The sequence below is a fragment of the Gavia stellata genome, chromosome 17 (assembly GCF_030936135.1).
Source record: "Gavia stellata isolate bGavSte3 chromosome 17, bGavSte3.hap2, whole genome shotgun sequence".
In the NCBI taxonomy this organism is placed as follows: domain Eukaryota; kingdom Metazoa; phylum Chordata; class Aves; order Gaviiformes; family Gaviidae; genus Gavia; species Gavia stellata.
Window position 1 is genome coordinate 5,976,694 of NC_082610.1, and position 144,179 is coordinate 6,120,872.

Here is a 144,179-nt window from a genome sequence, read left to right on the forward strand (position 1 = left end):
TGACACTATTACTTATATTCTAAAGGGCTAATTTAAAGACAGGGAAAGAAATTGGTTAGCTCTTCAGCTAGAAAGCCTCAATGGCCTTTAATCGGTTGACAAAAGCACGCTCATGAAGACGTAGGAGGCAGCAACATTTGTTTCGGGATGCAGCCTGCGGGCGCTGAAATCTCACAGCAAAGCGACCGTCCGTGCGGTTGTTCAGCCGTCAGAGGAGAAAAAGCAGGTTGAGAGGCTGGGAAGGAGATATACCGCTTCCCTTTTGTTCCCATATTGGTTTCAAATTCGTGTTTTGTTATTGTATCTGTTTCTAACTTGTGCTCACAGTCTGATCTGAAAACTTACTAAAGCTCTACATATATAAAAAACTTTTTTAAACAAAAGGAGTGTATGCAATACACATCTTCAATAGCAGAAAGTTGCTGCATCTTCTGAGACTGTGACATGGATATATGACATGCACAGCGTATGTTATCTGAACAACTTATAGGTAGGTCCCCAAGTGGTAAACGCATAAAGCTGTATATATTAAATTCCTTCCCAGAGGACAGATAATAGAGAATGAAATTTTTCAAAGCATCTAACTGATAAACACAAAAGCTCCATTTTTGACATGATTTAGGACTCACGGCCATATTTTCAAAGATGCTTTACTGCCAAAAGGTTTAGACAATCCTCTAACAGGACTTTCAAAAGTTGGGATCTCAGGTTTTAAGTTGTGAGTGATTTTGAACAGACCCTGGGGTACCTACCTGAGACAATGATGGGCGCAGACATACCTTTGAAATCTGGCCCACCAATTCCACCAACTTTCTGTGTTTAAATAATAATTTTTTAAATATGAAATCAGTTCCATGCTTTGGAAAAAGCCCATCAACGGAAAGCAAGACTTTATAACAGCTACAAACTATCTGCTCTCCTTTAGCACACACAGTTAAGGATTACGCTTTGGTGCTGAACATCCTAAGTGTGATCACTGCTAGTCATTCCTGGTGATGCTTGTTACCTACACCTACAGCCTTCTAGGTGTTTTTATTACTTCTTTTTTTGTTAGAAACAGTGTTTGAACTCCAGACCACCAAAAGCAGGAATACTATGGAATACCTGGTTATTACATTGATATTTCAGGAATAAAATGGTCCTGCCGTTGTGCAGTTCCCCATTTCCTCCTCCGTTTTTGCAGTACCTGTTGCTTGCAGTGAGTCATGGAACTGAAAACCCAGGAAAAAAAAAAGATCAGTCAGTTTAACAGGTTGACCTGACTCACTGTATCGCCTTACGATCGATCAGCAGTGAAAACGCAAGGTGGGAGGGAAAAAGGTCTGTGCCTTTTGAAAGAAGCGTGGTCTTGGATCACTTAGGCATACCGTGAAACCACCGAGTCAGACAACGGCTGCTTAAACTCTGAATATACATGAAACTTCAAGGCTGGGTATTGCATGGACCTCCCCTGCGCCTGCCACGGGCACAAAGCTTCTGTAGATAGCTCCTTCTGGGAGAGCAGACTGCTGCCCCGTCCCTAACACAGCACACAGTGTAATTTACACAGATTCGGTGCCTCAACAAACCATGAGCCTGTCCAATTACAGAGATCTGCAAAATCATCTTTAGCATCCTGGATGTGGTACTACACAGCTTTAGGTATGGTTGGCTTCGCCGCTGCACATGCTGGGTGGAGCTGGGAAGAGCGAGCGTGTAATTAGAAGGCAAAACCCAGCGATGGCCGCTGCAATTCTTGCTGTTCCTGGCTCCTGTTGAATACTGGCTCTAATTGCATCTTTTTGTGGGCATAAAAGCATTTATCTGAGATATATAATGCTGTGAGGAAATTAAAGGCTTAGAAAATACAGCTTTTAAACTAAACCGTGTGACCTGGTGTGTTGTATGCAGTTACAAGCTGTTTAAAGGCGCCCTTTGGTGCGCCGTGCCCGTTGCTCTTTGTTCCCACCACCCTGCATTGCAAGATTAAAAACCAAACTAAACATTTCAGACTTTGGAAAGCAACCGAATACATTTTTAGGTCTTGCTCCTGACTAAAAATACACTTCTCGAAGCATGCCGCACAGTACAAATAAAGGCTTAATACTGTACGTAGAGCTGCACACAAGCCCAGCACCTAAATTGACTCACTTTACTTGATTAACTTTATGACTAAGAAATCCTGTCACGAAACCGCTGTTGCATTACAGTTGCCCAGGTAACAAAACTCCCTATCAGTTTGGTGCATAAAATGGTTACTTAGGCAGTAAAAGCTGAATATACAAAAAGATAATCTGAAAGAAGGCCTGAGATTGTATTAATGAACAAAAGGTATGCGAAATATATGTACTGAACAAACAGTCTATTGGAAACTACCTCAGATTATTGAAGGAAGCGATGAGGAGATGGGGCTGGCTGAGACACGGAAATGGTGCCAGCTTCGGGAGAAGGGACAGCAGCTACGACTGGAGCCTCCCGTCCTCCCCGGCACCATCGGGCTCTGGTCCTGGGAGATGCCCTCTGCGTCAGAGATCCTGAGGTACCCTTGACTAGATTTGACCAGACTGATGGACCAAGACGGTCTTTCTTGTCCAACACCTGGAATGAAAGACTTGTGTTTCTTCTGCTACCTTTGCATGCCTCATTTCCCCTTTTTCAGGCTTCATTCTTATTTCTTTCTCTCTCCTGACTACTACTTAAAAAGAACCCAGGATCGTTAGGCAAAACAATGTTTTTGCTAGCTCTGAATCTGTCATCAGGACAGCAAAAAGCATCATCATTTATTGCCTGACACCACCTTAAATTTGCCCTGTAGGCGGGAGAACTGCGTGCTGTTAACATCCCCGCAGAATCAAAAGTAAGAACAGATTTATCCTCAGTAAAGAAGAATCAGTGACTGCACTGGTTTTGGCTGGGGTAGAGTTAAATTTCTTCATAGTAGCTTGTATGGGGCTATGTTTTGGGTTTGTGTTGATAACACAACAGTGGTTTAATTGTTGCTGAGCAGCGCTTACACAGCTTGAAGGCCTTTTCTGTTTCTGCTGCCCAGACAGCGAGTAGGTCAGGGGGGCACAAGAAGCTGGGAGGGGACACAGCTGGGACAGCTGACCCCGACTGACCGTCGGGATATCCCACGCCACACAACATCATGCTCAGAAATAAAACCGGCGGTTGGCAGGGGCTGCTGTTGCTCAGGGACTGGTTGGGCATCGCTCGGTGGTGAGCAATTGTTTTCTTTTGCATCACTTGTTTTTCTTGGGGTTTTTTTCCCCGTTTTTTTTTTTTTAAATTATTAAACTGTGTTTATGTTAACGCACTAGTTTTCTCAATTTTACTCTTTAGATTCTCCCCCCCATCCCGCTGCGGGGGGGTGAGCTGGGGGCTGTGCGGGACTTGGTTGCCTGCCAGCGTTAAACCACGGCACCGACCCACAAAGCGAATATTACTTTACGCCACTGTCTTTCCCTTCTTCTCTCATGAACGATCAACTATTATAAAAGATAAATAATAAATAAAGGCAAAATAATAAAAAAAAAAGGACAAACCCTTTGCTATATGTCTTTCCTCTCTTCTCTCATGAACGATCAACTATTATAAAAGATAAATAATAAAGGCAAAATAATAAAAAAAAAAGGACAAACCCTTTGCTGTCTCTAAACGGAGAAATAAAACCGTACAAAGGGGTTGCTTTTCCAAAATGCCACTAAAGGAGCGCACAAACGCTCGAGATTTAATCGCTATTCCCCGGTTTGGATGTTTTCCCAGCTCGCCTTCGCTCCTTTCTCTCTACGTAGCGGAACAGCAAAGGGTTTAATGGTTCTTACCGAGGTAAAGACCTTCCCCCCCCGGGGGGAACGCGCCACCGCCTCCCATCGGGCGCGGCTCCCGCCCGGGGCGGCCGACGGGCGGGTTCCCCGCCCGTCGGCCGCCCCGGGCGGGAACCGCGCCCGGGCAGGGGTGGGCCGCGGTTTCCCCTCCTTCCGCCGGTCTCCCCCCGCTCCGCGCTCCGCCTCTGCGGGCAGTGCGCATGCATGGGGCGGCGGGCCGGCCCCTGACTCACCCCTTCTTCTCCCATCTGCTCCCGGGAGGCATCCCCCGCCGCGGGCGAGGAGGAGAGGAAAGGCGGCCACCATGAACCGTTTGGGGAAGAAAGCGAATGAGACCCTTATCGAGATGGCTCTGTCTGCCGACGGTAGGAGAGGGCGGCGGGGGGGGGGATCGCTGCTGGGTTCCGCCTTCCACCCGCGGTGAGGAGGGTGCTGCGCGGCCGGGGCTTCCTGCCCGGGGATGAGTCGGAGCCCGTGGAAGCGTCGCGGGTGGGAGGCAGCGGGGGGGGGGTCCGGTTGTTCCCCGGGGCTCTGCGGGCAGGCGTCTGGGAGACGGGGGTAACTCCCGGCGCCTCCCGAGTCTTTGATCCTCCGGTTGCCACCGGCGGACAGCAAACACGTTTGCGTGAGCCTGAGCGTGGTTTGATGAGGTCTTTATAAACCCCAGATAAACCTTGAAAACATGGCTCCCGCCTCAGCACACCGCTCGGAACAAAACCTCGAGCCTGCCCGTGATTTCTACTTCTGTACGCACTTCAGATGCGAAGGTGGCTTCAGCCTAACAGCAAACTTTCAGCCTTTCACCAAGCGCTTGAGGCCGGGCTGAGGGGCTCTCCAGGGCAGCCCCGCTCCCGCCTGGCTCCCTCCCGCTCGGCCCCGGCTGCCGCAGGGCCTGTGCCGGGCCTGGCGGTTTTGCGGTAGCCAGGTTACAGCTTCCAGCTCCTGTCAGTGTGGGATGCAATTGCTTATTATAAATAATAATAGTATCACTTCATAAAATAAGGTGACGCAGATGCCAAGTGTGTATTGATCAGTACCTCGCCTGGCCACGCGAATCAGCACTCAGATGTAAGGTAGTATGTTGGTATTTTCAGAAGGATTCCGAGATACTTAAAAGAAAAACACTGACCTAGAAAAATTTCTTTAGGTGAATCACGCTTTGCCATCAGTCCTAGAAGTGAGGATCTCAAAGTAGGAAAGAACCACCAAGAGCTTCTGGGTTGGCTGCTTGAGTTGTATGTTTTCCCTCGGAGCTTGACTACCCCGTCTCCTGTAGAAAAAACGTATAGTGCCATTTTAAACACCTCGAGCGCTAGTGTAAAATCGTGATTTTCAACATATTTGACAGTCTTGTTTCAGAGAGATACGACAGCAGATAATGACTATGAAAATAATCCAACAGAAGCTGTTTGCGGCGGCAGCGAGGAGCGGTGTCCAGCTGCGGAGAGGCAGGCGGCCGCAGCAAGTGCCAGACAAGCGTTTGCCTGCGCTGTGGCAGCCCGGTGGGGCTGGCAGCCTGGCCCGGGAACCGAAGCAGATGGGCGTTACAGCCTCTTGGCCAGCAATGCATTTCCAAAGTCTCGTTGGGAGGCCTGAGCTGTTGCCCGTCCTGCTGCCCGTGAGCAATGAAAAGTGCTTAGGACCGAGCTGCCGCTGTAACCGCTGGTTGTTCTGAAGTAGCTTGAGACTAAAAAAATACTTAGAAGATATGCGATAACCATTTAGGGAGTGATGTTGGAAGCCAGGTTTGTAAACTAAGTTCCGCAGCATTCAGTTTTCCCATGAGCGTCTTGCGTTTTTTTTATAGTCATAAACATCGAATATAAGGAGGTGTGAGGGGTTTCAGTGAATGAGGATGATTTAGTAGGATTTACCGGACACCAGCATATAGCTGTCCGTACAAAATCTTGCACCAGTTCAATTCATTTTTTTAATCAGCCACTTTTCTAAAACAGAAACAAATTGAATACGGGATGAAGTGAGTAGACTTTTTAAAGTTTATGTTAATTTGTTGTCAGAAAATCTCTCAAGGTTAAAAAAAAATACATCTTCCTTAAATTATGGTTTAGAGGAGTTAACAGTATGCATATATTGCCATTGGGACTTCTCGTAGATCTAAACATCTGCTTTGTGCTTTTAAGGGAAAGATAGCCTCTTAAGGAGGCTCCAAGCTATAGATGTCTGACGTGCACAAGCAGGGTCCGTGTGAGTCAGTAGGAACAAGGCAGAAGAAAAAACATCTGCTACTTATTTTCCTTAAAGACGTATTCATATTTGGGTAGTACGTGTGTATTTAATTCTGGTTTACTACTGCTTTTCATTAAACTTGAATGCTGAGGAACAGGTTGTGGGAGTGAAAAAGTACTTACCAGCAGCAGAAAGTTTAACTTGCAGAGTCTGTGTTTAGAGACCGTGCGCCAAAACCTCTACCTTGAAGGAAGCGTTCTGGCTTCCTGTTGAATTATACCCGCGTGAGGTAATAACTTCCATTTTGGTGTGCGTGGTTTTGCTTTCTGTTGGAAGATGTGTGGCGTTTACCTCAAAAACTAAGAAAATTGAACTTGCAAAATTAGAATGTAAATATCAGAGGAAGAAGACCCCAGTATGTTGTTAGGAATATTTCCTTATGTCCACCCTATCTTTCAGCATTTCTTTTCCAGCATGAAATGTCAATGCTACAGTAGCTGTGTTGTGGGATATATCCCAAGACTGTGGATCTTCTGGAAACTTGTAATTGGCTCCATGCCGTGATTTGAAATATGCTGCCTTCACGTGGTTACTTTTCCAAAACTTCCAGGAGTCTGGTTTGAACTCAAAATGCTCTAAGGCTGATCTAAATTCAAACACTTTCTAAGGTTGGTCGTCGTCATGCTCGTGTTCCCTCTGAGAAAGGCAGCAAAACATCGGGAAAAGCCGATGGCGTGACTTGCAAAGGGCGCTTGTGCCAGTGTGTCAGCTTCTCATAATGCCTCAGCATTCGGGGCCAAATACTGCTGTCGTTTAATAGAATGAGACTTCACTTATTTAATCAGAATTACTATGATTCATACTAGTAACATAAAATACAGGCCTCTGTTCAAAACTACATTTGTCTTTAATTAACTGGAGAAATATACGTAGTAATTTCTGATCTATTTGTGGAAAGGCTGAGTGGGATATCATGTTCCCACAGGGCTAAAACGGAGGGTTTGTTAATGTGAAAGCTTTTTTTTAAAGATTATTCCTAGGTAATGAAATAAAAGCTCCCAGAAATTTAGACATAGTTCAAATTATAAAAGGCAGGAGAGAAAATACTCCCTTAGACCATCCACTGCGTAGTTCCCCAGTGGAATTTCTTTACCGGCTGCGATGCGTCACTGCGGGGGCACAGTGTAAATACAGGTTGGTGATCGGAAGGTAAACCTCCTTTTAACGGAAAACTCCAGTTTGTAGTACTCCCAAAAGCCTGCTTTTGGGAACTGATCCCAACAACTTGCATAATATCACCTTATGTATTTTTTTGTATATGTGCTGTGGTGCTTTTAATGAGAAAATAAACGTCGAGCTCATTCTGCCACAGCTGTTAAATATGGATTTTATCCAGAGATAGTCTCAGTTTAAAAAAAAAAAATTGCCTTTAGACTGGTGACTGAGACTTAAAACACTTTTCTTTTGGATGAGGACCCTGCATATGAGGTTAAAGTCACTCTGTACAGCCTGGTGAGTGGCAAAGTGGAGCAGCTCCCAGGGAGGGATTAAGTGTCTCGCATGCCTTCTTAAACCAGTAGCAATTATGTGGGAAGTTTAGGCCAGGCTTCGGAGGGCTGGGCCATACAGCTGAATTCCCTCTGGTGAAGAACTGAGTGGCTGTCCGTCCATCGCAGGTGAATGCTGTTTAGCCTCTATTTAATAAGGGGTCCGCAGCTTCACTGTTTTTGGTCAGAACATGCAAGAAAATGCTCTGCAGCTCTTTCTCCCTCGCAGGGGTTCCTGGGGGAAGGGCTTGGTCCCAGCGGGGGGCTGTGAATGCCAACTAAACACTAAGGAGGCAACTGGAGCCCTACTGCAGCAAAAGGCAGAGCGATGTTCTCTTAGTGTTTCCCTCTCGGGTAGTTTGCAGCTAAGGTACTGTCTGCTGTGGTGTCCTGTTCTGAGGCGTTTATAGGACTAACGGAAAGGCACGTTCCAGTGCATAGGGGTTTGACTTTTTTTTTTTTGATAAAAGTTTGGCTTTGGATCTGAGTAAAATCCAAAATTTTGGAAGTATACTTATGGCTGGGAAGTTTCCAGTCTTTGCTGCTGCTGTGCCGTAAGTACGGTGTTGCACCCTGGAAGGTTTTTGTAAGTAGTTCTTTCCAACTTACAAACAAAATTCCAAGTGACTTTGCTTTTCAAGCTTCTATTTAACAGGTGTGCTAGCAGCACGTGTTGAGAACTGAAAGCCATGTTGAAATGCAAGTTTTTGGTCTCTACAGAAATGAGAGAACTGTATCATAAAATGGAAGGGCACTTTAACATCTATGTACAGATGGTTAATAATTACTATGATGCAAAGAAAAACTAGGATAAGATATGAGGGCGCTACTGAAAATGTGCTTTTAAAATTATGCTGAGAAGTGTTGGCAGACAGCTTGGAAAAAAAGAAAAAAACAAAAAAACCTCAAAAAACCAGAAAACCAAACACCATTGCCTTCATATTTAGTATCTGTAAACTAATTAATGAGTTGTATGTACACATGGAGAAGTACAGTCACCTAACATAAACATGTAATTAAGAAGGTACAGGTAATGTGAAAGTGTGGCGAGAGTTGCTGTGTCAGATGTTAAGCAGCAAGGTAATAATACAGTGAACTTTTCCACTAGTTTTTTGTTGGTATGTGGGAGTTGAACTGTAGAGCGATGTAGTTGCCAGGTTGTGCTTCATTATTTAGCAGTAATTCCATTATATTTGGTAATAGCTTTTCACGTGCGCATAGGTATAAATGCACGAAGGGGAAGGAAGGTCCTTGTGTCGTGTTGCTAGGGACAGTTCTTGCAATTGTAACGTGGTTATGGAAGGATTTTGAGGAGTCGGCTATCTGCAGAAAGCTGAATAATATGTCAGGAATTATTTATAGATTAAACATTGTGTGGGGGTGGAGTTGATTCTAGGTTGGGACTTGGTTACTTGGATTATACTATAGAGATGTGTGTTTTTTGTCGAAGGGCCTCCTGCAAGAACCTACAGTTGTTAAACCTATGGTGTTCATTGCTTTAGTCTGATGCGTGCCAGGAAAAGGTGTGCTGGCAGGCTAGTTGCCTGCTGCTGATAAAAAGGCACAGAATAAGCGGGACGTCTGAACCAGCGCTGGAAACATCACGTCTTGTGCAACTGTGCTGGCGTGCATTGTGAGCACTAATTAGCTCTCTTAGTGTAACATAATACAATTCTTAACTTGCTTATCTGAGTAGTCTAAGGGATTTAACGTGAAAATCTATGTGCAAGTGTAGTTCTCCAGAACAGCTGAGAGAATACCTTAATTCCATACCTGCAATATTCATATTGCAGTAGTCCAATAAAGGCTTCTGAATCTCCCTCTGTGTATTCAGAATACATCCATGTGTAAATTTGGATCACTTTTCACACCACATCAAGGCAGAACTAGCATGTATTCTCACATATTGTAGGCCTGCCTTCAGTCTCTCTCTTTGGCCCCTGTTTTCACCATTGGTTTCTGCTAATATAGGGTTTCTGCTTTAGTTGTAACTGGTGCCCAAGAAATGAGGGGAGAAATTGTCTTAGCTCCTCTTTGCACAGTTGTCTTGCGGAATTTTCAATAGAGCCTATAGATTAAAGGGTTATGGGATTTACTACTTTTTTTTCTTCTTTTTTTTGCATTTGTAGTATAGTAGTCTGTTGCAGATCTGACTGTTAGGAATAAATTAAGAATAGACCAACATTTTATGTTACTTGTGTTAGAAGACTTCATTGTAGGCTACTGTTTCAAATCAGACTTTTTTTCCAGTGCACATGGATCATTGATTTACACATAATAGTATAATATAAGCACCTCATTATTTCATCTTGTTGGTTTGTTTGGGTCTTTTGGTACAGTCAGGACTGTTCTCCACTGGTCCTCAGTGAGGACCAGTAGAGGTAGTGAAGTTCCAAACGCTGTTTCTTAGGAAGTGACAATATCTTTAGGTGAAGTACAGTCTTATAAATGGAAATCCCAGGTGATCCCCTTGTCTTCCTTAGCAGGCTCCCAAGGGTAAATGTGAAATTTGAGGCCTTTGGCAAGACAGCAGAACCCCAGCAAGCCACGTGGGTAGGGCTCGTGATGCAGATGGCCGGCCTTTAATTTTCTACACTAGCCCTAAATTAGAAAGGGCCCTGTGGTTTGTTATTCCAAGGGGTTTTCTTAACTATCAGGTAGGAAATCAGAGAGCTTATGTTTGCACAACTTAAAGTGTGCTAGAAATATACCATGCTAACGAGTAATGACTAGCAGACGTGGTTTTGAGGCCACTGGCGAGTTGGTTGCCTTTGCGTACTTCAGTCCTGTTCATCAACTGGTGCTTACGTAAAAAACTAAGCGATGGGAGCCACGGTCCATTACCCTGCTCGTTTGCTTGATGGATAGGAACTGTTTCTCTCTGGGGTCAGTATATGACTTCCAGAGTTATTCCGTCATATTTAAAGTAACTTGAACAGAAAATGTTAAGTCTTGCAAACTCATACTTAAGAAAAAAAAATTTTGATGGGATTTGTTTGAAAAAAGTCTTTCTATACTGGTATATTTTTATGTTGTTTAATACGAGAAAATGAAATATGCTGTGAATACACTAGCAAAATTTCCAATGACGTATTTCATTGCAAGCATAACCGAAGTAGTATTGAACTAGGTAGAGCATGAGGACCAGAAGGAACAAAAAATTGCAGATGAAATTGGCCATCTGAAATTAAATGTCTGGGTAGCATGCAACTGAGGAATACTGCCAGAGGACAGTAAATTGGAGGTATAGTTTTCTAATATACGGCTTTTTACTTTCCTATTGAAAGTACAAGTTATATGTGTTCCTAGTTTATACTAAACCTCTTCCCACCAGTTTTTCACTATTTCCGCATCGTTAGTTCCCCGTTCATGTATCGCTTTTCTCTTACAGTATCTATAGAAGACTCTCACACGAGGGTGGGAATGTAATGTGCGTCCATAGAAAGAATAGTACTTCGGGCCCTCCACTACTTTTGAAAACTTGTGTATTGTGAATACCGAAAGAAATCAGAGATTGTGTTGCTTCGGGGTTACATCAGTGATTTCAGTGGAAGTTGGAGAACTTACAGCATCATTATGAACATAATATAGAACTTAGGGCATCATTAATGAATGATGCTATAAGATTTTAAGTGTATCTCTGGGAACACTAGGAAAGCAAGTCGATACCTAACACTTCTTGAAGTGCTTGTAATTCCCCTGGAGTGTGATGAAAAGCAATCCTGTGGCTCCCCTTTCTTCGTCCTTTTCTTGAAGGAGATGTGAGAGCATCTGGCATCTTCACAGATGTGCAAGGCCGTTGCCCGAGCTGTTTGCCTGCCTCTGCACTCAGATGGTGGTGACAAAATCTGGCCCTGCACATATAAATAGTCTAAGTGCAAACAAACACAGCCATAGTCCTTCATGAGTTGTCAGGTCTTCTGCAGTCTGGTATTTTACCACCCTGCTCTTCTGAGGTTTAGTTGCCATCCTATTCCCCTTGCTAATGTGCATCTAAATGCTACGCAATTTAAAAAGACCTGACTTTATCCAGCTATCACTGGTCTGGGCTTTCTTTTTTTAATTGCATTTGAACCTATTAATCAGTTTACGTGTGTCATTCTGCAAAATGATGATACCTGAAAGGTGTAAGTGCTAACTTCAGTGCTCACAGCATGCTTTAAGTCTTGTCTGTGCTGGTACATACAATACGGTAATGGTTATTGCCTTAACCGCACTGAAATGCCATTCAAGTTCTGTGTTACAACACTATGCTTGTGGGTTTTTTTGCTAAAACCAGATTGACACAACTTTTTTTTTCCCCTCTTTTTTTTAATCCAGTGCCTTTTAATCAGAAGGGAGGTATTATGGTTCTTTAAAAGGAAGACAGCTGAGGGTAAACCTCAGTTCTGATTTAAAATACTCTTTTACTATACTAGAGGTTAGAACTGAGGACTTCATGTCTTTTCCAAAGGCCAAATGAGATTTTCTTATTGTTAGGAACAGATTTCTCTTCTGTATATTTATACCCATATAAAATACTGGTTTTTTTTCTTTTACTTTCTATGTGTTGATAAATACCTGTTCTCTGGAATCACTTGTTTAATAATAAAACACATGCTGAAAATTAATATGTCTGTGAAGCAGACTACACTTGAATGCAATTTTTTTTTTTTTTTAAGGAATCATAAATTTCTTTTAAAATGCTCCCAATAAATTTTCTTGGATTTACTGAGAATTTAATGTTTTCATTGTTAAGGAATAGTTTTAAATTTTTAGGAGCAGCTCTGAGAGTGCGTAAACCACCACTTCAAGCGTAATTTTGAGATGGACTCTTTGGCTCAGCAGTGCAGTTACTACTCTTCAGATGATGCCAGGTGAAGTAATAACACTTATTTTGCTTGCTCAGGAGCCAGCGTACTAGGTGGGTCCTCAGTTCGCCTAGGCAACTCAGTCATCCAGCTCTGGGAGGATGTGGTCAGTATACACATAGATTTAGTTAATAAGTCATTTTAAAGCCATGTTTTTCTTAGATATGGAAGCACTCACAATAGTTATTATGAAGCTTACTTGGAATGAGTGACCTTATTCTGGAGAGGTCTTTGTTCAGTATGCATTTTTGTTAGTGACTCAGTGCTGAATCAGCCTCCTTATCAAAGATGGTTTTGTTGACTGAAAGGGATGCTGTTACTGTGTCTAAGAAAATGGTGGAAATAAACGGAAGCAGTATTTGGGAAACAATATTGAAAGTAATAGCAGGACCAGTAGTAACATTGTGTTACTGCCGCTAAACAATAAACAGTTTATCAACACCTGCCTGGGAATCCTGGCTCTGACTTTGCCTTTGGAATAGCTCTGACAGAGGTCTTGGGAGTGCAAGTGCAGATGATGTTCTAGTTCTAGTTTTAGTAACCAAATGAAAATTTTGATCCCTAAAACTGTCTATTCAGCTGCTGTTTAGCTTTAGAAGCACCTAATACATTAACATTTTTACCGGTAGAAACACGTCTACCAAGAGCTCTACTTGGTGCAGATGAGCCAGGGTGATAGAAGCTGAAAGGAAAACTTAAATGCTTTCTCTTGCTCTGTTTTCTGACGCAGAGTTGCTCGGAACTATGCCAGACTGCAGCATCTACACACCAGCTGCTCCGTGCCCAGCTGTATCTTGAGTGCAGCATCATCGGCCAAGCTTTTTTCTTGCCATCTGCCAGCAGACCCCAGCTTACCTGAGGATGCTAAAGTGACACAGATCGTCATCTTCCAGGGAAATTGCTGGTTAGATACTGTTAAAGATGCTAGAGCACGCCTATGCTAGTAATTAAAAAAGCCAAGGATTTTTTTCATTGATCTTTGAGAACAGGTAGCACAGTCCAGCCATGTCCATGTGGCTGAACTCCCTTCTTCCCCAAGCAGGGCAGACTTCTCCATACTGTTTTGAAGACCAGAATCTGGCCTGTGGTGTCCTTCAGAGTGTGTTTTTGCTCTGTCTGGGAGAGCGCTAGAAGGCAAAAACTGTTCCACAAAGTGCACTAGTAATTAAGTGGAGTGAGCAGTCCTGTGGTTGGGCCCGTGTCCTGGACGTTTTATTTGCCTGGTCGAGACACAGCTGTTGTGACCAGGATGTGGCCTGTGATGGGTTGAGCTTCTCCCAGAGAATGTGCAGCTCGTTTTTGGTGCAGAGGGATACATCACTAGTCTTGTGGCGTCATTGAGCCATGCTGCTTACCTCACCCCAGCTATCAGAAAATCGGGGGCTAAAGGAGACCTTGATTTATAAGGGCATCTTTACTTTTTTTGTGTCAGCACTGAAAACACTTATTTGTGTTTTATGGGGTTTTATAAATTAAATTAAACAGCACTTGCCAAAATAAACAGAATTTCTTTTGAGCTGCTTGTTTTCTTGCAGGTGACTTGGATTTTATAAAGCCTGTATTGTTGTAGTCATCGAAGAGAATTTTCTACTTTCTGTCATACTGTTGTGTAAAGGGTAGGTAGGTCATGCATGTGGTCTACCATCCATTTATTTGATTTTAAATATGTGACGGCCACTCGTACTTGAACAGCTTGCCTGCCGATTCTGTACATTGCAGATACAGTAGCGTCTTTGAAAAATTGTGAGCATGTTGGTGTCTAGACCACTAAGGGGTTTTGTCTTTCATTATGGAATGAATAGGAAGGTTTTAAAGGACAACTTTTTGATTCATGAAATACTAATGGTATTAAACCACTTCTTTTAACGGGTAGGTCCAGACATGTGATTAAATTCCTTTTATTTTTTTCCTAAAGCATCAGTTTTGCCATGTAGAAAAAGAAAGTGATTCAGGCACTGTGAACAAAGTTAAACTATTGTAGAATGACTAATCATTTCATTACACAAGAAGCCATTTTTCGTGCTTGTTACAGAAATCATAAGATTACACTAATAAAAGTACCTTTTTTGTGGGGTAAACTACTTAGATTTTTAAGAGGTGAAATCAGTCTTGATTATATTCCCCAGTCTTCCATTCTAAATGTTGATTTCTGTGAGCTGTTTTGCATTACTGTTAATCTGATCATCTGGGTCTGTGACTGAAATAGAATTTGTCTGTAATTCTTAGGGGTGGCATACTGAAAGTTTATAAGTAGGTCGCTCTGCGGTAGGGTGTAGTTTGGGACAGCGTGTGTTAATACAGCAAAATTACAGGCCACGTGAAGCTCACTTACTTCCAATAATGTGCAAACTCCCAAGACACACGTGTTTAAGGAGTTACAAATAGCCCTGTGCAGAACTGTAAGGCTCTTGGAGACGACAGTTTGCATTGGGAAAGAGGCATTTCTTTCAGCTAGGATATGTGCATGCCCATGAAAGGCCAATGATTTGAATAAAGATTAAAATTATATATGTCTGAAACAATTGTAATGAGTTTTGATAGTTATAGCATTGTTCTGGAGTTAATTTTGAACAAAAAATTAGCAAGGAGTGACTGCAATTAAACAAATGAATTTTGTATTGAAGGGGCACTTACGTTTAGTAGATGTCCTCATTCGTCGTTCTTGGTGTGCAGATGTTTTTAGATCTCTTTACATACAGTAGAGCGCATAGTGTTGAAGAAGTAGGCTGTTCCCTTAAATATAATGGTTTTAACAGAACTTTAGATATGAAGTTGTAATTTCTTGAAGAATTTAAAGGCATTTCCTCAGCTAGCAGAAACTATTATAGTCCTCCCTGCTGTTGATACGGGAAAGTGGCATCCTTGTTTGTGTTGCTGAATAAGGTGCCTGGACAAAAAGGCGAATGTTGCTGTTTCAAGAGGAACCTGCTCCATGCTTTCTGTCTAGGTCACAGTCTCTTCTTTCCAGGGCTTATTCCTTTGTTTGGATATAGTGGCTGTATTGGAAAAGATAGAAGAGAATTATTAAATGGGTTCATGTTAAAAGTGGATTGCTGGTTCTTACTGAAGTGTTTTTTCCTTTTAAAGATGACATTGCGATTCTCACCAAGTTCAAGCCATCGCGGTCAGAAGGTATTGTACTAACCGGCATTACGCCTTCTTCCCTTGTGTGTGTGTGTATCCTCTGTCCTTTTTTCTTTTGTTTTCTGCTGAGAGCCTCTTGGGAATCAGACTTAAGTTTATATGAGTCGTTGATATCACATGTGAGCCAAGCTTTTTGGAATGTGATTTACACGTCAATTTTTAGCTCTCTGTGGGCAGCTCTCTTGGTTAAGAACTAACGGGGCATCTCCATTCCTGGTGCTTGTTGCAGTTCTGGGTTGCGGCTCCTTTATACCTTCCTATGTGAGTTGGACATGCATTTCTTGTACTGCTCCTCCTTAGGAACCTGTTTATATGTTTTTCACGGAGTGAACATAGTATGTGGTACTTCTCAGTTAATATATGTTTTGCATTCTCTTCTTGCCTTCTTGTGTGCTGCACTAGGGTTATTCAGTTTTATTCCCCTGGATCAGAGATACCAAGAGGATTTCATTTGGCAAACTGCATAAGTAATCAGCTACGGTACGGGGAGAGCATTTAAAATGCAAAACTGTGAATCGTACTTGTTTCTGAAGTTAAACTTTCACAACTACAGAAAGGATAATCCAGAAAAAAACAAACACCAAGGCTGTTGTCATAGGCCATGGAGTCAGTTCAAGTCCTCTGAGCAGCATAGCCAAATTGCATGTTACTGCTCTAGGGACGAGGTGCCAGGCTGCTCCTGCCACGGAGGATTGTGTGACAAAGTGTTTTTGCTCCTGGGCTCGCTACCTTTGGCCAAAGCCGCAGCAGCCACCTGCTTCCCAGGGCTGCAGGCAGAGCAGGCAGCAGAGCGTTGTGGTGATGATCCCTTTCGTTGATCTGGCAGCGGTCTGCTGTCCTGGGCAGCTGCTGAGTTTGCATATGCAAACGAGCCAGCCCTGTATGAAGGCAGACCCTCTCCTTAGGAATATTCTTGCAGAAGCAGTTTCTCACGGAAGTTAATCTAAATATTTTGATAGTTGTTGGTTTTTGGAGTCAAGGCTTCTGCGTTCTTATTACGATATTCTCCCATTATGTGTCATTTGTTTCTCTTACATGTTGAACGCTTGTGCTGTGTTGGGAGGTGAAGTGAATTCAGTTCTGTGCTGAAGCTGTTCCTGTAAACCTTGTCTGTGTTTGGTGGTCTGTCTTACAGCATAGTCCTTGTAGCATTTATGGTACGTTTGGTTAGGAAGAATGATCCCAAATTACTTACTTTCACACTAACTTTCTACAGAGGACTTAACACTGGTCTTCAAACTTGTGTCAGCATATGCAAACATCTTTCTACAGGTGCATAAATAAAATTTAGGTGTTCAAATTATATCTACTAATACAGATTTTGCAGGCATAACTTGCTTTAGCAAAATAGCCTGCAACAACTTTGAATGTCTTAGCATTCAGAAGCTTCTTCATTGTATGTTATATACCAGGATACACCATTGCCAAGTTTCTCATCACATCGTATGTACAGTTATAAGTTACAAAGACCATTTTCTGTAAGTGAACTTAGACAAAGAAGATTATAGGAAACAAAATGCTCTCAAGGTGCACCTGAGTAGCTTATTATAGATTTTCGAAGAACCTGTTTGTATCCTGCCTGGATGCAATTTTGACATCAAATATTTGCAGGTTACAAGAAAAAAGTAGGTTTGTTTTATTGGTAGGAATAATCTAACCGTAGTTGTCTTGACAGTGGTCCAGTCGAAGATATGCGAGCCAGTCTGTCCAGTCTGAGCCACACCCACGAACACTTCCTTGCTGTTTGATGGGGAAAGGAGCGTGATGAGTCCTTTTTTGGAAGAAAGAGGCACCGTTATTAGATGCCCACTCTAGGTTGCAATGAGCTGTTTTCAAAACTGCTTATCCTTTTCCATTGGTGGTGGAGTTATTTAGATGCCTGATTTAGGAGGCTGGTTGGTCTGTCTAATCATCAGAGAGAGATGGTTATTTACAGAAACTTCTTAGAGCAGGAGCCTAGCTTATGCGCTCTGAATTGCTCTCCAGAAGAAATTGTTGACAGAGTAGGTTCAGAGGCACAAACTCAGCCGAGGTCTCAGTATGATTTAGGGATCTAAAGATATTCAATGTGATTTTGCCCTATAATGGTGGACTGACTGTATTTGTGGGAAAGTCATGCTGGAGTTCAACGCTGTTGTTAAAATGAAGGATTTTTAATTTTTTTTTTTATTATTTTTAAACAACAAGAAGCTTGGTAATTTAAGTTGATACTACTATTCTTGATCCTGTCATCATATCTTCATTATGTGGGCATCTGTAATCTTGAGGTTAGCAACAAAAAAACTAATTAAATTTCTAGCAAGCAACCCCAGAGATGACGTTCTTAACTCAGGCAGCAAAGCTCCAGGTGTGAGACCCTCATAGACAGTCACCTATCGGACATTCGAGACAGGAAAGAATTTTATCTTATCAAATACGTGATGCTGACAGATTTTTTTTTTGTCACAGTTAAAAATGTGTTTCTGTGACTGCGAGGTTACAACCAGGTGTTACAGACTGAGAATATTGTGTCTCACGGTGTTTTTCCCCTTCAGAGACCCATTCTTGAAGATTTTATGTAGCTGAGTATTATTTTCCAGCTTTTGCTTTTGCTTGTTCATAGTTCCGTGCCTTCAAGCTTCACTTCATTTTCAGATACAATCATACTTTAAAATAAGGAATGTATTTACGTGAATCTTTCTTTCAATGCTCCTTAGGGGAAGAATGCAATGGACCTTTATGTGAAACTGTTTCAACTACAGGATCTGAAGTCCCAAGCAGCTCTGAGGTAAGGTGCAGTACAGATGGTGTTAACATACTGCTGGTAGGAAGAAAGAGGAACAGTTGCTGTGAAAGAGAGAATTAGTTTTAAAAATAATAGTTCTTTTAGATTGTCTAATACCTCCTTTTTTTATCCATTTAAACATTTTCTTCCTCTAGTGTTCTGAAGGAGCAAAACCATGAAAGTAACACCGATACTCACTGAGTCTTAGAAAAGACTTAAAAGAGTTAGTGCTACAACACAGTAGTAGTAGAAGACATTGTGGGCTTGACAGTGTTTCCAGTATCGGTCTCGAAATGAGAATCACGCAATCATTTAATGTTTTGGCAATTGGAAAAACATAATGCTTCTGCACAAACCCAACACTTTGTTTTATGCTGCGTGTTACATTGCTGGCTTGATAGGGAAATTGAGGCACTCTGGTGTTTTTCTGCTCTAGGAACTTTTTGACAGTGCAGCAAGATTTATGAGAAAGCAAATGAAGATTTGAGTTCTAAGAATGCCTCTTCCTTGCAATGGGTGCAATCCAAATAGCATCATCAGCTATTCATTTTTTCGCAGTGCCTCATTGCTTAATACATACAGTACACAATAGCTTAAATTAAATAGTGGTGTGGGGTTACTATTCAGTTAAGAAGCAAATTTTAAAAGAATATTGAAAATATGCATTCTTGAAATTGGTATTTTATTTTAACTTCTATTGTCCGATTTCTTTATTATGGTTATTATATGCTTCGAGAAAGATAGGAAGAGTTTTAGACAGGAGAAGAAATAGTAGCTCTGTCAAAATAGAGTCTGATATTGGCCATGAGCACTCATCAGAAACGATGTTTACTGAACTGAATGTTGGAAAACTGTAGCTGTTCTGCTGAACTTTTGAAGAGTAAAACATGTCCTCACCTACCTCTAAGAGGCAAATTTGCAGATGGTCATGTGAAGGCAGAGCTCAGAAGTGCTTCCTAGATTACACAGATGTTAATCTTGCTAGCACATGCAACCGTATCATCTAAATGTTTTCATAAATCTGCCGGTTCCATCTTAAAAATGGAGGGTATGTTCACCCTGCTACTTTCTCAACCTATTGCAGGAGTTGTAGTAATCTTTTTCTCCAGGAAAAATTTCAGTCAACAGCCATATCAAATACTTCATTGAACCCTGGGCAGATACGATCTCAAATGATAGCGTATGAATCATCATACCATGATAAGCATCAGAGTCTGAAGATGATTTTGAGTTCTTCTTGAGTGTCTTTGAGATGGTGGAGGTGACCTATTTTGCCAAAGCCTGAAAGAATTCACTTCATGACTTAGGACGTAGGATAAGGCGGGAAACGTGGGAGAAAGGGTGCAATGCACGTGTCATATCTGTAGAGACGTGCGATTTGAACTTTGTTTGAAGGGTGAAAGATTCATGATGGAGTAGAAAGGGAGGCTTTGATCTTCAGCACTTTCTTGTCTGGGAGGTGGTCGTCTTATGAAAAATATATCTGGTTACCCTCTCAAAAATCTCTCCTTGGTAACCTCATGCTGCCTTTTCTCTTGTTTTCTACTTACGCGTGTTCCTAACATAATTATTTTTCTTCATAATTTGTTCCTAAACATCACAAAGTATTGTCATGGTAGCAATATTAGTCTGTAGTTGACTTGATGACTCTGGGTTTTTTGTTCAGTTATTTTCTTCTCTCCGTCTAAGAAGAGATGGCTTATTTGGCTTTAGATATTTTATTTCTGTGCTTTGTGTTATCCTACCCCATGTCCTAATACAGTTTCATTTATCTGATTATTGCTTTCTATGCATTAGCCAGACATAAAGTTACAGAGTTACTCTTCATCTTCTTGCCCGGTTTCACACTCTTATCAGCCATGACAGGCTTAGTTCTTGATGATTAATGTCGTATATATTGAGGTTAAGTCTATCCTTAAAGTTGTTCCATGAATTCATATCAACAGTAAGATAGCCCTGATTTTTTTTCATATAATGTTAATCCTTTATCTTCATGTGTTGTCACAACTTCAGTTTTCTTCTGTATAAACTGGAAGAATTTCTTTTCCCTCAGTTCTTCGCTAGGCTGCCTTTTGTCGTCCTTGATGCATTCCCATAGGAGTTGAGTAGGGTCATCTATCCCGGCATGAAAGACAAGCCATGGCTTCTCCTCTTTTCACCAAGACCCTTTTGAGCTCAGGTCAACATGCTTTGTTCTTGTTTTGACAGATTTCTCTAATTTATCATTTTATAATTTTAATCTGTTGATAGGTTGGTAACTTTCTTGTTGCTTAACCATGTTCCTGCAAATGGAAGTCTTAAAACAATATAAGTCAGGTAATTTTAAAACAAAAATGGAGTTAATTCATAAAAAGATTGTTGGGAAAGAGTTAAATGAATTTACATTCAGGTCACAACTTTATTATGCTTGGGCTGTCTTTTCTTTTGGAAGAGAAGAAACATAATAGACAATAACAATATGCCTTTGCTCAGCAGTAGGGAGAAAAAGCTATGGCTTTATTGTTGATTTAGCAACGGGGCGGGGGGGAAATCTAGATCCAAGTATGGAGAGCAGAAAACATTACCTATCCATAATTCAGTGGCTTTTTTTTTTTCTTTTGTAATCTGTAAAGGAATATGTGATTTGTACATAAGGAACGATGCAAGTAAAACAAAAATGAACGTGAAAAACAGTCTGTAGTGAAGCCTGCCAACATACATACAAAAGTCAGACGAAGTCCAGGACTTAAAAAGCAATTGAGTCTCCTATCAAGGGTGCATTTGGTCCTTCCTCATGATTTAGCATTTGTGGTCTAATCCACTGCTTCTTCCCTATTTTACCCTGTTTTTTTTCTTACCTGCTTCTTGTTGAGTCACCTTATTTTTCTTCTTCTTTTAATCTCCCACAAGGATAAAAGAAACAGGATCGCTTGGAGTTCAACAGCTTTTCATATTACAAGCCTTATAGCATGCATCATTTCTAGATGTTTTGTCATGCAGGGAGGCAAGGAGATGTTTTCAGCAAACAGCAGACTGGAGAGGAGGGCAGCGGGGGGGAAAGGATATGGCAGGGATATTTTCAAATAGGCACTGCAGTGGCTCTGCTTCAAATTATGTCATTGTTAAATCAATAATTCACAGACAGCCACTTCTGTTAGGCATAGGCAACTGTCCTAATTGAGTCTCTGTGTACAATCTACCTGAATCAGTCTTTATAGAGTTCCTGTTGCAAGAAATACATAAATGCCTCTGAAAGTCCTTTAAAGCAAATTGGAAAAATGAATGAAATAAACCCTGAGAATCTGTTTTTCCTCCGTGCTTTATATTTATGCAGAGAGCGTGCTAGAAAAATATGTATAATGGCATAATTCTGTTTTGATGCATCTCTGTTCAGTGATTATAACTAGTTGCTCAAGTTACAAAGTAAATGAGGATGAGGCCCACTGTCAAAATAGAGTTCCTATTCATAAGAGGAAAGAAGGTCAGTTAAATAATTGAAGATTGGAAGAAAGGTTGAAAAAATGGAATTTGTGTTAGATTTCCTGACAGTAAAATTTTAGGCAGTTCAAATGGGAAAAATTTAAAATTAGTACAGATTTTTTAGAAGATTGAATAACTAGTTTTTTAGCTTATCAACATCTGTAAGAGGTGTATACAGAGGACTATTTGTCCGTCTGCTGTTCCAATTAACAAGTATAAAGTAACTTCAAATGTTTGCTTTGTATGTATGTGGACCCTGAGTTTCTCAGCCTCATAAAAGGCAGATGGCTGCACTACTCTTGAGTAGACCTGTGAGAAGGTAGGAATTAATTTTGTGCAGTTACATATGAAATTTTCACCTTTCCTGTTAATTTCAGACCAGTGAAATCCTCGCTAAAAATTGCTGTTAATCAGGATTTTCCATATTGTAACTTGATCGTGAGAAAATCTGAGAACAAGCTGTCTTTATTTAAACCAGCTTAGCAGAAGTAAATTGGCAGAGCTCCCATCGAATGTATTAAAGCAATGCATTTTACCAAAATTAGGGGTATGACACATAGATTATTTTTTTGAGAGCAGCAGGTGCTGCATGTGTTCCAAATGAATTGATTTTTTTTTTTTCCTGAAGAAACACCATCACAATGTACATTACGTTTCATGCTTGCTCATTTTTTCAATTCAGACCGGTGGGTTTTCAAGTAGAAACAAAAAATACCATTATTTATATTGTGAAGACAGACCAAATCAGTTTCAAAACCTAGAAGGAAATACAGAAAGACTTCTTTCAAGTGTAACTACAAAACACTATCTGAGGGGTATTTTGGGGAGAGAGAGAGTTCATTAAAGACTGAAGAGAGTGGATTCCAAAGTACGAAGGACCAGCCCAACACTGCTGCCACCACTGCCAACCACCTTCTTTATTTTTGGTTTTCATCTCATGGAAGTTGGACTATTTGAGTGTTTCTGAAAACCCTAGTTGGATCTTGTTTTGGGCGCATGTGTTAACAAGATTGGAGCTCCTTTGTGATTATATGACTTTGGTATATAACGAAGAAGTGGTGTCTCTACAGAAGTTCTTAGACTTCAAATGTGCAGGAGAAGGTTTGATCACCAATTTTATAGTAGTTGACCCCCATGACTTGAGCTAATTAATTTCAGACAGTTGTTTTGGGAGCAGGGTAAGTTCCCTAGATTAACAGGAAAGCATTTCGCAAAATGCGTAGGAATGTACAAAGGACTGCCAGCTGCGTCTCTTCATCTCACAGGTTAGCGTTTCACTAAATACATTAAAATCTTATCTCGGAGTGAGGCAGTGTGGGCAGCATACGAGGACCAGTGGGTGGCTAAAACCTGTATTTACGTCTAAGCGTGGAGGAGGTGGGAGGCTGTGGGTGTGAGGAGTACGGGATGGAGAGGTGGAAGGGTGCCAGCTTGGCCGGGGGGCAGGTGTGCAATGGGGAGGTCAGGAGCCGTGGGGTAGCAATGAAAAGCAAGGCTGCGCTTCCATTGATGTAAAATTTGTACAGTGCTTGACATGGCAGATATTGTCAGTGTATAATTGGAGAAAAAACTTCCCGCTTAAGTGTCTCAGGCCTTAGTTCTCTACAAATAGCGCAGTTTTTCTACTAGCATCAGTGACATGAGGATTAGACTGCTAAACCCAGTTCAGACTATCTTAGGGTAAGAGCACAGTGCAGCTATTTATATTTCCACTGTTTCTCATGTGGATTCTTTGCCAAAAACCAGATCAATCTTTCTGTGTTGATTTGACTGAATTCTGAAAAGGACACATTTATCTTACTTAGATAAGCAAGTACTCAGAGATGCCATCACTAAGAAGGAATGTAAAGATGTGTGTATGTATTACTTGCCATGTAAACAGGAAGAAAAATAGCATGTTCGTTTCACAAAATTATAGGAATGGACCTGTGTGGTTCCTCTCAAGTAAAATTGTAACAAAAGTGAAAAATATTTGTTTCTAATTTCAAGATCGTAGGCAGTACTTGATGAAGATTGGATTTTGGGGAATACACTTTTTGAAATATTACAACTCTAAACCAACAAATGATGATACAATAATGAAATGAAGTTAGTGTTCTGCTTCTGTTGAAAGTTAATTTAATTCCATAGAGAACTATTGTATTTTCATAATGCGCTCGCCCTATTTGGTTGCGCTGTTTAAACCTGTCTGTGATTTGTTTTCAGAAGCAAACCAAAATAACAGTGTGAGAAATTATTGACTAACAGAATAAGATATTGCAAAACAGCTTAGGTATCGCAAACCATTATTCATTCCAATAGCAAAGCCTGACCTCAAAATCCCTTGCTCGTGCAATTGCACGGTTGTGGGCCAGGACCCCAGACAGCCTATGGAGACGTCCCTGCGTGGAGCCTGGCCAAAGGATGTGGCAGCATCCTCCAGGCCCACGTACAGGAAAATAATGAGCACCCACATCTTGTACAGTTAAAGTGAGGGTAGGGCCTCACCAGGCGTGGATCAGAACTGGACGCTGGGAAGCCCTCGCTAGTCTCACTAGGCGTAACAACTACAATTACTGATACCAATTGCCTTGTCTACACTGAGATTAATGATTTGTCTCCTCGCATTTGTTTCCCTTCAGCTCACACGGTGTAATTTCAGTTTGTATTGCAAAAGTAGCTAAGTAAGGGGTGTCACGTTTGTTCCGAATGCAAGTGCAGCCATCTATGCTATGTACGTTTTCTCTCTTTGATATTAAAATAACAAAAGTACTGTTAAAAGTTGCTCTTTATCAGCTTGTTAAAGGAAATCTGTGTCAAGTTGTTTAGACTTTTTATTTTCTATAATGGGAATGCTGAGGAATACTGTGTGACTTTTAATAAAAGTAATTCTTATTAATGTTTAAAAATCAATATGGGCCGTGTAAAAGTCAGTGCCGCAGGCTGGAGACCCAGCTCATCTGAGGAAGCAGAGGTTTGTTTAAACTTTGACTCTCTAGACTGAAAATCCAGCTATCGCTCAGAATTCAGCAACTTAAACCAGAAGCTACACTGTTTCTTCTGAAATAGCTTTTTATTTTAAAGCATCCTTTGCATCATCGCTAACAACATTATGTTTTTCCCATGATGCCACTGGCAGGGCCTAAACAGCACTGAGACTACTTTACTCATCCCTGAACGTCAAGTGGTAAGCAGTAAGCAGTATTCATGCTTCCTTGCATGAATTTGTGTGGCGTTTTCTATTACCGTATGCCAAAAAGTCCCTCATGAGAAAATTTTCCAGTTTCAAGGAAGCCATCCTTAGAAAAAGAATTGTTTTTCTACCATATAAAAATGAATGTGGTTTTTGAGTTCAGTCCTAGTGATGGTTTAAATGATAAACGCCAGCAAATTGGAAGGATAATGGACAAAATTGAAAAGTTAAGTATTGGTGGAGAAAACTGGAAAGTTTGCTTTTTTATCATTGTTTTGGTTTGGTGGGATATAGGATATATTCTGACTATGGTGTTATTAACAAATGTGGGATTCCTTTTTATCATGATAATCTGGAGGTCTCTGTGTGTCAGCATGATACTTTAAAATGTTTTAAAGAGCGAGAACCAAACACTGACACCATTTGAAATGTGTTGCCTTTTTTTCTTATTGTAGTAAATAATAAGGAAAGGCTCAAAATAGCCTCTTACTGAAATTTGCAGACGAGGTAATTGTGTTAATTGTCAAAAATATCAGAAAACTCAAACTTTCTCTTATGGAGAAAAAAACTATAAGAACTCATCTAAGATAACTGAAGAAGTACATGCTGAGGTATATTAAAACTGTCTGCTTGCTTACGTTGGGCTCTGGTGCCTTACATTAACACATACGCTCTCTTAGCATATATTTTTTTTCCTTTGTTCTATTCTTGTTTAATGTGCTCTTTCATCCGGAGAGGCTTTTTCTGAGCATTTAAATTTTAGTGCAAATAGCTTGGTGTCTTAAACTGCTTTGAAATGCATGTTTTCAAGCTTTCAGATTTTAATGCGGTTCAAAATTGAAACACAAGCGTGGTAAAGGTGTAAAAAAGTAGCTCGCAAGTTTTAGCTGCAAGAATTATGTGGGGTTTTGTGTTTCTTTGAATGGGAAAGGTTATAATTTTGTATGCAACTTTGTAGTCCACATGAAGCATAACTGGAAATTGGAATGTGTGGTGTTAAGAGTGTTGTTAATACACTTCTTTGAAGTGGGTAAGCACTTCAGTTGCCTGGATTCCTCCAAGGAAGAATATTGAAGAGAACTTCATGCAAAGAGGATCTCTGGTATAATGGGAACTGAGTTTACTGTGCATAAGCCAGGAATTCGCCTTCTTGGTTTTCAGCAGAGTGCCTGTATATTTGCATATGTTGTGTAAATGCATTTCCAAGAGCTTTTTGCTTTGGGAAATAAATTTTATCAAACAGTTATATTTAGCATAACAGCACTTAAATCAGCATGTTTTTCCTATAGCTGTAAGCGTGTTTAGTTCAGTGAAAAGGCGGGGGGGTATATAAATATTCTGTGCAAACTGGGGATCTAAGTAAGGGTGATAATTTTGTTTTTAAGCCCCTGAATGTTTCCTACCCTTGCAATTATGGAGGCTTTTCTTGTATTTTGATTCAGCTTTCAAACCCTTAAATTTTTGTCCATTTCTGTATTCTGAAAAATTTTCTGCCATGGATTGTCAATTCACAGATTAACTAATTGCTTTGTAATACAGTTATTTTGGTCTGTTACATTGTCTGTGGTAAAAACTAATTTGCTATATGATCGTCAAAGGTATGGGGTAAATAAAATATTTGGGTTTTTTGACTTGTAAGTAAGCAAAATATCACAAATCAATTTTATTTTGTAATTTGAGGCAGTTTTCTTGTCTGGTACTGTAGGACTGTGATAATGTAACTCCAAGATACACTGACGGGGATCACGTTATCGAGGTAACTTCTCAGCATACCTGTTAGTCCAGAGCCAGGGATTCTTCACTGTGCTATACCTCTAGTGAAGCTAAAGTATTCGCTTCCTCCATCTCAGATTAGTGTTGGTTACTGCATTGTTACTGAAATTGCTGGTCTAAACCGTCTTCCCGCTCTGAGATACAAAAAGCAGAAGGTGAAGGACACTGAGGCTGAACCTGCAGTCCCAGCTCTGCGAGCTTGGACGCTTGTGAAACCTTGAATCCGGGGAACTGCATTTGGGAAGTGCGTTCCTGAATGTGGGCCCTTAAGAAACTTGCAGTTTTCTGACTGAATATTAATCTGAAAAGTGTTGCTCTAAGCCAGGTTCCTCTGTTTTTGAAGTACGGCTGTGGAGAGGGCTAGGATATTTAGTAGCAAGGTGTATTTGGAGGAAGCTCCATTGCCTGCAAGGAGAGAGCTGTGCAAAGCGGCCTGTAAGGACATAAATTTCCTGTTAGGGGGAACAGGACCAGGAACAGAAATCCCCCTGAGCCCTGTGAAAATATACAGGATTAAATCATTCAAGTGTAATCTGCAAAACAGATTTGGTTTTCAGGGAGTGTGACATGGCTAGACCACCGAGGGCTAGCTGATCGTAGCGAGCGAGGTCAGCTCTCTGTGCGCTTCGGTGGGTGAGCAGGGCCACGAAAACGTTTACCGCCGTCAGCTTCAGTCCAAAGTCGTTTCTCTGAAGCACTTTCTGTTGCAGTGTTTAGCGGTTGATGCCACATGCAGCAGCTCGCTTCCCCCTCTCCTCTTCGTGGTGACCAGCTTGTTTGCTTTGGCCCTGGAGAAGCGTATCTGAGCCGCGGGCGGGAGCGAGGTGGCCAAGGCTTTCTCCTCAAGTATTTAGCAGTGTGTATTGGGTTTGCATGGCAACGTTTTGGTAGCGGGGGGGGGGGGGCTACAGGGGTGGCTTCTGTGAGAAGTTGCTAGAAGCTTCCCCTATGTCCGATAAGGCCAATGCCAGCCAGCTCCAAGACGGACCCGCCACTGGCCAAGGCTGAGCTCATCAGTGGCGGTGGTAGCGCCTCTGGGATAACATAGTTGAGAAGGAGGGGGGAAAACTGGAAAACAGCAGCCAGAAGAGAGGAGTGAGAATATGCGAGAGAAACAACTCTGCAGACCCCAAGGTCAGTGAAGAAGGAGGGGAGGAGGTGCTCCGGACGCCGGAGCAGAGATTCCCCTGCAGCCCATGGTGAAGACCATTGTGAGGCAGGCTGTGCCCCTGCACCCATGGAGGTCCACGGTGGAGCAGATACCCACCTGCAGCCCATGGAGGACCCCACGCCGGAGCAGGTGGACGCCCGAAGGAGGCTGTGATCCTGTGGGAAGCCCACACTGGAGCAGGCTCCTGGCAGGACCTGTGGACACATGGAGAGAGGAGCCCACGCTGGAGCAGGTTTGCTGGCAGGACTTGTGACCCCGTGGGGGACCCACGGTGGAGCAGTCTGTTCCTGAAGGACTGCACCCCGTGGAAAGGACCCACGCTGGAGCAGTTCGTGAGGAACCGCAGCCCGTGGGAAGGACCCATGTTGAAGAAGTTCGTGGAGAACTGTCTCCCGTGGGAGGGACCCCACGCTGGAGCAGGGGAAGAGTGTGAGGAGGAAGGAGCGGCAGAAATGACGTGTGATGAACTGACCGCAACCCCCATTCCCCGTCCCCCTGCGCCGCTCGGGGGGAAGAGGTAGAGAAAATCGGGAGTGAAGTTGAGCCCGGGAAGAAGGGAGGGGTGGGGGGAAGGTATTTTTGAGATTCGGGTTTATTCCTTATTATCCTACTCTGATTTTGATTGCTGATAAATTACACTAATTTCCCCAAGTCAAGTCTGTCTTGCCCATGATGGTAATTGGTGAGTGATCTCCCTATGTCCTTGTCTCGACCTGCGAGCCTTTCGTTATGTTTTCTCTCTCCTGTCCAGCTGAGGAAGGGGAGTGAGTGAGCGGCTGTGTGGTGATTAGTTGCCGGTTGGGACTAAACCACGACACAGTGTGACCACCGGCCAGCGTTTACATGCTTTCCCCAAGCCAGTTCGGGCAGAACTGAACGTGGGGTGTTACAGCCTCACTGTGCTTTGTTTATTTCCATATTGACATCTTGGTCTTTCCTGTAACCTGTCCTATTTGAGTCAGGATTTCCTACTGCAGGGCTTTAGTTCGTGTCTAAGGTGAGGACTGCACATCCAGGTACTTGGAGGGTTGTTTGGTTGAACATGGTCCGATACCCTTGACCTCTGCTGGATGTCGAGACAGAAGTTATCGATTATGGGGTAGCTAGAAATTATTAATATAATTCTGTATGAATCCAGTCGGTTTGCATTTATGTAGCCACGTGAAAAGAAAATTTAGCTCTTTGTGATAGACCATTACAGGGTTCAATTAGCACATCTGTCCGCAGGCTATAAGGTCACTTCTTGTAGAGATAATTAGACTATCAAAACTGGAAAGTTACCACAGGAGAACAGGAGGGCAGTATTTGTTTTTGAACAAGTAGTTTTTGTAAACTTACTTTGTAGCTGATGGATTTCGGCAACGTCTTGGAAGCGCTGGTAAATGCTGAACGCTTGCGGTAACACCATTTTGTAGAATCATACAGTGACTTGGGTTGGAAGGGGCCTCTGGAGGTCTCCTTGGCCGACCTCCTACTCAAGGCAAGGCTGACTTCAAACTTAGGTCAGGTTGCTCAGTCAGGGCCTTGCTTGGTTAAGCTGTGTGATCTCTGAGGATGGAGATTACGCAGTCTCTCTAGGCAGCCTGTTGTACCTGTTCCTGCTCAACCACACCCTCGCATCCAGTAGGAATTTCCCTTGTTGCAACTTGTGGCTGTTGCCTCTCGAGTTTTCACCATATACCTTGGGGCTCCATCTCTTCTGTAATTCCTCATTGGGTATTACTCAATTATTCAAAAGCTTCTGCTTGCTATCTGTGCTGCGTTGGGACGTTTTAATTTGGTTACTTGTATTCCAGAAGATACACGTCACAGAATATCTGCTCTCATGAGGTGTAACTTCATTTAGTAACTGCAGGTTGTCTAAGATCAATTAATCTGAATACAGTTCTGGAAGGAGCTGTTAAGAAATAAGATCTACTAATGCGTAACGTTTTATGATTCACTGATGCAACCAATGCAAATTACTAACATTTTATATATTTTAAACCTGTAAGTGCACGTGTATGCACAGAATTGCATGAATATGCAAGACTGATCTTGCTGCCCTTGTGAAATCCAAATGCAACAAAATGGAAAAGAATAATTTATGGGTTTAATAAATAGGCCTGTCACTATCCATGATGAATAATCCTATGTACAGAAGGAGGGGGAAGTGATAAGTATTCCCCTTCTCAAAGCAGATCCAGCGATGACTACTGCATCTTCTTAAATTGATAGTCAGACCTTTAATGACGGAGCAGGATTCTGACACATCTTAGAAGATGAGTAAACTTTGATGGCACTAAAGATAAAGTATTGCTTCAGTTGTATGGAATAATCTAACTAGAACTATGCTACCCAAAGAATTTGGGACACTCCTTTGGCAGGAGCTTTTATTGAAGTAAATATTATTTATTGATTTTTTTTTTTCCCCTTTGTGTATATGGATTTTTTTAGTTCGCTAGGACAACATCTGTGCTTGCACAATCACTGTCTTTTTAAATTAGTGGTTGGGGTGGTCTCTTTTTAGGCTGATTCCCAATATTGTAAGTTGCACTTTGTGGTTCGCTTACTGTAATGATGAATAATTACAGTACCGTTGATGCTATGTAGATGTCGGTGTGGCTCTATGCACTATGTTAATTGGATTAAATTAACATATAAACAGTTGCAATTTGCTTGTAGTCACAATCATATTTACAAAAAAACCCAAACCCCTGTAAGCACAAAATAGGAAAATGCTGTTTCTTTTCTTCTGTTGGATTCCATGATTTTTGTAAGTCTCTTAGTCTTGCGTGATTATGTACCGCATTTGGAAATGAAAGCGTTTTCTGAGGTAGCTGTCCTGATTTCAGTCTTATGAAGTAGTCTACTTTAATTGATCTGCTGTAAATAATATTTCTGAAGAAGAAAAGCAACAAAAAGACCAACAGAATTGCCAAAGAGGGAAGGCAAAGAGAGGATTGCAGCATTTTGGGGAAATAATTTCTTTTAGCTTTTTTGTGTTACTTTGATTTGCGACGCAGTGTTTTGTAGCTCCCCAAAGGCCAGGATAGCTTCAGAAGTACAGGAATCATCCATAAAGCGTGGATGGTCCAAGAACGCTACAATCTGGTTTCAGCAGTTACCAGTGTGTCTAGTGAAGACGCATAAAGTTGTGCATCCCTATGGAATGATAGGGACTTTAAAATATTTTTTTATTTTATTAAATTTGAGCCTATTTGAAGATAAACACATGTCTTGGAGCATGCGGATATTATTGTTTGTAATTTTGTCAGCTCTGGAATTATGTGGTTGCCATTCGTCTTTTTATGTCCCAGTGGGTCCAACCTAACATGAGCGTAACGGAAACACGCATGCACTATTTATTAGCCGGTGCTTGTTTTATTACCTTTGTGCTAACAGTCAAAGAAACTTTCTTATTGTTCTATTTAGTGCTTAAGTATCCAAATGATGGCAATTAGCATTATAGGAGTCATGATTTTAAAACACCTGAGTTTATTATCAAAATGAATGCCAGCACAGCTTTGCCTTTAATAAAAAAAGACGACATAGTCATAATGTTTGTGGGTGCTTGTGTTTTTCTAATAGTTAGAGGCTTTTCCTGGCTTTTTTAAGGACATGGATTTCTTGCTAACTTTAGCTGGGGGGTATGTGCTCGAAGCAGTTGGTTTGGGTCTTGGAGAGGATCAGTGGGCTTGCTAACTATTTGTTGGTTATTCCGGCAGAGTGGAAGGAGATATAATCTGTTCCTGAAGCGACGTCTCAGGGTAAAACAGTGATGAATGATATTGCAAGTGGCTTGGATGGCTGCAGTAATAACATGCTTCACTGTGTGATGCCTTTTGATAACGGGGAGCAAGTTTCACAGTTATAAATAGTCTGTGCTTTCTCAGAGAACTTTTTCACGTGCATCCTTGCATGGTTTAAGAGGGAGAAGACAGAGATGTAACCCTCTGAAATTAGTCTTCTTTGTTTCTACTCTAATAAAATGAAAATCCAATTCAGTCCTATATAAATACACTTCTGCTGGTGGGTGTGGTTACAAAAAACCCCAACATCAACCTTCCTTAGCATGGAGTTAAATTTAGACCAGAGTATTAGCTTCTATGGAGAGCGCTTTGCCGTGTGAACCTCTAGTCTTGTAAACAATTTGGTAGTGCTGAATACTGATATGACGATAAATAATATTGCCTAATATTATGTTAATTTCCCTAGGAGAGTGAGGTAATAGTCTTTATTTGCTTAACATTAATTGTTGTAGCCTAATTGGTGAAAAAGATGAATGTTGTTATTGCGACATTCTGGCATGCTGACAAATGAAAATATGACCTTTAACAGATCAATTAGAATACTAATTACCCTGTGGCATTGATACATTTTATTAGATTTTTTTTTTTTTTCTAAAGAAATTAAATACTCAATTTTGAAATGTAACCCCTGTATTGTTTGTGTGCTGTTTTCATACATGGTCATTGCTAGGACATATTTCTCTGTGGTAGTTGGCTTAGTGAATCTTGTTATGTAGAAGAAAATGCATGGAATTTACTTTTTGCGAGCTGCTTCAAGTCGATGAACTGTGCCCTAGCTGGCTTTTGTGTAGAGTGGCAATCTGACTAACTGCACAAAAAAAATCATGCTGTAAAATAACACTTGTCTTGATCATTTATGACGCGCTGTAAAGACTGTGAAAGACTAAATGGTAGCGTCGTTCACAAGTATTGCTACGCTAACATGTATGTATTCTTCATATACCAGTTACTTATATGTAGTACTTGTGGATATAAGCAGTTAATTTTGAAATTATTTACACTGGATTATAGCCCTTGTTAAAACTTGCCTAAATATACTTTCAGCTATGAAGAAACGGAAGAATTGAGGCAATTTGGGGAAACTTAATTGTCTTCTGGTATATTTTAGAGCGACGGCAATACTTGTTTTTTTAATCATATGCCTATATCTTCCACAGATTGATAAAAGACATCAAAGCAAAGATTCTATTTTCTTCAGGGATGGTGTCAGGAGAATTGATTTTGTTCTCTCCTATGTGGATGATCTTAATAAGGAATGGGAGAAAAAGTTGGTAAGTTTGTCTTCTTGAGGTCCTCTTAATTCTTCCCTAGCATAAACTGAATATCAGTTACTAAGCCTTTCAAATCACTATGCTCAGCTGGAATTGGACTTAGTAAAAAATTTGATAACTGTGTAAAAAGCCATTCCATGTACTGAAATTTCTGTATAATTTACTGTTGTGTATTAGGACCCGATTTTTTTAGATTTTTGGGGCTTTATTTACTGAATTGATCACTCTGCATTACATAGGCTGGTCAATGTATTATACAATCAGTGCCAAGTAATCCAAATGACTTTGCTTTTTTCATTTAACAGTCTTATAGTTAGCTGTGGCTTTGGTGGAAACATATCTGTAAATAGCTAAATGGAGGTGGTTTCTCCTAAATAAGCAAAGCGTTATCCAAATGAGATGTAACAATAACTTTTTTTCCCCATCCTTAGACTTCAGTTAAGAGCAGAAATGGATTCTTAGATCCAAGAATCCATGCAATTTTCCTTTTAAGACTTTTTTATTACTCTGAGCAAAATAAACTCAAAGCTCCTCTTTGAGCTCTTCCCTGTGCTTGACTTCCTCTCTACATATGTGTATTCATTCTTATAGAAGGGTATTTAAAGTGGCTTTGGTAAGAGACCTCCTATATAACAGAGCGTGCAGTACAGGCTTTCTCTAAAATGCTGGTCAGTGATCATCCCTGAACTTCCCAGCAAGACCCGGTTGCCTGAATGGTAGCAGTAGGTCAGATGGAATCAGTGAATGACATGTATTTGTTCCTTGCTCACGCTGACGCTTGAGGTCTAACTTGACTAATACATAAATCCAAGCTATTTAAAAAAATCCAGTGCTATGAGATGCAGTGAAGAAGAACAATAAATTCTATATAAGCATAACGTTTAAAAAACAATAGTTGCAGGGATTTTAATTATTTTGTTTTCTCTTTATTCGCTGCCTTCTTGCTGAGACAGGAGTTTTACAAACTACTCTTTCCAATATGTGTCTCCAAAGCTTGTTCTTTAAAAAAAAAAAAAAAAAAAAAAAAAAACCCAACCAAAAAATACTTCATTCTCATGTAATCACATTATTCTGAAAGATAAGACTTTCTGAAGAAAACTAGTTAGACAGAGGCTTATGACAAAATCATGATCAAAACTAAAGGTCTGTGAAGTAAAGAACGTTTCTCATCTATAATGGTCATCTTAAAGTTTTTTGTAATTAAAAATTATCATTTCCTTTGAACAAAAACTGCACAGCTGGGCTGTTCAAAAAATTGCTTACTGCTTACATTCCTTTATGAAGGAAATACTGTTTTCATTATGGACTTACACTGCCTATATGCAAATGTGATCCCGTGTAGAACACAGCTCCTGCATCATATTCTTGTTACTTTAAAAAAGGAAGAATCTCTGTCATCGTCTCTGGTGCTTTTCCCAGCTTAAGCATCTCACAGTCAGCTTTGCTCAGCTAGCCACCTCCAGGAGATTTGCTGGGGAGACCAGGGTTTTATTATCACTATGGTACCATAGGTTTATATGAAGGCATACTTTTTCAAACCCGCACTGACTCTTTGCCAGGCTGTAATCCTAGCTAGAGTCCTCCTTCTACCATAAAGCAAAATGCATTTAAAAAAGAAGGAAGAGGAGACCAATCAGTTTAGAGAGAAGAAAAAGATACCCATGCAAAATATGTGAAAGCAACTCTTAAAATAAACTTTTCCATTAGTCATACTCAAATAACATGAGGGAAGAAATGGAGACTATTTAGGTAATGTTTTAAATGGGAAGGAAAATGAGCCAGATACTCAGTCTAGTTACTCATTCGTATTGTGTGTAGCAATTTCCTTCTCATGGGTGTAGAGGTCATTAGGGGGTGGCAGGAACCTTTGCCAGACCAGAGGCCGTGTACATGGCTGTCATTGACCGAAGGATTCACATGGGGAAGAACCCAAGAGCTAGTAGCTAATATTGAAGTTCCTCTTTGAGGCAGAAATGCACTTAGGTAGGAAGAAACATCTCTCTCTTGCAGAAGGGTGTAACATCTGCATCAAGTTTCATGAGATTTAATTCTCTGTATGTCTGTGACTTGCAAAAGAGTTTACGGCCCCATGGAAGGTGTTTGGTCGGTGGCCCTGTAGGTTATTAGCTCTGCAGTTGCAGAACAGACAGACGTGAAGGTATCGATGTTACAGGGTGTGAGTTTTCACACAGTTCTTGGGGACTGTGCTAGGAAAATTAAATTTGCCCTACATTTATGTTCAGCATAGACCTTTATACAATGAATATGACCGTAAATTAATGCAGACTTCTTAGCGTAGAAGTACTGTGCTGTTGTCTTTGTGGGAACACGGTTTAAATATTGATGCACTGCAGCCTTTGGAATTTGTCTGACATACTGTACTTGCTATTGTACAGTCATCGCAGGAAAGAAATGTGAATTTCTTTTACTGTAGTACAGTGATACAGCAAAATGGAACAGCTAAGAATAGAAACGTTCACAGGAAGAGAATAACAGTTGTGACAAAGGGTTTTGTTTCCTTGTCTCAAGGAAACAGCTTTATTCGGCATTTCGAAGAAACACTTCTTTGTGTGTTTCAACATGGCCCTGATACAGATGTAAGAGACGGTCTGTTCATCTTCGCCTTCAGCTTCATGCGGAACAAATGCATTAACCTCTTTGATGTTCCCCAGAAGCTTTCCAGCTTAAACTCTGTTTTGAACTTGCCTTCTATAAGCTACATGAATAAATCCTAACTACGAAGTCTCTCTAAACAAAAATTTTTCTGAGACAATACTTCATATTTTTCCTCAAAGCCTCTAGCAGATAAGTGGAAATACTTTACCCGTATATGAAATGCATGTGAACATGGAAAAATAAATACACCTGTACTCTGTACAAGTGTGCAGGATATCCACAGCGGTGTTTGGAGAGGTGCATGCTCTACTGACATCTCTGCTACATAGGCCACAGTGGTCTCGGAAAATGTGGTTTTGGTCTTTTACAGATGCTTTAGAGAGGCTTAACAACTGTACTTAAATAAAATGTGAGGAAGGGCATTAGCCCACTGTTACTGGTCTTCACTAGTGTGATTACTTATGTTGCATCCCTCTTCCCTCTGTGACTGCAGAGTGGCATCTATAGCAGAGCCACAAATATACGCACCAGGTCTAGCTTTTTAGGTTTCCGACAGTAAGCTTAAAATTCTTACAAGTACGTATTAAAACAAAATAGAACCGGTCCAAGGGTACGTTTTGTCCATTTTAAGCCTTTGACGGCAACATGAAGAAATCCAGTGTTTGGCAAGAAAAGGGGGAGCATTGTTTCATTTGTTTGGTTTTTTTTTCAGCAAATTGATTGCCTTCTAAAGATGGTTGTTTCAAGTGACTGGAAAGTACAGTTACATTCACAGGGCTTTTGGAAAAGGTGGTTTATGGGAAGAGAGCAACGTGGTAAAAAGAGCATGATTTCTATTGGAGCACTGCAATTTTTCACACTAAGCGTATAGTAAGGAAGGATAAGTAAGGTGGGGCCAGACCCTTTGGCTCTGTCTGTTATTAAGCTGCACAGCTGGAGGAGGAGCTGGCTGGTGTCTCTGGTGGCGGAGGACCAACCCTCTGAGCTGGCTTGCTTGGCTCTCCCCCAGCATTTGCCGGGGAAAGAACGCGCGCCAGCGTGCTTTGTTTGGAGAAAATGTAGTCCAGAATAGCACATAGCTTTGGATACCAGGCTTGACTGTCAGCTTTTATATAGCACTTTCAAATGTAATCATAAATCACCTTTTAGTTGTATTGTTCTCCATTAGATCAGCAGTCAGCAAACAAGAGTTCTCTGGTGTGTTTATACAGGTGCATGTAGGCAGGTTTGGGGGATAGATTAATTAAAAAATAGTGCATGGAATTGCATTTGCCCCCAGCATGTGCTAGAACTCGGGAAGTGTCATATCTGCAAGTTTATCTAGGCCAGTGTCTAATTTAATATTTAATAATATTTGGCAAAATCAGATGTGACAGGTAAAAATGCAAGGCCACTAACACAGGAAAAAAATAGATCAATACATCTTAACATAGATTTGAGGGCCATTAAAGCTATTCTTCAGTCTATATTCATTCATCTGAAATGCAAATAGGGCAGCCTGCTCCTCACAGACACACAGGAAAAGGAAATTGGCTGAAAACTATGGTGTTTGGGGGTTTTTTTAAGTGTGTTTGAAAAATGTCATTTAAGACTTTTCAACAGAGAAAACATCACACAGCATTGCAGGTGTTAGCTAGAAATAAATTGGTATTCTAGCTAGTGCATTCTAAAGAGGCTAGGACTCAATATTTAGCTTAACTTGTAGTTATTCTGGCAGTTCTTCAGCAAATTTTATATAATTAGAAGGAAATTAATTCAATCTCCCAATAGGAGCAAAAATTCTACAGGGAAGGAGGGCAAGAAAATGTTCTTACCTAAAGACACCACCTAGGAATTACTTGGCAAAATAGAGAGTTCAAGAAGAGTCTCGCACTCGCAGAGGTCGTGCAGCCCTCGTGCACTGCCACAGGCAGGTTTGTTTATCTCTCCATGAAGTCCATGCTGACTTTATGCAAGCCAAGCATATGTAAGCTTACATGTGATGATTTGTTAGTCTTATCTAGTTTTACAGTAATGTTGTTTGGGAAGCATACTGTTTGAATTGTCTGTAATCGGTACTTGAACATCTGTATCGGGCATGATTGTTAAGCTGGTAAATAGATGTTACTAAAAGCGGTCAGTCTTCCAGACGCTCCCAGAGTTTTTCTTTTCATCTGGTTTTAACATTCTCTTAGAAATATAGCTAAACTTGAACGGGAACACACGACACACATCACCCTTCCGAAGAGTCAGAAATGCTCAAGACGCATGACTTCATTTACTTCTCTGGTTAACAAGATTGGACAGTTTATGAGCCTGTTCCTAACAGATAGGTTTCCTGTTGCTAGTCAATGCAGTTCCTGATGTGTTGCCATCACTAGGCTGGCCTTCGCTCCGAAGTGGCCTGGTATGCATCAGATGGTTTTTGTCTGTTGGTCTGCATTCTTTTACTAAGCTCACATAGCACTCGGGGGTTACCATCAGGGCAGTTAGGAGGAGCAAAACTCAGTGAATTCATCACTAAGTGATCAGTTAGTTGCTAACTTCATCAATTAATAAAGTGTGTTTATTGTTCTTCAGGAAAGAAGAAAAGAATTTGAGAGAAACCTGCAAAAGGCTGGTTTGGAACTAGAAACGGAAGATAAGAAGGTAAAAAAAAAAAAAAAAAGAGAGAAAAATTAGGTCCGAAGAACTAGACCTGCAAATTACTAATTAATGTATACCACTTTGTTTCTTTGAGACAAATTATACATTTTTCTAGCAGATTCCAGTGGAGTACGACTAATTTAAGTGCAACAAGCTTAATGTGTCTGTGTTATTTTTCCAGATATGTTCATAAGAATTGTGGAATGTGATTTAAATTCAGGAGGAAGTGATGGCTTCTGGTGTCATACCAAAAAGAAAGCAGTTCCAAAATAGCTGGGATTTAAACCTGTGTAATTGGGAAGTGTGCTCACAGCTAGATTTAATCCCACCTAACAACTAGAACCATGTTTGGAAGTCGGTGAATAGATTAGCGTATGCCCACTGGATGTTGTAATTACGATGAGGAAGGACTCTGGTGTAACAACTTGAGGATGTTTGATTAGTGTTGCTGTTTTGTTTAATAACTGGAGAACGCGGGATGCCGACTTCTTCAGTCAGCACGCTCTCTTTCTTCTGCCAGAGACTGAGTGGGGCAGAGTAACTCCTGATGAAGTTTAGACCCTGTAACATCCATAGATGGGGGTTCACTGAGCAACATGTTAAAAATACCTTCAGATGGCCATTTTCTCCTCTGTACGCAGAGGAGCACTAGAACATATACTGTGGGGTGAGGCCAGTGGTTAAGATGATTCCTTATCATAGCTGTGAGGCTGTAACAGATCTGAGCTCTGGTTGGTAACTCCTTTTTGCAAGGAGTCTTGTATGCTCTACTCCGCTCTATGAAAACTACACCCTTCAGGAAAGAGGATAGCTTTACAGTCCAGCACCGTGGGCTGCCACGTGGCCAGCCCTGCACAGCAAACCCTTGCGTTTTCAGTGCACTCAGAGTGTAATGAGAGTTTTCTGGCCTCGGTGTACAAGGTTAATGGAGTTGGAAAAGCCTTTATGAGCTTTTAGTAGTGCAAAGATTATTTTTATGAACAACCAACCGCTCGGATAAGCTTTTCAGTTAAAAAAAAAAATCAAAACAAAATGACACACACCCCCAAAAAAACCTCCCTATTCCCCTCGCCTTTTTTTTTTTTTTTTAAAGCTTTCAAAAATACGTAAAAGGCAATAAATTTTGTATAGCAACTATTCTCATAAATCTTGCAATAAAACAGTTTAGTCTGATATCCGATTTAAATTTCCTGGGGCAGGAATCTGAAGATGGCAAGATTTATTTTGTGAAGATCCATGCCCCGTGGGAGGTTTTGATCACGTACGCAGAAGTGCTGAACATTAAAGTTCCCATCAAGGAAAATGACATTCCCTCAACGGTGGAGAACCCCCTGGACTGTATGCTTGCACCGCTCAGGCTTCCCGAGAAGGTGATGCACCCTGAACCGGATTATTTCACGGCCCCATTCAGCAAGGAGAAGCAGGAGCTGTACCTCATTAATGACGAAAGCACTTTCTTCTCGCCATCCATGAGAAACAGAATAGTACGTATGTGAATTTGTCTACTTCTATTTACATGTAGATTTACATGGTCCTGTAGGAATATTCATGCAAGGAAGGAGTATATAAAATGTAATATCTGTGGGTAAATATGAGGAAACCTAGATGCCTGTGCGTCTTTCTTAAAAATCTGGAATAGTATTTGTTGGAAAGGATTTTCTAGATGTCCGCAAGGCAAGCGTGCCCTCAACGGTCTCGTACAGGGTAGAGCCTTCTGAAGAAACACTTTTTGCTTTTGCGTATTATTCCTGCAGATGATACACAGTGCGCAACCATTAAAGGTTTCTGTTAAATGGCCTTAAAGCAGGAAAGGTCTGAAATCCTTGTGTTTGAATCGCAGGTTAATTACATTCTAACACGTTGCCCATATGGAACAGAAGAAGGGAAGAAAAAATTTGGGATTAAGAGACTGCTAAATAATGGTACCTATTCAGCTGCGTATCCTCTTCATGATGTAAGTATTTTGGCTTTCTGCTCCCTTTAGCATTTCCCAGTGTTTTCACTCTTTCACCTACTGTGACGTTTGCAGTTTCCAGCAGAAATGAAAATGCACTCAAACCCTTCCATTTGTCCCAGTAGTTGATTCTGTTTTAAAATACAGAAGACATATCTGCTAGCCCTACTATTTGGGTTTTTATGCGCTGAAATGTTTCTTCCTATGCATGCATACAGGAGCAGAGTTTCTAGGATATACTTACGTGTTAATCACATAATGTGTAAGAGACTTACAAAAACACAGATAATAAAAAGCAGTTGTACAAGAATCTCTTCTATACAAGTGCAACCACCTTAAATGCTAAGAAATTGTATGAAAAAATTCCAAAATTGTGAGACACTCGCAAATCATAGTCTAAAAAGTAACTATTTGACCTTTTAAAATATTTTAAAAATGCAAACTTGAAGTTGTTTAAAATTCTTGATTTCTATTTGGAGACCAATTTCCATGCTTTCCTTTGTGATTGAGAGACATTCAGAAAAAAAGGAAAATCAAGATCACAAGCTGAATCTTTAAGATAGCCAAGTACTTCTAAAGGCAGAGTTCTACGACACAAAATAAAATTACAAGAGCTGTCAGAAACTGCAGTTATTTTGCACTGTTTAATTTCTAGGAAACGGATGAAGTTCCAACATTTTCTTAGTATTTGACAGGTAGATAGATACATGATGGTGATGAACACCACTGAAGTTAATTAGTGTCGGAATTTCATTTTGCATGTCCTTGCATATTACAGCTTGAGAAACCGCAGCACGGAGTACGTTATAGTGTTATGGCTGGAGGCAGGAAACAACTCTAATTTATATCCCCTAGTTTACATCTCTCAGTGAAATGCTTTTGGCTGTGCAGTTTCCAATGAGATCCTGATTCAAAAGTACAGAGAACAGGATTTAAATTTGCATTATTTTTAAGGAAGCGGGAGTAAAATGGTGGTTTTGTACTTTAGGGAAGCTTGAACTTCTGCAATTGCATATGCTACACCAGTGTAAAGGAACAAACCATTCACTCCAGTAATCTACCCGTGCAAATGAGTTTGTTGTACCAGCACAACACTGGTGTAAAGCAACGTGATGTGGTTATGGTACAGGTTGACTTAATGTCTAAGATTGATAAATGTTTTCTGAAAATGTCTGTTATCTTAAAACATATAGAAAGGGTTCTACTTAAATAAAGTGGTCAAGTAAAGTGCTAAGTTTGAATTTCAAATTAGTTTAAGTGGCATAATCTTAAGAGGGCTGCATCATCGTCATTAATGTTCATTTCTTTTGATGTAGTACTTGAGTCTGTCGATGAGGTGTTTTGCCTTTACTCTGATTTGCTCACAGTGCCAGTACTGGAAAAAGGCAAATGATCCAAACTGTGACAATGAGAGATACACGCTCTACATGGAGTGGGCCCGTTTCTTGCGGTTCTACAAAGAACAGCCTTTGGACCTCATCAGGTAAAATACTGCCTGTGTTTTATTATATTTACTTGGTTTTCACTGTAATATGAGCGTGTATTCATTCATAGCTTGATCCTGCTGGGAAATTTTTACTGCTTCTAAGATCCGATGAGCATGGGATACTCAGCTGGGCACTAGGTCCTTGGAGGACACGACACAGGTTTTTATTGGCAACTGGAAAAATGCTTTATCTCAAATCAAGCCTCTTTCAATCTAGCCAGCACTCCTGGGGTCAGGTGTATTACAGATAATTCAGCTGTAGAGGAACACATACGACGAATACCTTGCATTTTGTAATCAATGTCTGCCCCAGTGTTTAAAGATGGATGTGAAATTTTGAAATTTCAACACAGACTGGAAAAAACATTGATAAAATCAGTTTCTGAAGCTTGACTCTTAATTCAGTACTAAACGCAAATTTAAACTAACCTCACCCAAGACCTCTTTGATTCAGCTCGTATGATATAACAAAACCATTACTTTTATTCATGGGTTACAGTTGCCCCATTCGTAACGCAACCAGTTGTATTTCTGTGAATTACCCGTTAGTTGTAACCGTATGATCAGAACTGTTGTGCCCAGTTTTGTTTTGTATAACTCCTTGGAAAGTCAAAAAGGTAAATCTTCATTTACGTTATCCCGTGGGAAGAGGAAAGAGTGATTTGATTTTTTTTTTTTTTTTTTTTTTTTTTGAAGCTGGAGCTTCTGCTAGGAGGAAAAAAGAGTCAAAAGAGGCCATATATTGTGTTCATTCAGCTTGTGTAACTTCTCACAGCTAGCTTCAAGTCCCATTTTTCTAGTGTACATCAAGGCATTTATTCCTCTGTTAAATGAGAATTTTGCCAAGTGTTTCATTTTGACTCTGGCCAGTTTGCTGTGTTGCAGTTTTAAACTTTGCTTTGTATTCCTATTAATTGCAATTTTTTGTGTTCAGGAAGTACTATGGTGAGAAGATTGGAATCTATTTTGCCTGGCTAGGATTTTACACTGAGATGTTATTCCTTGCAGCAGTTGTTGGCTTAATCTGTTTTCTTTATGGCTTGTTTACAATGGATGAAAATATGAGCAGGTGAGTGTAATATTGAAAATCTCCTGGGCTTACAATGGCAAAAGCTAAGTGATGTGAAAACTTTGTTATTGCAAAAGAACGGGTAACAAGCTCTTAAAACTTGTCAGAGCAGACAAATTTGTTCTTCAGCGGTCTTTATTGACAGAAACGGTGGTGAACAGCTAATGCAGAACTTGTGACTATTAATTAGTAAGACTCAATTTGTAGGTGAAAAGCAGTATTTTATTACCATTTGGCAATAGCTTTTTATATTGGATTACCTGCAACAGATAAAATCCTAAGAGTACCACTGACATCTCTCAAGATTGTTTGAAGTGTTTATTGTTGCCTTAAGCTTTTATATTTTCATCTATCTTGCAGAGTAGTTTGTTGACCTTTTTTTGTAGGTCATCATTTGTACTAACTACCGAAAGCGTGAGTACAGTACAGATAAGCAGTGTTCTCCCGTCAAAGAGGGATCTGGTATCTCAGAAGCGAAAGTTTGCTTTTTTTTAAAATAAGCATTGTATTTGTTTTTTCAAGGATCCCAAGATTTATTGTATTCAGGGATTTGGGGAGGTGGGGTGAAGAAAAAGAGGGTTGACATTTCATTGCTCAATGGTTTATTGTTTTTTTTAAGAAGTCTTCCAGAAAATTTTGAGCTTTAATCATAAAAGATGAATAACAGGATAAAATTCTCATCCATTCTATTGAATTGTGTCATTTTGAGACTTAGATTTAACTAGGTTCAGAATTCAGCTGGGAATACTGCTACGCATGTTCAGATTTCTCTGGATACTGAAGGACTGTCATAGGATTGTTAACTTTGCCCACCGTAGTAGTTAAATTGAAGTAGCAAATTTTAGTGTAGACAGCAAAGCTGAATTAATATCTCTGCTTTTAGAAAAGGTGTTTTGAATGCGTTACTAACCTGATGAGAAATAATACGGTTTATATCTCACCTGAAAGCAGTGCACGTGCAGTACGGCTCCTTAAGGACGTCTGATTCATTACTGATAGAATCAGAAAGCCCACACCAAGTGAATTGCTAGTTCTCCTCCTTGTAGCAGCTGCTACATTTCTTGGCTTGCCCTGACCAACTACAGGTTAACACCAGTGAACGTGATGAGACTTGGCATCTTCTCTGTGAAGCTGTAGATGTTGAGCTTTGAGCAAATGAAGCTCTTCATTTTTTTTTTTTTAAATGAATTTCATACAGCAGCTCTTAAGATGCTATGAAAACAGATACTGTATGATATTTTCTCCTCAGCAAAGAAATCTGTGACCCTGCAATTGGAGGAGAGATCATCATGTGCCCTCTTTGTGACCGAGAGTGTGAGTACTGGAGGCTAAACACCACCTGCGAGTCCTCAGAGGTCTGTGTCTCATTCTCCAGCCGCTTGTCATTTTTGTTCATACTGAAAACTGGTTTGGTACTGACCTGTTCCTGTGTATTCTGTTGCAGTATTCCCATTTGTTTGACAACGTGGCAACTCTCTTTTTTGCCATTTTCATGGGCATATGGGGTGAGTGTATTGGATAAGTTTTATGTCAAGCAATAAGGAGATCTTGATCAAACTGCTGAGGGACACTGGAATTGGGAAAAGAGGAATAATGGCTTCGCTTTAATATCCTGCCTCAGATGCAAAAGTGATGAAAGAGTAAAAATAATTTCAAGTTACAGAGGGATTGGACTTAACCAAAAAAATCCAGCAGATATATCTAAGCTATCATAAGCATTGTGTACTCTAACGGCTAACTTTTTTTCTTTCCTTCGTAACCTAAGACAGAGTGGTCCAACCTTATGTAGTCCTTGTAAAAGTCCTCTCTGCTGAGGCCTGCACGTTATCAGTGTCCTGGTGAGGGAGTAGAGAGCTTTTGTGTCCTTTGACTGGATGGTGGTCTGGACTACCGCTTAATTAGCAGCACTTCTAGGATGAGAATCAGTGGGCTTCAACTCCAGTGAAGTTCATACATTATAGTATGTTTTGATGATGTAGAAATAGGTGGATTTCCTGACTGTCTCTATGGTTTCACACCAAGGGATACTTGTTCAGACTTTAAAATCGTATTGTCTTGAATACATGTTCTTTTCTTAAAATCTGTGAAGGTTTATAGGTGCAGGATAGTGTAGTTACTGTTTCTTATTTCCTTAAATATCTTGTCCCCCGTTTCCTACTGTTTGTGTATATCATATACAATATCATAATTAAATCTTCTATTTGAATATAGATATTTCATTAATGCATAAAGATCTCTGCTAATAGGATATCTCTCTGTGTATTTGTTATCGGACGACCTAGCCACTAACTTTATCGTAGAGAATTCTCAAAAAGAAAATCTAATAAGATGATGTTGCATGGCTGTTTTCTTAAACTTTTCTTGGTTTTAAGCACTAGCCTTTGAGTGACATGGATTAGTCATTCAGAAAGTACCAGCAAAAGATTTTAGAACTGCAGAAGATAAGCTTTCCTGTGTTTGTGTAAACTGTAAAGCCTCTCCATTTCAAATAGGAACAATCAGATTACCAAAGGTTTACATTTTTAAGTAGTTTATAGAAGGCTTTTTAAATGTTGTATAATATTATAACTTTTGTAGTTGTTTATTTCATATCTGAAAGCAGTTTCCTCTAGTGTCTTAAAAATTTCTTAAGCCAGCCTCACTCTTGATCATATGAAAAGCGTGAAACAGTTGCTGTCTTTAAAATGACCGTGATATCAAATAATCATCAAAAAGCAACAGAAATCTTTGAACATACTACTTGAAAACAGTTCTGCTTATTTGTGGTAGTTACTCATGTGTTACAGGTTTATACACAAGCAGTTAGTTGAATTATCATGTTCCTTCATTAATTCTGTGTTGCTATTTGCATATGACAAGTAGTTAAACTATAATTGAACATGGTCATCATAACTGTGGAAATACCCATATCCTGTCTTGGCATCTTCCTTGTCATCCACTTCTGGAACTCAATTAGCTAATGAATTACTTAATCCTTATTATGGTCTTAGCTGTGAACTTTAACAGGTAGTCAATAAAAATAGATGGGTCCCACTGTGAGGATAAATAATAGACAGCAGAATAGAAGCCAGTGCAGAAATAAGTTTAACTCGGTTCATGAACCTGTTCACTTCTCCCTTAACTGTATTTTAACATTTCCAAATTGCAGTTACACTTTTCTTGGAGTTTTGGAAGAGGCGGCAGGCTAGACTGAAATATGAGTGGGATTTGGTTGATTTTGAAGAGGAACAGCAACAACTCCAGCTGAGGCCTGAGTACGAGGCAAAGTGTACCCAGAAGAAGAAGAATCCTGTAACTCAGGTAATGAGCCTGCTGGGTTGACGGGCATGCAAGTTCAGTTGTGTGCTGAAAGATAGTTTGATAATGTGCGAGTTCTGCCTCAGGAACAAGTCTGTATCTCATGGCTAGGTAAAGATTTGTGTGACACACATAAGCAATGCTGCAGATATGTACTGGAGGAGGGCAGACCCTCAGCTATTGCATCTACACAGAGTGGTGTTCACAGTAGCAGTGAGTTTGGCTTAAATATGTAGAACGCGATGCCAACCTTGCCCTCACTGATCACAATGGATTGCATCGAATTTCAAAGCAGAATTTGGGAACACATTGTTTTCTCGCTAAAGGCATCCAGTTGATGAGTGGCGATGTTCGCGTGCTGATTGACTAGTATCAGAGAGAAACGCTTCAACTGCCAAAAGCAGGGTAGCTGTGTTAGCGTCAATAAATTCTGGAGCTGATAGCCCTACCTTTCCAGGGTCTGTTGACCCTGGCGCAGGGCCACTGCGGTGTGGCTGTCCTGCTTTCCGGTCTGAAGGCAACAGTAACAGAGGGCGCTCAGCACTTCGGCCTCCTCTTGCACAGGACATGCGTGCCCCATCTGCCGGAAGAGAGCCATGGTCCAAGAGATGTCTTCTGTTATTTAGGCTTTTGACACAGAATAAATGAGAACATGGCGGGGTTTGCCTCTGGAGTGTGCATAACTTTCATTAATTACCCTCTATTGATTTTAATTTCCGCAGGAAACTGATATATTAAATCAGGAATACAAAGGCAAAGTTTATAGCTTTCACTTCGCTAACACTATCTTTACCGTGTCCTTCACGTTTCAAGGTAGCAGTCTCTGAAATCTTCACGCCTTTAAAAGCACTCTTTCTCGTCCCTGCACAACATAGAAAGGAGCAGTCGTCTTGATCTAAAGATACAAAAGTGGGGCTAGCTGTGGTTTTATTTCTGGTAGACAACCGCTTTGGGGAACACTAGAGAGATGAAGGTTGCTGAAGCCCTGTGTTTGAAATCTAATTGAGATACAATTAACCACACTATTTAACTCTGTTAAATGCTCTATGTAAATACCTATTAGATGTTAATTGTCTTCATTTAAATTTAATTTAGGTAGGAGTTATTTGACAAATTTAGGGGATCAGATGGTTGCATTCCAATACAACAGCTACCACCTCAATTTGGCGTATTTTTAAATCATCTTTCCTCTTCCTAGAATTGTATAAAAATAACTTATTTTTACTAGTCATAAGTAGACTTAGATAACACAGTCTTCAGAAAAGAAATAGAAGCTTAGCCAGAACATGGGAAGCATCATTGTTATATAAACAGTAGCCCTGTCTTCCGGGGTTTCTCTCCTTAATTATTAGGAAATATATACACTAATCTTATTTCTCATGAGAGACAGTTTTTCTGTCTCTCCTTCCCCTTCTGCACATGCAGCATTAATCCTGTTGTTCTTATACCTGTAACTTGTACGCTGTAGTCACGCAGATAGCCATGCGCTGTGATTTTGAGTGTAGCTCTGCAGAGGTATTGATTTCTGCATGCTCAGGAAAGCAGTTTCAGGTAAATCAATTTCTGATTAGCTAGTTCAGCTAATTGAAAACAGATGCCTGCCTGTTGCATGTTATTTGCTAGTTTGCTTCCCTGTGTATGCTTAAGCTCAAAACCTCCACTTACATAGCTGCACAGTGACCAAAGCCAGCCGAACCACTGCAGTTCTGTTGCAGTTGCAGGGAAGAGCAGGGGCAAATCACACAGGAGGTTCAGGGCCCTTGCGTGCTCTGAAGTAACGGGCTGCAGCGGGGGGTAATCGTGTGAGGACAGGGAAGTAATGGGCTGATTTGTAGGCACTGGTTACGTACGGCGTGGACCAAAACTCGTAGTCCAGCGAGGTGAATCAGCTGCAGCAGATTACAGCCAAAGATGGCATGGGTGAGGTCTGTTTGTGTAATTGTCCTGAGGGAGAAGGTTGTTCTCTCTCTAAATTCATGCAGATCTCTTAGGTAGGATGGTTTATTTGTACTTTATTTTGGAAAGAGAAGTTGGACCGTAGTATATTTTTCTTACCTCAGAGTGAGATCCTGCACTGTTCTGTGCTTTCTAAGTCTGCGTTAACAATTACCATAAAAATTCAATGACCGTACAATCCTTTATTTTATGACACATCAATTTATTACCTTGGTGGATTTTCAGAAGCTTTTGTGCGGCAGGGTTTAGCAGTGATCCTTATCGATACCCAGTTATAGCAAACCATACAGGTTAGCCATGCTGTAGTGTAATTTCCTTTCATTAGATAATGTGCAATACTGAACGCATGGAAGGACAGTGATTTCAATTAATTCTGCAGACTGGTAAGATAATATGGATACAGGTCGCTGAGTTTCTTGCATCCCAAGACTGGCTTGGCTTTGCTCAGAAAATTGTTTCCTCACTATTCTGGCCATGATTCAAAGTTCTAGGTGCACTGAAACAGACATTGCCCATCTTGAGGCTTTAATTAACGCCTCATTTGGTCACGATGCTAAACTATTTAGCTAGGTCATAGCTAAAAGCTGGTTTTGCTGATTACAGTAGAATCTTAATTTACATAAATAATGAAGCATTCCATTCTAACTTAGGCTCTGTCATTGCACGTTATTGCCTACATTTTGTTCTAAAGTAGAAAACTTGTTGTATAGCCTAGAATGTGCAAAATATTTGTTCTCAGTATAAAATATAGGTATCATTTATTAATGCATAATAGGTATAAAATGTTATAAGCCTATGTAAAGCCACCTGATATCTGTGCTTGTATCTTCAGCTTTTTTTTTTATAGTTCTATTAATAGAGCCTTTAACTGTTATCATCATCAACTTGTTGTGGCTTGAGACTGCAGTATTGATAATTGTGTTTAGTAAGTATACTTAGGCAGATACAGGTGGTGTATATCTCTCCTGAGAGACCAGCACATTACACTTCAAATAAAATCATACTGGTGTGAGTGTGCTGATTGACTGAAGAATATCGCCATCGAGAAGCAACGCTTGTAAAACAACTGCTACTGCTTGGTTGTGTCAGGGAGAAACGTGCAGCGCGGTTGTGGCTGTTGCACTCAGCGTATAATTACACCGCGTTATGCCAGTGCGTTCGGCGCATTCTGGGCTTTTGTGCAACACAAGATAAACTCCCTTCAACAACGTTTTACAGGTTCAATATCTTCTGTTGAAACAAGCATTTCCTGCTTTGATATACTTATTGATAATAAACTTAATATTGTGCTCGCCCATAGTAATTGGTGCCCCTTTGTCCAAGAGGAGCATAAGCATACTACAATGCCTTGTCCCAAAGATTTATCAAATTCAGATAATTTTTTACTAAATCTTCTTCCACTGGCATGAGTTTTTAAATGTTCCTTTCTTAATACATGTAATCTGATATTTTAGGAATTAGAATTGGTTGCGAAAAAGAGAACTTTACACGAACATGGAAAATTGTTCATGTGCTATATGGGGATACTCGCTTGGGTAAGAGCTAGCTGCCTGATGCTGCAGCAGAGAGTGGCAACCGATAAATGTAGCCATTTCTTCAATTAACGAAAAATTAAAAATAAAAAATTGAAGGAGTGGAGGAAAACGCTCTCTGGCTGTGTGGAAAAACATGGTACATCCAAGTAAATGACCATTTTAAGAAACCTTGACATGAAGAAGAATTCCTTAAAATTGAGTCCAGTGTTGGACTCGGAGCTGTAGGACGGCTGACCGAGCATTACAGCAATAGTTCTGTCCTGCTCACCTAAGGGAATGGTTTCGGCTGCCCACCAGAAGGAGGTGGTCCTTTACCTTCAGCTACTGATTCATTTTTGCGAAGGTTTAACCATTCTTTCCAAGTACTGTCTTTACTTTTAGCTTTGTTATGGCCACTTCTATCCTTATCTGTTTTTTTTTACCCCCCTATATATTCAAAATCATGTCGTATCTGCCCTTTGACAGAGGGGGGTTCTGAGTGGTTTTCCTCGGATGTGGGCACTTCCACACAGCTGATGAGACCTCTGTGTGCTGCTTGATGTTAGGATAAGATTATGGATTTGTGAACTGTGCTGTGCTTGCTTGACTGTTTCAGGAGATGGAGCCTTATTTGCCTATAACTAGCCAGGCTGTGCGGTTCTGCATCTCAGGAACTACAGTGTTGTTCTGGGTGAGCATCTTTTTGAATTGTCCTTTTAACACATTATCAGAGTTGCTGATCATCACTAATCATGACATTAACACAAACTGGTTTTAATTGTGATAGTAACATACGCTTTTATTGTTGTCCTGCAGATTTCCTGCTGTCATGCAAAATGCGCTTCAATTCAGATTGGGAAAAAAAAAAAAACAAACCTTGGAAATCTGTCATTAATTAGTAATTTGATTGGACATTTAGCATAGGGATAACTTTTTCTCTGGCTTACGTGCTGTTAGCAGACCATACTGAAAAAATTTGTAGTAAAGACAAAAAAAAGAAAGTATTCGTCACTACAATGGAATATCTACATATTCCTCTGTAGAAATATCTGCAGAGTGAATTTCAGGGTGGGCAATATAATCTAACTTGTCCCTTCCATCTCCGTTTCTGTGAGTCTGTATCCTTTTGCACTGTTTATTATTTTTGATTATTGGTATTAGATTGTCTGCTTTTCTTGTGTTAACAAAACAAATTTGTTGGGTTTAACGTATCTAATATAACAAAGTATTTTGCCTGTGTACTTCGCATTTCAGTGCTGCTGAACTCATACCCATAAAGAATAAAATCTAAAAACTACAAAGCATGATGATTTACATCTTATTTCAAAAGTTGCATGCATATAGCTATACTGAGCTGTAAGCGTATTTCAAATCTCTGTCCTTTCCTTAGGTGTCACTGATTATAGCTAGCATGATAGCTGTGATTGTGTATCGTCTTGCGGTGTATGCTGCCTTTGCCAGCCTGATGGAGAACACTCAGACTTTACAGCCCATCAGTGGATTACTGACCCCTCAGCTAGCAACTTCAGTCACAGCCTCATGCCTGAATTTTGTCATCATCATGATACTGAATTTCTTATATGAGAGAATAGCCATCTGGATTACTGATATGGGTAAGCAGTGTACGTGAAGACAAAACTTGCAAGGAATCGCTAAAGGCAGAACCTATCTAGAGGTGCTCTATGTAGTTGTTCTCAACTCGGGCACAGTGGGAGCACTGGGACATTAGTCCGTAGCTTGCAGCAATGACTCAGTTGTATCCATGGCCATACTGAACGGTTTTCTCTGCCTTTGAATAGTTATCATAAGCTGGTTTCTCTTAGTATAATGTTTGCTTGTATTAAAACTAGTCTACAGAGACAATTATAGTTCTGAACATAATTAAAAATTACCATGTGTTATATTAGAGTCATCACCAAAGCAAGATCAAACTGTCTTGATTTATCAGTATTTCAAAATTTCGAAATCCTGAAGATAGGTTTTAAAAATAGATCACAGCTTTCACAGCCATCTTTACAAGAAAAAAGACTAAATAATCATGTTTCTTACTTTGGGGGGAAAAGGTAGGAGGCTGGGGGATGGGCTAGGACAGTATATTTGCCAGGGTCTTCTCTTGACACTATTTCCCCTAGCTATGGATTTACAGATTTGGTGTTAATACAGATTGAAGGCAGAGATTGAGCAGGTTGTGAAGTTGGGCCCAAGATGTGTCGCTGTGGCTATAGCCCTTGGTATCGTTACCTGCAGTAGGCTCACTCCGGAGCTGGAGGAGCCGGCAGGCAGGCAGGCCCAGAAGGATCTATTACTTTTGTAGCAGATTTTATGTTTGGCTGTTGCTTGCTTGCTGGAAATATCCTTCCCTAGAGCCCTTCTCATGTATTTTAATTTGTTTGCCCTTAATGATTTAGATGTACAAGTCCCTGCAGGTGCTTTATAGAAATAAAAAATCGCAGAATATTCAGCTGAGGGGGGGGAAGCTGAAAGTCTTACGTATTTGTAGTTTGTACAGCTGTCAAAAACAGCTGGGTGATCTTTTTTATGAGGTCTTACAAGTGGAATCAAGAATTGAAAGGTGTTTGTTGCAGAAACTTAATGGGATGTTGCATTGGGTTTATTTTGATTTATCATGGACCATCTCTTGTCTGAGATCTGTATTGTTTCTCTCATTTGGCCAAATTAGACCAAAGGAGGACAGAACAAGTAATAAGTAAAATTGCCCCTAGAAAAAAAAAACCACCAAAAAACCCACCCCAAAACAAAACAAAACCCAAAAACCAAACCAGAAAATCCTCATTTCTTAATCTTTCTTTCTTGAAGGGCATGAATTACAAGCCTGAAGGCTCAGTAATGTTATTTTGCTGCTTGTAAGTGTGGAGGATTAACTTCTTAAGTGTCAGCACTACCTGTGGTTCTCAGTTGCAGAGGGGGAAAATAAATCTGTTCACTTTTGTGGGACTGCTGCCCTCCTCTGGCAGCCGCGCTCAGCCCAGGCTCAGAGACGCGGTTGGCTCCGGGGTATGAAATGTTGGCTGCGGCTGTCAGGATTGTCTGTTCTAACTCTTCTCACCCTTGAATTCCTTAAAAAGGTTAGGCCAGATTTCGGTTTCAGACGTGCGGGTATAACCTACCTCTGGTGCGCTGAGCATCGAGTGACGTAAACATTTGAACAGCTCACTGACAATAAAAGTATTTTAATGAGCTGCAACCTAGGCAGACTACCTCACCTGAGTACTGCCTTCTCTGTAGTACACTCTTGATGTCAGGTTCCCAGTAAATACCTTCTGTCATGCAAACTTAGGCCAAGCTTGGAAACGTTAATTTACTTGGATATATAAAATAACTTTGCCATGGGGCGGGTGAGTTCAACACGTCTGCCAGGTCCTGACCAATTCAGAGGGACGTGAATGCTCGTGGTGTATTTTCTTCCCCATTCTCCCAGCTTGAATTGGCTTTATGTTATTATTTAACAGGACATTTTATCAATAATGTGCATAGCGCTTCCTGCTACCTTTAAAAATGTAAACATGATGGAGAATGTGCTTACGAAGGCAGCAAAATCTTAAGCGAACACTTGGTGATGTTCAGTACCACCGAGATGCCTGTATCCTTCCCCCCACTATGAGTCTCATCTCTCAGAGGCACAGGACCCATCCAGTTTCTGCTGATTTCGATATAAGTTACACACATACAGCATACTGAAAAAAACAATGCTATCACATACTTCTCTACCACAAAAAAAAAAAAATATTCTTTATCATGTGCATTGCCAACAGTGAAATTTCCATAGTCTAGAAGACCCTGCTAGTTAATGTTTGAGATTGATCTTGGATCTCCTAAAAATAGTGTAAGATTTTGGGATGGACAAGTGCTAGCGGAGAGTACAAAGAAGGGGAAGTTGAAGCTTATAAGTGTTTCAAGGAAGAATTTCCCTTGCCCATCTACTCAGAGCAGTGCATTGTAAATTTGGGGCAGGGTGTCTGAGAGCAGGAATTCCAGCTGCTGAACTGTTTGTAGGTGGTTTTCTTTTTTTTCTTTTTTCCTTTGGGATATAAAGGCACTGTGGGTGATGAGTATTTATGAATCTATATCATTTTAAAGGGAATAAAGGCAAATAAAATTACTGTTTTCTGGTTTCACAGAGATTCCCAGAACTCATATGGAGTATGAGAACAGGCTCACTATGAAAATGTTTCTGTTCCAGTTTGTCAACTACTATTCATCCTGCTTCTACGTGGCCTTCTTCAAAGGGAAGTTTGTTGGTTACCCAGGTGCCTACACATACATGTTTAATCGCTGGCGAAATGAAGAGGTAGGACTTTCTTGAATAAGGTGGACTGAATAATAATAATAATAAACTAGGTTAAACTCTTTACCCCCTCTAACCTGTGCAGTCATAAATTGCCAGCTGCAGGTTTGGTCTGGAATGAGCTGGACCTCAGCTGGTCATCCTGAAGCTGATGGGGGGGCTTCCGAGGACTCTTCCTGCTGTTGCTAGTCAGGGAAGCACCAGCAGTGAAAATCTTGGCTCTCAGTCATAAGGGAGAAAAATCAAAAAGCTTTTCTTGGCCCCAGTTCTCCTGAAATACCAGTGGAACTCGCCATAGGTCTTAAAAGTGATCCTTTAGTTTGAAGAAAGTTAGTATAAATGGAAATGGTCTCTGGCTTTTGGGTGTCTTGATTAAGCTTTTTGAGGCACTAGATTTTCAGAGAAACCGTTCGGTAAGAGGCAGATCTGTAAGCTTTTGCTTTTTCCCCTCATTTCATTGCTAATTATGTTGTTTGTGCAGGGGTGAAATAAAATATTTAATGTGAAGCATTTCTTGGGAGTCAATAGTGGAGGAAAAACTTCATGCAAAATACAGTGAAGTAATGCAGTGTTCTTACTGATAGAGTATCTCCTAATACTGGTCTGGCTGCTAAATTCTTAAGAAGGTCTCAATAAAGAGTTGAAACCTTAAAACTAGTGTCCTCAGCAAACAGCAGAGACCAGATACTGGCAGGTATTTAAATACCTCTGGTGTAGGGATATGAATAGAAAATGCAGGTGCTCGGTAGGTCAGGATTGGTCGGGTGTTGAGAGCTAACCGAGCGCCGTAGATTCACCTTGCTGGGGCTGCGGGGTGGCTGCCGCATGCGGATCCTGCTGACCTGTCTTTGTGTTTCTGCACTGTGGTCAGCCTGAAGCATCTCTGTATTACTCTGTCTTTAGATGATTGTTGTGTTTTGGTGGTTTGTTTTTTTTTATCAAGCACATCAAGCATTGAAAGCCCTTCTGTAACAGCTTTCCTGAGAGGGTTATCTTAGCTGGCAGTCCAGGTGAAAATTAAGAATTGTCCTAACAAGTTTTAAGAACTCCTCTTCTTTCTTTCATTTATACAGTAATAGAATATAGTTCATCTGGGTAACACGTTATTCATGTCCACTAACCCCCAGTTTGTCTCTTGCCAGTGCGATCCTGCGGGCTGTTTGATAGAATTGACGACACAGCTCACCATAGTCATGGCTGGCAAACAGATCTGGGGAAATATCCAGGAGGCCATTGTACCGTAAGTTATCTCTTATACTGAGACACCCATGTTATAGACAGAGGCAATTCTTGGAAGGAGTGATAACAAGTATTTCCGTATGAAGAAGCTAAGAAAAATTGTGTAAACTAAGCACAAATTCTGACAAGTGGACTCATTTCGTAGAGGCTTTTGGCCTCTTTTTGTGAAAGCCCTGCTTGTAAAAGCATGTTGCAACCAGGAGCTTGCTCAGAGAAAAAGGATACTTGATCTGCTTCTCTCAGTGTTAACTTTTTTCTGCATATACAGCTGGATTTGTAACTGGTGGGGTCGCCGGAAAGCCAGAAATAATCCAGAAAATTTATACAGTCGTTGGGAGCAAGACCATGATCTGCAGATATTTGGAGCCTTAGGCCTGTTCTATGAATATCTGGAAATGGGTAAGTTTAAAAATACACCTTTGGAATTGAGGACAAGACACCTTGTACTGACACTTTCAAAAAAAGAGCTTTTCAACTAATTATTATGGGTTGATGCCACCATTTTCATCTGGTAAGCAAAAGATGATTAACTGCTGGAAATTATTAAATAGGTCATTCCAACTGAAAAAAAAAAAAGCTGCCTTTGCGTCTTGGACTGCAGGGAATTTCACAGAAATGCCGCAAAGACTTGTTTGTTTCCCTCATTTGAATGGGGAACATTATTCTTGGTGCAGCCAGCTGTCTCGGTGTCTGTTCTGTTGTTGTTCCCAAGCATATTCTCAGCTGATGTCGGTGGAAACTGTAAGTATAGGATGAGTGCTAAATACGCTGTAGGATGGGTACTGCAGATATGAGATCTACAAATTGGATCAGGGAGAATCTGTCTGGTTTTACGTTTGCCCTGATGAGTGCTTCGATACAGTCGGGTAGACCAGCAGAGGGAGCATGGGTAACAGAGTAGGATTTTTCAAAGGTAAAGTGAACAGGGCAGCATATGAAATTAGTTTACAAAGCAGTATATGAAATCAGTTTACAAAAGCTGAGAAACTAAAACTGGAAACTGAAGCCAAACTAAATCTAAAAGACACTAAAAAAAAAAATCAGTATTTATCTATTAGAAGGACAAAATTGGTTGAAAAGGGGACCTTTGTATTGTTTTATTTCTACAGAATTAATTTTAAGCGTTTCAGATTGCCTAGAGATGTGTAGCCTTATTATTGTCACTTCATACACTTCATGATATTTCATACAGGGCTGTGATCTTGATCAGTACACTCAGAACAATCAGTGTTGTCAGCCATGCCTGTTAATAGATGTCCTTGCTCTTCCTGAATCAGAACTGAACCAATATGCTCCAACATTGTCCTGGGGCTGCTAAGCTAGAAGCAATTTTGTTGCTTGTCTAAGATGAAGAACACATCACTGAAATCATGGAAGAGCTGATGGCTGGTGTATGGGAATTTATTTTTATCCACTGCCTAAACAAGACAAGATGTTCTGTTTCCTATCTTTAAAACACAGAGGCAATATTGGCTCTGCACTGAGGACTGTCACATTCTGTACCGAGGGACATTTCATTTTGGTAATGACTAAAGGGATCATTTGTGTATTTTATTTGCAATTCTTAAACTAACGTTAAGACTCACCAATGGAACTATTACATACAGAATTGCTATTAATGTTTTGACTAAACCAGTAACGATGGGTGGAGGTAAGGTTGTGACAAAAGTGAAAGTATTTCCTCTTTTTCATTTAGGACTGTAGCTGATAAGTAAAAGGAGAACGCGCTTGCTCTGTACAAACTGCAGGAGAGGAAAACTCGCCTGTTTTTGTTCCTTACTCATAATTTAGAAATTGGATGTATGAGTACATTCCCATTCCCCTACAGTTAAGTTCCATTCGTGAGAGTACTGCAGCACCATGAAAGAATTAGTAACCAGCACTGCTGGCAGCATCATTTGGCAGGACCCGAATGCCCTGTTCTTCCCTTGGGTGCTGCTGAACGGCATCCCTAAGAGACCAGAGAAGTCTCAGGGCTGGGGCAGGTTGTCACTTAGCTCCGGCCAGGACTGGAGATGACTTCTTGTGCAGCCTGGCAGAAGTTTGCCATTTGTCTGCAAGTGGCAACTTGCATGTTTCATTGTCACCCTCAGGGTGCTTTTGTAGGGGCAGATTTTGGCACTTTTCTTTTCTCCCTTGCAGTCATTCAGTTTGGATTCATTACTCTTTTTGTGGCGTCCTTTCCCCTGGCTCCCCTTCTTGCTCTGATGAATAATATCCTGGAGATTCGAGTAGACTCCTGGAAATTAACCACTCAGTACAGGAGACCGGTGGCTGCGAAAGCACATAGCATAGGAGTTTGGCAAGAAATCCTGAATGGAATGGCCATCTTGTCTGTTGTCACTAATGTAAGTACGTTAACTGTGCTATGTCAACTTTGATTCTTCCGTGGACTCAGAATTTGCAGATTTAAAAATCAGCTGATGCTTTTTCTCCTTCATCAACAGTATTCACTTTATCACATGTTACCCTATGGAGATATGGCCAAACCATTTGGGTGGTTCAGCTTGTCCCTGTGTTGACGACATGCAGCTCCCAATCCACACTTCATTGGACCATAATCTTTCATTCACTTGTCTGTGTTTCCCAGCGTTTTGGAATGGCATAAGCCAGTCTGAAGCTTAGTCTGATAAAGCACGCTGATTGCCCAGAGGGGACTATAGGGGACAGGAGAGGTGGATTAATTCTGTCGGCCAGATGACATTTCTGTCTTGTCACTACGAGGCCTATTCTGTGGGAATTCTGCTTGTTCAACTGCTTCTGGATGCCCCTGTGGGGGCAATGGCTCAGAGTACTGCTTATAAACTGGAAACTAGATGCTATGCTAGTATTTCATTCTAAGTATAACGTAAATTAGACTGCTGAGCAAAAGAGTTGCCTCTTTTTAATGTAGAATATTGAACGGTATCAGATCTGCAAGCGCCTTAGGCATCAAACCCACTGCAGGTATTGCCTAATTAGCGAGGTACCTGAGCATCTTAAGTATCTCAAGTTTCCAGGCAAAATGTGCTGGTAGCCATTGTTTCCTTTTTAAATATAGCTGGAGAAAATGGCTCCCCTTCTTTCATAAAGTGATCGCACACTGGATTTGAGTTCATCCTTTCTCACAAGAATTCAAAACTCCATTTCCTCTAAGGACTTCCACTGTTATCACAGATAGAAGACAGTTTGATATGAGGGGATATTTGGGATTTGGTGCCTCTTGTAAGGACTATTCACATACTTTGTTCACTGAGGGCTGGTCCTTAGAACAGAGGCTGCCATCAGCATCTTTACCAAAGTAAAATGCCCTAATTGTGCTCACCCTTGCTTAAAAGATCCCGGCTTATGCCACAGAGACACAGTACCAAAACCCCTTCATAAATCTGCTCACAAGTTTCGTGTGCCCCTTCCTTAATTTCTTTTTCCGATATCTTTTTCAGGCTTTTATTGTTGCATTCACATCAGATATGATTCCTCGTTTAGTTTACTACTATGCTTATTCTGAAAATGAAGACTCGCCTATGTCTGGATACATAAACAACAGTTTGTCAGTGTTTCAAATCTCAGATTTTCCTGACAGAAACAAGCCTAAACTGAATCCAGAAAACTTTGTCATATGCAGGTTGGTGTTGGTGTAATAATAAATATTTTATCACTTTGTTTAGAATACAGCATAAAAAGTCAATGCAGATCTAAGTAGTCCACTAGCAATTAAATGCTGTAATTCTCATCATTCTGAAGTATGAGAAGTAATATTTAAGCTATTAACAAGGCAGTGCTTGAGATGGTAAGAGGTCATGCCAGTAATGAAAAAAAATCACCTTTTTGTTGTTTAAGAGAGTCTCATTGCTAATGTTGGGGGTTTTTTATTCGGTTTGGTTTTTTACTTAATTAAACTATTGATTTTTGAGTGACGGGGGAGATTTATGTCACTAAGCTTGCTAACTTCAGCCTATATTTTCAAAGGTTTTCAGGCTGCGATGCCTAAGTGGACAAGGAAATGTCATTAAGGGGATGTTTAGATTCCAAAGCTGAAAATGAGATATGGTATTTAAAGTCAATCGTTATTGTGCTAGATACCACCAAGGATCTGGGCCATCCTGCTTTCATTAAAAAAAATAGTCCTTGCTAGCTAGAAGAAGCATTGGAGGTTCTAGAAGAATTGAGAAAGAACTTTGGAGAAATCCATGGTAAAAGAGAAGTATTGATTTGATGAAAAAAAAAAAAATCCCAAAACAAATGAACCAAAAAAAAACCCCCAAACAACACTTTAAGAAGCAGATACATTTGTATGATGGTTTAGCTTTAAAGCCCCAGGAATCTTGATCCTACTTATACACGTGAGTGTCGAACACGTACTCAAGACTGTCCTTACGTTAAACCCTGCATCTGTCCAGCCCATAATCTGTCAACACCTGCCACATTTATTCAATACTTGTCCATTGCTATGTGATATATTCCATCACTCTGTCCTGTGTTATTTATCGTTGCCTGGAAAAAAAAGTAACCTATGTACAGAATTTCATTTCGCATACATCCTCATCTCTGCTCTGTTGCTGTGAATGTGAGGGTGTTTAAGCAAACATAAGACAGAAACAAATTGAGAGGCACCCTTTTTCGGCAAAAGGAAACAGACCATTTAAAACAAGATGAAAAGGTTCCTTAAGTGACAGCTGTATTTGCTTGTAAGTGTCACTGAGCTTGTAGTCTGTCTCAGACTGAGTATGACATTTCACCTTTGCATGTCTTTCTACCCAACAGGTACAGAGACTATCGATATCCTCCAGATCATGAGAGGAGATATTTACACACTATGCAGTTTTGGCACATTCTTGCTGCAAAATTGGCCTTTATAATCATTATGGAGGTATGTTCCTTACGAAATTTCTTTCTGAAATCGGTACCTTATAGATTCTCTAGGTAGTTACTAATGTTACAGAAAATAGAACTGCTGAGAGTATTAAATCATTCCTTCCCTAAGTAATACTCATGTCCTAAATGATTACTATAACTAGGTCTTTTAACTTCAGGAAGTTAACCTCAGAGTAAGAACAGAGGCAACAGCTGAGGAGACTGCTAGATTTGATACAAATAAAAAAGCAGAATAAAAAAGGTCTTTACACAGATGGAAGAGACATGAACCTCCAGGACTAGCACTTTCACTCCTGCTGGTTTCATTAAAGAGCTGTACGTGAGATGACTGTATTCAAAGTTCAGAAGGCATTTTGCAGTGATGTATATTGGCTAAAAATAGCTAAATCGATAATTTGGATAACCGGCACTTGAGTATTACGCCACTGTCTTGCAGGTTCTGAAGGGAAAAGGGAGTTGCTAAAGTGCTCTTCTCATCACTTTTCCTACTGTATCTTACCAGTTCTCAGTAGCTGAGCGTTATCAGCACAGCAATGTGCATTGTCTAAGAAACCACACAGAGGTAAAAAAAAAAAAAAGAGATGCTAGGGGTTCAGAACCTGACACTTTCCTCTTGGGTTTGCTAATTCATAAATGGTTTGGAATTAAACTTTATGCATAAAGGAAGTGTTTTAATCTTTTGCACATCTCGGATACACATTAGTTTATGTATTGTTGCAGGACAGCCAAAGGAAATGTATTCTGTTTGCGAATGAGAAGAGAAGTAATCTAATTGGTGTTAGATAAAACAATAGTTCTTTCCTTTGGTAATGACTTGTTACATTTCCCCTGGCTTCCTTTGTTTGTTTTTTTTCCCCAGCACGTTGTATTCATCGTCAAATTTTTTGTAGCGTGGATGATTCCTGATGTCCCTGCAGACGTGAAAGCTAAAATAAAACGTGAAAAGTACTTAACACAGAAGATCCTACATGAGTATGAACTTGAAAAACTGAAGGAGAGACTGTGTCAAGGTGATAAACGAGCCACGGAAAAGGAGTTCATCGCCACAGAGGGGAGAATGGAGTTATCCAGAGCAATGTAGTTGAAAAAACAACTGTTTCGGATTTAGCTCATTTTAGCTTTTTTATCTGTGATTTGCTCAGTATGCATCATCTTGAAAGCTATAGGACAGTTTCAACCCTTTGCTTTCAGTCCAAAGATTTTAGACTTTTCTTTTAAAAGTCTTACTGAGCATTCTAGGTTGAGAAAATCTACTTAAATGTATGACTTCAGCACTGTTTTCTATTTACCCATCACTTTGAATAATAAGTGTAATCTTGTAATCCTACAATTTGGATTCCCAGTATAGGGAATGTTACCCTCAAAGGGCTCACAGGATATGATAAGGTCATCACCACCAAGCCCTCCCCCTGTTGCTAAATGCAAAGTTCCAGGCTGTATCCCAGCTGAATGAAAAGGATATCGGAGAGGACTCCTGCTGTGGAAAATGCTGAGAATTACTGGTTTGATGACATGATCATTTAAATAGGAGAACACTCCTGATACAAGGGTTAGGGTTTGGGGCTTTTTTTGTATCCACTGTGTCTTAAGAACAGTTTGTTTGCAGCTTTGAACTTCTATACACTTTTTAGAAGGAATTTATTTTTAAAGATATATTGGCTTAATTCCACTTGGAATTATTTATAGGCACAGAATTCAGTTAATACATACTAATGAAGGAGAAAAAACCCACAATTTATTCTCATAAAGATATCACCTGCCAAAGAGTTTGCTTTTTAAATGCAAATATTGTGGAATCATCTAATTACAGTGGTTTTTGAAAAGATGTATACAATTTGGAGAAGTACGGATAATTTATTTCTCATTCTCAAAAACTGCCATAGGAAGATCATACTTGACATGAGTTTTGGCCAGAGCTGCTCCTTTGTTTGAATTCTTTGTTTTGGATTCTCTGTGAATGCCAAGAAAGGGCTAAAGCTGTGTGTCTGTACTCAGTGCATACTGGGGAGCGTGACTGCACAGTGCGGTGGGAGCCAGGCCGCCACACTAACTGATCTAGCTGGGTGGGTTGTACATGGATTTGTATTCAAAAGATTTTAAGCATGCCACATATTCTATGTTTACGTTGTTATTGACCTTATACATAGGAGCCTGGGATTGTTGTGGTTTTTTTCTTTTTTTTTCTTTCTAATCTTTAAGGAGGATTTCTTTTTTTTCTGTTTTGTCATGGGGCTTTTCTACAAAGTTACTGATTTTATGAATATATAATAACTACTTCTGCAAAGTAGCTACCAGCTGTTTATGAATGTGCCCTCATTTTATAATTTGAAGCAGTTACGCATTTTTATGATTTTGCTGTATATTTAAAACATATCAACACTTCCATGCTTAGTGCCTTGTTGATTTGCATTTGGCAAAAGATGTGAAAATGATCACTATGGGGAGATGCATATTTCCCAAGTGTGCTTGCAGGCATCATGATACTGTGAACCTGCTGCGCACATAGCTGTACAGTGTTAGCCAAACCATGCCTGCCTTGGCACACTTCTGTTCTAGTGCTGGGCCGACTGCTCGCAGAGAGCAGTTCATACCTAGACTGCGTAGGTAAAGTAGCACCAGACTGTTGAGTTCTCTCATGCTGAAGTACACTAGCTAGAGAGATTAGAAACGTTACTATATTTGCACTTTGAAAGCTATACTTCCTTGCAAGTATACACAAAAAAATTTAGATTTGTATTCCAGATCAGCCAAATGATGTACTGTTTACTAGAGCCTCAACTTAAGGTTCCGTATTCTGTTTCAGCAGACCTAGCCTATGTCTTGGAATACTCAGCTAGTAACCTTAATGTTGTAACAGAGTTTTAAATCGATGTCTTGGGTGGAACCGTCATTATTAGCGAAAATTTTAACATTGAAGTGCCTACCTCGAACAAACATCACATGGTTTGGCTGCCAGTCCAGGAGTTGAAGCAGTTGTACATTTCTCGTTACCCTAAGTTATTCAGCTTCGTTCTGTAAGTTTGCTTGATGAACCAAGCATATTGGCAATTCATGTTCATGATGAACTGACTTGGATATTCAGATATATTTGAAGTAATGGATTTATTGGAGGAATGCATGTATAAATAAATTAGCTCTGCTGCTTAATGTATAAGCCAAAGAGTATCAGTCGCCACAATTATGTATGCGACACCAGAATTCTCACAATGCAAGCACTTTGCTGCTTCTTGCACATATACTGTTAACGAAACTGCTTAATTTAGATTTCACGGTTTTGTTACTGTTAGCAATGCAAACAATTGCTTCAGATGGTAAGGTGATGAGATGCAAAACGATACTTCTATGCAAAATGTACAATCTGATTGAAGCTGAAAACAGGTTTGAAAATTCAGTATTAGATGCACTATTCCTGCTTACGGAACATTAGTTTCTTCAGGTCCTGTAATAAAGTGTCCTACTACACTACACTTGAAAAGATGTCAGCAAAATAGATGTATGGTGAATGAATAATGCTATTTAAAAGCAAGATGGAGGAAAACCTTAGCTTGGGATACAGCATAGATGTGCAGAAGCCCTGCATGCAGACCCGGAATTTGAATTGATGTTTTGACCCCTACTTCCTGCTTCTTTCAAAGATATTTTTTGAGATCCCTTCCTATTTAATGCCATACAAACAGATGTTTTGCATATGTTGTATCACACAATAAAAAGTGGAAAAAATCTGGGATCACCTTATTTAAAAAGAAATATATATGTATTAAATATATCATTACACTTCATAGCATTACTTCTTCATGTATAAAAACTGTTGGAAAGAGAACGTGTTGTCATATTAAGAGCTAATGTCACATAACAAAATGAGTCTAACACCTCTTTACCTAATAGTTTGCCTTCACTTGTCATTAAGCGGTATTTTGACAAACAAAAGATAATTAATATGGTTAGGATTATAATGGTCCACATACATACACGTTTCCTGAAGTGTTCTGGAGAAGTGACAAAAATAAGAAAGGTGGACTGGTCACTTTGGCCGTGTGCTTATTCTTACTGTTGGAATATTTGATTTTGATGTGTTCAACAGAAGTATCTAAAAGTGTCCTTCGACCAAAGTGAAGATAGTTCTGTGTTGGAACTGCTGTAATTTAAGCAACAGTAGATTGCTTCATTGGAATTAGTTAGAAAAAGAAAATTGGCCTTTCAAGTGTAATACAATCAGGGATTTATTTTTTTTCCAATTAAAATTTAGTATTTTTACCTTGGGAAGACTTAGTGTGGTATGTTCTAAGCAAATGACTGCAAAATAAGAGTGCTACTATAAGACACTATACTGTTTTTTTCTAGAAGATTTTGTTATTATGCTTTAACTTTCTTATGTAATAATACCAGTTTGAGACAACAGAATGGAGTGAAAATGGATGGACTTTCCTACTGTTCCATGTGTACTGCTTGTTTGGACTTGTACTGTCATGCAATCAGAGTGTCATTTTTGTCTGCTAAGTATGTTGCCGGTATATATGATACACTAATGTTGGAATAAATTTTTTAAGCATTACGTTCAGCTAACTTATATATGTACATTTAATGAAATCTTAACCTGGCAAATAAAGCAGTGTTTATTTTTAATATGCTGTCAACTTGTTTTTGAAAATTCCAAGAGTTCAGAGAGGAGCTTGTAGTATTAAAAGTTAAATGCCCAGAGGGCCTCCTGGAGAAAAGTATTCATACAGATGTCTGCAACTGATTGCAGGATCATTGGGTGCTGTATATAGATTTCCTGCAACTTCTCAAGTTTCTTACTCAGATTATTGAAGACAGCCTCCATCTGACGGCCGTCTTCCACTTGATAATCACTATGTGTAACTGCCTCTTCTGTCTTCTTGCATTTTCTTAAGAATGAATTACCAAGGAAAACCTGTGCTCAGTTCTGCATGTATTGTAGGCAATGCACATGGACTGAGATGGCATGAGTGGGTGATAGGCCATGAGGGAATGGAGCTTTGCACGTTCCTTACGTTAGAAGACTGCAGTTGAGTGAAAAAGACTCGGCACTTTCATCTTTCTTCAGGTGCGGTACCAACAGTGTGTTAACACGCATTCATTTTCAGCCAGGCTGCTTTTCCTTTCAGCCTTTGGACACAGTTTTTATTCTGGCGATGGCAGGACCTGAGGTGACTTCTCAAGTTCCCACTCAGTCACACAAGCAGTTTTCACACGCAGCGCGAGTGCTTCACCCACGGGCACTTAAATAGCTTTGAGCACGTATACCGGAAAATATGGCAGAGCTAAAGCTTTTCCAAGGGCCAGGTAAAGTCTTACTGTTCATAAATACCTCTACATATTTTAATCTTTCTTAAAACTCACTTCTGGCACCAGTGTAGGGTTTTGGATTAAATCACAGAGAATCTGGATTTGAGTTTATGACTCGCTCTCAATAAGCAGCATCAGCACATGTCATCCCTCCTGTTACACCGCGGTACCAGAACTTCTCTGGGAACAGCATCACTTGCCAGATGTGGTAGGTCATTTCCTTTGTAATTTTGAAATTATAATCTGAGAGAGATGCAATAGCAGTAATCAAGTGAAAGAAATGCGTGAGATAGAACAATCTTGTCTACATTAAAAAAGGAAAAAAAGAAGAAAAGACTAAAACAGGCAAGCTGTAATTGCGTATTCTGCTACTACCACGGTGCTGGTTACTGAGGTGGGATAGGTTACTTAACACAATTTGTCCTTTTGATACCTGATTAAGAAGGAGGGAGAAGAAAGTAGTAGCAAAAGGAAAGTGAGAAAGCAGGGAACAAATGACAGACAAAGGAAGGTGCTGTTGCTATGCAGGATCTAGGGGATATTTATCTATTTATTATGAAAGTGCTAAAAGCGTGCAGGTGAATTCCAGCTTTGCTCTTGGAGGTTAAATCTTGCCTCCGCTGAGGCCTCTGGTAAATGGGTAATGAGGTTTAATTGGGCGTACAATTTAATCCAAAGCCAATTATATTTTATAAGTAAGGGTAGCATGGGAACTTGTGGGACACTCACCAATCCTGGAACAAGCTCGGCTTTCCCCATGATCAAAAATTGCAGTTACCCTTCAAAAGTCTTAATTCCTTCATTTAGGTTGTGCAGTAAATGAAGAGGTGCATCGAAATTTTGGTGGTTGCACTTTTTGCATTGGAAAAATAGGTAAGGCATCGAATGTGCTCAGTGTCTTCCTCTACCCAGATTAAAGGGTCTTTCTAAAAATAAGTCCTTGTTTATTCTATGCAAAAAAGGGTAGGGAGCACTAAAATAGAAGAAGTGTTTTGAACATGCACATCTCAACCAACCTGATGTAAAATACATTGTCTTACAGGAGTAGAAAAATATGTAACCCATTCACTAGTAGGTCAGTGGAAAAGAACGGCAAGATGCGGAAGAAAAGATATCCCAACATCTGAAGTCTTCACGTTTCATGTCTGTTTCAGATGTGTGGGCTCTGCAACAAATAAAATCTTGTCTAACATTCTTCAAAATGTTCAAAATTAAAAGAAAACCCGTGTGTCTGAAATTAACATCTTAAACATGGCCCTGAAAATATACTGAGGTCAGCACAACTGTACCAACGGCAGGCAGCTTCTGCAATCTGAGAGCCCAGCTTGTAACTGGGAGGAGATTTTGAACGACGCACAGCCGAGAGATGCAGGGGACGGGGTCAGGGTTCCCAGCGTCCAGTGTGGCGAAGAGATTGTACCAAGAGAGGGCAAAGGCAGCCCTCACAAAGGACTCATTCAGACACGAAAATCCTTCCTTCCCTGAACAGATGGAAAGAGGTAAAGGGAAAAAAAAAGATGATCATTACCATATGAATGATAACAACATAATTTCCAGAATATTTGAATTACTTTGTAACCTCATTAAGCCACAGCTACTATTTCTTGTCTGTCTGCCTGCGTGCTCAGGGTGGTCACAACAACTCTGTGGCACAGTCTTGGCATCCTGAAAAAGGGATAGCTAAATTAAATCTTGTTCTGGTTTTAAATAATCAGCTGTCTCTACCCAACACTTACATCATTCAGATGCAGCTCAGGAAGTTTTTTTAATGTAAGCATGTGTACTGAGAAATCTGCTGGGAGATGAGTAGGATGTGAAATTCGGCAGCCGTATCAATTTTTGGAAGGCGCATATGCGCGTTCCCCTGCAATAATTAGTGACTATGCTTTCTCAGTCAGAAATGAGTCAGTCTAAAACATTTAGTAAGGGTATGATTCTTTTTAATTCTTTTTTCACTCCTCAACAAGCCAGTGCTGCTGGCTAGTCAGAAACGCATTTGTATTTAAATTACTGACCGACCTAGCTTTGTCCTTGGGTGTTCTAAACATCCAACGCAGGTCAGCGTTTTGGTTTTGGTACGGGAAGATGTAGGGGACATCATAACTACTTGTGTAGTTGAGAGGCATTAAATAAATGAGCCTTTTAAAAATTATTATCTTGTCCCTTCCATACCACAGTAGGTTGGAAATGCTTGACGTTGCTAATATATCCGGACCATACTGTCCTCGGCAATGAAAAGCCATGGTGGACAAGTTCTGCACCTGATGGCCCTAGTGCCATGCATCTCTCTCCCATGCTGATGGCTTTTACTAATTTGTCTCAAGAAGCGCTTGGTGCAATGCAATAGGCAGCCAACGTTCAAGAAGCACGCGCTGCACGCTCTCTGGCTCTTCCCATATGTTTTCAAAAAGGAATAAAAATACTCCAGACAGAAGGTTTTAGCAGGAAGAACTGATAGGAAGGCTGGATTCTTTGCCATCTTACAATCTCATCACAAGAGACAGTTTTGCTATCGGATTCTCTTGAATAAACATTTCTGTTGACATTAGCCCATTAGTAGAGTGTCAGCAAACGGCAATGCTACAGTTAAGCCTGTTTTCTGCTTGTGGCACCTGTATTAGTATTCGGATAAAATCCTGGCTCTGTCTATACCGAGGGAAATTGTACTACTATTTTCAGCCATGGCCAAGATTTCAACATTTCTCTAACAAAGATCCAGGTAAAAATAAAACAACTGAAATAGGTGGGCCAAGAGATGTCCATACAGCTCACCATATGATGGTAATCCATTAATTTTAAGGTGTCTAGACTTCATGCTGCTCTAAGCAAGCTGCTAGTGCATTGCAATCAGGAAGGATTCCCTGCTTTCCCCTCTCACGTAGGATTGCCTCTGTGTCATGACAGCTTTTTTGGCTTCCTCAGAAGCAGTACAGGAGACAATGTGGCAGTAGTGCCAAACACCGAATCCTAGGTGCCAGGTCACACTTCCACTCATCTGCTAGCAGAGTGGAACCCGTGCAGGGGTTTCGGTTTCTCAGCTGGAAGTGAGATTCATGTGCCTGCAGAGCATCCTCTCAACATCTCAAGACACTGCAGAGTGTGAGGGGGCACGTGTCAGGGAGACAGAGAATTGTGCTGGGGAGAGGATATTCGTGTTGATGCCACATTGCATGAACATTGCAAGAAATATTCCTTGTATCTCAGCCAAGAAGCCAGAGCATCCTGAGCTAATGATGCTTCCTGCCACTTCAACTCCACTGAAGCTGGTGGCGGGGGGTTCAGGCCAAAGAAACAAAGAGATAACTCCGTGGGGTGTGCCGGGGTGTTTCCTCAGGAAAAAACAAACATTCCAGCCCTCTACTTTTTTCTCTTTTAAAAAAAAATGGGACAGTCTGGTATATCACCATAAAGGGATTTTTTTCACAAAGATTTCTGAGCAGAAATGTCTCATGTTTTGAGTGAGGGAATAACACGATCCCATGTGTTTTATGGTAAGCAGCAGGTGGCTCGATGCTTTTTCATTATATTTTTGTGGTGTGCAGTCATGTGACAATAGCAAATTATTTTGAGGCTACAGCCAGCCTGTCACGGTGACTCGTGTTTTAATGAGAAGATGCCACAATACGCCGAGCCACTATGTAACAATGAACAACTTTCAACTTTTTCATCACATCAAAGTACTCTCTCTGGGACCGGTAAAAAGATGATGATCTAGTTAATGGGGTCGCTACCGTGATTAGAGCTGAAGGAGGTGATAGGAGTAGACGAAATCAATGCAGAAAGAAACCTGCTTTGTACTTTTACTGTAGGTTCAAAGTGCTAGGGTTACCTGCTGAACGTGTGGACGGAACTGAATTTAGCAAGGAACTATGAAGTCCTTGATATAATGACTTTAGTTTCAGAAGGGGGAGGGTGAATAGATGGAAGCGTAAAGGCTCATGAGCCGGAGAAGATAGAAACACTGAGGCACCAGACGAGCTTGAAGCCAGAGCGTGTAGAGAAACTGCTATGGAGACTTGTTAATATTCAGATGTGTAGAAGAAGCCTTTAAACGTAAATGCTGGTCTGTCAGCAAGTCTCCCCTGCCTAGGAGAGAGGAGCCAATTTTATTAGCAGTTAATACAGGAACTGAAATGGGGCAGCCAAGAGGTTGATTCTGCAGGGAAGGGAAAAGCAGGCTTTCCTCTGCTTTTTGCACCTGGAAGAAATTAAATGCAAAGAAAGCATTTGGAGCATTTGCTTCACTTTCAGTGCTAGGATAAACTCTGCGTCAAATGCCTATCCAGCGTAACCAGACACCTCCCCGCGCACAGAGCAGCCTCCTCTTCTCCTGCGCACACACCGCCACTGCCAGTGATTTATTCCTGCCTCTGTCATTGCAGGGCCCTGACTCATTCCTGGGCACAAAGACAGTCACAGGAGCAAGTGCTTTTCCCAAAGAGCTCAGGGTGTCTGATGAGGATGGGGCAAATGCTGAGGAAGGGAACTTCAGTGTCTTTTGTGGAGAGAACAATTACAACTTCCTATAAGGCTGCCTTGGTGGGTTTCTTCATTCTGCAATAAATGCCAATTATTTGGCATATATTTAGCACAGAAATGCACAAAATTCTGTCATTCTGAAACTTTATAACTAAACCTCTACCCTGCAAAAGGGTTGATATTATTTAGCATAAGAAAGACAAGTGACATGGGATCATTGTCTTCAAAGAACATGTTCCCTGTCACTTTAAAAAGTATGCTGGAACAAGCAGCTGGGCCTGGAGGTGTTTTGATAGGGCCAACCCAAAGCGGTAGGTAGGAATTTTTCTGTCAATTTTAATGCCTTTGATCAGACCGTAGTGATTTGTCAGTAAAATGTCAAACACCTAAAACAATTAAGATGGTCCCCCCATAAACCTCTTCTCAGAACTGACAATAATGATACAGGCAATCACAAGGTGTTCATGTTAACTGTAACGCAGAGAGGAGACATCTGTCACGGAAAGTGGAAACATCGTGCTTTATGTCTCTGCATTTGGACAGAAAACAGAGACAGATTTTTGTGGAAATGCAGATACCATCTTGGCCACTGCTCACAGGACTCTCCTTCCAGGGACTTTTGCTTCATCCCATCTGTGGGGCTGACTGAACACCTCTGTTATCTGGATTTTCATCTTCCAGGGGAAATGCTGGACTCAGAGAGCACGGTTTTCCCTTGCAGCCTGGTGTTAGCTGAAATTATGCGGCTCCTAACCTTTCCCTTTCTGATTGTCCGCCATTTGAGCCAGCTCCACTGTATCTTTTGAGATGTTTTTTGCAAGACAGCCAGGACAGTTCACCATGTTTGCTACTACAGTACCGTCTATTTTGTCACATGTTGGAGCGTGGATTGCTATTTGGCCCTGATGCATCCACCGAAATCCTTGAGGGTGTTAAACAGTGGTGGGTTCTGATTTGCCTTCCCATATGGACAATGTCTACCCTGACCAGTGTGCCTGTCAGTGCTCAGACGTGTCCAAACAACGACACTATTTGTTGCATCTTTGTAGTTTCCAGCTTCACCTCTCCAGCGCTCCCCCTTTCCTTGCACTGCGCCTTTTCCGGCTGCTTACTGCCCATCATTGGTATTTGCTGCTGTTAACTGCAGCAGCATCAGGACACTGACAAATGGAGCCCTCCTTTCATTTTCCTCACAGGAATAAACTCAACAAATGTAGGTATTCCACTCTGATCGTTTTTGCCTTCCCTTAACCCTTGTGAAGAAAAACATGTGTCTTTTCGAGATCATGGTGGCCCACTGCCAGGAAACCCACGGGGCGAGTGGATACTTTCTGAAGATAGCAGCATGCAGCCTAAATACTTGCATCGATCCTTTCTTCTGCTTCTGAGCTGCAGGGATTTTTGAGAACACGTTGCTCTCAGAGTAGCCTCCTCTTTTTGTAAGAGCGCAGTTTGGAAAAGTCAGCAGCAGAGGGCATCTGTATAACCAGCATAATTCCAGCCTCCCATGATACTAGCTGAAGAGATGAAAACTTTTCTGCCATTGAAACCGATAGCAAAGCCCCATCGACTTCCCGAGATGGGATTACCCCATATATGTAGGACATACACTGGCACTCACGCGTATATTCCAAAGACTACTAATTTGGCCAACAAATGGCTTCAGGCCCCACAACTGTCAATCTCCAACCCTGAACATTCTGTGATGTTGAATGAAGCGAAGTAGGCAATGAATAGAGCTGGCAGAAAAAGGAAAAGCCTGGGAAAAAGTATGCTTTCAAAATTTTCTTTTGAAGACTCACAACTGATTTCTTCATCAAGATTTGGTCGTTTCTTTCTGTTATTGCTTTCATACATCCCATGTACTATTAAAAGTGCCGGTGAAATGAGTTAGCACATTTTGACCCCTCATTTTTGGCAAATGAAATTATTCCCTTAGTTTTATTTCCTGGCTGTTAACCCAGTTTTTCTAAAATAGGATTTTTAATTAAAAACAGACTTCTATGTGGACAGTTTTTAAACCGAAAAAGCTTTAAATCATACAAAATTTTCTAAAAGGTTGTTAAGTAAGCTTTTGGGAATATTTGAAAATATTAAGAACAGAAGTTTTCATTGGTTTTGTTTATCATCAGAGGGAAGAAGTTCTCCACTTCCTGCAATTCCACCTTGTTCTGCAAGACTGAGTTACCAATCCCCACATTCAAGCTGCATTTCAGCTACTTGCATTTGCGGGCTGCCATGGGGCCGTAATCTCGGACAGATTATGTGTGCTTAGTAGCCTATTCGTATTACCTGAAGATCTATTCTCAGGCCCATTCAGTCCTAAAGAATAAATAAAAAATGATGAGAAGTATCACATATTTGAACGTAATCAAGAAGAAAAAATTTCTTGCACATGCTCAGTTTACTCAGTCTTCCCTCCCAATGCACAGAGAACTAAGGACTTCTGAGTCTGATTTCTCTCGGAGTAGCTACTAGCAGAAAAACTGATGAAGTTACACTTTGGTCAAGTATTTGTTAAGGTTATCAGAATTGGGCATAAATGTTTAGCAACATGATCAACTGTTTAGAATTATTTTAATTTTGGAAGTGATCTCTTTCTATTTATGTCCCTCTAATCTTTTGTGAAATAACAAGGAATAAATTAAGAAAAAACTTGGAGAAGAAGGTGATTCAGCTGTCCTGTACCTTTGCCATCCCGCTTCTGCTGATAAAGAGACATTCATTCCTACACTGAGAACCACTGGATCTGTAAACTGCTCGTTACCCTGCTACAGGGAAATGGGGGAGATGAGGCATGGGATGATGGGGCATAGAGTATTTTGGAAAAAAGGAATATACGTGTGAAAGAGAAACCCCTGTCATCCCCCACAAAAGACCTAGTTATGCTCTACTTTCAGGCTGATAACCTGCCTGTGGTATGGGAAAACAATTCCAGAACATGAATCGTTGTGAGGTTTCCTGCAAAAATGCTAGCACTCGTGAGAAAGTCCTGTTGCATTTAAGGTCATATGCCTTGACACTGAGTTTGAGTAGAGACACTTGGGCTGTTTTTTACACTCTCTGACCTCCCCTGTGCTCCACATGGACTGAAGAGAAAATCCTGCTCTCTCTTTCCCTCACTGGTCATATTTTCCCATCTCCTTCAGGCTGTATGATTGGTCACCTATCCTTTTAGTGAAAAAGGATTAATGAGGTTCATTTTGAAGTCTATTAGAAGTGCTGGAGAGTATAGGGCAGCTTTTGAAAGACAAGCAATCGATTTATGAAGCCTTTTGGAGAACACTAGTCAAGGTACAAGACACGAGCAAAGGAAAGATGCCCACGTAGACCGGGAAAGCCTGCACTGCACGAAGCCCTTAGGTGTAATGTTAACCAGATGCGAAAGTACCTCTCAATGATTTATGATGTGCACTGATGATAGAGCACGCACCATTCAGAGAGTGATTAATATTCGTGTCATAAATGGAAAGAAATGGGCAGCCTGCCAAGTAAATTTGTCTGTAAAAGTAGAGGACCAACTCAGTTCACCAAGAGTGACTCAGTAATACGAGACTGATTGAACTCATGGATTCAGTGGAGATTTTTATTAAAGATAAGCTACCCCCAGGGAAAGGTGTTTCCATGAGCCATGGGGGCCTCATAGTAGAGAAGAATTTGGAAGTGAAGGAGATGTGACTGACAAAATGGATTTTTAGGGACTACTTGCTTTCCAGCTGTTCAATTAGGGGATATGCAGTTATTTCAGAGCTTTGATTACTATATGATTAGTCCTAACAGAAAGTCAAAAAACCATGACCCTGTTGTTCCAAAGGCCACAAAGGCTACGCTTGTAATGCTTCTGATGCGTTCAGCCCTTCAGAAAGCAGAAGACATCCAGAAAAAAAGGAATATATAACAACATGTTAGCTGTGAATCACTTGGCAGCCCCAGACCAATTACTGGACACACACAATCACTCCAAAACAAAACAAAATAAAACAAAACCAAAACAGGTACAACTAGTACCTTCCTCACTGAGTTAAAAGTCAGTCTATCCCGATAAGGGGAAAAAATGATCTGCACAGAAAACATATGGCATGATTCAGATCAGTGTAAGAAAATTTAGATCCTTTGTTCTGGAAATAGCCCCAGTGATTTTATTGGAGTTACATACACAGTAAGACCTACGGTTTGGAACTGTAAGAAAATATTAAGTGAGAGAGAACAAGAAAACAAACAGCTAAATTTAACAAGTTATGTGTTGCAGAAATTAATTACCTAGCTGCAGCCCCCAGGGTGTGATCTCAGGACATCTGGCGAACAGCAATAGAACTGCGCTTGTAGCCTACCTTTTCTTACATTTATACACATCTCAGTCTTGATCTTTGCTTGGCTGTAGCATAATGCATATTTTTCATGGATAAAGCAGGCTTAATATCTAAGAAATTACTATTCCTCAACAGGGCTTTAGAACAACCAAATGGTAAGACAATTTTTGAGGAACTGGCATCACTTCTGAAAGGAGAGCATAGAGGATGTGAAACTGTGTATGGAAGGGTTCTCAGCTAAAGATAGACCACTGGTAAAATGCAACGTGCACGTTAAAGTTAGTTCCATACAGAAGGCCAAATCCTGAATTCCTTTCTTAATACTCTGCAGAGACATGCCTCCTGCTGAGTTAGGTAGGCATACAGCCCAAGCAGAGACTTTGACATTTGTCTTTTTCCCCCTTTAAATTGTTATTTTCTAATGGATTGAGAAGTTTCTGTAGCACTAAACCAGAGAATAAGCAGCATTGCCTTATAAGAGCTTTCTATCTACTCTTTCGTATTTGGCTTTGGCAAACAGAGTGGGATTCATAGATCATACACCGCAGCATACAGAGATAGCGCTAATGGTAATACTGATCTCTTCTCCAGCTGCGAGAAAAAAAGCCACTTAAGGACTGCCCATAAACCAGTGCCCTTTGGGTAGAAAAGGGAAGCAGCCAGAAAATCTTTGCCACAAGAGAAGCCAGAAAGTCCCTCAAGTACAGAATGAGTTGCAATAATCATACATAAGGCAGTACAAGTCTGTGGTGAAGGCCCAGTAGATGTCAGCTGTTAAGCTGAGGGCTGTTGGGCTGAAAACCAAAAAAGCTTGTCCTGGCCTTCACGATGCAAATGCCAACTTAAGAGACAGACAAGCAAGCCCTGAGCCTGGTAAGTCTTGTAATAGACCACTAAATATGTAATTAAAATTCACCTGCCCTGTAGGAGAAGCCCTGGAATAGCTAAAGACATCTGAACTGGTCACACAGGGATTGAGTCACACAAGGATCAATGAGCTCAGTTTGACCCAGATGGAATTGAATAAGCCAGAGGCATTCCTTGAAACATCTGAATTTCTGGCTAACTACATTCAGAGGAACCTAGGAAGGACAGGCTTGGAAGGAAATCACGACCGTGCTCTTAAATGTGTGGATGTGCCTGTCCTTGATCTGGTACACCTCTATATAAAATTAAGGTGCTAAATAAGGGTCCAGAAGCACTCCACCCATTTCAGTTTGTGCCTGTAGAGCCTAATCGTGCCAGAGCAGTACCATTGTGGTGTAGCTGTCAAAGCTAATATCACCCCATGGCACTACACAATGCATTTGGAGCCACAGCTTCCTTTAATGGAATCAAGTAGTTAATCCACCAGCTCTGTGAGGATTTATTTATAACAAACCGTAAGAAAAAATAGATATAAAATATTTACTCTTAAACACCAGATTATAAAACGAAATGCACACGAAGCCTAAGCTTGATGTTTTTCCCTGTGACATTTAGAAAAGGGATCTGAACTGAGAACTCGATATTTTTAGCTACATTTAGAGATCACAGATATTTTGAAATGGATGGGTAGAGTGCTTTGGCCTAAAGCTAACTATTGTGATACCCCAATCTTCCCCCCTGCCCTGTGGAACACAACGTAATCACCATTGAGCTCATTAGCAGTGCCCTAAAATAAAGCAGAGGTTTTTCCTGTCATCTTGAATTATGTGCTGCTCTAATGTTTCCAGGGGATGAGTAACATCTTATGTATTCAAGAAACCATCAGGAATAGTGGTTCTGCGCTTAGATTCCCTCAAAACCTTTTACAGACTTTGGTTTTCCTTTGTATCTTGTGGTAAGAAAAAGAACATTCGGCCTTTTATGCCTTCAAAGCCATGAACATGTTGTCCAAAGAAGGTATCTAGCACTTCTTAAGTATTTATTGTATAAAAGAGGGGACACCTTTGTGGTTTATACAAAGCAGAGGAATTGTTTCTCCAAAAATAGACTAATATCAAAGATAACTTCTGCTATTAATGAAACATGAAATCCACAAAACCAACGATATTTAACGCTGATTGTTTCAGTCCAGTTTTCTAACAAAATGAGACTTACACATTTTATTTTTTGTTCATTCCCCTTCATAATCACTTTTGAATGTAGTTTGGTCAAATTTGCCAGAAGCTTGAAAGTCCCACAGGTTAGAGTTCTCCACAATTTTCGGAAAAAATAGTTTACCAAAAAATGGTTTTGTAAAGAAAAACGAAAGAGACACGATGAGGGAGAGGGAAAAGGCATGCTGATGACAGGACAGGAACTAAGGATGCTGACAGGAAAGCATTAGGGACTGTGCAGAGGAGGACTGGAGTTCTCATAGATCCTGACTAGGGTCTGGTGTGACGAGGGGATAGTAGCAAACTAGGGTTACTGAAGACAGGAAGCCTCGGGGAGCCAGATGCATTCATTCTGATGCTCATAGAAGAAGCAATATTTGATTTTATATTATAAATAAAATTACAGGAGTCTTTTGATTAAAATACTAGTCATTTGAGGACATGCTGGCATTGCTAGCTTGGGTTAGTGTTATCTGATGCAGATGCAAACATGTGACATAAGACACACACACACACACACACACACACACCCCCCGGCAGATTCCTTATTTTCCTATTTTGTATCCAGATTGAAGAGAATTCTATTAGGCTTATTCCAAGGAAATGTAAGAGAAGAAATGTGATCACATTCAGTCTTGAATTCATGTGACGGTTGTCAGCTTGTCAAGAAATAAAACTGAAGAAGGAAATATGGGATGAATGGAAGGCTCCCTCAGTGAAAAACAAGATTCTTCCTTGGGAAGGCATGAAAGTCACTGATACCTTTCTACAGACTCCGCTAACCCCAAACATCAACTAAAGACACATGCTTCTTCCTTATTTATTTTTCACTACGGTTCTACACACTGTCTCAATATGCTTCTACATAGAAAAGCTGTGATATAGCAGTTGAAACCACACAAGTGTCCTTAGATCACTGGAACCTGTTCTGGCAGAGTCTAGTGTTGAAGGCTAAATGTGTTGGCTGTATCACTAGCAAATTATACTCTGTGGATATAGATTACTGATTACTAACTAGGTATGTGTTTCTCCTTAGAGAAACTGCTTTACATGTAATAGAATCTCCATACATTCTTCCTACACAGCATTTTAGGTACTTTGGTTTATTTTAGTCTATTGACAAATCAGTATTTGCCCTAAGGAAGGATTATTCTCCCTCTTTCATACCCAAAAAACCCTGAGGTATGGAAAAAATGAGTGACAAATTCAGGCCGTAATATCAATCCCAGATCCAACACTGTAGTCCAAGAGTCTGCCCGCAAACTCAGATCTCAGTTCTCTGTTGTACTAAGCACAACTATTTTCCAAATATTATTATGAGTTGGGCTGGGTTGGTTTTCCCCACCAGGAAGAGTTTCCTGATCAAATGATGTATCTGAAGTTACCTTTGGTATCTCTTTAGCAGTTCTCCTAGCAAATGAATGTCTAGAATAGATTTAAGCTCTGTTCAAATCGGTGTGATCTGGGATCTGAATTAACAGAAATTCCTCCCCAAACTTCTCCTAATACTTTTTAAAATAACGTTAAGAGACAAGTCAACAGACAAGAAAGGACTACTGCAGCCCTTTGGTTCTGATTTTCTAATTCTAGCAATAAAAAGGCGCCATGATGCATTCTTCAGTTTGTACATTTCCCTCAAGGTTTCTCATGCAGTGAAAAGGGACCTGACTATCACAAAGACCAAAGTGACTCTTGCGTAGAAGCCTTGCCTAAGCTGTTAAACAGTCCAATGATGGACACCATGGAAAAATAAGGATAATGATAGATTAATGATACAAAAGATCATTGACTATCCTATTAATAGAAGTAGGATAATACGCTGCAATCCTTGGCTGAATTTCATTGTGGGTAATTGTGTCCCACTCACCAAGCATTGCATAGCTTTCCTGTGCACTAAGAGAATTGCTGCTGCGGCTCACCCCCAGAGGTAGGTGCATTTCTGCCTGTGTAACATGACAGATGGCTTGAAGTCCTTCGGGATACTTTGCATTTAACTCATGGAGAAGTACAGGAATTCAAAGGAACAGATGTTCCTGTAATATCTGGGAAGAAGATAAGCACCCCCATTTACTTTTAAGATAACTATATTCGATACTGTCAGATTTCTCCACAGATACACCAAAAAAAAAAAAAAAAGAAAATATTTTTAATACGAATATCATTGCTTTCATGATTTAAAAGGCATTTAACATTGGGTAGATTTTTATTAGATTGGGTTTTTTTTAATCTAGTTGCTAACATTAAAAACAAACTAGATTTTAGACAGGAAAGGGAGAACAGAGAAAATAAATAAATCTTTACGCAATGTAACAGGAAAATTTCCAGCCATGGAGTAGTCATATATGCTAACTGCAAATCACCTAGTGTTGTGGGTTTTTTTCACCGTGAAACCTGCTATACTAATAGAACATAAAAATTGACTGCCCTTCTAGTGCCTTAATGGCTTTTGCCACTAGACGGCTGAAGCAACAGCTTCAACACAATAATGAACCTGCCCTGCCACATGAGCCAAACACACCTTAGATTATCTGAAAATTAGACAATGCCGTTAGAGTTAACACTATGAATTTATATGCTTAAACACAAGATATCCCTTATTACAAAGAAGTGCAGCTTTCAGATACTTTTATGCCTTTTTTTTCTTTTTTTAAATGACCGTAGTTACCTTCTCAGAAAGCAATAACAACTTTCCAAACACTGAGTTTTTCAGTAAGTCATTAGAGTATTTAATCATCTGTTAGTGCAGAGATTTCTGGGCAAAGTATCTCCAATTCGGCTTAAAACTAGAAATCACCCTGAAAAATTAGCATGCAACTTCTGTCCTCTATTACGTATCATTTCTTGTGCTTATCAGGCTATTGGCAAAGCAAAGTAATAATGTTCTAGCAACTGAGTGGGGGCATCTGAAAGAGAGCAGCCCAAATTACAAGCTCTAAGCTGTCATATATCACACTTAAGCGAAGTAGTGGGAAAGCTACACAAACTTACTAGACAAAATCCACAGTTATAGTTTATTTTGGCCCTGTGGCCAGCTTCCTGATAGATTCTTCTATTTGTCCCTGTAATCTTGGCCCAAAGTTCCAGATTTTTATTTCCAAGAAGCATGGGCTGGTTGAGAGTGACCTTCCATGGGAATGCATATGTTCTGCCCAGATGCATGCATTCTTTAGCATGTCTCAACTCAAGCCCATTCTCTTCGGGGCACAAAACGAGAAAGATAAACAGTCTTCGTGCTGTTGTAGTGATGCAGAGCCAAGATCTGATCCAACAGTTCAACTTCTGCCATGTTTGTTTTATAGCGTAGAAATTACCAATCCAGCCCACAGTTCAGGAAATTAAAATGTCATCCAAGATATAAGCGACACAGAGCAGGAGGAAACAGAAAGAAATTCTGTGAACTTCTAGCGTTACGGCGCATTACAGCTACTCCTTTCAACACCGTTGGGTAATACACTTCTCAACAGAACATAATAACCTCATTGTGCACACAACCTGGGTCTAGAAGTTATGTGCACAAAAAAGAACAAGGCCATTTCATAAAATATATATTTAGCCACTGCTGGATATATCTCCAAGGCAAAATCTTCCATAAAGTATTGTCAACCCAACTTCATGTAGTTTTAGCTGGGATTCGGGAATCTTTACAGGTTGGAGTGCAGAATTCAGCATAGACACATCTTTAATGTGTCAGCACATGGACACTACATCTAAATCCTCAAATTGCCCGTCTGTGTGATTTTTCAAGAGACTTGTCCAGTTGTTGCAGTGAACCATCATGACAGCAGGGTATAAATCAAAAGCCCACCTAAGGTGTTCCAGAGCGTGACCCTTACAAACTTTCAGGGAGAATATGGAAGCTCCTGGTTTAAAACAATCCCTTTGTCCCCCTTTTCTGCCTCTTCAGTCAAGGGCTTGGCACAAGACTTTATTTCAATAATTTTGTGAAATAGTGAATATTTCTTGTCAATAAATAGCTTACTGAAAAAGAGTTTACAAAGCTGTTGCTTCTTCCAGACAACCTTCTTCCTGGTGGCCTGACAAGGAAGATCATTATTTTGGCATTGCTTTGGGATTTTGCAGCTCTGTAGTCCCAAAGAAGGTAAAAAATTGCTTGGTTCTTAAGGTGACATCAAATTCCACTGGATTCAATGGACAGCTACCATAAATAGGAGTGAGAATTCGATCATAATTTTTGAGGCATGTTTGTGCTATCTTCGGTCCCAAAAGACTCTGTATTACAGGCATGCAATTAATGGCATAACTAACATTTTAAGCACATAATTTATTTCTGAAGATGATACTGTATCATTAAGAACAGTATTTTGTCACCTTTTAGTAGATGGGGAAAACAAAATCTCTTACATTGAATCTGTATGATGATATGAATTTAAAGTAACACATATATGATTAGGGTGTAGTTCACTTCAGCAAGACTAAAACTTAGTAAAGAGAATTGTATATTGCTGTGTTGACTTTGTAGTCCTCTAAAAGGATTACACGATAATTAGACACTATTCTGAGGGTTATTGTGGAAAATTTTGAGATCAGATCTGTAGTAATAAGGAAAAACCGAGCTAAGAGCCACACCTGTAATTCTTCATCTTTTTCAATTAACTTGTTGAAATAGCTCAGTCAGAAACTTGTAAAAAGGAACTATTTATAGAAATGAAAGGGCAGGTAAGGACTCAAACCTTTAGCATTCACACAAGCAAAAGAAAAAAGAAAATCTTATCAGGTGAAGAGAATTGTATTTAATTACAGGATTTCAGGATTAAACAATAAGCTTTCTGCTCTATGTGAGAAACTGCAGGCATCTGCAGCACCCTGCATCATACCATATCATCCCACAGATATTCTTAGAGCTTTCTCAGAACCGCATTTTTTACTGGGTGACTTTTGACTGAATCTCTTTCCTTCTGGTCAAGATGTGAACATTCAGCAGTGATACCTGGACTAGAATTTTCTGCATAACGTCCTATATTACCTGCTACTGACACCAGTGGAAAGAACTCGCAATGATTTCACTGGAGTTTGAATTAGGACTTTTGTGAGATGAGTCTGTCTGTGACAGGTATCCATTATAGGAATAATTATTGATAACAATTTTGATAACAGGTATTAATGCTATGTGTTGTTTCTTCTAGAAATAGCTTATTCTACCAAGGTTAAATAACTAATAGATAATTTTAAAAAAGCTGACAAGTCTGTACATGTTTTGTAACACTAATGACATTAGCTTTCTACTGCTCTTATCAGGGCCTTATGTGAAACCAAAACAGCTGAGCTTGGTAAGGATGTGACTCAGTAATATCTGGATACAACATGTGAAAGACATAAAATTTCTGCTTCAGATGGCTACAGCAGCAGCCTAGTCACGACAGCATTTTACTATAGCAGGGTTGTTTGCTATTTTGCATATTTTATCCGATTAAGAACTAACTAATTCTCCTACAGTAAGAGTCTATACCCGGGAATGCCTTATCTGGCCTTTAAATTCATTTTCGTGTGATATGATAAATTATTTATCCTTCCCAAATCAGTCATCATTTACTTATTAAATGCTATTATTTCACTAATAATTATTGCTGCCACTTAGTAGCCATAGCATCAAAAACACGTCAGTCCTGAGCTTTCTAAAAAACGAGCCAGAGCTCCTTGTACATAGTGTGCAAATAAACAAAGCACCCTTGCCCTGCAGGCTTTACAGTCTCAAATTCCAGCTCAGTACTTTTCTGAAAGGCTTGTGTTACGGAATCCAATCCCACTTCATCCCTGCTAAACAATTTCCTGTTCCTGCTGGCCCTCAGAAAAAGCTATTAATACAGGTTTCCTTTGAGCATCCGCAATGGCACACTGGAGCCATGAAACACTGGGAAGACTTGCTTATGTAACTGTGCAGCTTTGCATGTACTGGGAGAAATCCTTTCAGCAGCGTAATGGTAGTGAAGATGCTGTACAGAAACCGATGCTGAAAACCACTTTCAGTACCTACCGTGATTTAGAAATCATCTCTGTGTTATGATGCTAATTAGCAACACTTCAATTACATATAGTTTTCATTTATTTTGTACTCTAATACTTTGTAGTTCTTTTACAACTTTGAAAGGAAATACTGAAATTCTACACGGATTAGTCATTACGGGAATTTCAATATTAAAATAATTGGTCTTTCTTGTCTAAACGTGCTTTGCTGCTGTAAAACTTCATTAGCCTCCACCAGAGGGCAACGTCAGAAAAAACTATTTCTATAAATCCAAAGAGCAGTTGCTTTTAGGATATTGCAGCCACAACACACGCTTTCATCGGGGAATCTTACTTTTAAAATACGATGTTTACATTTTGTCACCAACTAGGCAAGTGAAGGAGCTTAATAATTTTAGAAGGATTTGTTTAGAGGAAAAGTTATACTTTTTTTTTTTATGAACAAATCTACAGAAATTTTAAGATTAACATGAAGACTAAGAGAAATACAACGGTTATGATTTAGAAAGACATACTATGTTTTGCATCTTCAATCTACTTCAAAGTCATTAAAGTTGGAAAATTACTGCTAGATTCTGGAAAGAAAAATAATTCTGTTCAGAATGTGTCCAGCTCATTCCAGTGCTGTAAATACCGCAAATCAAGTCTAAATGTTATGCTGGCCTACTCGGAGGCACGAAAGCAGAGGACACAAAAGTGATGGAAAATACTAAATGCTTAAGAGAAAGCAGTTGCTAATGGATGCCTAATATGATATAAAATAAACTGTGTGTGTAAACATGGATATATAGAGAAATACGCCTTTAGAAGAGATGCTACCTATTTATAGCAAGAGCAGTACTATTTGCAGTTAATGCCCTGTTTCCCCAGAAGTGCGACTGGCCGCACGAAGGCCATGTCCTTTCTCCACACGAACAGTACAAATGGATCGGCGACACCCGCCCCGACGTGCCGCAACCCCGTGGCGCGGCGCTGCCCGCGGCCTCGAGCTGGCCCCGAAGAGGGGGGCGACGATGGGCTCCCACGAGGCCCCGCTTGCGCGGCGCTCTTCCCCGCGGACGCGGGCGGGCGGCGAGGGCGCGGCTCCCGTGGGCTGCGGAGCGCGGTCCGCCCCCGCGGCGCGGAGTGGGCGCGGTGCTGTCCGCGGTGCTGAAGGGACACGGCGCTGTCCGCGGTGCTGAAGGGGGCGAGGCGCCCTGAGGGTGCCGCGCCGCTCGCCTCCGCCGCCGCCTCGGGAGCAGCGCTGCGCGGGTGGGCGGGCGGGGGCAGCGCGGACACGCCAGGGCTCCTCGCTGTCGGAGGGATTTAGCCAGCGGCTCCGGGGCGCGGGGTGCCTCGCAGCTCTCTGCCTACGGCGGCGAATCGCACCCCTCCCCCTCCAGCTCTACAGCCGGGGACACCGCCAGCGCCAGCCCGAGACTGCTTTGAAACGCGCCCGCAAAGGGATCTCCGTCCCCTCCCAGCCGGGCATGGCACTGCCTCCACCCGCCGCCACTGAACCCTGCAAGGCCGAGGGGACTTTCTGACCGTGCCTGGCAGCTCCGCGCTGCCGGGAAACCCGGGGGCTGCCTGCAGCGCGCTCAGACTCCCCGCTCGCTGCCGCACACAGGCGCGCTCCCTCGCCCTCGCCCTCTCCCCCCCCGGCTCCGCACGCCGTCTCTCCCTCTCTCTCTCTCTCACACACACACACACGCGCGCACGCTTCCTCTCACTCTCCCTTTGCCCGGAGGTGCACTGCTAGCCATTTAATGAGGGGGGGAAGTTAAGAGATTAAACCAATATGAACCATCGTTGCTCGTAGCAGTGCCCTATCCAGATCAGAGCAGAATCCAGCGAGCACCCCTGCAGGAATGGAGTCGGTAAAACAAAGGATTTTGACCCCTGGCAAGGAGGGATTGAAGAATTTTGCTGGAAAATCCCTTGGTCAACTCTACAGGTAAGACTGCGATCTCTTACAGGACTCTACTTCCTAGAATTAATTGGAAGCTTTTCTTAACCGCCAGCTGCTGAAAGAGGTCGAATGCTTTGGGGAGGCTGGTGGTGGAGGGGCTGGGAGCTGCTGAGATACTGCTGATATAATCTGGATCCTGGAAACTAGTGCTGGAGCTTCTCAATATGGCACCCTCGTAACTTCTCTGATTCGTAGATGGTGTCAGTAAATATGTAGCGAGATATTACCCCGTCTTTCTCCCACAAAAACAGGATCCCATCTTGAAATCATAATCAGGAGAGAGCAGCTCCCTGTATTTTTGTTCGGTGTTAATTTTGCAATGCAGTCACAGGATCTTTCCCCTGCCCTTACCAATCATTAAAAAATAATCATATTAATAACAATAATCATCTTTCCTGGTTTCGATTAGTCTTGTCCCTTGTGTAATTCGTCGTCAGAGGAAGATAAACATGGAGATGTATAAATAATTGATATCCGAACGATTTTTTTTTCTCCTGAAGGTGAAACATATAGAGGGATGTGTTTAATTATTTATCCAGCTGCCTTGAGAAGCATCCACTTGTCTTATAAGTAATACACAGCTGCAATCGCTAAACTCAAAAGCATCACTCAACAGTACGTTTCTGTGTGTACAGAACATTTCTACCGTCTTCGAACCCTGGACACACAGCAAAACAAGCCCAAATTCTCGCACGCCTAAGAAGTGTATGCACTAAAGTTGACACATCGTGCTCCATCCAATCTGGCGACTTTAGTGACCTCCAGGACGTTTGAGAATAGTCCGTGAAATGCCAATGTATTTTCGATTATCCCCTCTGATAGAAATTACCCCGAAGGGTTTTTTTCGAGTTACAGATTAAAGGTAACTGCGGATTTATCTCCCCAGGGTAGGTCACGTAAAAGTCTTTTTTCCATACCTATGCGGCAGTGTTGGGCACAGGCACAAGGCTGGTCCACAGCATGAGTCACAACTTCTGCTGCCATTTTCAGGGGCACACCAGCGAAGCGATAAAGACAAAATTAAGATTTCCATTTTAGTAGGAAGGGTACAATTTTGAAAAGCCAAAAGCAAAACCAAAGCCATCAACAATGCAGTGAATATCCTGCAGGTTTTGGTCATATTGAAGTCATTTTCAATGGTCAGAAAAAAAAATCTTGATAATCCAGAATAACTGCTTAAAATATAATTAGAGAAATAAACCTCTTTTTCGCCCTAAAAGACTCTACAAGGTACAAATAAATCGATCATGTCTACTGCTTTTTATATAGTCACACAGTGAATCATGGAGAAGCGGTGTTTGTATTTTCCAGCAAAACTCTGTTTGAACTCCCCCCTTGATGACCAAATGCGCGATTTACTCATCTTTTTCAATGCACGGGACCGAACTACTTTGCTTCCGATTCTTAGAATTAAAATCGTCTTCCTGTTATAGAACGTGATTTTCGGTAACATTCCTGTCCCCTACACTTTAATTTCTAGTGTCTTCCCGAAGTCAAGAAGCCCATTCAGGGAGAAAACACTTCTACATCATTCGTTACTCGCATGAACGAATTTTCGAACATAAAAACACGGTGTTTTATTTTATTCGCAACTTTAAGACATTTCTTAATGCTGCGGTCTTTAAGCATGGAAACAATTCTCCCAGCAAAGAAAAATCGGGAGAATTTCAACTAAGTGACTATTGGAGAAAAGACAGGGATTTTCTCCCAAAGACGGAGAACCGTTTGAGCCTGATGATGCTAATTGTTACTGCCCCATTAGCCGGGTGAGTTAACCTCAAAGAGACGCTCCTCCGAGGAGAATTTCTGACCTGAGAAAACACTCCGAGAGCAGGGGCGAGGGCGGCGGCAGGAGAGTCCAGCGTGTCGGGAGATGGTCACATATTCGCTCCTCAAGACGATGGAGCTAGGGAGGAAGGATGGAGCTGGGATGGGAGCGGTTAGGTTTTCTGTCTTTTAAATCTCTCAGTGACTGCAGAAGACGACTAAGAGATTCAGCACGGGACACTTGCTCGATAAACCCGATCTTTTTTACTACCGACACGGCATTTTTACAGCTTTTCCAACAAAGAAGAAATAAAACTAAATGTTCTAAGTCACTTTTCGTGGATAGCAGGGTTGGGTTCTTTCCGGTATTTGTCTGTTGATTCCAAATAGCTGCAAATAACCATTCCCCTTCAGATGCCTGCACATCGTTTTCTAGGAGATAAGATTCGCATGTGAAAACACGGGAGTGAGGGCAAAGGGATCGAGCGTCAAGCCGATCAGGGAAGGTTAAACCTGCTAAGCGATCACACGCTCACACCGTGTAGCTGAGCAGATGCGATCTATTGGAAAGACTTCTCCGGAGCTGCCAGTTCTCTAAAGACGGTCGTGTTTTCTTCCACCGCATGTGACAGCCATTTTGCAAATATAAAATAAGTAGCAATGTCGCCCCCCCGCCCTTTCTGTTAACATTTCTTTTGTTCCCAGACCAGAAGCGAGATGCACACCAAGATCATCCCCCTTGGTGTTTCTAATACAGCAAGGAGGGAGTAAAACCTTCTCCAAAAGCCTGTTTCGGCTTCCATCCTATGGCTCTTGGGCTACCCAACATGGCGCCTCTGCAGTGGTTACAGATGATGTCTTCTTAAGGCGTCCTACATATTTAAGCAGAAGTCTTTAATGATAGATGAGCAATTCTCAGCTAGAGCTCCTCCCTGGGCTTCTGCGGCGGGGTGGCGGGGGGAGCCGGGGATGACTAACCGTGACTCCCACAGGTCATTGCTAAAGAACAGCTGAAGGTGAATGGAAAACAAGGAATACATCCTCAAATCGATCCAAACCGAGCCGAAGGGGCGGGGGGAGCGGGAAACTTAAGCCTTCGGCTGCCCGAAGTGGCTGTGCGCTCAGGCGGCCGGGGCTTGACTTCCCCTTCTTGTGTCGGGCAGAGTCCTAGAGAAGAGGCAGAAGCCCGGGGACACCATCGAGCTGACGGAAGATGGAAAGCCCATGGAAGTGCCCGAGAAGAAAGCCCCGCTGTGCGACTGTACCTGCTTCGGGCTGCCCCGGAGGTACATCATTGCCATCATGAGCGGACTGGGATTCTGCATTTCCTTCGGGATCCGATGTAACTTGGGAGTGGCCATCGTGGATATGGTCAATAACAGCACCATACACCGAGGAGGAAAAATTATTAAAGAGGTGGGAACCCTTCCCTCGTAAATCCCATGTCTTCCCAGTACAAGTCCCAGGTCACGCACCTCAGGGCGGGCGCGCCGGGCTGGGATGGGTTCGCGGCGTTTCCCCGCGGCTCAGCCCGCGACGCGCCCCGGCCCGGGGCGGGGCCCCCTCGCACTGCCCGGCCCCGCCGCCGCCCTTTGTAGCCCGGAAAGCCCGTTCTTGAAGGAGAAACAATTCCTACCGATTATTCCTATTTTTCCTTTTCGGTTCCCAGCCCAAAGCCATTTTGCGGCATTAATTTGCGGGCAGATTTTTTCTTTTTTCCTTTTGCACACAACCTTGAAAGACGCATTTACCTCGCAAAATAAATGTAGGAGATGGAGGAAGGAGGGCGTCGAATAAGCCGCTGCCAGCGGGTGCGCCGGGCTGTAACGGGGCCGGGGAGGTTGTGCAGGTGTGTTTGAAAACACCAGCGTGAAAGAATTTGCGTTGGTCAAAGGCGTTAAATGATAAGACCGGTTTAAAAGCGAGTTATAGCGCAGTGAGAAAGAGTTGAATGCTAAATACAGATGAGTGTTAAATATGTAAGTTCGGAGACAAACCAACCCCTGCAGCTTACTCCTTGCACAGGCAAGAGCTAGGTGCTCACGGCCCCGGCCGGACGGGCACGGAGGGCAGGCGACACCTCCGCCCCCCCGACCGCGCCGAGCTGCAAGCCCGGCAGCCACGGCCGCGAGGCGGTGCGGCAGCAGCCGGTGTCCCCGCGGGTGCCCGCGGCTCCCCGGGTCTCCGCGGCCCCGGCCCGGCCCCGCGGCCCCTGCCCCGGCCGAGCGGCTCAGCGCACACGGGGCTCCGGTCGCTCATGAGTGCCCCTGCCCCGCTCGTGTCCCCGAGAGGCACGGGCGGTGCTGGTTTTATTGCTGTTAGCGAATTTGTTTTGCTGCTTATTTATCCGTCGGGCAGCTGGAGTATTTGCGGGGCGGGGTAAGGCAGAGCGAGCAGCTCTGGGCGCCCGGCGCCCCGCGTCCTTCTCCCTGTGCCCCGGCCGCCAAGTGCCACCGCCGGCGTTAGACCCCCCTCGACTGCCCGGTATGAAGTTACTGCGGGTGAATGCTTTGCTCTGGCACGATTACAGCCTTCCTCTTCTCTTTCTCTCCTTCTCTCCCGATCCCTTGCATTGGAAGAAAGCGAAGTTTAATTGGGATCCTGAAACAGTTGGCATGATCCACGGCTCTTTTTTCTGGGGATACATAATCACCCAAATCCCCGGCGGGTATATCTCGTCCCGGCTGGCAGCTAACAGGTAACGACGGCCTGAATAGCCCCAGGGTCCTGTACGAGTCGGAGCGGGAGGCGGCCGGGGAGCGGGGGGCCGGCGGCGGCGGGGGGAGCGCCTCCCGGCCGCTGCCACTGCCCCGCCGGGAGCCGGGGGGACCGCAGGACGGCCGGGGCTGCCCCGCACCCCTGCAGCAGCCCGCCCCGGCTCCAAAGGCACTCGCGTTAAATAAGGAAGCAACCTGGAACGGCGGGTGTGATGATGCATTGATCACCCGTCTTCGAACTGCCCTCTGGTTTCGCGGGGGATATCTCGGGTGGGTTTCTTTTCCTTTAAAAAGTCAATGAAGGAGGTTGTGGCAATGATATTCGCACACCCCGTAGTCAGAGGCCAATTCAAAGATTCATTATTTCACCAAAGCTTGAGAGATTTTTTCCCGATGATTGAACGAAAGAATTCTATGATTTTTATTTTAATGAAAAGGAAAACCATCAGCAGGAATTTTCCGTTAACGCACAAATTAATTTAGAATGGTCGAAACCCGTGTTTTAATAAGACTTCCACACTGAAAAGAAAGTGCAGATGGTGCAGGGACTTAAGGACTCGTTTCTATGGTGTCTGGCAGTTTTTCAAGCACCCAGGGTGCGATTCTACCTGTTAATTAGATCCACTGAGTATTCAAGACACATGAGGCTTTCACATCCATGCCTAATGCCATAGGCTCATCGCTCGCAGAAGTAGCGAAGGTCCTAGTGCCACTCTTCAAAACAATAACAAACTAAGTGCAAATGGATACTAAAATCAGCAATATATACCTTTAACTCTTCTCAGGAGTGTGCAACATCAAAGGGAGGCCTGGGTAGGCAGAGAGGCTTTGCCTGGCGAGCAAGCTGACTTGTGTTTGTTTGAGAGAGGGGGGGAGGAGAGAGGGGAGCTACGGCAAAAATGCTCTTTCCAAGGCAAGTACCTTTTAAACAGAGACCTACATGAAAAATAATGAGTATTTGCTAATGGAGACACGCTCTGTAACTGAGATAACCCTAATATCCTTCCTTTCAAAGCAAATAAACCAAAATACAGCATTTATTAAACTGGGGTATCCATTGCCTGTCTGTTTACAAGTGCCATCTTTCTGATAATGGTTCAGAAATGTAAAAGGCTATTTCAAATAGCAATTAACAGACAGTTAAAGGGTTCTTATCCTTTTCTTCCTCCTTCGAGCATTTTTGCATCTTTACACAGTCTGTAACTCCTTCGGGGTTAACTGGAGTTTTGCTTGAGTAAAGGCTGCAGAATTTGACTCAGACAAGCAAAAGTCCGCCTTTGTTCACCCCAGCAACAGCAGTAAAGTCACCTTTATCAATCGAGATCTGAAGTGGTGCAGCTACAAAGATTTGCAAGACAATGGCAGGGACATTCCCAGGAAAACTCGGTAGTAGAAACACACAATCTGGCAGATGTCAATCAAATTTTCCTCCTCTTCACAAACGTTTACAACAGTAAATGAAGACTCGTTCCAGTTATTAACCTGGGTGTATTTTAACTCAGCAATTTTCACATATTAGTGGTTAGTTATTATTATTGTAGAAGCCTCTGAGGCAACTCCAACACCAGGCAAATGACTATGTAAATCACAGTTTTAATTATGGAACTAGCTACAACACACATGCCAGTAATTGCAAATAGTAAAATATGGATAGTGGCTGTGATTTATATTTAGTCTGTAGATAAAAATGGCAGAGAATAGAGTGCTGGGTGGTTAGATGTAGTGGTTGGAATAACCAGGTAGTGAGGAGGTGAAAACACAGGTTAGTTCCTCAATGCTATAAAGAGATTTTGACATCTAGACATTCAACTTGAAATGAACAGGATGGCTGTAGTGTAAAGCGGCACCCAAAATAGGGTGCAAGCCTTGATGCCCATATCCTGTCCAAGAAACTGCATGAGAAAAAGTCAGACAAGTGAGTACGCAGACCTAGAGGCCTACAGCATCAAGAGAATACGAGCTACTATAGAAGTCTCTGCTGATTTACCTGTCTTGTGCCACAGCCACAACTGGTCCGTTCACACTGTGGTGGATGACAGCCAAGTAACATTTTTTTGTTTACAAACCTTGCTGATTATCTTTGTGGTGTCAATGGTTTCCTTTGCATTCGGAGTAAGTTTGAATTTATACAGAAAAACGAAGTTCAGATGTGCTTTACATAAAAAATAATAGACTCCAGAATAGCATCACCAGATTCAAGATTATCTGCGAGAAACTCAGTCTTGAGCTCAAGAAAAAGGGAGGTTTTCAAGAGATTCATTCGTTGGAAGGGCAGGAGATCGTGATTTCATGGAAAAGATAGCATGAATGAAAAACTGACTCCAAGATGCTAAGAGGAAGGAAATTGGGAGGAAGGTTAGGGTGTGCTTTGTGAGCTTAATTTGTTATTGACAAGGTGTTGCTGAGTGTAAGGCACTGAGTTTGCTTGACACTAAAAATCAGTCTAGCAACCAATTATAGAGATTGGGTTGACATAATTGGAAAGTTTCACTAAGGTATAACATATAGAAGAAACGACCCTGCTGTGGTATCACAAAAACCTTTCTACGCACAATGCATTAATTTCAAGCTGGGCTGAAACCCTTTATTTTGATTCTGACCCTGTTTTAAAATGCTTACTGCCAATGAAGAATTATCAACCCTGAGCTCTGAACTCCCTAACATATTTTTGTCAACTGAGTCTGTCAATGGGTAGCATTTTACTGAGATCCTTTGCTAATTGTAGAACTCGAGGCTGCTGCTGCATAGTTGTCCTGTTCTGCCTTGACCCACTGCTCTTATCATGCAAAGCTCCCCATTATTTCTGACAGATCAGATTTAGTGATTTACAGATTTACAAGTAGTAGATGGAGTTTCTCAGGTATTTGCACCTGATAGCTTGGGTCTCAATTTATCTCATATTGTATCACTGAGAATCTTTTGTTACAGAGTATTTTCAGCCCAACACTAAGAAAAATGCTTTATTTAAAAGACATGCATTTATGCTGCTGTAGTACCGACAGCAAACAAAACTGTGTTCGAAAATTCCAGAGAACATTCAGAAACAAGGCATCTCCTGAGCACTTACCTCTCAGGTGGCCAATAGAAGTTGGGCTAGTACATTACAAAGGTCAGTGCTCCTGAACACTATCAACTTCCATTGACGTCCGTAGGAGTAGGGAACCTTCAGTACATTGCAAGACATCATGATTTTTCAAAAGACACAGATTGGGCCTCAGGTGCCCCCTCATTGGCAATCAGTGAAGCTTGAAACTTGCGTCCCTTGAGTAGTGTGTGAAAAGAGAAGAGGATTCCCTTTTGTACAAGGCTAGAGACCTCTTCTCCCAGGGGAGGATCCACCTCTGGAAGATGCTGGTATGAAACCACTATGCAACCGACCACAGGAGACTAGAGGTACAAAGGAAGCGCAATGCGGAGTGCCATGGGAAGGGTTTATTAGGGCTATAGCTTTTCTCAGGGTGAAACTCCCAATGAACAATTAACCTTGCCATCGATTAAGCACGACACGATGATAGCAGAGATTGTTGAGCAGGCTCTCGTAGTTTAAAGAAGGCATCTTGTCACATGGACATCCAGGTTTGCAACTAATCTGGGTTACTTCTCCTATTTGAACATATATACAGCCTTACACTAAAAAAAGTGCCCTTCTCCCCAGGCTGCAGTACACTGGGAGTAGAATTCATGGTCCCTGCAGAGATATTTACGTAACCATCTTTACCGAGAGAAAATCGGCTATGATTCAGAGCTTTTGAGACTGTAGGGGCAAGAACAGACAAACAGATTCCAGAGGCAAATCCAAAATAATATAAATTTTTATTGGTTACAATCCTTTCTGATTAGTAATAGCAAAGATTTCTCCCCAAAAAGTGAATAAAGAGTGAGACGACTTTTTTTTTTTTTGAGAGTGTTGGGGATTCAAGGCTATGTTTTCACTAAATCACAGTGGATTCTGACCAGTGTGAGCAGGGTTTTCAGGAGGAAGGAACTGAGTTGCTTTTGCATTGTTTAAAAGTATTTTTCCTTGAAAAATACAAGAAAATGTGAAAATTAAAGTATGATGACCTAATATCATGTATCCACACTATTTAATCAGCTGAGCTATTACTCATAATGGTAGTTAATGCCATTTAAAAGCACACAAATCTCATTTGAATGCTTTTAAATGACAGGTTTTAATGTTAACATTACGGAGGCTCCCACCAGAGGGGTTGCCATTATATGATTATGATGTGGTGTGAACAGAAAGGGTATGAAATGCTGACAATCCTCCAACCCCACCTAGTCTTAATTTCTATTTAGTCCATGAAAAGAACTTTGGCTAGGGCTGATCAGAATTCATCTCATCTTGACAAATCTTAAAAACCATTCATCATTCTCAGGGACTGAAATCATATTAAAAGAAAGAAAAAGAAAGCTGTGGTTTGGTCGTTCTCCAGCTCCATCATTCAAAAGTTGATTTAAATGGAATGCAGTGGCCAAGGTGTTTAAATGTTCTAGAACAAAGCACGGAACGCAATATTCTGATATGAAATTCAGAAATGTTGTTTAATAATTACATTCTTTGATAGTATCTTAACCACTATATTAGAAACAGATTCTGCTGTTCTGATGCTTTCAAAACAGCAAACTGGAAATCGGTGCAGTTTTTCTCGACTCTGAGCTCCTCCAGGAAGACTTATACTGTTTAACCAAGTGAGTGAGTTAATCAGCACTTCAGACCTCAGGTGTATTGTGTCATTCCCAGACTACACGTATCTCTGCCTGCCTACTGTATAAGGACCCCAGGTTACTTGGGGTATTTGCGCAGGTCATCACGTGCTGTGATGAAACCCTTTTTTTTTGTGTTTTGCACAACCAAGTGAGTGCCTGTAACTGGACTAGTGATATTTATCACGCTGGGAGACTGATGATTGACCAGCCAGTGTTCATGAACCTTTCAAAGATACGATACTGTTCAACAGTCCTTAAACAAGATCTACTGTGATCTTCACATTTCCTCAGCCATTTGGGGAATATGTACAAATGCTGATAAACTTGGGGGTATAAAAAGGACCAGACAACCAGATGATATATTAAACACCATTCGGTAAACTGGGTTCTGTTCAATATATATGACACTCAAGTGCAAAGTAACACCAGGGAGTGGGGAACCACCCTGGAAAGCAGTCACGCTGAGTGGGATCCTAAGCCATGCTGAACTCTTAGCATTGTGAACTTCCAACATGATGCTCTAATAAGGAAGTCGATGTAATCCTGGGATATTTATTTTTCTGCTTTTAGTGCAGTGAGTGTATTTAGGTCAATGACACTGACCTTGGATTGTTGCAGGCAATTTGGGTACATGCATATTAATATGAGTGTTGAAAAATTAGAGATTATTTTTAGAGGTCTTTAATTACTTAAAAGATGATAGTATACAATGTCACATAGTGAAAGAAATAGCAAGAACTAGGTATTCAGTGTATCAGTATATAAAAAAAATTACTTGGATGCAATTTGATGACAAAGTATGCATGTAACTCCACTGGAAAAAATTGCTGAGTATAAATGTCTGTTTTAGTCCCATGGAAAGATATAACAAGAATCAGTAATTGAGAGCCAGATAAATTCAAGAAGCATAAATAGTAACAATAATGACTAGTCACCACTGGTCCAAGCAGAGAAATTATATGTTAGATTCTTCTTCTTTGGATGTTAAATTCCTATCTTGGAAGTTATATTTTAGCTATGATAAACAAATCTTTTCAGTACAGGGATAATTAAGCAAAATATAAGGGATAATCAAGTGAAACATAAGGGTTAATGCCATTGCGAATATCAGGCTAGATGGCCTTAAAACTAAGCACTTGTTTTGTCTTTAACCTAGAAATATAATAATATAATTTAAATTACTATTTCCTATTCCACATTCATGCTATTGCAAAGCTACAGCTGTCTGTGAATAAACTACCTGCTGTGCTGTCACACATATATGGAAAGGTAAGAAGCTGTACTGTTTTTTACCACCTCGTCTCAGGATAATTTAAATATTGTTATATTTTAACTTCTGACACACTCTTTAAAAATTCTTTTAAATTGCTGGAAATCTATAATAAACCCCTTGCCCTCTCAAAAGCACTACCAAAATGCTGTGGCAGTATTTCCTCACTGACTTCCTAAGTGAACAGTTTAAGCACTTACTGTAACTCGGGAAAGATGCTCTGAAATTAATGGGTCATTGTTAGATTACACAGGATAGGGAATTAATTCCCAAGTTCACAGTTATGTATTTAAAATAGAAATGCAGGTTTTGACTGTACGTGCCAAGTACTGTTTCAAAAATACATCTGCAATTATCACAGACTTTTTTTGGTAAAACAAAGCTGAGTGACCATTTTAGCTCATTTGTGTATACTCAAACATTAAAACTCTCTTACGCAAAGAAATACAAACGGCAGAATAAAATGTCAATTTTTTAAAAAATTAAAGTCACTTCATAATTCTATGATAATGACATACATTTCTTATTGCCTGTTAAACAGCACTGGCACTATTCATATTAAGAATCGTCACTGCATAACTATACTAAATTTCTCTACAATGCAATTATCTCCCATCTATGTTGAACTCTTCATCATTGTCACATTCTAGCCTGAATGAAAATATATAAATCAACCTTTCACTTCAAATTCATCTTTGTTTTTAAAGTGCCATTCATCTTGTTATTAAGGGCTAAATCCTTCTTCCCAGCAAGTAATCCGATAAGATTATTTGCATGAATAAACTGAATGATATTTCAGACAACTGTATGTCAGTGCATCTCATCTCAGAGTCCCAAAGATTTTCGCTGAAACTGTGTCATTAGAGCATCAGTGAAATCAGAATATTTCCCCCTAACTCAGCCTTAATGACAGCAAGCATAAAAAATGTAAGGCAAAGTATTGGTTTAGAAATGCAAGTCCAAAGATTTCCTAGAACTTTACATCTTCACATTTTCCTGGTTTAAAGAAATAAATTACTCACTCCCCTTTAGCAGGTAGACATATTGTGTCTTTTTCTGATTTGCAAACAGTGTGTAATTCACAGCATGCCCGGGGATTTGTGCATGGTTAGACAAGAGCCAACTTCTGTACTTCTGAAGACATAAACTGACCTTGCATTGTAGAGAGAACCCCCAAAGTTGTACTTGCCAACCCCACCTTTCATGTTCAGTTCAAAATCTTGCAGAATAAACTGGGCTCTGATCCCAGGCACTGGTGTTGGGTTCGTCTGCTTCCAGGCAAAGAGGCCAATATGGCACAAAAACCTCAAGACGATTTTGTCACCCTACTGCATTGCAGGGTCTTTTAAGCACCAGTCACTGCAAGAAGGGGACTGGGGAAACATCTCCGGGTGGCTGGTACCACTGGTCCCTCTGCCATATGGCTCAGGGTCCTTCCATTTTTCTGTCATGAATGATGAAGCTGTTTTCACAATTTAATGATGCAACAAGGGATTTGAATGGGGGTTTTGGTTGATAAAAGGGGGCCTCAGATGTGTGACAAAAATTAATAATGTATCCAAGCCCTTATTATACTAGATTAGATGGCGGGAGGTCGGCTTTTACATATTAATGCCTCATGAAGGGCTTATAATAGGATTTAGTATGAAGGGCACACAGACACGTTCCCCTCCTCCCTTGTACACATATGAATGAAAATAACCTGTTTTATCACATTTTAAAAACGCCAAATAAAGCTGCTATACTATGGCTTCTGGCCACAGACTATTATGAAAGAGGACTGGTTTTACGTCATTCTCTTGTGAAGCATGGTCAACCTAAGACTGGCACTTGGGAATAAGTGTTCCTCTCTAATGTCAAAGGTAGCTGATTCTATCTGTTCTGCTGGGCAGCTGAGTTCATCAACCACTCTAATATTCATGGCATAATCCCAGCTTTGTTAGCCCTATGCCATTTTATGCAAATTAAAGGCCCAATTCAGAAAAAACCCACTACATTCTGCCTATCATTTATGAAGCCATAAACTGCCAGGATGGGCATTTCACAGGAATATGTCTACTGTAAAGGGGTCAACAGAATCATCAGGAAATTACCCTACACTAGAGGAAAGTCTGAATGATTATATATGTTGCAGAATAGGTAAACAGTGTCTCCCCATACTGGGTTCATTTTCACTTAGTCCATTTCAAATACATGAACATAAATAGAAGTTGTCTCAAGAAGGGTAATCGGCATGATGGCAGACCAAAAAGACAGCTAGAGTAAGAGAAGTATTATCAGGAGTGTTTAGGTTACAAAGGAGATGAACAAGTGACACAATACGTACATACTTAATAAACATCAGTACAGGTAATGTAAATATTCCAAATGAGTGGCTACTCACCATTCGCAGGCAAGGAGGTAACCATTGATGCACGGGGGAACAGCTGAAAAAATGAAAAAAATTGCCACACTATATTACCGAGGAAAAATAATCTTTTCAGAAGTCAGTAAGAGCACTGTTTACACGTACATAAATTTGAAGCAAATAAACCATCATTAATGGTGTTAAATTTTTAGCTCTCAAGCAACCCTCAGGCAAGAACATTATAGGCTAAAATATTATTTTCTCTGTTACTGAGAAGCACCTGTATAACTCTCAGTTGACAAATGTGGACTTTTGGAACTATTTGGATGTAGAATGGCAGTGATCCTCAAGATACTAAATGCAGAGAACTACATTTGATCTTGATGAGTTCTTTCAGGACTAAATATGAACATTTCAGAATTTGGCCCTGCTTGTTCAGATATAACTAACAAGAGTAGGATTATGTCTGAAATTCGGACTTATTTTTGCATTCTATCCTCCATTGATCCAAATCCTTTGAAATCGGTATCTGTAGAAAATTTGCTACACAGTTTACATAAAATCACACCAGACGCTTTCACACCAAGCTGATAAAGAAATTTACTGTTTTTTGGGATTATATCACCCAGATATGTCGATACTGTCAAATAACTTTGCTCCCAGTTCTCTCCCAGGTCCTGAGCCTCCATGAATCCCTACTGCATGTATGATACCTCATAACCAGGGTCCCTTTCAGATGGGAAAAAACTAATCCTCTCTGAAACAAAACCCATGTATGCTTCTGACATAGTTAATTCCAGGCGCTCTATCCAACAGGTATCCTTCATCACCTCTACCTCCTTTGATACTTCACCCCAATACAATATGTACACTGGATTTGATGCCACAAAATGCTGTTTAGGTTGGTGGTGTAAAAACACTAATGTCACAGTCCCTTTGCTCTGAAGGAATCTACATTTGCTCTGAGCAGTCCAGATACAATCAGCTGTAACACGTGGCCCGTATGTCAGAAAACACTCCACAAAGCAGTACAGACGTAGCTTTTGAGTCCAAGACATAGCAGTTATCCTCCCAACCAGCTCCACAAAACATATTCAGTTAAAAACACAGGTGATTTCTTTGATAAGTGTATTATATATCTCTAAATCAACAGAGACAGTTTAATCACAGCCTAAGCCCTGGAACTCAATAAGGTAGTTTGAATGAGATGGTCTTGGTTTGAAACGTGATCTAGCAGATCACATATTTAAGGAGCAAGCCATCCCAAAGCTAATGAGCTAGAAGGAATGAGTCAGAGTTTTATCTAGACATATATGGATATAATGAGTTGTAAAATGAAACCGCAGGTTTGAGAGATTCCCCAGCTGAATTCAAACAGGAGAGAGAGAGGGTTGGTAGGGTGATCAAATGAATGAAGAATAAAGAAGACGAGGTGAAAGAGGGCCTGGCTTGCTTAGCGATGCGAAAGAAAGAAGATAGGATTGCTATTGGGGTAAACTGCAGAGATTAAAACCGCTAAAATAAAACAGCATGGCTACAAGAAATCTACTGGATGTAGGGAGTAACAAGCTGGAAAGGCCTCCAAAATAAGTAGGGCAAATGCTAATTGCTTCTGAGATGGAACCTGATCTGCTTATGGAAGGATGATGTAATGCACTTGCTGGTAAGAGCAATGATCAAAATTTAACGACCCAGGAGTCTTTTGCATTCAGCATCGATTTCCATGATGCTGTCATCCAACAGTGCCCGAGTTCTTCATAAAATACACACTGACATATCAAAAATAGTCCTGTGAACAGGCAATGGAAGGCACAGCCTGAAAACTATTTAGGGTCTTGGTTTGACCTATATCAGTCAGTGGCATTAGTGGGGCTTGCAGAAGGCAGAAGGCTAAAGGGACTTTGTGTTAGTGATACACATTGACTGAGTGTCTGTATGGCATTTCACTCTGGCTTGATTCAGCCCTTGCATGGTCCATTTAGCTAAAAGACTTGTGAATGTTTTGGGATTTATTTATCTTCAAAGCTGGCAGATCGAATCACAGCAAATTCAGGTTGTCAAAATGTTCATGTTCTGTATCAAAGCCTTAGAAGACCCTCATCACACCTGATATGGGTAGCAATATGCTTTGTAAGAAGGGAAGTGTTAACTGGCAGCTAAACCCCTGAAATTTCTACATGTTCAGTCACAACTCAAAGGAAAAAAAAGTTAAAAAGGATGATCACAAATTGTCGTTGCTAGCAACATTTGCAGAAGGAGGGATTCTGAAAAACTGCTGCGTGCCTACAGGCATTCCAGCTAGCTCCTGTCCTGTTTCTCCCTAGACATTATGTTCTACTGAAAAAATTAAGCATTTAATCCAGTGTTCAGCCTTGCAGTTCCTCTCAGACATGAAATTCTTTGCATTGTATAAAAAAATAACATAATCAGTTTTATGTTGTGTTATTGGCCTTTTGCAGGAGGAGGTGTGTCAGAGATGAATGATAGTAGGTAGAGTTAGAGTAAAAGATAATAAATTTTAGAAATCTTGAGCTGACAGAATAGTCTAAAAAGTCACTTTGTGTGATACATGCTCAGCTGCTCAGAGCTGCTCCTGCGCTGGGACTCTCCCAAACAAGCACTGTTCAAGAAAGAACATCAAAGGATAGTCATGACCCAATTTATTTCTTTATATATGTTTGATAAAATAAGTCTTTGTTCAACATATTTTATGTGTTTTCTTTAAGGAAAAGGAATGGCAATAACCAGCTCACCAACCTGAATCCAAATAAATTTCTTTTTTTTTAATGACAGAATTTTCATCTCATCTTTAGACTAGGTTGCGAAAACTGCATGGAAACCTCATGTTTTCACTCCTCTTTAGTTTCCACCCTTACCTAACAGAGGAATCTCATCTAAGACTAGTGAAAATGTTTTATCTTTGTTTACAAATACAGTATTTGTTCAATACAGATACTTTACCCAATGAAAATAATGTCCTCTATAGTATGATCAGTGTTACAGTAAAATTGTCAAGTGCTGAGGTTGTATGTCCCAGAAATGAACATGGGCTACATTTTCCATAGGTTCCCATTTACAGTCAGAATAAACCACCTTATAATATTTTGATTTAATTTGTTGTATCAGTGTGAAATGATTTCACACCCCTCTCCCCCCACGATTCCCTAGAAAACTAACAAAATAATGAAACTTTCCTATTCTGTAGGTAGGTCTCCCATGAATGATGATCAGTGGCTTTTTGGAGGTGAAAACTTTTCAGTTACAGTCCTGAATGAATTTTCTATTGAAGCCATTGAAAACTTCTTTAGGTTACCACAAAAAGTGATGTGAAACCTTCTATGCCTTCATTGTTGTCAATGTAAATCCGTTAAAATATCTCCAATCTTGTTTTGTAGTTGTCAGTGACCAACACTTACTATTCCGTAGTTATTTTGGATTTTAATGAAATGGCATTCATAATTCATTGATACAGCATATATTTAAGCATCTTAAACCTACAGTATTTTCTCTTCTAAATAAATACAAAAAATGCTATTTTGAACATACAGAGTTACTCTTTGATTTTTATTTTTTTTGAAAGGATAAACTTTAGTTAAGGTACTTCATATGCTCTAGAACAGACATATTACTTGGTTTCCATAACAGTTTCATTTTCACAAAGTTGAACCATTTATTCAGAGAATACAGAGACATAGATAATTGTGGAATTTGTCAATTATATTTAAAAATGACATAAATAGAAATACAGGGGATCCAGACAGCTGAGGAATTGACTCCTCCCCATTCACGTACGAAAGAGGCTTTAGCTTCATGGAGTCATTGTAGCAATTTTCACTCCCACTCATTGGGGTAAAAGGATGCTTCCAACCAGGATCCCTTACTTTCAGATGTCATATGTGTAACCAAATATGTCACCTATCTGGCATTCAGCATTTGGCATGCATCTGTTCTCCCACTGTTCTCCGCTCACTTTTTGAGCTGGCGCTTCTTCCAGCCGAGTAACAATATCTATAACGCACTTCCACACAGAATGCTCATGTAATACGAATTGCCTGGAAAAGGTAGATGAGAATAGTGGGGCTGCACAGATGCAGAGATTAGAAATCCAGAGATGAAAATAAATACATTTCTTTCTCTTTAGTTTGTCCCCAAAGAGAAAAATGAGCCAATTGGCTTGAAACCCAAAAAGATTAATTCCCCCTGCAACCTCATTCCATTCTAAGCATTTTTCCTGAATTGTCAGAGTCATTTCCTTCCTCTGCTCCCATCCCAAATGTCTTTTAGTCAAATATGATTTTGCTATTATTACTACTTGTATTACAGGAGGACTAAGTCACAGCTCGTGACCTTCATATAATGCCAATGTCAGTAAAACACTGAGGATCAATGTTAGATTCTGTCTTTTGGGACTGAGTCTACCGAGTCTAGAAACAGAAATAGATAAGCAAAGCATAATTCTTTGTGTCAGGGATTATTCTGGTCACTTATGAGGACCAGGATTTACCTTTTTTTCCTCTGCAATATCTATTCATCTATCATCTTCTGTATATGGCTATTTTCTTCTATATAGATATGCAGTTGCTGATTTCGGGTCAGAAGGGAATTTTCCCCCAAGTCTAGTGACTGCTGAAGGCAAGTCAGGGCATTTTAATTCCCTTCTAATGCCAGAGCTGAGAATGATGGCAACGTCATTGGCCTCTCCTGCTCTGTCTCTGTGGCACACTGTAGTTTTCCCAGACTTTACCTTCAATCTGCTAAAGCTCTTCATTTTTGCATGGCATTCAAATATGGTTTGTGAGGTTTGGAGTGTGCCCAGCATGAAATGGGTGTTCAGGGATACCTCTGAATGAAAATTCAACAGCACAGCTATATGGAATTCCTAGGCTGGGCTCAACCCAAGGGGCACCATGCAGCAAGACTTGACTGACTCTGTAAGAAACGTGAACTCTAGTGGTGTTTGTGCTTGGGTTATAAAGCTTTCTCCATGAGTCCATGACACTATAGAAAGCATGACAAAAGAAATGCACAACAGGGCACGGCAGCTTTAAGAGTGTCTATCCCATAAGGGCTACACCCGTCCATTCAAGATGATATCAGAGTATCAAGAGGACAAATGGATACACGTATAAAAAATGCACTGGGGTGTGGGATAGGAACTAACACTCCTGAACAGACTGAAAGTCTTCTTTTAAACAGGGAACCATGTCTGTCTGAGAATGAACATAATTCATCTTTAATTGCAATAAATACAACTATGGAACCCCACATACTGCCAGTTTGCCATGGAAACATAAGGGTCTTAAAGAAAAACATGGGTTCTAACCCATGTTTGGAGTTGACATTGCAGGAAAATTGAGCAAACGAGAATTGTTTAAGAAGCAAAAATGAAACTGAAGAGCATAACCGATCATAAAATCACTAGCTTAATAAACGTAACGAAAAGGTAAGCACAAAAAAAGAACAAGACAATTTTGAGGTTTCAAGTGTGCGTCAGTAAAATGCCTTAGAAATACCTTAGGAACAACCAGAATGTTCCATTTCCCAGTTAAATATGTTAGAATGTGAGCAGCATTCAAATATATTTAGATTTATTGTAGCTGAAATCATTCTTATTTGATCTAAATCACAATAAATGTAGTTATCTGGCATATTTAAAACAATGAACCGTAAGTTTGTACAAAACCCAGAACTATATCACAATACTCTGTTAGGAAGAAGAATTTAGTATTTATGGAGGTGAAATAAATGTAACAAGACAAAAGAGCGCGAAGGAGAAATACTGATTATATTTATGGATGTGCATTGAGAGATGCAAAGCAAGTGTAGGAAGATGTATTTGCTCTTGACTAAGAGTTACAGAGGAAACAGACTCAGTAAAATAGGCGTGCGCTAAATTCATGGTACCGCTTTTAATATGCATTCAAGAAAAAGGATAGAAAAGCCATTTCTGACAAGAATCATAATTTAACTCTAATTTATTCTACCCTTAAATCCATAGATTTTGGGGGGAAAAATTGATCTGGTTTTGAGAAGGCTGCTCCGTTAAAGCATAGTTCTGGGAGAGAATTGACTTACAAGTGACATTGTGGAATTATTTCATTATCTGCTCCTCAGTGTAACTAAATATTCACTGGTCCTTGTGTCTAAATACAGGCAAGATTTTAATTTGGAAGATGCATGTCTCTGATCATTCCTTAAATTACATTTTCCTTTCTCTTCTAGAAGGAACAGACTCAAGGAAACAGCTTCTCTTTAGTGAACATGAGAACAAAGGCAATTCTGTGAAACACAGCTTTCAGCTGTGGCAAACAGAAGCTGATTTCAGATACAGAATTGAAAAACAAGAGTAAACTTCCTCGAAGAAACAGTTACATACCTTAACAATCTTGCAAATCTCATCCTTAGAAAGAGATGGCATTTTTTAATATTCTATCTTAGCATGATTTTAACAGGAATAGTGATTTAGAAGGAGTTGCACTGATTCACACTAGCTAAGAATCTGCTCCAGCAAGTCCAGGCACCATAACAAATTTAAAACCATATTGCTGCATTAGGCATTTAGCTAAATATCTACTCAGAAAAGAAACAGGAAAGGCTACAAACCAAACAGTCCCTTCTTCCTGCTTACAGGCAAACAAAGATTTCCTGGACAAACCCTTAGAAGAGTTGCAGTCTATTGCTCTTCAAAAATTGCTAAAAGGAACACCTAACTTCTTAAAAGAATTTGTAAAAATCACAAGCAAAGCTCCTACGAGTCCCAAACTCTTCTCATTAGTAAATAAATAAAAAAAGCAAATGAAAACTAAGACACCATTGTGGTTTATGCGAACATATGGCGGGTATTAAAGTGTAAGGAAATGAACTGCATGTACATTTGGAGTAGAAGCTTACACATAAAGAAATTAAGAGTAAAGACAGAATTCAGGCCAAAATAGTTCACACAGTGCAACACAAACACATGCACCAGTCAGTCCCAGTACATGTATTGAACGTGCTGCCAAAGCAAGCCAGAAATGTGCTGCACAGCCAGCTAGGTCTTGTTTAACACGAGATGGGGATCACAGGGAACACAATGAGGAGACCAGATTTAGAGCTATTTAACAAAGCTTCCTTACCGTGCCAGGAAGCTTTTTTTCTGCTGCCCTTTAATATCTGTCAAATAGAAGTGGAGTATACTCAGTTTGCTATTTAAAGATTCGTATCAGGCTGTAATTCTAAATAGAGAATGTGAAACATAGATGTCTTTAGGAAGAATTTCGTCTTGAAACTTATCACTGCTTCCTGCTGCTTTAGCTCAAGGTCTGTTTCTCACTAACTTATGGCACTGTACCAGTTTCTGAAGAACACATGCTAAGGTTAAAGGTTTCTGTCAAATCAGTTCCACATCAGATACCGTGATGTCATATGTTAAGACATCTCCAGGATTTATCTTAGCATTACATCGTTTTGTATAAAGAAAGCGGCCAGTCACTGCTACTGGCTTCATCCCTTTGCATAGTTCCACTGAAAGGAAAATGGGGGGGGGGGGAAGGATTATTTCCACAATAAAGGAATGGATGAACATTAAAAAAAAGATATAATAATGCTGGAGAAAAGGCTTCCTTCTACAAGGGGCAGATATTAATCGAATCAAATTAAAATTCAGACAAAGCAGTGGAATTCCAAACTTCACAGAATCACAGATCCATCAATTCACACATTTATTAGACTTTGTAATGTGCCTTATTTGAAGCAATTCCTAGGATGCTGATGGAGTCAAAATCAGCAATATTCAATGAGTAGCCTCCAAAAAACCAGCAGAAAGGATGTCCTGTTTTCTATGGATATGTGTTTCCAGATTGATTAACTCCTGTGTCTAAGAAAATCCCATCTCTGTTTGAAATTCTTCCTGTTGCTTTGGCATGTATAGAAGCGGAATCTCTTCTTTAGAAGTAGTGAACGCATGGTGCCACTTTCTTACAATTAAATACAGAATCTCTCTTTTACTTGGCCACCTGTTTCAGCAAACCACTTGGAGCCCTAATTTCTAATTTCTCTAGAGGGTGGTGAATTCAATCAGATTTGGTTGAAATAGACGTGAAAATTAAACGAAAGAGTGGGGATTTATAGGGAGAGTAAGATCTATACCTGTGATTGCATAAGATGTATTTCCTTAGGAAATTACACTAAATAGATGTACATGTCCATGTCTGGTCTGGGTCTTATCAGACAGGTTATTACACCTGATGGAAGTAGACACTAATCCAGTCCAGCAGTTAGCATATTCCCTACGCAAAGAACATATGTTTAAATACATCTATATTGGATGTGAGCATACGTGGAATAAGTCAATTGGAACAATACTGAAGTTACTTCCTTTCCTTCTTTTTTTTCACCTTTGCAGAGTATTTGGTGCTGCTATACTGCTGACATCCTCCCTCAACATGTTAATACCGTCTGCAGCCAGGGTGCACTATGGGTGTGTCATCTTTGTTAGGATCTTGCAGGGCCTTGTAGAGGTATGGAAAAATTATAAAATAACCCGTAAATGTGATAGATGTTTGTTAGCCTTTAACTAGCAATTGTAACTTTTGGGGGAACATAAAAATTTCTTTCAGTTTGTTACTGATTTTCAGCATAATGGATTTCAATATGTGAATGACAGCTATTTGATTTTCCTTCATCTATAAAATTACACAGCAAAGTTTTCACTTGCTGAGAAGCCAGTGATGTACGTATTTAACACTGAAGTTTCACTGAAATCCTGTACTGCATAGGGCTTATACTGGTGCTGTTCTCAACAGTTACTTGCTCTCCAGCCTCACAGATTAAATCTGTAATAAAGAATTAAGCTGCTGTCATAGGTCCTGACCATGTTCTTGTTGGAATGAATGAGACATTTTCCGTAACTTAAAAGAAAAAAAAAATTGAGCCTGCCTTCTAAATTTATTTGTTTGTTTGTTTGTTTGTTTCTTTACTGAAAGACAGATTTTTAGGCCTGTGATCACTGGTTCTGTGTTCCTCAGGGCTACATGCTTCTGTTGCATGAGCTGATTGTAACTTGTGCACTTTATTGCATAAAAAGACTCCAAAAGAGGGTGCAGAATGTGCCTGAAAGTTAGCTAACCGTCAATCAAGTTCGTAAAGTATATGTGTATAAATACGGATCCATTCCTGAAAAGCGATCTGCAGGTACAGAGGTGTGCTTGACTGCAAAGAGGAGAGCAACAGAAGCAAGTGGGTAATTACAAAATAAAGTAGCTATTCTACACCCACTCATTTCTGTGATACTGTTCGAAGGAATTGTGAATGCAAAACATCTCAAAGAGGACCATTTGAAGAAGGTTGACAATAAATCATGACAAACTTAAGATAACGTCTTTATATTTTTGTAAAATTGGCAAAAAGACTGAAATGAACATGAAACTGGTTATAGGATCTTCTTTCAAAGCAGAAGAATGTATTTTACAACCTTTTGCATATTGAGACTGATAATCTCAACATTTATGATATCCTCAACATATGCAAAAATTTATTAATATTTCCTACTTTTTTCATAGGAAACAAAACTTTACACTAAGAGAGAAGTGACTCTATATAACTATGCATACATTATAATAATTCTTAGGCAGGAATTTTGTGGAACATTACTGTACATTTCATATTACATCTTCTAAAATTTCAACACTGCAGGATGTAATGATTTTTATTTTTACTTTTTTTAGTTTTTCTATTATTAAGCTGAAGGCTGGTTTTGAAGACACACCTAAAAAGTAACTGGTTTAAAATCAAACCAACTGAGATCATTCAATTATTTGCTTTACGTGCTCAGGAAGGTTCATTAAAGGCAAAGACAGTGAAAAACTTCTCTCTTAACATTATATTTTTAAGCTCTTATTGATCTTCTTTTATAGTTTTAGAGCAGTGGAACAGTAATCTGTATTTCCTAAATTATACTTCAAATGTTAGATCAAAGAAATGTTAGAAGGCCACCAAAACTGAGGGTTGGAGAAATGAGCCCAGCATTAGAAAGACTCCAGAGGGTCTATGTTTTCATCCTTCCTTTGCCTCTGGTACTTGTGGATTAAGATTCTTTCTTTTTAATTCTTTGCAATTCTTTCCTGGAAGGTGGAGGGGGAGCCAAAGGAAATAATTATGTTTTATATCTGCTTCATAAGGCTTCTTTAATGATTTGGAGTGATATACAAAACCCATTTCAACTTTAATAGAAATTGAAGTTTTTCTCTGGCTGTGCTCAGACTTTGCTATAGAAATGCAAAGCATCCTCAGCTTCTTGTTTGTAGCGCTTAAAAATAAATAATGCAAAGACAATGAACGGAGTGACTGATCAGCATTAGCTAACTTGTGGCACACCCATTCCCCAGGGGGTCACCTACCCTGCCTGCCACGGCATTTGGAGCAAGTGGGCCCCCCCATTAGAAAGAAGTAGGTTAGCAACCACTTCCTTCTGTGGTAAGTAACTTCCTATTTTTGTCTTTCACTCATTTGTAACATAAAAGTATTTTGAGACTGAATTTTTCTCCCTTTTCACCCACGCATGTCTTGTTTTGTAGGTTCCTATGCAGGAGCTGTCATTGCAATGCCTTTAGCTGGAATTCTAGTGCAATATACTGGGTGGTCTTCTGTGTTCTATGTGTATGGTATGCACTTTTACTCATCTCACTCCAATGTTGCATGACCTTACTCTACCCTTTGGAAAAATGTAAAAGCTACTGTTAAGAGGCCAAAAAAAAAGAGAAGTGGGTCCGTAAAGCTACAAATACAGTCTAGAGAAAAGGACAATGAAAAAACAGAATTTAAAGGAGAGAGTAGGAAAGCAACGTTATTAAATACGAAGAGAAGCTAGTTCATGGCGAAACCTTCATCACTTCTAGTACAAGTGCAAACTGCTATGCAGATCTATAGAATCTCATGGGAAAAAATGTCCCAAAGGAGTTAATTCTGCAGTATAAAATTGATGTGAATTAGGGGGAAACCTTATAGAAATTTAGTAAACTACTCTGGAAGTGCATTGCTATGTCGAAAACAATGCCGCAATCTTGTATTTTGCAGATAAAAAATCTAGTGCAGTAATCAAACAACAGTGGCTTAAAGCAGAATGGAACTTCATTTAGAGTCTGGTGAAATGAAATAGAAGCTGTTTCATTGCATTGCATTGTACAAATTGATGTTAAAATATTAGTGAATATTCACTTACAGTGAAACCATTCTGTAAAAGAACCAAAGACAACTTCACTGTGGTCCAGCTCTGCATGTATTTTGCACAAATATTGTTTGCAGGATCCGATTCTCTGTTAGAATGACTCAGTACAAGAGCAGTAACAACAATTGCCATTTAAATTTGTTATAGTTATTCACAGATTTTTTCCTTGTTTGCTGCTTTATTGTGCACTTTTTTAAAGTCTGTCTTTCCATTCCGAAGGGAGCTTTGGTATAGTCTGGTACATGTTTTGGCTTTTGGTTTCATATGAGAGTCCTGCAAAGCATCCTACGATCACAGATGAAGAAAGAAGATACATAGAAGAAAGCATTGGAGAGAGTGCCAACCTCCTAGGTGCAATGGAAGTAAGAATATTACTCATACACTTGTTTCCTATGAGATAGTAATAAGACCCAAAACACCCAAATAGAAACAAACAAAAAAAAAAAAATCAAGCATCCTTCTTCTTTAAGACAGAAAAGCATGTTTCAAACAATTGATTTTTTTGGGGGGTGGGAAGATCTGAAATCTGCTGATGGATTTCTGAGTGGATATTTCTTCTGCACGAAAAGAATCACAGAACCATAGAACAGTTTGGGTTGGGAGGGACCTTTAAAGGTCATCCAGTCCAACCCCCCTGCAATGAGCAGGGGACATTTTCAACCAGATCAAGTTGCTCAGAGCCCCGTCCAACCTGACTTTGAATGCTTCCAGGGATGGGGCATCCACAGCCTCTCTGGGCAACCTGTGCCAGGGTTTCACCACCCTCATTGTAAAAAATTTCTTCCTTATATCTGGTCCGAATCTATCCTCTTTTTAGTTTAAAACCATTACCCCTTGTCCTATTGCTACAGGCCCTGCTAAAAGGTTTGGCCCCATCTTTCTTCTAAGTCCCCTTTAAGTACTGAAAGGCTGCAATAAGGTCTCCAGTTCTTCTAGCAGATCGCTTATGGAATTTATGCCTCTTTTTCTACTCCAAAGTATAAAAAAGCCCTTACAGCTACATTTGAAATTGCAGCTTTATTGAGACTTTCATAGTACCTTGAGTTCAAGTGGTTAATTTCCTTCCTACATAATCCCTTCTGGAAGATTTTCCTCTTCCTAAAAGTAAACTGGAGGAAAAGCACTACTCAGTGGCTCTTGAGGTTCTCAGAACATCAGAAAAAAGGCAAATCCTGACTAGTCTATGTTTCATTTCCAAGAAAGCCTGTAAGTTTCAACAGAGCATGCTAGGAGACCCACAGGAACGTTCCCCATTATGGTGGTAACTTTGCTGGAAACATGCTTCAAGCCTCTCATAATCTGACTGACTTCTGTACTGGATTAGTTCTCAAGAACTCTTAAAAACCAGCTATGAACTCAGAGAATTTTCTAGCCACTTAATAATCCTATCATGCTAAATAATAAGTTTCTTAATTCTCTACCTCTTGAAAAGCTTTAAAGAAACTATCACCATGCTTACTAACTCAAGAAAGTAAAAAAAATTTTGGTTCTTAACTCTCACTTCATCTGCTCAAATTTTTACACCATCCATTCCCAATAGACCCTCACTACCACTCTTCATTATGTTTTCTAACTGGTCAGAACATTGGTTCTTGATTGAACTCGGGAATAAACCATTTTTCTCTTAGTAAAAAGGCTTTGATCCAGATTAAATAGGGAACTGGAAATATTACAGAGTCATTTCTTTGATAGCTGACATTTTTAGGTGTTCTTGAGGGAGAGTCTGAGTTGATACTCAATGGCATTCAGCAGTGTTCATGGTTTCTTATACTTGTAAGTGCTTTTGAAAATCTGACGTGAAATGAGATACTTCAAAGGATGTCCATATAATTCTAGCTTGGGCTGGATAATTTCTGTCTATTTTTTATTCTTGCTTTGTAATCAAACATTTTTTGAAGTGATTAGTTTGTATCAATAGTTCAGTTGCTTCTAAAATATTAAGGCTGAAATTCTTCCCATAGTATCAAGTTAGCTTTTCTGGCTGGCTTCTCATTAATTAAGTCACACTTAATCCTTAGCTCTCACTTAAGCGTAATTTCATAGGTATACATGATATTGCATATATCCATCTATGGGCTGTTTTTCTTTGAAGAAAGCCAGTATTCAAACCAACACTACGCGAAATTCAGCCTGAAACCTTGCTGAAGTGATTTTCAAACACTCATCTGGATCTGGATCCTGTATTTGGACCAACACAGATGGGCAGAACCCTGGGCTCATGGAGAGGTGCTGGGACTCAGCAGGATTGTAGTTCTGTCCATCTGTCACTTTTTTTTCATTATGCAATTAATTTTAAAACTACAATAAAACAAACAAAAAATATATTGACCAAGCAGTTTCAGATGAGGCTTGATAAGAAATTATTCAGAACGCTGGGATTAAGATTTAAATGCTAAAATACATGCTTAAAATAAATCTGGATGAAATTGTGTACTTACAGTGTAAAATCTGACTGTTGTCTTAGATAAAGCAACATTGTCTTTTAAAGACATATTATTATTTTGGACCTAGTATGTTCATGTTTACATGATTGAGGTAATGGCACTTGTACATGAGTGTTGTGACACGGCTAAATATCACTGAGTTTCTCCACTTGTGCATTTTGTAGTAATTTTTACTCGCTTAAATTAAATTTTGATCATCCAAACATGGATGCATGTGCTTCATGATAATTGAAGTCATTGGGATTCAGATACATAAAGCTGTGCATATATGAGCTTCTTGGAGTATAAGTAAAATTAACAGATAGGAAAAGGGAAGATAGATAGGTGATAATGATCAAATTGGTGACTGGATCCCCCTTTCTATGTTTCAGAAATACAAAACTCCATGGAGAAAATTTTTTACATCTATGCCAGTCTATGCAATAATTGTTGCAAACTTCTGTAGAAGCTGGACTTTTTACTTGCTGCTTATTAGTCAGCCTGCTTACTTTGAGGAAGTCTTTGGATTTGAAATAAGCAAGGTATGTAAAAATAATGTCAAGCTTTTATCTTAGCTAAGTAAGTATCAGAGCTACACTTGTGGTATTTATTAGGAGGAGGAAAGAAAAGTGTTCTGCATCTTTATCATGGGTTTACAAGTCTTAAATCTTATCCCTCCCAGTTACTATTCCTTTGACCAGTACATACGAGTGAAGTAACAACGACAAGGGATTGGATAGGGGAAGGTGAAGGCAGGATGAGATTTAGTGATGATCTACCTGGGGCCGTATTGCAAAAAGACCTTCAATTAAATGCTTGAAACCAGATCGTGCATGGTATTAGAAAGGTATCGAGAGACCCATTACACTTCTGCCCCTGACACCCCAGGGCATGCAGGATCCCACCGAAGCTGTAAAGAAATCATTGAGAAGTGGTTCCATTTTTCCAGGTGCGTTTTACAAAGCAGGACCACCTAGTTTTAGGAAGGGTAGTACAATTCATCACCTTTCTATATCCCCCTTTAATGGGGTGAAAACTGCTCCCCCTTTTTCACTTAGGAAGCAAAGGAGATGGTGGCAAAATATGAGACCTAGGGATGACCTAAGGTTCCACATAATTCATATGAATTTTGGATCAGACCTGTAACATAAATATGGATACATGCAAACAAGCCTTCAGACTGTAGAGTATGCTTTCTACTAATACAGATTTCCTTCTTGTGAAAGTGATGGGGGCTTGTGCTTTTGAGAGACCTGTATTCTTTTGATATTGCTCCATGAGGTATTGTCACCCTAAATTGTGGTGTAAGTGACAATTAGGTGAGTACCTTCCAAAGTGGTGCCACATTATGGAGTATTGTCAAAATTAACTAATGCCATCCTGCATTTAAAGATGGGCTTTCATCTTTAGCTGGAGTTCTGTTCAGAAGCTTTGCTATGCTTGAAACATCATTTGTTATGCATGCAATACGAATGGTCACATCCTATAGAGTTAATCTGATCATTTTGTTCTAGAAGATTTTTCTTAGAGTGTATTCAAAGAAATGAGGAGCTTTGTAAAGAATGACAGCAAATTCACTCTTCACCTGCTGTGGATAGGGATGCTGATAAATGAATAGTTACCATCTAGTCAGGAACACCTCAAAGCAATAGTTGCAATACCGTAGCTACCTCATAGTTAGTATCTGGCTTATTGGGAGAAACATCTATTAACATGAAGCTAGCTGTCACAACATAGGCACCACATACGTAAACTGCAGTGAAATACACAATTTCACAACTTTAATTGAGGAGTAGAGAAAACTTCGTTTCTTTTTGTTCTCATGGAGTTTGTCTGCTCTGCACACTGATGTAACTCACGTCAGACATCACGCCAGACTGACACACTGTTCAGATAGGAATTACGCAAAAAAACTTGGGCATAAGCACGTGTTCAGCCAGCCGCAATAATTTTGTTCCCTACTGGAACAAAATGCCATGCAAAACAAACCATCTGCAAGGCAGTTATGTTGACAGGAGATAGTGGGTGGCAGTTCATGCCACGCTCACAGATACCCTATCCTGCTTTGAAGGAATGGTCTTCAAATATATTATTATGTCTTGGGACAGTCACCACAAAATTACTACGTCTTACTTTGCTAGTGCGTATAGCATTTGGAATATTGTCAATGGATATTTAGTATGTTATCTTTCACTATGTACAGAGTTTCTCAGAGGTATCCTTTGCCCACATGAAATTTGAAGCCTGAGGGATAGTCAGAAATCAAAGGCAAATGTCTGTTGTGTCCGTGAGGATGATTCACAGGGAATCTGTCTAGACATGTTAGGTTTGCTGGGCAATGCTACACCAAACACATCACCAACAGAAATGTAGCAATTTAGTGCAACACGTTTGATCATAAATTTTCAGAAAAGAAAGGGCAGAGGGGCTATAAGTCAGGGAAAAGAAGCCTTTAGCTTAAATATAAACTGTGAAAACAATCTATAATCAAAAAGTGTCACGCATCAGAGGTTCTTAAAAACTCTGGCTGTCCTTCATAACACACAATGACAACTTAAGATCACCGGTTTTGTTCATTTAATAAACCAAGTTAAGATTTTTAGTTTACGCACATAGCCTGAAATTGAAGAGACACAATTAATTAGTTGCTGAATGCTTCAGAAAATGAAGAATCAATATTTTCTTACGGTTTATACTCTGCTGCTTCTAATGATTATTTTAGGTGGGTATCTTATCCGCTGTGCCGCATTTAGTGATGACAATTATTGTTCCTATTGGGGGACAAATTGCAGACTTTTTAAGAAGCAAGCAGATTCTTTCAACCACTACTGTGAGAAAGATAATGAACTGTGGAGGTAAGTCTTCCTATTTTATGAAAAAGCTTCTTGTACAGATTCAATATCCATATAGTATGCTGCATATGGTAAACAAACAAACTGCATGGTTTTATGTACCTATGAAGCAATACTTTGTGCATTTTTGTGTATTACAGATGGGGTTACTAAATAACAGTAAATACAGTTGTTCCTATTCCGAGTTTCAATGTAGATGTTCAGTATTTGAAAAAGCATTTAGACTGTTAAAGAAACAGATGAGCTTTTGAGGGGGCAATTTGCCCACCCGTAGCCGCTTACTGAATCTTAGCTCCTCATCTAAACACCTTCTGCACTGAGAAAGCCCAGACAACTACCTGAGATTACATGTCTGACTCCTGAGAGGTTAAAAGCACATGAGCTGAGTCCTGGCTGTGATAAGGGCTGCAAAATTCATAAGCAGGTTAAGTGTATATTCCCATCAGGGTTGGCTGGGATGATCTAACCAAATCACAAGTATTTCTTCTCACCTTAAAACCAATGGGAAGTAACAATAAATCAGCATACAAAGAGTAAAATGAGGATTATTTCAGATAGCACATGTGTTTTTTAGGGATGAAAGAAATACCTGATCATATTCCACTCTGAGGCAATGTTTTGCCTCTGCCTTCCTATGAAATATTACCATATCCTAAGGCCTGCAATATTTGAGAGGGAATGAAATCTGATGCCTGGTTTTCTTTATGATCTCCCCAGGTTTTGGTATGGAAGCAACTCTTCTTCTGGTGGTGGGGTATTCTCACAGTAAAGGAGTGGCTATTTCATTCTTAGTGCTTGCTGTAGGCTTTAGTGGATTTGCCATATCTGGTAAGATTATATTACTGTTATTAGTAAATTATTTTATCTTAAGAGATAGAACATCTCATGTGGTTTTTATTCATTGGCAGTAATTTAAACAAACCTCGGAATTCCAAATGACATTACAAAGGAAAGTACAATCAGTACCACATCTTTTATATGAGATTATTTTTGTTCAAAGACTTCAATCTTTTCCATTTTCATTGCAGCAAATTAGACTTTCTTTTCAGTGGGGTGCTAATGTACACCACATATTTTTCTCGAAATCAAACATATAACACAAATGGACTGATCTTATACAATGATACCTAAATTTACATGTCTTTGTTTAAATATAGGCCTTTTACTATTTTTTTTCCAACAGTATATTAGTTAATACTTTGTTAGAGTTGCATTTTTTTATTACTTCGGGGCCTAATTACTAGCAATTTTTTTGTGATTTAAAATTCAGCTCTTCGCCTTTGCCTCTCCCAAGCACAAGTCACCTGGCCTTCCCTTGTTTTCCCACTGTGATCTTCGTATCCTCTCCCATGCTGGTTCCTTATGTCTAAAACAGGCTCTCTTTTCTTTTGTGCCAAACATCTAAACTCTCCTTAATCAAATCTGTCCTTGATCCCATGTATTCTGCAAGGTATCATGCCTGTTTTGTACCACTTGAAAAGTGTATCGCACTTTCTCTAGCAGTTATCCATATCATACTGCCTGCCTTTCCCCTGTTATTATCTTTCTGTATCCAAAGATTTGGTTTCTGTTTTCACTTACTTAAGTGCTTTTTTTAGGGACAATGAGTTCTGTCACTTCAGAGAAGTATGTCTTTTTTCTAAGATTGTTTAAATAGCTATTGCATAAATTTGAACAAGATTAAGCTACTGGAAATGCAAGAGAACAAACAAATATTTATAAAAATAATTACTAAATCATTCAGAGATACTGTCTTTACTCCCTTCATTTTACCACTCAAGAACAGAAGTGAACTCGCTTCTGCTGGCCTGTGTGACAAAAAGAAAAATGTGGGCAATAGGAAAGGAAAGTGGTACAAGCTAGGAGAAGAAAGGACATGTTATTTGCAGCATGAAATGGTCATAAATGGTACTGCGAAAATATGAACTTTCTCCCTGCCTAAATGTCTTCTGGGTTCTCTATTCCCCACAGTCACTACTGGGATTTTTTTTAAAACTGCAATTTTGGGAAGAAAATACATTTGTTGTCCTTTTATAACATATTTTTAAAAGAAAATGAAAACCCAGAGTCTCTCTAGGAATATTTAACCATTATAAGCCTTTTAGAGAAAAAGAAATGCGATTAAACAGACCAAATACATCATAGTAAAATTGTCAAGTGATAGCATCACTTTTCAGAACTGAAGTAATGCTCTGCTTTTGGTATGAATATTTGCTGACCTTTATTATTGCAGGATTCAATGTCAACCATTTAGACATTGCCCCGAGGTATGCCAGCATCTTAATGGGGATTTCTAATGGAGTCGGGACCTTGTCTGGAATGGTTTGCCCTATAATTGTAGGAGCAATGACAAAGAACAAGGTAATCAGCAATGCAGTTTTCAAATCTTCCAGTGTAATACCATTGGTTTCAAGAAAAAGACCTTTCCGTAGTACAACTTGCCAGAATATCCGTATTAGAGTCTGGGACCTCTAGGGGATAGCATCCGGGAACTTGCAAATTTGAAGCGTGCTTCACTATATGTTCACTAGGTCAATGCTTTTGTTGGCTAACGAATAGTGATTTTTCAAAGGAAGAAATAATTAGAAACTGGACACTTAAATTTTTTAGTTGTGTTGCCTGTCACTGCCTCGATCCCTAATTTAACTCTTTCTGCTCAGAAGAGTTAAATAAGTCTATGCACTACTCTGATTTAGCAAATTTCTTCATTACAGACACGTGAAGAGTGGCAGTATGTCTTCCTCATTGCTGCTTTAGTTCATTACGGAGGTGTTATATTCTATGGCATATTTGCTTCAGGAGAGAAACAACCCTGGGCAGACCCTGAGCAGACAAGTGAAGAGAAATGTGGCTTTATTCATGAAGATGAACTTGCCGAAGAGACAGGGGACATTACTCAGAATTATGTAAATTATGGTACCACCAAGTCTTATGGTGCTACAACCCAGGTCAACGGTGGCTGGCCTAATGGTTGGGAGAAAAAAGAGGAATTTGTACAAGAGGAAGTACAAGACTCATACAACTACAAGGAAGGAGATTATTCATAACAAACCTAAATATTGGGTATCTTTTGTAGTGTTTGTGATTAAATTCATTGTGATTGTTTGCACACAGAAATAAAATGTGGTATAAACATGTAAACACATATCAAACAGGAAGGTCTTACTGTAAAAAAAAATCCATTAAAGTGCAATCTGTATGAGTTGTGACATGTCATCACTTTCATTAGGTTATATTTGTTCTATAAACATTAGAGTTTTAAGGGTTTACTGGTCAAAACTATAGAGGCAATTAGATACTTACAGTATACAAGAGCTAAAACTCATAACTAAGGATTAAAGCACAACTAAGCAACCAAGTTGGCACATCTAATGCTCTTTTTAGAAAGCCAAAATTACTTGATCATTAAAAATGCACTTATATATTTGTTACACTCTATTGAAAGAGATTGTGTTAAATACACGCGTTTACTCAGTGCAATGTAGGAATTGTGTGTTAGTCTAGGACAAGACCTTTCTTACAGAAGAAAGGTTGAGTCCTAGGCATTTACAGAGGATTGATCCAGTTCCTTTAATGGTAATTGTATCAAGCCTAAAGAACAAATAGGGCATATTGTATGTTTATCGTGATTACATGCTGCAGGCTACTCTGTGATGAATAAAGGAATTATTTAGGAGTTTTATACTGAATGTTTGGGCACAAATTCTTATTTCTATTCTTTACATAATCTTAATTATATAAATTAATTATGTGAAATTACAGGCATTGTCATGTTCTTCCCTGCATTTATCAACTAATATAAAAACAATACATAATGCTAAGTCTGACTTTTCCTGCAGACTGTCAAATCCCTTTATCAAAGAACAAGTTTTATTATTCTTTTCTTTGCAGTATATTCCAACTTTGTACTGGTGTCTTTAGAGAGAGAGAAAAAAACCAATATAACTAGAAAAAGATATAGTCTTTTACAAAATTCCAAAGAGAAACTTACTATGAGCACGTAGCCCTATGAAAAAGGATGTATTTGTTTTGCAGAATATTTTGAAGCCAATAGAAGAAACAGAGAATGATTTAACCCTTATACTTCCCCTAATAGCTTTCATATTTTTACACATCGTTCCACAGTTGTATACATAGATATAAGTTTATTGAAGATACTGTAATTTTAGAAAATGTTGCTATTTTAGAAATCCCTGAAATAAAAAATGTATTTGTCTTTCGATTAAACCTAATAATAATGGACACTGAATATGAGTAACGTATAAACTCACAATAAACCAAAGTGGCAAATAACTAGTGTTGGGTTGAAAGAAGCCAACAAGCACCACGCTTGTCTTTTTAGCATAACTCAACAGTGACTGCAACATTAGTGTACCAAGCAATAAGTGCAATGCATTATGAAGTGCATAATCTTCTAGACTATATATTAACCTTCATTTAGCTTGTTGTATATATTTGGGGTTGTTGGGATTAAACCAAACTGAACCAAACTGAAGTTAGCAACACCAGACCACTTCTTAATACTCTAAAATGACAACAATGATCCATTTCTTAATTCAATCAAATGATTATTATTGTATGTAATAATCCATTCTGGATTCTTGGTCTGTTCATTGTATTGTGCTAGTGATTGGAAACCCTGCTACCGCAATATACAACTTGAGGATTGTTTCTTCTCCTTTTTTTTAATGCAAATCATACCTTGACCTTAAGAAAAAAATATTTTGCTTTGTGCCTCAAAGTGATGTAAAATGTGACCATAGCTTTTGCTGTGTTTAATGAAAAAGATGTGGACTGTGTCACTTTTGTTGCTGCAAAAAGTGTTAATAAAATGCTCTATTTATCCTTTTATATAAAAAAGGACCATTGCAGTTTCTTGTCATTTTTTTAGATGTACTTTAATACAGACGACTAAAATCATAGTCACTGCAGAACAAATTCTGCTATCGACATGGAGATTATATATTGTGTTCCAGCTGGGAGGTATGCTGAATGCTGAATACCCAACGTCCTGCATTGTCTACTGTCTCCTCCGACCATGCACAGATGTGTGGTGGGAGAGGCACCTAACTCTAGATTGATATTCCTCTTCTCATAAGGATGGCTGGAGTAGGCGTGGAAGAGAAAGGAGCAGGAGGATCAACGTGCCAGCCAACGCAGCGAAACTGGGAAAGACAGACTAAACTGTGTTAGCTTAAGAGCTGGTGTGGATCAGCATTTTCTAAAGCAAATGAAAAGCATCACAGACTGCTGTTCTTGGAATTTGTTTCCTTTCTTGCTCCTGCAACAAGACTCCTTTAACTGAAACAATTTTTTACTTTACGTCCATCTTTAGCTAGACCCTACAGGAATCAGTAAATTCAACAAATCCTACATTAAAAGCAAGTCTTCTTCCAACAAAATTTTTACTCTTCAATAGTTTTCTTGCACCAAGTAGAAGACTGTAGAAACAACAAACTGAACAAAAGGCTGCAAAACGCTAAACAGAACAGTAACGGGCCCAGTGTTTCTCACCACCAGGCTAGTTGTCACGAGATGCTGAGTCAGGTAACACACAAAGTTCCTGCTAATTGCTTTGATGGACTGGTGTGATGTTGCCATGGAAACATCTTGAAAGATTCAAAAGTGGGATAAATAGGGGCTGTAGAAGTACTGTTGTATTTATCGTGGTAAGTGGACAGCTCAGAAAATGAAAACTAATTAACAAACTTATAATCAATTCTTCTTAGTTTTCAGTCTAATCTTACAGGTTCTTTATCCTTTGGAATTGTTTCAATAATTTCCTTTCATTAAGCATAGGTAATTTTTTTTCTTATTAGCTTGACGCCTTTTAATTACTTAGAACAAAGGAGAGACTTTAATCCAGGCATTAGACATTGCACTGTTCAGCCATGCACAACTCAGTGGGAACTCAACAATTGCCTTTAAATGCTACAGCACTCTAAGATCCTCCACATTCTCTTTCTAGCTCTCTGCTTCTGCTTTGACTCCTTTACTTCCTCTTTAAATGGCAGTGCAGAGGAATCCGTTCTTCTGGGAAGGAAGAGGAGCATGACAGGTTTTAATATTTTTACTTCTTCACAGACTTCTATTCATAGAAAAATACAGGAACCAATCATAAGGAACATGACTGAGAAAGAAGAAGGGGAAATGGAGAAAAAAAATGGGTTCTTGCAAAGGATGATTAAGTGAAGACAAGCAGCAAGACCTGGACCTGCTTTAGGGAAAAGGAGAGCTGAGGGGATGTGACCCTTCATCTAAACTCCTGTATTTTTTCTCAGTAAATACATTTACGTTTCTCCCTTGCTACTTCATTTTTATAAAGTAGCATTGCTAAAATATACCTCTTAAGCCTCTTCTGAACTGTGTCCTTTCCACCCAGAGATTTCTCTTCTGCACTCAGATTCAAAGACAAGCTCAGCAGACGCGTTGCACTTGTATGGCACAGTGTTTCTCTTTTGGAACTCTTAGCAGCTCAAATCATCCCCGTTTATCAATCAGACTGTGTTCACAGTCACTTCATCATTTTTTCCTGTCGCCTATTTCTGTTCTGTTCCCTTATCTGGTACTCTGGGCTCACTCACTATGTTGAAAAAAAGGAGAGGAATTGTTACTCGCATTTTTATTTATCAGTTATCTATCTTTTCAGTGAAGAACAATAAGTAAAAGGAAAGGGCAGAATCCAGGCTCCATTAAAATAGTTTCAAAAGCTTTGAGTTTAGAAGGGCTAGAATATCACCTCAAATGTTTGCCTTTATGTCCTCAAATGGTTTCATACAGATAGTATCACTCAACCAGTGACAATTTTTAAATATTTGAATCTGCATTGGTCAGATCCCTTCTGTTAACACATGCTCTTTGTTGCAGAGATAAAGCTATCATAAAGTGCTCTTTGCTTTCAGAAGTGATCATGAAATTCAATGGACCAAATTTCATAAAAACACTTTTCTATGGGGGAAAAGAAAGCCTCAAGGTAAAGGTTGAATAACAGTGACAAAAGAATATCTGCAAATATGAATGAAGTCCTCTTTCAGCATGAAGCTAGGAATAGGAATGAATGTGGAAGTCAGAACAAATGTCACAGTTCAAAGCCGTACTGTTAGAAAGATAACATCACAGTCCTAGTTGCTGCCTCTGAAAGATGAAATGTTTTGTTCCTTTCAGGATAAGCTGTGAAGGAGTTTGAAGGCTAGTCTAAGTCTAGATTAACTACTTAACAGTAGCTGCTTTTGTACTTAGTTTGAGTTTGCCTGTGTTTTTTGCTTGAATAATTTTCATTGCACTGGGAGATTTAAGAGGAAATAATCAAAGGACCTAGAACTACAGTCAGATATTTTAATTAGACATCTATGTATATCGTCTCTGATCCAGCTAATGTGTCTGATATTGCTATTCTAGTTTTGCTTAACACTTTTTCACTCTCTTGTAACCCAAAGCACGGTAAAGAATGAAATGTATTCTATATTTACATATGAACAACTACTGAAACCTGTGTACTTAGTTATACCGATAGTGCTTAGACACTATCTTCCATGTTTGAGAATTAATGTTACAAAATGATTGTTGGCAAATGCTTCCTTGGTAAGGCTTTTAACATTAGAAAGATATAATCCTTGCAATTTTTGCTTTAGGTGAAGTCGCATTCTCTCAGATGCCATGGGTGAGGCATTAGAAAACAATACAAAATAAGATTTTGAATGACAGTCCAACCTCTGGCAGGGTCTTATCTATAAGGAAGTAAGTAGAGAATAAGTATGAAAGGCAGATGTAATGTCAAACATAAAATATAAGGATAAGTTAGGAATTAGAGGAAATAAAATGTTGTAGGAAATTTAACGAAAAGCTTACAGAAGAGCTGCCAAATTTCCTCACTTTTGCTCATGGCAGTAGCGAGAGGAAAAAACTGAACATGAAGTCCTAAATATCTGGTCCACCCTATCCTGAGCCTATGGTATGATCAAAAGTTGGCTCAGAAGCTGATTGCCACATTCTGGCCGCACCCTACCTTGCCCTAACATTGTTTCTAACACATTTCTCTGTCAGGGCCACGAGGGCACTTATAGGCCGTAATTGCCCTGAGCATCCTGCCCTGGGACCCCCACCTGCACCCCCATCCATGATCCAGGAGCCTCATTTCAGCTCAGGCCTGGGCTTCCCTGTCTCTGGTCTGTCTCCGGAACAGAATTTGGACCTATGTTGTGTCCTTGTCTCCGGTGCCGCCTCTGGCCCTCCTCCTGTTGCTCCTGAGAGGGCTCTCTGGATGGACCCTGGACCCAATTCATTCCTTGCTGTCTCTGGGACCACTGGTGGAGCTAGCACCCTGCTCTGCCGATGCTGCTCAGACCCTGTGGGACTGCACCCTGGTCAACAAGGGCACAGCCAGCAGCTGGGTCACCCTTGGCTCGTGGCTCATGTCCCTGGTGAGCCGCCCTCCCTGCTCTTCCTGTTGGACCCTTTCCATGTTGTGCCGGTGATAGTCCAAGGAGACTTGCTAAACTTCACCCTATGAAAGTGCATATGGTCAATTCACACTGCTGAAATTAAGCACCATTGTCAGTCCCTGAGGCAGCAGAATGGTGCATAAAGATCCCATCATTATTTTCTTAAAATACCATGAAACATACTGACATGCCGAGCAGGAGATTTAACCTATCAGAGCGTACTCCTTCCTTAGTAGTAGGTTTTGGATTCCTACTTAAAGTCTGTCTCTCCACAGATGTACTCTGCCATCATGGATATACTCATGGTGCCAGTTTCCTTTTCCAGGAGGAGCTATGTGTCAATGTGTTTCTTGATGGAACTGTATCAAGTTTTCATCCTCACACCCCCCACAGATTTTCTTCGCTGTGTACAGGAAGCTGCTATTACTATCCTCAGTCCTTCTGCTGGAGACGATCAGCATTCACTTGCACTTTAACTAGCTTTTCAAAACTGATGTATCTTCACACTACCTCTGGCTGGGCACCGTTGTACATTGGCATACTGTCTGCTCACAAACGTATGCAAGCAAATGATGTTCTTGATCTTTGCGCTAACCAGGGTCAGCAGTTAAAACTAATGGTTTACAAACCTGGCGATCAAGGCATTATAAAGAGTAACACCACCTTGTACGACTGACAAGGAGTTGATGACAAGGTGTTGCTTGTACACTGAGGATCAAATGGCAGGTTCTGTGCACAAAGAATAGTGAATGAGATGAGCATTTGACATGGACAAACAGTACAGCTATATTTGGTTTAGCAAGATCCCGATTCATACTAAGTAGTATGAATTCATTCACATCTTGAACACTCAATATGTAATTTATACATGTGCAAATTTACTTCCTCTCTTACTTTTCTTTCAGAAAATACAGAGATTGCACATGTCATTAGCAACATAACAAAATAAACTGGTTAACTTAATCAGCAACAGGAAGAATTTTATTTCAAATGGTAAACATATCTTATATGAGAAAGATAGCAGATGTCCACAAAAAAGATGGTTATTAAAATTAATCCAATTGTAAAACTTCACTTTAAATTTAACATGAACAACGTTAGGGTATTCTTCTAGGTTTGTATATACATACACATACATGTACATACAATATGCACATATGTGTGTATATATATCCATAATATATAGATATTTGGAGCAGTAATAGGAGTGAAATCTTAGTGTACACAGAAATAGTTTAGTTCTCTTTTGACCTGGTCAAAATCCTAATGTATCCTCAGCAAGTTCAAGTAGCACTTACATAAGTCTCCTCTCCAAACCACTACAATCTACATGGACATCAGCAACAAGTAACAAAAATTTTAAATAATACGTAAGAACTTTGGTTGTTTTTGTTCTCTCTGAAAAGATCTTGAAGTCTGATAGCTTGAGGGAACTTCAGAACAGCAACCTAGAAAAGGTCTGTAAAACTGGATGGGGATATTGGCAGGAACCATTTGGTGTTGTATTAGTTATCTTGACACTTCCACTATTACATTTTCCAGGTCACAAATATAGAATAATATTATTTATTTACCCCATAGCAGGAACATAGTATTTAGTACTTACTGAAGTTGATATAATTAAGATTCATAATATTTCTGGCAGTACGAATAGCCTAATAGTATTCTCCAATTTAGGGGAACTCAAATTCAGAATGTACTTTTTCAGAGCATCTGTGTTCTTTCTTGAAAAATAAATATGAAAAAGAGCTTTCCTCGAAGAATTTAATTTCTTTCACTTATTCGAATGGTTGCAGTCCTCCTGCCAGGGTTTTCAAGTTTCCTGTGCTTCCTGTGCATTGATTAAGCAAGACATGCACAGTAAAAACAATACTTACCAGGAAATGTTGGACTTAATATTTCCATGCCACGCAGATGAATAGCACATGCACTGTAAAAATGTGTCAAGATCCACACAAGCAGTGTCTGGTTTAAATCAGTGTTCAGAAAATGTGAGTGGATAGCTGGATGTCCGAGGATCCAGAGAGAGGAAAAAATACCTCATGTTTTGAAAAATATTTCTGTGTGATAGAAGGAGTCATATCTAGAAGAATCCAGACTCATGTATGATTGCCCTACTCACTTATTTACTTTTCTCCACCTTCCTGTAGCATCTGGGAAGGTCAAGAAATCAAAGAGAAAGGCCACTATTATGCCAAAAACAGATGTAAAAAAAAAAAAGCAAAAATGATGCTTGGAAGGAGAAAATGAACTAGATAAGAAAGTACTTAAAAAATAAAGGATAGCATTGTTAAAATTGGAAGATTGCCATTTAATTAGACTTTGTGTTGTATAATCAATTGAATGTCTCAACACTGGATAATTGCCATAGATGGCCATGAACTAAATAAGTTTGTGAGGAGGGTATGATCATTTTCTTCAAGGTAAACATCAGAAAAATCAACAGAACTGCTTTCAGTTTTAATCTGGAAAGTTACAACGTTATTTTCTTTTTTGTAAATGTTGCTGTGCGGAATTAGAATTGTATCAAATAAAGATAAGGTCAACCAAACCTCAACTTTTTCCTCAGCTGTGTTTTTCTGTGCAGTTATGTCTGATCATAGGATCGATAAAGCACAAACTGTTTACGCTGTATAGATGGAGCACCAAATTAAATGGGATGTATGAAAAGGTGCTTTGCCACATGTACAAGTCTTACACAGAAAATCACAAGGCAGCACTGTAGGGTGAAGACCGACCATCTAGCTCTGCTTTAGGAGTCCTGAAGACAATGGTCCACAGTTATTTCTTGACTGGTAGTGTGGTGGTGTATAATAGGATGGGACTATGAAGAAGTGGACTGACCATGCTTTCTGAGTTAGTATTGTCCATTGCATGAACATGCAAATCCCAATTACTGTTGACATATGCCATTTAATAATAAAAATATAATAATAATCTCAGCCTGAAGTATAAAAGAAGAGCTAATTCATGTATGTAATACATGTATACATGTATGTATACATCCTCCAAAAACTTTTCAGCTCATTTTAAACATCCTGAAAATTAAATATGTTAAAAATTAAATTAAATATATTAAATGTTTTAAACAAAAACTGTGTTCCAGAAAACATAATTTTGTGTTGTGTCCCCCCCCCCCATTTTTCTATATCTCAATCATACCTACCCATTTACAACCAGATCTATCTCATATCTCATATCTTTTTCAGATATGGTCTGGGTCATGCTGAGAAGCCTAAAATTTGACTTTTTCATAAATCAATACACCTTTCCTGTCAAATCAAATAATCATACTGAACACATATCAGTAATGAATGAGACAGAAATGAAAATGTAGGAAACCAGAATTACCTCTTTAGCCCAATTATTTTAAAGGACAATTTTTTTTTGTCTGTGTTTCAGATGAGTAAAAAAAACGGGCATACATTTAAAAGGCATTTTCTAGTTAATTTATTTTCTTGTCTTAGACTGTCTTTATTAGCCTAGAAACTTGTTCATTCAATGCCAGCCTTATTGCAACCATCATTTACTGTTTAGATTATTAAATGTAAACACTCCACATTTTATTTAGAATAAAATCCTTTGGGCTATGAGTGGTTTATTTGTTCTTGTGCATTAATGTGATGCGAGAGGACACAAGAACTGCCTAGCAGAAAATATACAAGCTGAAATAATTGCTGTAGAGTGGGAATACCAGCACTATTTAGCATTTAACTATTGGCACTCATTTAAGATCTATTCCCTAACTGATACTTGAATGGACAGACCATGAAACTTTGGAGAATTGGGCCCTATCTTCTGTCAAAATACCCAGTTCGGCTCCCCATGGAGGCCATGTGATTTGAAGACATTGACTTCAATACAAGGGAGATAAACCAAATTTTTCAAAAAGGCCACTGTCACACCCATGAACCCTGTGCTGGGTAACAGCCACACAGCGCTGGGTAACAGCCACACTGCAAGCACTGAAATTCTGTTCTGGAACAGCCACCGCCAGGCAGGAGATTATCTGCAGTGTTCTGCTCACCAGATTTCAGTCTATGTTCCCATTTAACAGAATGGAAGAACTGAAGCAGAGAGAAAGCCCTAACTATATTTTCCTCAAATTCAAAACTTCTGACATTTGTTAATTCTCTGTCAGAATGAAAGCTTTATCTTCACGGGACTTCGCAATAAAAGGGGATCAGCTCCAGAGTAGTCCTGGACTATGGCTGCTGCTGCAGTGAATGAGAGCCTCAAATGTAAGCCTCGCATATTCCAGGCAAATGTTCAAATCCTTCTGTCAGTGAATTGATCTTCTGTAATCTCCTGATCTCTTCTGTTTGCTTAGCATGAGGTGGTAAGAGTATTTGAAGCAAAGAGAAGCGATGTCTTTATGGCACAGAGTAGAACTGGGGAAGATACGGCTCCTGGACCCGGAGCAATGTATCTGTGTCTGCCTGCCACGGCACCCAAACGGTGGATGTTCCAGATGTTCTGATTCCAGTATCAGTTAGGCAATACATCTTAATGCACACCTACATTTCTGTCAGCAGCGACAATGGTGACTCCCAGAATAAAGACAATCCCATAAAATAATGAATGAAACAAGCTAGAGGCATTATGTCATCAGAAAAAAACCCTATTTGACTAATAAGTGAACCTCGAGTCACTGCTGGGAAATGCTTATTTTCTTTTTTGTTATTGCTTCATTTAATCTTGTGAATCTATCACTTTCAATTAAGTTATAAAGATGAAATACTGGCTCATAGGTAAATTGATCAACAGCAACATGTTAGTAGTATGACTTAATCATTCCCTGGGGGATTACTATTTCTTTTCTTGTTCCTTTCATTTCAAGCAACTTTGGCTTTCTTTTTCTGCACAAATCATGTGATTCCTCCTGGAATAATCTCAAAAATATTTAAAAAAGGCGTACCAAAAAAGGGAAGTGTGAGAAAGAACGAGGCAGAAAAGAATCCTCCAGCTGACTAAGGGGAGAGATTTAAAGGTCACCATCAAAACAGGCTGCAAACCAACCATCAGAAAAGACAATAAAATCAATTAGCAAAATTGTATTGTTGATGTTTGAAAGTTGAATGTCTTAATAACAGGGTACAGACACATTATGTATTCGAACACTTTTGGGAAACCTCAGTCCCTTCCAAAATAAAAGTCTATGTAATTTTTATTAGGAGCTAAGGTTTCTTTTAAAAATTTTTTGATGTGCATATGTTAGATTTTATATGGAGAAAAAGTGTTTATAGAGTAGCTTGAAGCCTGACATCCTGTTAAGTGTGACTTTGCTTCTGTTGCCTGAATAAACAGGGTAGTGCCCACTGAGACTCTGTGTCATCTGTAGTGAAATGGTGTTGATCTCCCGGGGAAAAATGTTGGAGTTCGTCGTTTCATTTGTTGTGTGTGGCCATTAATTTAATTTGTGATTGCTGGCAAAATATAGGAAGATATATACAGATGAATTATTGATCTGCTTTCGGGCACTAATTAGAACAGGTTTACAGTTAATCTCTAAAGCACTCTTTATCTTCTATGCAATAAAAAGAAAAACAAATTTAATTTGTCCTCTGTTGTTCTTGCGATTAATTGAATGTATGAAAACAAATCAGCATTATATTCTTAATAAGGCATTCGCAAATGACCATTCTGGTTTGCAGACATCATTCTCCTTATTCTATATCTGTAGAAAGAACAGAGACTGTCAGTAACAACTTGACAGAAGGCAGGGCTTGGGGAAAATTTAGCTATATGCTAATATTTGATTTGCAGCAGAGAAAATGCTTACTAAGAAAGCATATTAAAAATGAAAAAACCTGACATTTTATAGGAGTAAAATATTAATTTATCATATGATTGTATACTGACAATGTCTTTCTCCTTTTCCTTTCTCCTCCCTCACCTCTCTGAGCCTGGGATATGACATTTACTATCATGTGCCAGCAAAGCTGAAGCTCCATTGAAAGCTTCCTCTGAGACCATGCTGTTGTTTGCCGTGTGGGCAGCGCTGCGGCAGTAGTGCTCCTTCCTTCCCTTTGGCCATAGACAGTTTAAAATAAGGAGCCTGATTGCCTGTGCTGCAGCACAAATTTCATGTCCCACTTTATCACTAGGTATCACTTCCAGGTAAGCAAAACCAGACTTTACCAAGCATCATCCGTCAGCAGGATCCTCTCTTACTAATTAATTTTTATATTGTTTTTAAAGGCAACATCTTTTAGACGATCGTCCATTTTGATATGACACAAAATATGTGACATAATCTGTATATTAAATGGGAGAAATGAAGATGTCTACATGAAATAAAAGTTGTAATTTGTTTAGCTTTGTTACTTTATTAATGCCAATTAAATTCACATTATGGTTTTTGCATTAACATTGACAATTATCTCACTACTCAGTATTGTTAGGTTTATTATACCTTAAAGAACAGAAAATCAGGAAATCTCTTTTTTCTCTCGAGGCTTAAAAGCAGGTTTAAGTCCACAGACAGAAGAACAAACACTCCTTGTAATTCCTTCTGCCTTCTACCGCCTCCAGATGCTCAGACGTCAAACCGAGCATGTGCAACATACACTTGCTAAAAATTCTGGCTGCTACGCTGGGTGTTTGTATGTGCTATACATACTCGTGTGTCTATAAAGATTTAAGATTGCAAAGATGAGTATTAACAGTTAGGAGACAGCAGAATTAAAATTTGCATGTACAACCCTAATCAGCTCCTTTTCCACATATATTCGGAAGCAATGCACAACGAACTAATGCATTTTCCACAAGACCTCTGTGTCACTCAGTACACAAATGAATAACACAAACTAATGTGCAGCTATTGAATATGTTGTTTTCTCCTCCTTGTTCAATGTTATCACCCCGTTTAAATCCTGATTTGAAGGCAGAATGATTAATTTCCTTATTTACTCTTCAATAATACACATCACTACAGTGTCCCAGTGCTTCAGACATTGATCCTCATTTCCTCAGCACCTATGTAATATAAGAGGGCCTTGATTGCATGCTTAGGTAGAGAACTAGATTAAAAAGTGAGAAGGATAACTAATTTATAGGGCACTAATTGAAGAGTTTTTAATCCTGATTTTTCAGAACAATTGGCGATAAATAAAACTACATAAGTTTATAATACAGCCTCCCATATGGGCTGCAGTTAGAAATGCTCTAATGCTGTCAATCAGATGTATCATCTGACCGTAATCAGACTGTGTCATCTCACACTATCCTCCTGGAAATAAGAAATGCAATTATTTAATATCTATGAAAAGTTTTGTTTAATAACTTGTTTAGTTGCAACCTAGACATTTTGGAACAAGAAAAAAAGGAAATTGGTTCATTGGGGCAGCATTCAACAGTCTCAAATAAAACATCATCTCCTTTTGCTAGCGATTTTCTAGCAGTCTTCTGCCTAATTCACCACACATTTGTCAATAATGCGACAAGCCACTTCTATTCATCTATGGAAACTGTTTTCTGTGTAATGAATTAGTTGATGATCTTGTGAGAACAGTAGTGCCCAATCCCCGGCCTGCGCTCCTTGCCTCACTCGCCATTAGCCCAAATCTGCAAACTGCAATTACCAGTCGCAATCTATAATCTCAATTTCATTTGATTCCTTAGTCCAGAGGACCATATGGATAGCAAAATGGTTGTACCTCATCTACCCGTAAGCCAACCCTTTTATGCTGTTGATAAGAGCAGCCCTAATGGTCTACATCACCCGTGGAATCTTTTTCACAGGGATTCTGCATGAGCTGGAACCCAGTATGGAATTTATTTCAGTGCATGCAGATAAATATTTGTGCATTTGAGTACAACGAAGTGGTGCACCTTTTGCTAAATTTTGGTGGACAAATACAATGATTGTACATGCCACTCTGGAGCCCAAAGACTTGAAAGCATGCTTTCAAAAATTTCAAAGTTCGAAGTACTGCATATTGGTTTAATTGTCTAAGTAAGTAATTATCTATTTCTGGAAGGTTTGCTTCGTACCCTGTGAAAGGATGTTTTCATTTTGTCATGTATATTGCAGAAATGGACAGAAGTGCATGGGATATGTTGATAGTAACAAAGCAACAGGGTTGCAAAGAGACATTCGTTCAATTTTGGTAGAGTAGCTCTACCGCCTTCAGATGATTCAGGCCAGTTCAATAAGAGTAAGAGCTTCCCCCATACATCTGCCATTTAAATTTTGGAAGACTTCATTATGTGCATTTTTTATGAGTTAACACACACTGAAAAAAAAGTCAGGCAAAATACCAAGAAACAAATCAGTTTGTAAGTGAATATAACGAAACTGCTGAACTACTTTATAAAGGACTTCTGTCTTCAAATATCTGGAGGTTTCTTCATAGCTATTTACTTAAGAATCAAAACCTGTATGTACATGCAAGCAAATGTAAAAAAAAACCACCTTCAACAAACAGTTAATCAGGTGCAGGAGTTCAGTCTAAAAAAGGCAACTCCACAAGGAGCCACTAGAGTATAAGAAATTCCGCTTATTTGTAAATTCATGAGAAATATAGTTACTCAAATCCAATGAATTATGAATGGTTCTGAGCAAAGGGGGGAAATTGTACATACTGTGCAACTGACAAAGAATGTTTTGGCATCCAAATACTGAGAAAAATACTGAATATAAAATAAATAGTAACTGACAATATGAAAACATTTTTCTGTCTCAAAGCTGCCAATCTAGTGGTGAAGTATATAGTTTGAAGATGTTGTCCTTTATTTACATAAAGAATGAAATGCTAGGAGCATGAATGATGTCATCTATCTGTCTCTGGTATTTCTCAGTTGCCTCCCCATCTTTTAGTGAGTGATATCTCTTTCTCTAAACAGCTATTTTTAAAGAGAAAAATTTGCCATTGGCTACATTTTTTGAGTACACAAAACCCAGCATGCGGCTACTATATTAGATAACAGCAAAAACGAGCTGGCAACACGATGTGCCAAAGGTCAAACTCTCGAAGTGTAGTTGCATACTTTGAGCTACTCCTACTTTTGCGTACTTCTGACATGTGTCTCACATCCTTCATTTCTGATTCCTGGAAGCTGCCAGTCTGGCCACTCTATGTCAAATTGATTAGATACAGAATCATATACACTAAGGACAGGAGCTTGCCATGACAACTATTATGATTTTCCTTTCAGCATGCTGAATTCCTTTCAAGATTTTCAGATAGACTACATTGGCATGAAGAGAAATAATTGCCTGACCTAAATTTTTAAACACAATTCAACATCAAATATGGCAAATGTGTTGAGTTTCACTTGTATTCTCTCACGAGCACACGTTCCCCCTGTATCCGAAAGCTTATTAAACCAAATCTTTCTCCTTTTTCTCCATTTCAAAATCTTACTGTCAGGACTCTGGCATAAAAGATCTTGCAAATCCATAGCAACCTAATTTTTAATCTGCACCACCAAAAATAAGTGCGCACGCGTGGCTTCCTCTCCCTCCCCCGGTCATATGCTCTGCTGACAAATTCAGCATTTGGAGGGGAAGGGATTAGTCACTGGAGCAGCAAGGGAGAACTAAGGATTCCTTACAAAAGAAGTGCCTTCAAATTGTGTGTCTGCTACTCATCACTCCCTTCACGTGAGAATTCAAAAATACTTGGCATGTTTTATGGCAAGTTGCCTTTTTAAAAATAAAATGATAATAATGGGACCTCTCTGACAGCTGCTCCGTGGTTTGGAATATGAATACTAGTCCCAGTGGAGGCAGATTAGAGGCCGAAGTGCAGATGAAAAGGGGAGATGTGAAAGGTTATTAGCTTGAGACATGAGGCTCCAAAATGTATCTTACAGATCTTCACCACATAGCTATGCTGTTCTATTTACAGCACTGTTTTAGTTTTGGTTGGGTGCTCTATAAAATAGAGTATACATAAAAATATAAATTACATAGTCATTGTACACATGATATACCTGAAATAGCATTTAGCAATCTTTAGAAAAGATTATGAATCATAATCATAAACAAAACTTTATGAATATTATGCATTATAATTAGGCAGGGCATTAACTACATGAAGAGGAAAATCTTTAGACCAATTTTTTTTCTTTCATTCATAAATTATTTTCCTATTTACCCAAAGCATGCACTGTTACTGAATCTTAATTCTTCCGCTGTAGCGTTTGCTATTCAGGCACAAATACTGACAACTACCACTAATAATTAGCCAACTAATTTTTCTACATGGACGGTCTAGGAATAGATACACACTATCATCCCAGCAGCATCAGATATTGTACAGAGAACTTGTGGAAGCTGTTGGGAGCAGCTATCAAGACTGGGAAATAGGATATGCTATGAGATCATCAAGAAATGTTTCTATTGTTTCATCGTCTGATGTAGCACATACGCAAAGCCGCCGATTCCTTACCTAGCCTGGCAGAACACAGTTCCTTTACCAAGAGAAAAAGAAAGCTGAGCACCTCTTTGTTGGGGCTGAGCCCCTTTTAGGATGACAACATATAGTATATGCTATTATATAATTTCTAGTGGCAGCTACGTACTGTCTAAGGATTTACACACCATTGACGCCGTAGAAGGAGAGGTCAGCTAAAATCTCACACAATATAATTTAGTTTTATTTTTGCCTTTTAAAGATACCTGATACCAAGTAAATATATACAGAGTTATTCTTAAAAGAACATTTTAATTAAGTGCTTGATGTTTGGGAAATAGATGAGTTATAGATGCTTCTGAAATTTCAATTTGTGTATCTTTCTGTACCTGTACGATAACATTTTTCAAGGATCATTTGACACATTTTGCACTGATTTTCCACACACAATGTACACAAGGACAACATCACTAAGAGCTCTAAAGCTATTTTAAATTTTGCTTTTCCAAATATTTGAAGTCCTAACTTATGTGCTACTTAAACAGCAATTTTTTAATACATTTTTGCATGAGTTTTTGCAGTATTTTATACCGACATACGGTAAAAGCTTTCACATCCAGAGAAACATTCTTTTATCACTCTGAACCTGCCAAGAGGTCCCTGCAGCACTCAGAGAATGATCAATACTGTAGAAAACATCAGACACGTCCAACTTCCTTTTTCCCCTTAAAGCATTAGCACGTAGCATATGTAACCTGATGCTCAAAAACTTGGCGTAATGTCACGACCCCTGACAATTCCGTGTCATATCTGGCGACTTTCAAAAGCTTTATGAAAGGCTACTTGAGTGGGAGGAGAAGGTAAATATTAGTAGATTAATAGTAATAGCTTTTTCCCTAAATAAAATTCAGTACAAGTTTGGAAAAAGAAATATACATTGGTAAGTATTACAGACACTTGAGTAGAGCCAGTTACCGTGTACACAGGCACCGTCAATGTAACTAATTTAATCACTGGAACTAACTCAAGAAAAAACTCAGTTAATTGTGGTCTTATATAAGGAGTGACGTCAGTCCATGTCTCAGTACTGGAAACTAATGCAGCCTTGTGGGGCTTTTAAATCTGGCAGCTGGCAGACTGTGATGTTGACAAGGAGAAAGACTAGGAGCAAGAGCTGTTTTATTTTTAAAGACAGAACTCTCTGTTAAAAGTTGGGAGAGATCTAATATTTTTCTTTTTCCTTTTCTTTGCCCTCTGCCAGTTTGGAATTTAAATGGGTGGAATTGGTCTAGGTTCAGGTGTGGCAACTCTGGAACCTGGGCAATTTCATTTTATTATCATCATTTACCTCTTTCAAGTTGCAGATATGAATAGGCATCATGATAATTCTGATACAAAACACTAATAAAAGCACAAATCACTGTGAATGCAGTATTCATGACAGTTTTTCCTCAAAGGAACATTCGAGAAAATGTAAGTAGTCCTTATTTCTTTATACTGCTTTTGGAAAATGTTCCTTGGGGATCTTTTTCATTACGCAAGTTGCTCTGTTACGTGAAATGGCCGGTCACTTGGCATGCGTTTTGGAGATAGAATGTGGAATGTGCTGGGCTGAGAGACCAGCAAAGGTACTGGTCCAGCATTTCACTACGCAGCCTCACTTCTGTGACCGTGCAGAATGGCTGATTCACTTGTCTGGGTCCATGATGGTGGGAAGAAGAGCAGATAGCAAAGGAGAAAGATGTGGCTACAGTACAACTGATCTGATATTTTGTTTCATGATGATGACAGCAAAGCTGCTGATTGTTTATGTCACCTGGGTGATCTCAAAGAGATCTTCACAGAGAAAAGAAAGCATGATGCTCTCTTACAGGCAGGAAAAAGTATAGAAACTGGGACCTGTTTACCCAGTAGGCTACTGACAGAGATAGGAACAGAACCCAGTTTCCAGCTCGAATGTGCCATTGAACTATGTTACCTTTTTGGTGAAGAAGAAAAAAATAGACACATACAGATATACTTGGATTAATTGGATTGGACTTTGATTAATTTCAGCACAATTTAATTCTTGACTCATCAGAGTCTGAAAATTGTGGCTGAACTGCTGGGAATGTCACTTAGCAATTCTTTACACTCGTTTGTGTAAACGGGACTTCTGTAACATCGGGCTGTGGACAATGAAGACATTCAGCAACTCACAGGATTGAAAACTAAGTCATCACGTTGAGCTCTAAATAATTCATCGGGGAAAAATATTTCTCCCTCTATCTCCTTTTGGAGTCTCCCTTGAGAGACTTGTTCTTCCATTTATAAAAATTCTGTTGTTCTCCTTTAAGCAAAGAATTGCAAGAAACAAAATTTTACTGGGTGCTTCAATAAACCACTTTGAGCTGCTTGGCTTTGCAGACATGCAATGAATGAGTAATAAATGCTCCTTGAAGGATCAGAGCAATTGCCAGTGAATGAGATTACATGCCACGTACTGCTGCTGCCTATCTTGGCAGCGCTCACACATTGGAACTCTAGAGGAAGACATGAGAAATATTATAAATATTAGTGGAATATTACTAGGGGCATATACATTTCTAAACACAACTATTATCTTCTAAAAATCAATATCTGCATTTCAGGTTCTACACCTCTCAAAATGTAACATTTCAAAGAAAAATGCATGAGCAAGCACAGTAATCCTATGTGAGGAAATTCAATTTTACTGAATATTCTGTATTGATATTTCTGAAAAAGCTTTAAACACTGCTTATATATTTTCCTGAAGGAATACCATTCTGTGAACTCCTTTCTTTGAGAAGTATGTTCGTTTCTGCACAAATGTTACAGAAGACTACAGAATGCCTAATAGTTTATCATTGAGATAAATGAGCAAAAGAGCTCTTTTCTTTCTCATTCCTAAGCGTAAGCGAGTGTATTTCTCAGTGCCATAAATCAAAAATATACAAGAATTCCAACCAATTTTTCAATAATATATGCCTCCTTCAGATTTAGTGTATAAGATAAAAGCATTCTATCCTAAGACAATGACAACGCTTTTATCATAGGGAGTGACTGAGCTACACAAACCACGGGCAGTCGTAACTTGTGTTGCCAACAACTTATGCAGCCTTTTTCACCTCCTCATTGTGCTGTTCAGTAAAAAAATGCATACAGGTAGTTACCATGGTAATTCCTGCATCACATGATAATCATAAGCTGTTGCAGAGATATAGAGCATCTTCTTAAAGAAGTATGCATAGATGCACATAGATAACAGATAATACTTTTTAGACAAACTTCCTTGTTCAGTACATCTTAAATTAGATCAGGTGTGAAAATGTTCGCACAGAAAAGATCATGTCAAGACTTCCCAAGCTAGACAACTGTTACAGCGGAAACACACTTTCTTGTAACTAGCTCAGTGGGCACAAATGATTGATTAGATTTTAAAACCTTGGGACAGAAGTTGCATTACTTTTTTGCACAGTGCAAACAGTATTGCATATACTTCATAAATAATCATAACAAAAAGAACTGATTATTTCATTTGTAAAATAGTCCTGAAAGCGCTCGATAGATATGCTAAGAAGGTATCTGTATGCAGTAAATTAAACTCATGCAGTCACACAGAAACAGCAGAATGAATCTCATTTTGAAATCCTGTGATTTTTTCAAATATGAAAGTAACAACTTCTGTTAGATAAGTGTGTGTTTTAGTCTTTGGTCACAACCTAAACACCAATGCCTGAAGAAAATATCCCAGTTACTCAAACAGAAAAAAACATTTCAAACTTAGGAGCATGCCCTTGCCTTAGCTTCTACATCTGAGAACAGAGCTCTTTTTTGCTTTTGAAGCAGCTTGTCTTTAACTGTGAAGCAATCCCTCGTCAGAAAACTCTCTCTAAAGTTCTCATTCAGGTTGATCTAAAGCAGTGCCCGGTGTGTGACTAGGAAAGGACATGAAAGGACAGACGAAATACAAAATGCATCATTAAAAGATGTTTGTTTACATATGTGAGGGTAGCAAGGAGGGGAGATAGAGGAGGTAGTGTATCTGTCTCATCACTTTTCCTGTTGCACTAATGCAACTACTGAGTTTTTGTGTGGCTGGCAACACGTGGAGCCGCGAAGCCCGTTAGGCAGCCTTGCTGCTGGTCTCTGCACAATAGAGGCAAACAGGGATTCTTCTTTTTCTATTTCACATCTCTCACAACCTGCAACAGTGATTTTTCACAGAATCTTTCTGCACATTGGGCCAGACATACAACAGAGTAGAAAGATGGGCTTGGTACAAAAGCCTGGCCTCTTCTCCCTTACCAACCCCACAGAAACAATTCAATACAAAAAAGCTAAAGTGGTATTACCGCTACCGTCTACCATCAGGATTTATCACAGGTTTAAAAGTACTGAGAATGGAAGTAATCTGTTGGATTTCTCCTGATGATCCAGTGGTTGCCTTTTAATCCCAAAGACATTGGCTCCTCAGCCAAATTAAGGAAATTTACCTCATGTCTCTACATCTGATGTTTGAATCCATCTCTGAAATCTGCATCCTAGACCTCTCAAGGTGTAGTAGCATCTCCATAGCAATTTTGAATGTATTTTTAAAAGCAAAATTATTAAAATTATTTTAAAAGACACTAAAATCTTACACAGTCAATTACAACACTATACACCGTATTTGTGCATTCCATATGAATTTACTGCTGTTGCCAGTACTTACCCCACATCACCTGGTTAAGAACAACGGTGATGAGATCCTGTCACCATAAAAGCCTAGGAAAACTTCGGTTTTCTCTCTAAGTGGAACCAATATTACATAAGTAGTCTGCTAGACACCCTGCTTTTCACTCTTCAAGGCCACATGCGTGAAAGCTAGTGTCTGGATTTAAGCCAGCACGTGTGGTGAACACAGGTCTAATAGGTTTAGTGTGAAAGTACTGCTGAATAACTAATTTTTTCACTTTTCCTCAATTTTTTTTTTAATTTTAAGGAAAACCCATGCAAAATGGATTGTAGAAGTAGTAGCGTAGTCCAGCTGAGAGGGTGTGGGCAATATTAACTGGAAAGCCAAGACTCGCGCTCTTTGTCAAGTGAAGGTAGAGAAAGAAAAATAAAACATAGCTCTAATTAGGGACAGAAATTAGCAACGTTTGATTCTGTGTATAAGCAGCTCTGCAAGGAATGGAGCACTTCAGCTTCTACCAGCATCTGAAGACAAGGAGGGGCCACAAGCACTTCACAAATGCTTTTTCCAACTTTTGAAAGGGTTTTGGTTTTTGCATATTTTCTTTGTCTACTTTCCATATCAGAGCAGACCCTATTTCTCCTGTTCATTGCCATAAGCTACTTAGAGTTAACAAAACTTAGCCTCAGGAAAACGTCAAATATAATGAAAAAGAAAGAGGAAAAGTTATAAAAGGGAGAAAGTTGGCAACAAGTTCTCCTATGGGTCACATTCTCAGAGGTTCTGCATGTTCTTCTGTTTCATCCACTAAAAAACATGCTACCACCTCAGCTGCTTCTGCTGCTGCCATTGCTGCTCTGGTTTGTGTCACCAGGGTGTTGTCCATAAAAAGAACACCTCCTAAAGCACTGCATAATGTCAATGCTGGTTGACAAGGTGGAAAAACAGCTTTACTCTTGAAAAACACCAAAAACGAACCACTGGGAGTTTACCCCTTTTCTTTCTTTACCATGAAGCAGATTGGGAAAGAAATGGAGTATAATGACGTTGATGAAGAAAGAACAAAGTATTTATTATCATAATGTGATGTTCAAGGATAATTTTGAGAATTATTAGAATATATGAGGGGGCCAAAACCTGAGTAGAGTTTAGAAAAGAAGATTTTGAGGTCCCCTAATATGAACTCCGACACTGAGAACCATGAAGAAAGAGGAAATGACACTGATTTGTCGGTTGGATATAATCACTTTGTTTGGTCTTTGTTCCAGCTCTTGGAAAGATAGAGAGCCACAACTTACCAGAGTAAAAATTAAGGTAATGATCAAACTTGGAGCTAGTGGGCAAGTGATAAAAAATAACAGAAGGCACGTCAGAAAGTTTTCAATATTTTTTGTTAAATTGCCTGTTGATTCTGTATGTTGACAGCAACTGGTTTACACCTAGAGGAAAATTAATTCTTAAAAGAATGGAAAAAATCACCTATCAGCCAGATCCCTACACAGATATATCTGAGAATCTCCACAGAGATTCCAAAGACACTTTAGATTATTACCAAGACTTTAAAATGAGCCACAGTGAACGTTAAGGTACTAATGACCGTGGGGAGAAAGTGATAAAATATTTCCATTAAAAATGTGGGTAATTGGGACCCTCGATCCATCACTTACTGATGTTTATTAATATATTTTATAGTTGTAGATATCTGCAAATCTGACTTACCTCAATATCCTTCAGTGGTAACAGGAATCTGGGGAGTGGATGAAACCCGAGAGAGTGTAAAATAAGGAGTAAAGTACAAACTCATTTAGAATTTATAAAAGTTAAAATATCAATTGTCTAACCATCTGATCAATGAGATCCTGGAACACCTTTCTGTGTAGATGCTGAGGAGAAGAAAACTTAAGTGCTTTTAAAACAAAGCTTGATCATTTTATGGAAGTGTGTATGCAACATGGTTGCCTGAATAGCAGAAGACCACATATAAGGATTCACAAGTTTACCTCTAGTCCTTGCAATATGTAGGACTATTTTTAAAGGACCAAAAAGTAGCCATGGCAAACATGCTTAAAGCAGGTCTCTCAACATCACTTCACATTCACAACAGGATGTGTTGCTGGTTTTGTTCTTTAGTTCAGGTTTGTTTGGTTTTTTTTTTGGTAAGCTGGATTCTGTTAGAGAGATAGTAGTCTTTGGGGTTTTTTTTACAGTCAACTCCTGAGGCAGAATTGCTAAGAATTAATCATTGGGCTGAGTAAGGGTTGCTCCACATGTTACTGACCAAGTGATTATTACAATGCTGTTAACTGCGCCTGCTGTTGCTTTGGAGCTAACCTTTATGTCTCTATTTGGCTTTCAGGTCTAGACCAAGTATGGCAATACCAGGCAGTTTTCCATAACTGCTGTTTCAGACTGACAGGTACAACGTTACCTGTTCTCTTTTTTCCCCATATGTTTTCTGGTCATGAAAAAAAGTTTTTATTCTCTAAATAACCAAATGCATCTTCTAACTTTCAAGAATATCAGGAAGTCTGTGAGGATCAAGATGAATCATTTGACACACAAGTATTTCAATGAATATGTGGGTGGATGCCAGAATGTTTTACCCTTACTGCTGTTAACTTTCAGGCTACAAAATTATCAGGTATCAAAATTATGTCCTTGATTCCACAGAATCTTCACTAACAAGATCTGCCAGGCGATGACTAAAGAATTATTCTGAGATTTGGAAGATTTAAATTGAGCCCCGTGTTAGGATACAGGCTTCCTGCGTGGTCTTGTGCATGTTACTAAGGTCAGTCGAACGTGATGCAGAAAATCTATGATTTCTCCTCTGTATGAAGGGCTTTGTTTTCAGTTCTCTCAGAAAAGTTATGTAGTCATCAGGGAATAAGGTCTGTTTCATGCACAATCTTAACCCATCTTTGCTGCTGAAGCAGTTCCACATGGAAGGAAGGATTACAGAAGACCACAAGAATAGCCATATTTGTTCAGACCACAGCTGACTGTGTGAACACCTATGGAAGAGTACAAACATGGCAGGAATATGCCATATTTCCCCTGTTAATACTCTCCCACCCTCCAACAACTTTCAGTTTGGAAAATTCCCAAAGCCTGCTGGTATTTGTCTACTAAGTAATCCTCAGCGGATCTCTCTTCCAAATACTTATTAGTCTCCCCTTGACACAATATATTTTGTCATCCAAAATGTCCTAAAACAAAGAATCTCACAAATCTAACACCCCTTCCTTCTTGTTTGGGGTTTGTTTTTTTTGTTTTTGGCAGGTTTTTTTCAGCCCCTACTGGCCTAATTTGATGGTCCTGATTTCTTGTGTTGGAGATCAGAGGACCAAAACTGTCCACTATAGATATGGTGTCAGCAAACCACGGATGTATTCAATGGTTTAATGCAGTTTTCTCTTTCATTCTCTTTTCCTGTTCTATCAGTTTCTACTGTTTGATTTTCTTTTTGACCTTTGCTGAGCACATGGCTCTCTATACTATGATTCCAATGCCTCGTTCCTGAATGGTACTGGTCATCTCAGAGCCCATCAAATTATATATGAAGGTAGGACAATCTTTCTCATGTGCAACACTTTACACATAAATACATCCAAATTCTCATACATAGTTTATATATAAATTGTTTAGTCCAGAAATGAGAACCAGGAATAGTAACACAATCAGTGTCACGTGGAAAAGAGAGATCGGAATTCTAATATCTGTTCCACTACATAATTAATTTTTTATATTACTAATTGATTGGAAATAAGAAGGATACGTCACCCTTCCTAACTTAATGATATCACCTGGCTACAGGCTCTCTCCCTTGTCTCAAACATGCCTTCTCATATTTGTGCACTCTCAGTAAGTTTGCAGATGACACCAAGTTGGGCAGGAGTGTTGATCTGTTCGAAGGTCAGAAGGCTCTGCAGAGGTACCTGGACAGGATGGACTGATGGGCCGAGGCCAATTGTATGAGGTTCAACAAGGCCAAGTGCCGGGTCCTGCACTTGGGTCACAACAACCCGTTGCAATGCTACAGGCTTGGGGACGAGTGGCTGGAACGCTGCCCGGTGGAAAAGGACCTGGAGGTGTTGGTTGACAGCTGGTTGAATATGAGCTGGCAGTGTGCCCAGGTGGCCAAGAAGGCCAACGGCATCCTGGCCTGTATCACAAATAGTGTGGCCAGCAGGACTAGTGAAGTGATCGTGCCCCTGTACTCGGCGCTGGTGAGGCCACACCTCGAATACTGTGTTCAGTTTTGGGCCCCTCACTACAAGAAGGACACTGAGGTGCTGGAGCGTGTCCAGAGAAGGGTGACGAAGCTGGTGAGGGGTCTGGAGCACAAGTCTTGTGAGGAACGGCCGACGGAACTGCGGTTGTTTAGTATGGGGAAGAGGAAGCTGAGAGGAGACCTTATCGCTCTCTGTAATTGCTTGAAAGGGGGTTGTAGTGAGGTAAGTGTCGGTCTCTTCTCCCAAGTAATGAGTGATAGGACAAGAGGAAATGGTCTCAAGTTGCACCAGGGGAGGTTTAGAGTGGATATTAGGAAAAATTTCTTCACCAAAAGGGTTGTCAAGCATTGGAACAGGCTGCCCAGGGAAGTGGTGGGGTCACCCCACCCCGGAGGTATTTAAAAGACGTGTAGATGTGGCATTTAGGGACATGGTTTAGTGATAGACTTGGCAGTGTTAGGTTAATGGTTGGACTCAATGATCTTAAAGGTCTTTTCCAACCTAAATGATTCTATGATTCTCTCTCCTGCAGAGCTCCATAAATGTTTAATGGCTCAAGTCAGTGTGGGACAGCTTCAGGCAGGAGGGACTGACAACGTATTATTCCACAGTGTTTTACTGGCTGATGACTAAAACCAGAGAGAAGGGAGGGAGAGAGAAATGGAAGGAAGGGGAGAGAAAAGGAGGGAGAAAGGGGGAAGGAGAGAGAGAGGGAAAAGGAAGACAAGGGAGAAGAAGGAGGGAGAGAAGAAGTTAACACTTGTTTGACAAAAAAGGGAACTGAATTCAAGTCTATAGCCCACATTAGTCCTTGTACTACTGAGATATTAGATAAATTTTGGAGCATCTGCTGCTGCATCTTTTGAAAGAAGATTGGCCTCATCTCAGAAAAAAGCTGAAATGCTTGATTCCCAGGGCGAGTTCAGGATTGAACTGAGAAAACTAACTGATCAGTATGCAGATCAGACTCAGCCTTTTAATTCCCGGACAAGAGATGAGTTCAAGCTATGTCTTTCTCATTGTGATTTCCTCTTGGCATTTTACAGTTCCTTGGTTGGTACTGTAGCCTTTGCACAGCACATTATTGCTAAGCCTGACTTTTCTTGTGTTGTGCCAGGCCTGAGGGACTTTGACTGTGGTTTCCACACAGTGGCAAGGAAAACAAGTTAGGATCTGCCAGGCGTGGCATTATGATACCCAAGGTCCCTTTGCCACTGTAGTCACCACATCTAACTGAAAATCAAATGTATTTAGGTTCAACAGAATCTGAAGTCTCATCTTCAAAGTCATTAGTTTTCTATTAAATAGAAATAAAATGGCTAATTAATTTTTAAGATCTTGGCGTAAGCAATTTTTTTAAATGACAATTAGATTCCCAGAGGAACTAGATATTGAAGCAAAGGATGAAGCCAGAATAAGGTACTTTTAATATATAGCACTTTAAGAACCTCCACGCCAGTTCATTCAGTTCTCCACATGTAAGGTTAGCATGATAATGCTTTCATTCATGCTTCATTTCTCTCTGGATTTTATACTTTTTTTGGGGTACGGATTATTTTATACTGTATGTACAGTACTGAGTGTAGCAGGGCCCTAATCAGTGTTATGGGCTACAGTAACTTTGGCAAGGTAGTGGCCACCCGTTTCATTTATATCTGAGCCTTTTTAGTCATTTCTATCTACTTTTATGACATCTTTCTCTCTCATGGAGAGAAAAATACTTTCAAAATGGTGGTATTTGTGGACACCACTGCTGGTGTAATCACTTAAAATATTTGCTTCCCTAAATATGATGAAGAAACCTGAATAAAATCAGCAGTCCCTTCAGGTGCTTTGAAAATCCAGACCTATGGGATTTATGTGTTCATTTCCCATTGAAATAAAGAGGAAATAGTCAAATACCCTGTGCAACTCTGAAAAACATATCTTAAGATTTATGACAAAGTCTAAAAAGCTAAAAAGGAAATTCTTTCCCCGGCAAGAATATATATTATTGATCTCCATATTTTCATTCTTCAGCAAAGAAGAAAATATTGGTAAGTCTACTGATTTTATTTTTTAGTATTCCTGGCAAATACGTGATTTTTTTTATCAGTGGCAAAACTCAGCTATGCACTCTGCGTTCTGTACTAAGCTGTAATGCAAGCTAAAAGCTTTTCTTGGGTATGCAAAATAGATTATTATTACTAACGGTGATACACAGCCAGGTTTAGTTAAAGAAATATGGCTGGATTTAAAGGGCACAAACCCTGCAAAGACCTAAAAATAATCAATTCTTTAGGGGGTTCTGGAGCTTTTAAGTATGTTTCTGCAGAAAGGAAATCTGATGTGGATTATAAAAAGAAAACAGTTCCCTAATAGCTTACAGTATTATTTTACACCACAAAATTGTACAATTCAATGTGTACACTCCATAACACAGGGCCAAAATCCGCCCTTCTATGCGTCCCCATTGATTTTAACATTATTTAAATTGTTCAAAACAGAAAGAAAGCTATTGTAAAAATTTTTAGGCTGTAACATACTTTACTGTAATGACATGTATAGTATTAGCATATTCTGTGCAACACAGCGGAGTTTTCACATGGGCCAAGTCTACCTCTGGCTCCAAAGGTGTAGAGGCCTCCTGGCAGTGAACCAGGGCGGTTCTACTAAATGAGGGATTACTACATTTGAGCACCCCACCAAATTAAACATCACTGTATTTCAGTGCAACGTTTGAGCATATGGAATCTGAGGATCCAGAATTTAATATCTAATCTTTAACATTCACAAAGCTTTAGTCAGGCCTTAAAACCTGAGGGTTTAGGGAAAAAAAAGTCATCATTTTCATGAGTTGAAATTTAGTGTAATCAGCTGTTTGCCTGTGCTGTGGTTTTTTGCTTTTAGCTTTCTGGATCATAACAATGTCACTACATTATGCCGTCCAGCTTTCTTCCATATGTACGAGGACTTGAAACTGGCTTTTTTTTTTAAATGAAAGTTTGTGATTCTCACTGAACTGTCTGAATTAAGAGGCCAGTTCTTGAGCAAAACTGCCAAGCATGGTTACACTTTGCTAAATTGCTGACAGTTCATTTAAAGATAGTTACCTCAGTGGTGTCTTCTACAGTTTCCCAAAGAGGACATGCTCAGGCCATATTTGCTACATACGTTAGGGTTCCACCTCTTCTCGGTTACCCTGAGAACAGAACTGAACCCCATCCAGTTTAGT

At 39.9% G+C, this 144,179-nt stretch overlaps 2 protein-coding genes across 3 annotated transcripts; both read left to right on the forward strand.

The window, feature by feature from the left end:
* Nucleotides 1-4,053: 4,053 nt before the first annotated feature.
* Nucleotides 4,054-61,003, forward strand: ANO5 (anoctamin 5). 2 transcript variants are annotated; one of them, XM_059825706.1, is made up of 24 exons: nucleotides 4,054-4,171; nucleotides 15,478-15,522; nucleotides 18,231-18,301; nucleotides 24,876-24,923; nucleotides 28,000-28,002; nucleotides 31,581-31,622; nucleotides 32,822-32,935; nucleotides 38,111-38,179; nucleotides 39,376-39,660; nucleotides 40,017-40,130; nucleotides 41,498-41,613; nucleotides 42,551-42,685; nucleotides 43,935-44,040; nucleotides 44,130-44,190; nucleotides 45,834-45,985; nucleotides 50,069-50,143; nucleotides 50,843-51,065; nucleotides 53,592-53,761; nucleotides 54,901-54,998; nucleotides 55,266-55,396; nucleotides 57,140-57,345; nucleotides 58,420-58,601; nucleotides 59,741-59,846; nucleotides 60,711-61,003. In XM_059825706.1, exons 1-24 carry the CDS (start codon nucleotides 4,111-4,113, stop codon nucleotides 60,930-60,932), a joined length of 2,835 nt encoding a protein of 944 aa, XP_059681689.1. In that variant the 5' UTR covers nucleotides 4,054-4,110; the 3' UTR covers nucleotides 60,933-61,003. The 2 variants fall into 2 exon arrangements, with proteins under 2 accessions (XP_059681689.1, XP_059681690.1); XM_059825707.1 differs by lacking the exons at nucleotides 15,478-15,522; nucleotides 24,876-24,923; nucleotides 28,000-28,002; nucleotides 31,581-31,622.
* A 22,857-nt stretch (nucleotides 61,004-83,860) lies between these two features.
* SLC17A6 (solute carrier family 17 member 6) lies at nucleotides 83,861-116,297 on the forward strand. The gene is made up of 12 exons (XM_059825828.1): nucleotides 83,861-83,946; nucleotides 86,892-87,144; nucleotides 88,308-88,426; nucleotides 105,156-105,270; nucleotides 107,137-107,224; nucleotides 107,326-107,412; nucleotides 108,195-108,337; nucleotides 110,791-110,940; nucleotides 113,121-113,253; nucleotides 113,968-114,078; nucleotides 115,484-115,611; nucleotides 115,965-116,297. The coding sequence occupies exons 1-12, from the start codon at nucleotides 83,861-83,863 to the stop codon at nucleotides 116,295-116,297; spliced, it is 1,746 nt and encodes a 581-aa protein (XP_059681811.1).
* Nucleotides 116,298-144,179: the final 27,882 nt, after the last annotated feature.

Coding starts and splice junctions, on each gene's coding strand:
- SLC17A6 (XM_059825828.1), top strand. CDS start 83,861: ATGGAGTCGGTAAAACAAAGGATTTTGACCCCTGGCAAGGAGGGATTG. Junction 88,427..105,155: donor TCCCGGCTGGCAGCTAACAG/GTAACGACGGCC, acceptor TCACCTTTGCAG/AGTATTTGGTGCTGCTATAC. Junction 107,413..108,194: donor TTCTGTGTTCTATGTGTATG/GTATGCACTTTT, acceptor TCCATTCCGAAG/GGAGCTTTGGTATAGTCTGG.
- ANO5 (XM_059825706.1), top strand. CDS start 4,111: ATGAACCGTTTGGGGAAGAAAGCGAATGAGACCCTTATCGAGATGGCT. Junction 38,180..39,375: donor TAGAAACGGAAGATAAGAAG/GTAAAAAAAAAA, acceptor TTCCTGGGGCAG/GAATCTGAAGATGGCAAGAT. Junction 44,041..44,129: donor CCACCTGCGAGTCCTCAGAG/GTCTGTGTCTCA, acceptor ATTCTGTTGCAG/TATTCCCATTTGTTTGACAA.